General features: G+C 38.8%; 1 protein-coding gene and 2 pseudogenes across 1 annotated transcript; all 3 read left to right on the forward strand.

Moving 5' to 3' along the window:
- The first annotated feature begins 2,112 nt into the window (after nt 1-2,112).
- gabrg1 (gamma-aminobutyric acid type A receptor subunit gamma1) lies at nt 2,113-117,319 on the forward strand. The gene is made up of 9 exons (XM_088910195.1): nt 2,113-2,210; nt 47,081-47,241; nt 47,580-47,647; nt 48,295-48,515; nt 62,594-62,676; nt 63,130-63,267; nt 108,003-108,155; nt 108,472-108,671; nt 117,044-117,319. The coding sequence occupies exons 1-9, from the start codon at nt 2,113-2,115 to the stop codon at nt 117,317-117,319; spliced, it is 1,398 nt and encodes a 465-aa protein (XP_088766321.1).
- On the forward strand, nt 95,416-96,434 carry LOC148840760 (uncharacterized; annotated as a pseudogene).
- On the forward strand, nt 96,643-97,955 carry LOC148840761 (uncharacterized; annotated as a pseudogene).
- Nucleotides 117,320-144,179: the final 26,860 nt, after the last annotated feature.

Raw genomic sequence — 144,179 nt, forward strand, 5'->3', positions numbered from 1 at the left:
CAATGCTAGGTAAAGCTCCCTCTCTTCTCCCTACACCGGTGGTACCTTTTCTGATTTTGCCTCTAGATCATAGTCAGGAAACTCAGGGGAGCTTCTGTTGAATCACTATAAGCTCCAGGGCCAGAGCAAGCCACAACACTCTAGGGTGATACTCACTTCTTTTTAAATTTTCTGCAAATGAGTGAAAAACCCAGCAGGAAATATATATATATATAATCTATATAAATACATTTATGAAGAAGCCCTTCATCAATCCACTGGTGAAGTACAATAGAAAATTAACGGTGACAGCTCATTCACTCCCATTCACTTCTCACATGTTCAATTACTGCTCAACAAAAGAAATATGCACTAACATTGAACTTGATTTCACACAATAGTCCACTCTTTTACATAAACTGTGCAAACCCTCATCTTCAACACCAGAACACTTACTACACAGAACAAATACAGGGTAGATGCTAATTCAGACCACAGACTAACAGAGCCAAGTTCTGTATTTTCAATGAAAATTTAAACTCATTTAAGATGTCTGGCCAGCGGATCTTTGAGAATAAAATTGTAAATGTATGATTTCTAATATTCTTTAAAATTTTATACTGTAGTTGATATATTTTAACTCTGAAGTTATTAATTCATCTCCTTGTGATCCATGAGTGAATGATCAGACATTTGTATCACCACAGATCACTTCACAAATATATTATCTTTTGTTTGTTATGCATATATTGATGTTACAGTATATCAATAAATTGTATATTCAATATTTAGCATCCGTGTGTGTGTACAATATTATCTGTACAGAACACATTTGGTATGCCTGAGGTATATATTCATGTCAAGAGGCTATCTTCAGTCTTAGTGGTGTGGAGTGTTGTGTGGGTGACTGGACTGGTGCAACATTGGCCTTAATCATGTGTTCGGTGTACAGGACAATTGTACAGCAAATAATAACCCAAACACAAAAAGAGGAAAATCACAATACTCCCACGGTCTGGCATGTCTGGACTTGAAAGTACTGTAGTTCGGTCTGTATGAGATATTCTGCAATTCAATCTCTGCAAACGTCTCAGATAACCCACTTCCACAGAACCTTAAACAGAACCTTACAATGTTCTCATAATCTAAAATAACAGAGAAATTAATGGACTAACATATTTATTTCAGTATTATAGGTTGTTGATTTAAAAGAATAGAATAATAAAAATGAAAAAAAAAAGAACATCTTCTTTTATGGTTAACAATAGTATGATATTCTACATACTGGCATGTACCTCTACTGTATATACAACAAACAGTAGATGCCTTTATATTGGATGTGGAGAGGATACTGCTGCGGTGAACTGCAAACAGCCTGTTATAGACTGTAATGCAAATTGACCGAATCACCATGACAACATCTCAACGCACGTATTTGCATAATGTCTTCTGTAACTCATTACTATGAGCTTTTATTATCATTCCACTGTCTTACATTTTCCCCGCGGAAGAAAATAATGCAGAAGCAGATCGAGATTTACAATTGCAATAATAAAGGGAACCATATTTTTTCTCCAATAGAGGAGGTTTTTTCATATTTACATTCGTAAGGAACCCAATATGACTTTAAACGTGTGTTTTATAAAGCGTGATCTGATTAAAAATTCAAGATGTTATGTCGTTTAAATAAATATTGTAAAATAACCATGGTGTTCCAATTGCTATCGAATATAATTTAATTCTGTATTTTGGTCATTGAGACAGAGGCGAAATGCCAAGTAATTCAGTTGCACCTGAAACATGAAATTCAGCTGCGGCTGCGGAATATTGCCACGAGAACCTATGGCACAGCATTGTCCTGATCTTTACCTGCTGAAGCAGCTCAAACAGATGCTGCAAGCTGCCTCTTCTGAAGTGGTAAAGGAAATTTTGACACTCGTCTCACCTTATTGGAGCATAATACTATAATAATAATTCATGCAATAATCTAATAAACTGATTGGTTGATTGAGCCATCAATCTAAGCATCTGTCCGGACCTTTCCTGCTCCCAGCAGAATTGCACTGTAACAGTTGACGAAGTGGATAAAGGGATATATAAATATATATATTTTAGTTTAAAAATAAACTTAAAATGAGATTTTGGAGATTCGGCCTGGAAACCGCACCTTGGTTGCTTCGCCATAGAAGGAAAGTGCCTGTCCTTTGGCTATTAGCTTGGCTTGGAGTCTGGTAAGTTTGCTTAGAAAAAAAAGACAAACGGGATGGGTTTCGACTCTGCGCTGTACGTGGTGTTGGATATGTTCGCTGTGTCACTGAGGTTGAGAATAGTTGAGTTTTAATATATAAAGTAAATGTCAAGTACTCGATCCTTAAAGCAGATTGCAGATAACCTAAACGGTGTGTAGATAGAAGCTGTTTTATTATGATTAACACTGTCAACAATGACATGCATTTTTTATTAAAATAAATAATATTACATTTACAGTTCCAAAACATTTCTCAATCCGTTTGATTTAATAACGCAATACACTAGCTGTCTATTTACAGTCCAATTTCAGGCAGTTGGACAATGTGAACGGGATTATAACATTGATTTTTAAAATGGTTACTTTCACTGCCGGAACTGAAGCCCAGTAGCAGTGGGTCAGTTTAATTTTATTTTACTTATATACTTAAAATACTGCCGGGAAAAAAACTGTTTCAAATAAATGATTATCTTTCAATCTAAATAAAACATTATAAATCGTGCACTCGAGTAGAATTCCGTTTTATATTTTATAATGTATTTAGTTTAATCAATTTTATGTAATACGAGTTTGTGTTTTTTGCTTGTTCCCTCAAAAGATCATAGATAATTTAAAAGATAAAACATGGATAGACATGGATAAAAAAATAACGTGACATTGCTGCTAAAAATGGACGAATGCAGAATACTTCAAGCATCTTAACATGCCTTGCGGTAAATTGAGTCATTCTGGGTAGTTTCTTTGGAAATGCGGCAAAAGGGCTCTTCGTTTGAATCCGTCTCCTTGGTAACGACGTGCTAAAAAAGAATGGGAAAGACGGAGATAATGAAAAATAGTAATTATAGATAAACTGTTAAATAATTTAATGAAAAGTATTGTGCTTTTCCTTTCCTCTGGTTTGTGTATAGACAGGACATTTACATTTTTAATATGTAAGGTTACATGATTTAAACTTATTAACAACTATGCAGTTTCCGAAATTACTATAATTCAGGCCGCCATGGAAACAAGTCAGAACAGACAATATACACTGATACATTGGTATACTTCAAACGAGAAAGTTTACAGTTTGGATGCAGTATTAAACCATGAACACCGCAATAATACAATATAATACCTTACAACAATATATAGAGTGTCTTGCAGAATTATTAACTTCCTTCAGATGTCTTCTTATGTCCCATTTTGCTGAATTACAAATGATTTATACACATTCTTTAGAGTGAATGTATTTATTCAAACTGTAAATACTGAAACTATATTTTATGTTATATGTGTGAAAAAGTTTGCATGTCAGCAAAAGATACAAAGATAAATAAAATACTGGAATAATTTGATTACATAGGTATTCACCTCCTGTGTTAATACTTACAACTCTTTTCATAGGTTTTGCTACACTGAGATGGTGCACTTTTTGCAAAAGCTCTGTCAGGATGTTTGATAATAACTAGTAGATGTTTCATAGACAGTTTTCAATTCTTGATAGAGATTTTTTTTTCAGATTCAAATCAAGACATGAATCTGGCTACTCAAGGGTATTTACTTTCTTCTTGTTATCCCAATCCAGTGTAGCTTTGGGGGTCATTGCCCTACTGAAAGATGAGGTTTTGACCTAGTTTTTAGTCTTTAGTGATTTAACAGGTTTTCCAAATGGAACCAAACTCAACAAGCTTTCCAGTCCCTGCTGAGTAGAAGTATCTCCATAACTTATTGCTACCAACAGTAGGGATGGTGTTGTCTGAGTGATGCACTATGGTGGGTGGTGTAATAATGTAATGCTTTACATTATGCTAAAGAACAAAACAAAAATCAATTTGGTCTTGTCTGACCACAAAAGCATTTGCCTTATGTTTGCAGTATCACTTAAATGTTTTACTGCCAACTCCATTCAGGGTTTGAAATGGGGTTTTCACTCTGCTGTACAGGCTAACTTTGTGGAGTGACAAATCTTGTTGACTTATACACACACTCTCAAACCTTAGCCATTGAACTATGTAGTTCTTTCAAAGGCATTATATTTGAATCTTGAATCAGTTTTCTCCTTGCTCAGCTGCTTGGTTTGGAGGAGGTGCTTCCCACTTCTTAATGCTGAACTGAAAATCAAAAAGATTTTAAGTTTTTTTAATGATCTTGATCTGTGTCTTTATACAACTTTATCCTTGAGCTGTTTTAAAACCTTCTTGGTCTCTATGATTGAATCTTTCCTTGAAGGACCTTAGTCAACCAGTTCTGTGATTTATATAAAAACATGTTTTTAAAGCCAATGGATTGAATACTTATACAGTTATGACTTTCCATTTTTTCATATTATCTATTTATTTCTGTTTCTGCTTAGATAATGTAGATAATGTATATAACATTGATTGTTACTTCATAGTGTCATGACAAACAACAAAATGGGAATATTGTGCAAGGGTCTAAATAAATTTGCAAGGTCTAAATAAATTTAAAAGACAATCTATGCATCAGTAAAATTGAAAAGAAATTGAGCACTAGAGAGGGCTGAACATGTTTTTGAGGCACTGTATGTACACTCTGTATTATGAGAAACCTATATAAACATTAGAGACATCCAAGCAAGAAATAAAAATTTGACTGTGGTTCATTTTTAAACTTCTAGTTTACTTTTAAAGGCAATATAAAATTGTATATGTTTACTGTTATTTTTCATCATTTATTCCTGTGATTTTTTTTTGCCTTTTTAAAAAGAGTGTAAATCTTTGAAAACCAGTGAATGGTACGAGACATGCGAGCAATGTTAAATTAAGTGACAGACCTGTTACGTTGCCCTGTGAGCTTGAAACAGGGCAGAGATCAATAGAATTACTTTTACTGCATGGATATAGATAAAAAGATCGTGCGTCCGTAACTACAGTTCAGAAGGAAAAAAATTGTAATGTGTATTACAAATATATAATATTTTGCATGATGGCATACTGAACAGGGGCAGTATGGTGGTGTGGCATTTAGCACTAATGCATCATAGGTCTTTGTTTTGGTTTTAATTTACAACTGTGGCACCTTCTTTGTAGTTTTGTATACTCTGTGTTTGCACAGGTTCTGGGTTCTCTGGTTTCCTTCCCCCTTTTAAATACATACAGTAGCTAAGTTAATTGCTGTCTCTAAATTGTCCATTCATGCTTAGAGGTGGATGTATTCCATCCGGGGTGTATACTGCTCTGCACTCTGTGTTTCTGGGATTAATTCCTGATTGCCATGACCCTTACCTGGAATTGGCCGCTTTCTGTTAAGGGATAGTTGAAGCCTTAACCACAATTAAATGATACAGGACTGTGGTTACTGTGCAAACAAGCTTGTGAAATGGAAAGAACACCTTATATAACAGGGAAAACAGACTGTTTAATAATCTAAGACTGCTTCTTAACCAGCATGCAGCTCACTGCTGATATCAGTTTCACAAATCTTCCCATTTCAAAGGAAACAGCCATTAGTTCTTGTTGAGAAGCTGAGATGATGGGGAATGTTCCATCTCAAAATCTTTCTTCTGAGAAAATATTGTTAATTATTTGTATATTGTCATTTAAATTAGACTTAATACATACTTACCATTTCCAGGTAGAATAACATAATTGCCTAATTATGAACTAAACATTGCAGCTTCTGTCAGAGTCAAAATACAAACAGCCATCTGTTTACCTGCCTCTCACAGAATCCATCACAACTCTCTTTTCTTATAATAGCCAAGCAATGAACAGAACATAGAGATAAAACTGCAATTAAAATTTAAAATAACATAGCCCTAATAATAAAAAAAATATTGGAAACTTACAATCACAGCATCACAAATCAGAAGAGTGTGTGTGGCCCATCTAACTATATTTTTGGTAACAGCTAGTTCTGAATAAAATGCTCCTTGATAGCAACCAGTCTGTTAGCCTTAATAAAGTGGCATGGCAAGTTTAATGAAAAGTCATTTTTTTATATTGTCATAATGCCTTTAAGGATTTTGAAGACTTAAATCAACTCCCCACATCTGTTTAGGTTTTTAGCCTGTCAGTTTCAGTAGCCTTTAAACCCAAGAGTCTGTTTGCTCGTTTCTGGGCTACCAGAACAGCAATATAGTTTTTGTAACACGGTCATCACAATTATACACAATATACTAAATGATGTCTTACATGTGCAAAATTATCTTAACATCCCTAGATTTATTTATGATTTTAACTATATGCTTTCACATTTTGCTTATCATTTTATTGCTTCTCTGTATTTTCCAGTAGATGAAAATGATGTATCAACAAAAACACCAACAAATCTTTTTTCCATAAGTTTTTTTCAAGGTCATTGTTTATCATTTCACAAAAACAGTTTCATTTTGATTCCAAAAGTAAAATTCTACAATTATCTATCCACATTCCAGGTATTTGCCTAGTCCTAAATTCAATTTAAATAATTTTTCAATATCATTAAACAGTTTGCTAATCCCCCAATTTTGGTTTGCAGAAACAACTGAAGGAGCCAACACTGAAGTTTACCGCATACAGTGGGTGGTTGTCAATTCTTAAAAAGTGCAGTGTCAGTTTTATGCAGATCACAAAGATCTGTTAGACAATTCAACTTTGTGGCCCTCTGTCACTTGATGCAAGATGTACTAGTGTACGTAGTCCTTCTCTCAAAGCATTTTCGAAGGGAATACAGACTTCTCCACAGTCCAGCCTATGGTTCAGTATACTAAAGAGGCACTGAGAGAGGTACAGATGCAGCCATTCAAAGTGCGCGGCACAGACACATACTGGAGGTAATTGGCTACGGCCTCGCGCATCGTGACGTGCGTTGACGCAAAATACCGCGGTATGTGATTGGTCGGTCGTAGAAAGATTTAAATGTCTTTACTGTGCCCGTTTTAGTATTGAATATTTATATGGAATTTTACCACTGAAGGGAAATCTTAGTAGCTGAGCATAAAAAGAATAGGAGCATACTGTAACGCGTGTGAAGGCCATAAACAATATTAATTTTGGAACATAAACATACAGTATATGGCTGGTCTCGGTACTTTAAAGAAAATATACACACCAGTATTCCATTTCTCCCTAAACATTTTAAGCATCGAAGTCTTTAACTAACGTGATACTGGAGTCAACAAGCATACTTTTAGAATTTGATTAAAAGGGAATATAATATGGAATCGCGCATCTAAAGAAATAAATAACGATATAATTATATTCATGTACCGCAACACAAGAATTGTACACGCTGTTCGATGCCTGTTGATAATGTTTTGTAGGGCTTTTTCAACAATCCTCATGTGACCTCGCCGGTGGCGCTGTGGGTTAGGTTCCTGACTCCCACGTCACACGCTGGGTGTTCGAATCCCGCTGGAGCCATGACTTTTTTTTTAACAAACATTTCTTTGAAAAAATAAAACGTTTCCCTGGCTCAGAGATTAAATAAAACTTCACTCGCACCAAACAAATTTATATTTCTAAATATCACAACATGATCAAATTTAAGTCATTTTAATAACAATGAATAGTCACCTATGCGTTACAATATAAACATTTATATTGATTTAAATCGCGTTTTGATTTAAATCGCAAACGCGTGTTTAAATATATGTGTTTTTTGATTCACAATCAGACAAATGCAACATAAATTGATATCTTTGTCTTCTAAGTATCTTAATAAACTTTCAGCATAGCTTTCTCCCCGTTTAGATTTATTTTTCTTTGGATCTTGGGATCAAACGTGGAAAACTTAGATTGTAATCGTTTTTATTTTTTAAATACATTTTATAAAAGTGTAATCTATACTAAAAAGCTGTACACCACCTGCTATAAAGATACATATTGTAATACTTTCGGGTTCGGATAGGACGGACACAAGAACTCAGACTTCAGAACTCAGAACTCAGACTTGCGGAGTTAAAGCAAGTTAAAGTTAAAGCACCTTGAATTGAATTGAATTGAGAGAGAGAGTACAGCCAGGACAGACAGGCAAATAACATACACTCCACAGACATTCACAACAGCGACATATCATAAAACGTTTGCACACATTGTTAAATTATTACTTGTTTTTCAGGAAGTTAAAAAAACACTTGAATTACTTATCCAGTCTCTCGAAATAAAATTATTTTTCAAGCAATGCAACTAACGTCGGGCAAGGTGTTTTTTTTAATCCAACATTGACAGCCACATCTTAAATCTTGTCAGTCAGCTCTTTTTTCTCTATTTGAATTGTGGTGATTCAAACAACTTGGGATAACAAACGATATTAGTTTTGGAACATAAACATACAGCATGTAAACTGTATATGGCTGGTCTCGGTACTTTAAAGAAAAAATACACACCAGTATTCCATTTCTCCCTAAACATTTTAAGCATCGCAGTCTTTAACTAACGTGAAATAACATGTTGTAACGCAACGGGGGCTCAGGCGGGCGCCCTTGCCGCATCAGGTCGGCCCCACACCGTCCGGGGCTCGATCCCGGGACTTCCGCGTCTCTCTGCAGCGACCCAGCCCCGTGAGCTAAAGAGAGATCCCTCTACAGCCCAGTAGCTGTAGTCCTGCTATCACAGGGAAGGGCGGTGACGTCACCTGCTCTGGTACGCCGGCTCTTACACAGTACCTGTCGGCCGTAAGCGTTACAATGTGTATAAAAAGTGGTAGTTTTAAGCTTTTCTGGAAATACGCTCGATACCGGAGTCAACAAGCATACTTTTAGAATTTTATTAATAGGGAATATAATGTGGAATCGCGTATCTAAAAAAATTAATAATGATATAATTTGGTTTCTGTCAAAGCGCAATGAAACCTATAACTTGATTCTTATGGTTGCCCGGTCCCGCCAGGGATTAAAAAATAACATGGAATCGCGTATCTAAAGAAATAACAGTATACAGTAACTATGTTCATGCACAAACAGTAGCATGATACATTATTAATTTGGGGGTCTCCTCTTGCCAGAAAGCGCTAAATTGCATTTTGAGTGCGGTTTTTGACTTTTTTTAAATTACAACCCATACATAAGCTGATACTGTTTAGACTTTTAATTATTTTATACTGTATTACAGCAGCACAATGTGCTTTTTCACGAAACCTAGAGTAACGAAATGTCTTGCGTTGTACAGCTTTTCAGCTAAATATATTCCCTTCCCCCTTCAGAAAGACAGACTTATTAGTCGCTATTCACTGCGACTCCAATTTCAGGCGTAAGTGATAGATCACAGTTTAGCCGATCTTGTTACAGCAAGTTACAGTTTACTCTTATTAACCATATTAATTTTAAGTGCTTAATGGCATTTTTTGACCACGCACGAATATTCTTATGTCCATATCTTCGCAAGGGAATCAGTGCGAATTGTAATACTAATTAAATGACCGCGGGCACTTTCCACCCCCTCTGACAGCAGGAACATAACCCATTCTCAGCTCAGCAGCTCATTACAATATAGGGTGTTCGAATCTTTTGCTGCCTTTTGCTGCCTCACAAAGCTTTAGAGAACTTAACATTTCTATTTTCAACAAATTGTAAATACGACGTTTACATTGGCATTACTAATTTTTCACTTGAGTGTATGAAGGATTGTCAGCTGTCACTGAGAGCAGTTAATTAAATGTATTTTTTGATTCACAATCAGACAAATGCAACATAAATTGTTATCTTTGTCTTCTAAGTATATTAATAAACTTTCAGCATAGCTTTCTCCCCGTTTAGATTTCTTTTTCTTGGGATTTTGGGATCAAACGTGGAAAGATTAGATTAGTAATCGTTTTTATTTTTTAAATACATTTTAGAAAAGTGTAATCTATACTAAAAAGCTGTATTTATTTAATACCACTCGATACTCATATTAATGGAGTTTAGTTGATACTGTTTAAACTTTTAATTATTTTAAATTGTATTACAGCATTGTACACATGCTTAAAAGAGGAGAAAACGCAAGCCTTCTTCAGGTGTGAGGGTCTTCTGCTCAGAATGAAACACTAAAATGTAATGTAGGCTCTGAATGGGTTCAATTATGATTTGGGCTTGATTAAGGTCTCTGCCTTTCATCCAAAATCCTGCTTGAATCCTTCTAAACTAAAAATTAGACACGAGAAGGGGCTCTGGTGAAATTTCTCTTTTTTTAATTTCTCTTTTTTTCTTGGAAAAATATCTTACCCGCTGTAATCCGGGAACAGAAGGATTAAAAGAAGCCAGACAGGCAGGGGGAAGAGTGAGTTCTAAATAAAGAGGTATCCAGGTAACAGTGAAGGTAACAGCCGCAGACGTGGCCTACTTAGCCTGCCAGGGTTACCCTACTCTCCCGGAGTAGGCCCATCAGGAGATAGCGCTCCAGGCGTTCCTCTGGGCCCTGGCGCCGACTGAGGTGCAGTGCCACGTGATGCTGGCCGCGCCGGTCCTCTTGGAGCAGGCCCTGGCTTTGGCTGAGCAGGCTGATGCCGTGTTCGAGGAGACCGGTGGGCACCAACGGAGGGGCGCACGGGGAATCAGATGGGGAGGAGGAGACGCCCAGCGCGGCGATGCTGGGGGAGCGACGACGGCTGGTCATCTGCCACCTCTGTGGGGAGAGGGGACACATCACACGGGAGTACCGGGCGCTGGAGCCCCGGGGACTCCGGAGGCCGTCGGGAAACGGGAGTGGGGTGGCCTAAAGAGGGGAAGGCCGCTCTTGAGCGACTCTACCCCCACTCCGGAAAGCCAGAAGGAGCGCTTCACCCCACCTGCTGCCGTGGGAAGGGTTGGCCACAGCCGGGGGTTATTTCTTCCCTGCCTCATCGAGGGCAGACCCTGCCAGGCCCTCGTCGACGCTGGTTCGACCACCACCCTGCTGCGGCCTGGTATCCTGCCGGGCACCAAGGCAGACGGACCCCCAGGGCGCTCACCGTGCACTTTGGGGCTGCGAGGGTGAAACACCCCTTCTACAGTACCTTGCCCCAGTCCGTGAGGACTGTATCCTGGGGTTGGACTGGTTGCAGCAGGTGGGTGGTTGCCTTGACTTGGGCCGGCGAGAGTTGGTGGGGCAGGGGGAACGAATCAGTTTCGCTGTGGGCGGGGCGGGAGGTGTCCGGGGTGTGTGGGATGACCGGAGCGGGAAGCGGAGGTGGCAGCGGCGTGCGTCGCCTGGGCCTGCCGGAGCCCCAGGTGTCGGGGCGAGCATGCCTGAGCTGACTCCCAGTACGGTGAGATAAGCTTGCCCCTACCCGGTCTGTAAGGCACTCTGTGCACTGTGGGAGGCCTTGGAGGTGAGGGACGGGGTGCTGCGCCGGGGGTGGCAGGTGCCCTCCAGCGGCGAGGTCACTGCTTGGCAGCCTCCGGCTGGCCGTGCACCGCTTGGAGAACTGCCCCACAGAGCGACCGCAACACCACAAACTGCCACCTGACCTCGCCGCTGGAGGGTACCCGCCACCCCCGGCCCAGCACCCCGTCCCTCACGCCCAAGTCAAGGCAACCACCCACCTGCTGCAACCAGTCCAATCCCAGAATAAAGTCCACACGGACTGGGGCAAGGTGGAAGGGGTGTTTCACCCTCGCAGCCCCAAAGTGCACGGTAAGCGCCCTGGGGGTCCGGCTGCCTCGGTGCCCGGCAGGACACCAGGCCGCAGCAGAGTGATGGTCGAGCCAGTGTTGACGAGGGCCTGGCAGGGTCTGCCCTCGGTGAGGCAGGGAAGGAATAAGCCAACTCTTCCCACAGCAGGCAGGGTGAAGCGCTCCTTGCTTAGAATAGCAATATTATGGACAATCAATTGACAATAAATATAGAAAAGCACATATTAAATTTGGGAAATTTGGTTTCAAAAGTCCTCATATCAACGATGCCTATACTGTGTTCCTCTACAGTATGCTAATTTATTGTAGTGCATTCACCCCCCTCTTAGGCTGCACAAACGATCTTTTAGATTTTTATAGAGAAATAGAGGCTGTACAGTATGTGTTACAATATAAACATTTACTGTCAACCTTTAAATCAACAATTGATTTAAAGACGATCTGTCAAAGCGCAATGAAACCTATTACTCGATTCTTATGGACTCCCGGTCCCGCCAGGGATTAAAAAATAACATGGAATCGCGTATCTAAAGAAATAACAGTATACAGTAACTATGTTCATGCACAAACAATAGCATGTTACATTATTAATTTGGGGGTCTCCTCTTGCCAGAAAGCGCTAAATTGCATTTTGAGTGCGGTTTTGGACTTTTTTTTAAAATTACAACTCATAAATAAGCTGATGCTGTTTAGACTTTTTTTAAATCTATTACAGCAGCAAAATGTGCTTTTTCACGAAACCTCCTAGAGTAACGAAATGTCTTGCGTTGTACAGCTTTTCAGCTAAATACTGTATATTTATCGCTTTCGCCTGACATAAGAGGTGCCCGATAAAAACCGGTTGAACAGCTCTGTTGGAAGTTTCGTGAAAAAGGAGGTTTCGTGAAAAAGCTACAGGAGTGCCAATCGTAATCATTTTTATTTTTAATCATTCAATGCAGATGGCTGGTGGCATGTTCCATAAGAGTACGGTAATTAAAAACCATTAATACTTTAGTTGGAGTTTAAATAAAGTTGATGTTTTATCTAGGGGCTGCTCGCTCACCTGCGTCTGAAGAGCGGCTTCTAAACTGTGAAAACATGTGTCTGTCTTTCCGTAGGGGTAAGGGAATCTGATCAGCAAGGCCCTTTGGCTACAAAAGTAAAAAGAAGGTGCTCGCTCTCTCTCTCTTTTGATTATTACATACAATAATCAAAAATGACACAATAAACATAATAACCATAATAACGACCAACCAACAAAAACAACCATATAAACATAATACCAACCAAAAACATAGATAACAACCACAATATAAAATCAAATATATCAAACCATTAAAGCAAAACCGTCCTCCGATTATCAACAAATCTCAATATCTTGTACGAATTATTCGTAATACAAACCAAAAATAGCCCGCAAACTCTCTCAAATTCCTTCAATTATCATAATCCCACCCCTTATGCAAAACCAAACCCTCCTCCCATCCCAGTTTATCCTCTTTATCATAAACAAAATCCACCTCAATTTTCAACATAAAGCATTACACAAAATCAATACCTCAACATTCTATACTCAACAACGATAATCCACAAACAGCCAGAACATGTAACTCCACATTCCCAAATAGACCTCATTTCCATAGCCCCGCCCCTTATGCAAAACCAACATCCCTCCCCTGTTCTCTCTCTCCGCTGACGTTTGTAATCGTTTTTATTTTTAAATAAATATTAGCAAAGTCATGTATTTTAAAAATCTTAAGATTTCTATATTTATGTCTTTATTTAGTGGTTTCATTAGTGACAAAGGCTAAACTTTCTTGGAAAAATGTCTTTTATGTAAACCATGTTTGCTATTAATTCATTTAGGGCTAGAATATGTTCATTGTCTTCCAATGAAAGAAGGGTTCCTTTCGCCGTAGTCGGGTTGACATTAGAAGCTTGCCACGCCCGGACTGTTATACCAACGCATTAGCATGTTAAAGCGATTTCATTGAGGAGCCTAGCTTTCTTAACTAGTAAGTACTGTACTTACTGGGTGGTTTTGGAGGGGGGGGAGGTGTCTTTCGCTGGAAATTTGCCCCCTTCTACTTTGAAAATACCTGTGAAACCGGTTTAATTCGTCACAGCCAGCACTCCCGCAGAGAGGGAGGTTGTACTTGCAGTGCATCGGTATAGATTGGAAAGCCAGAGCCGACCGCTACGCCGCCCACGTGTTATGCTCTTCGTTAATGTCTAAGCCGGAACACATCATTATATCTCATTTTGTATTTCTTTAAAAAAAAAAATCGTTTGCCCAGCCTAACAGTATTGTTGTTATTGTTTTTATCCTGTAAAGCGCTTTGAGGAGCCACCTTTAAAGGCGCCATATACAATAAAGTTCATTATTATTACTATTGTTAATTTGCTGGACAGAGAGGTGAACATTATTACACAGAAGACAAAGATAGCGATTTACGTTGCATTGTGCATTGTGCTGCTGTAATACAGTTTTAAATAATTAAAAGTCTAAACAGTATCAGCTTCAGTATAAGTATCAGTAAAGGCGATTTAAATGCGATTTAAATCAATATAAATGTTTATATTGTAATGCATAGGTGACTATTCATTGTTATTAAAATGACTTAAATTCGATCATGTTGTGATATTTAGAAATATACATTTGTTTGGTGCGAGTGAAGTTTTATTTAATCTCTGAGCCAGGGAAACATTTTATTTTTTCAAAGAAATGTTTGTTAAAAAAAAAAGTCATGGCTCCAGTGGGATTCAAACACCCAGCATGTGACGTGCGAGTCAGGAACCTAACCCACAGCGCCAACGGCGAGGTCACATGAGGACTGTTGAAAAAGCCCTACAAAACATTATCAACAGACATCGTACAGCGTGTACAATTCTTGTGTTGCGGTACATGAATATAATTATCGCTCTTGTGAAAAGAGCCGAAACATTGTGTTTTATCACTTTCTATTTCAGCTAAATGAGGGGAATTAAATCAGTCAGAATCTTGGAGTGCCAATTGTAAAAATAACCCTTCTTCCTTCATTTGTTGAACTTAAGAATTTTGCGAAGAAAGTTTGTAATGTAGGGTGCTCTGAACAAGTTCAACTTTGCTGCAGATCAAATAAATGTATTTCCAACAAACTATACTACAGTGGCAGTACAGTAGAAGTTTGAAATTATTCGTTGTTATTAATAAATCACTTTGCTTCAAACGTGATATTTACAAATATAAAAAAGTCAATATAGTGCCCATAATATTTGTTATTTTAGTTTTTCAAAGAAATGTTTATTTGTAAAATACTACTGTATTTAACAATACAGTACAGTATATTAATATAATTATATCATTATCAATTTCTTTAGATACGCGATTCCATATTATATTCCCTTTTAATCAAATTCTAAAAGTATGCTTGTTGACTCCGGTATCACATTAGTTTAAGACTTCGATGCTTAAAATGTTTAGGGAGAAATGGAATACTGGTGTGTATGTTTTCTTTAAAGTACCGAGACCATATACTGTATGTTTATGTTCCAAAATTAATATCGTTTATGGCCTTCACATGCGTTACAGTATGCTCCTATTCTTTTTATGCTCAGCTACTAAGATTTCCCTTCAGTGGTAAAATTCCATATAAATATTCAATACTTATATGCGCACAGTAAAGACATTAAATATACATATACATACTGTATACAGTACAGTTTGCATACAGTAATATGTTTATGTTCCTCAATTAAAATCTTTTATGAGCATGTGAAAGGCATGGTGAATCGGAGATTCTCAAAAATTACTGTACTTTGCATGATTGGAAACAAATGTGGTGTTACTTTTACAAAGACGGTCAATGAAAAAAAAGAATGTGGACCAGGGCAATACTTTGAGTTTACAGCTTGTCCAAGGTCATTCATTATTAATACTATTAGTAATATCTTCGTTAAAGACTTTGATGGTGACAGCTCAAACATGAGAGGTTGAGCTTTATTAGCTCCACCTTGCGGAAATTCGGATACTATTATTTTACTTGCGGTACTATAGGAGAATTTACAGTAACTCGCGGTAGACTGCGTAAAGCGTACTGCAAAAATAATGCGGTATCGCCCGCTAGTTTTGAATGGCTGCATCTGTATTAGTCCATTCTGGTCCTTCAGAGCAAGACATTTTCAGCTCCCTTGTAGGTGACAACTTTAAAGAAGACATACTGTTTGATTGTCATACACAAAAGCCTGCCTTTGACAACATGAAAAACAGATACAGATTCAGCCATTCGAAATGCACAGTACAACTTCATACCGCACGAAATTACCAACAGTTTGGCTGGCCAAAATGACCGACAGGGGCACTCATGGTGCATTGGTTGTTAGTAAAACTATTTAACCATTTAATCTCTTTACTGTGCATGATTTAATCTGCTTAGTATTGAATATTTATATGGAATTTTACAACTAAAGGGAAATTTTATTAGCTGAGAATAAAAAGAAGGGGAGCATAAAGCATCTGAAGGTCATAAACAATATTATTTTAGGAACATAAACATGTTATATAAACTGTAAATAGCTGGTATTGGTAGTTTAAATCAAAAATACACACCAGTATTCCACTTTATTCCTAAAAATTTTAAGCATCAAAGTCTTTCATTTAGTTACATACTTTGGTTATTTTGGAAAAGTTCTTACGTGCTCGTTCTGACTATATTAAGTTTATATAAAAGTTATAATGTTTTAACCATTTCTGTGAATACTTACACTCGTTATCACAGTAAAAACAGGGCTTTGAAACAACAGCGGAAGAAACTGGAAAAGGAAGCCCAAAGACTATCAAAAAAGGAACAGGAAATTGCCATTAAGCTTTCATAACATTCTTTTATTTGTTAAAAAAAACAACTTATAGAGACAGCTGGATTCGAACCCCCGACCTCCAACACGCAAGGCACACGCCTCACCCATTACACAACACACGTAATCCCGTGGGAATGAGTTAAACTTTTTAAAGAAAGTGTACTACTGTGATAATGTGAGCTACAGTATATGAATATAATTATATCGTTATTAATTTCTTTTCCTAAATACGCGATTCCATATTATATTCTGTATTAATCAAATTCTAAAAGTATGCTTTTGTTTATTCTGATAGTGAGCATATGCACAGAAAAGGATAAAATATCACTTTTCTCATAAAGTATATAAACAATATGGGCAGAAGGAGTACGTAAAAATGTTTCCAAAATAATAATTAAATTCTGAAAAGTATGAGTTTCTTTTACTGTGATAACGAGCGCAAGTATTCCTGGAAAATGGTAATCACTTAACTTTGAGTGTTTTGTGATATTTAGAAAGACCAACAAATTCAATATAGTGTTGATAATAATTATTGTCAGTAATAATATCAGTAGCAGTTTGAAATTATTAGTTGTTATTAATAAATGACTTAGCTTCGAACATGTTTTGATATTTAGAAATATAAAAAATGTCAATATATTGCCAATAATATGTGCTATTTTAGATTTCAAAGAAATGTTTATTTGTTAAAAGAAAACTTGTGGCGACAGCAGGATTCAAACCTAAACCTAAGCAATTACACCAACGTTCCACTTAATAACTTAAGCTGTAGCTGAAAAGGGCAGGTAAAAGTTTCCAAGTAATCGCTGCTGAATGAGTTAAATTGATGCAGATGATTATAAAGAAAGTGTACTACTGTGATAATTTGAGCTATATGAATATAATTATATTGTTATTCTTTAGATACATGATTCCATATTGTATTCCTTATTAATCAAATTCTAAAAACCATGTGTTTTTTTACTGTGACAACGAGCGCAAATATTCATAGAAAAGGTTAAAACATTATAACTTTTTACAAAGTATATAAACTTAATATAGTCAGAAGGAACACATAAAAAACTTTTCCAAAATAACCACAGTAATTAACCGAAAGACTGATGCTTAAAATGTTTAGGAAGAATTTGGAATACTACAGTATGTTTATGTTCCTAAATTAATATCGTTTATGACCTTTATTTAATATCGTTTATGAGGTTTATGGATTTGAACACCCAACCTCAGGGTTAGAAGTCAGTCGTTTAAGCCCTCACGCCACTGATGCAGTCATGTAACCACCACTGAAACAGCCATACACATACCAATAGAAAGTCTTACACTACTCTTTGTGCTACAGTACATGAATATAATTATATCATTATTAATTTCTTTAGATACGCGATTCCATATTATATTTCCTATTAATCAAATTCTAAAAGTATGCTTTTGTTTACTTTGTTATATAACTAACATATTCGCAGAAAAGTTTTCACAAAGTATATAAATGTACAGTAATATGGTCAGAAGGAGCACGTAAAAACATTTCTGAAATAACCACATGTAAGACTTTGATGCTTAAAATATTTAGGGAGAAATGGAATACTGGTGTGTATTTTTTCATCCTAATACAGTACAGCTTACATACAGTGATATGTTTATGTTCCTAAATTAATATATTTTATGAGCATGTGAAAGGCATACTTTGTATGATAGAAAACGAACGCGTGATCGGATCAACGAAATGCTGTGGTGTTACTTTTTGTTAATTAAAAAATAAAGTATTTTCGTTTACAAAGACAGTTACAAAGAATGTGGACCAGGGTAATACTTTGAGCTTACAGCTTGTCCAAGGTCATTCATTATTAATACTATTAGTAATATCTTCGGTGAAGACTTTGATGCATAAAATATTTCTGCATTATTAAAATATTTATGATAAAGGTGGTAGGTTGTGTACTTTTGTCCAACTGAGCAATCTTGCTTTCATAAAATATACCAACTTTTTAGTGTATAATGATTAACATGCTGTAATACACAGTTTAAATTTAAAAGTCTAAAGAGTATACAACTTAAATTCTTAATTGAATAAAGTTTGTCCCTCAGCAGTGATCCGGATTCGAATCAGGTGTTTTCAAATGCTGTACAGGAGAGGTTAAGCTTTATTACATAGCTAATAACAGAGCCGCTTGTAAGAGCAAGGTGACTTTCTGCTCAATTAAATAAAGCTACAGTACAGACAGATTTTAAATTCGTCAAGCAATATTAGCTGTTTGTCAAAATCTTCTACTTTGCAAGCAGTACATGACTTCTCAAAATGTACCCTTTGTCTCTCATGCAAACTCAACAAAGGTTTATTTTTTATAATTTGGAAATTTGAATGGTATGCCCCAGGGACTCATTATGGTATTGCAGTGAATGCAATTCGCACAAGAAAATCAAAATATTGCCCTCCCTCAGCCGTGTATTGCCGCCCGCTGCTAAGTTTGCTGTATATCATCCTTTGTTTCTTTCAAATCTATCACTACATTTCCTGCTTGCAAAACCTACCACTGTGACATTGTGCATACCATACCATCATCAGACCAAGGTTTGCAAAATGTACATATCCAGGTATCTGAAAACAAAGCCAGGTATCTGAAAGAAAGGCTTCACATATCAAAGCAAGGTTGTTGGTAGGTCAAACGGCATATCTAGTGTGTAAAACCCTTGGTTACAGCATAATGAGTATGGTTGCACAAAAGCTATTGACTTGTGAAGAGCACCCCCCTATCCCCATGTACTACCTGTCTAACGGTGCCGTATTAAAAAAAAATTGAAAAGGTTTCACAACCCAAAGCAAGGCTTGGAAAGATCAGAGGACCTGCCTAGTTTGTAAAACTCTTAGTTGCAGCATTGTGGGTGTTTAGGTTTAAATGCTATTGGCTTGTGAACAGCATCTTACTGTCCCAGTGCGTGGTGCCACATTAAATAAAACCACGAGAAAAAGATTCTGACTGAACGCAAAGCTGTGTCAGTCTTCTGTGTAAAAAATAGCTTCGAACATCATGGGTGCTGTTTTTAAGACACTGTTGAGTAAAGAATAGGAATTTTCCTGCTGTCAGCAGTATTATGTATATAGTTGACCCTTACCTGAATGAAAACAGGACATAAAGAAGGGGTTTCAGAAATCAAACAAAGCTTTATTCCCGTGCTTACAGTCTGCGTAATTGGAGACTGTGGTGCTCTGCTTCCTATGGTCAAATACGGGTTTTTGGCATGAAACTCTATTGAGCAGTATTTCTCGCGTTGTGAACGTATGTATACAGCGGTCCCCCAGTGTTACAGATGGTGCGTAATTGCACATCAATCAAAACCCTGAGTGTCAGAAAAAACTTATTACCTCACTGATATGTTTATGTAGAGGTTGTGAAAATTTTCACAAGTCGTGGTCTTTAAAATGCATTTGGTTTGAAGGCTTTCTGTGTTTCCCTTGCAAAGATATGGACATAAGAATATTTATCTGTGGTAAAAAATGGCGTAAAAACAACAAACTAAAGGCTGTGAGAACATTCACATTGTACTTTAAAAATAAAGCAAGTGTTCTCGTAACTCTAAGAGGTCTCGTGCAAACGCTACATGCATGCCAAAATTGTTTTCAAACTTCAAGCTAACTTTACCGCGGTTGAAAACCGAAGAAAAAAATGACTGAAAAAGTTACAAGAAGCTTGAAATTATTATTATTAAATCAATATTGTTAATAATGACCAGACACATTATTATTGTTTCAGTGGTATTTTTAATACAGCTTTGTTATTCTCGATTCTAATTACAATATATGATTTTATTTTAAGGCTTGAGGTGTCTGTTAAATTGCCCCACTAAATAAAGTGTTTTGAATTAAACCAGTTGAACACCTGTTAAACATACTGTAGTTTTTGTTAACACAACACGACTTTGTCTGTCAGTGAAAAAAATGACTGCGGGCACTTTTCCTTCCCCCCTTATATTCTCATGTACTAATCTTCCAATGACAGACAGTCCCCCTTCCCCCCACGGACAGACTGACAAAGCACTTGAGAAATGTTAACTATCCAGCCACAAATGAATAAAAATAAACTTTTCTTTCTCCTAATGGTAACTGTAACAAATTGTCATGTTTCACACCCTTGCGAACATTGACGAACATGATGTTCTCATCCAATCAAAGATTTGATGTTTTTTTTTTATTTTGAAACCGTGATCTTGACATGCAGGTGTGAACTAGAGTTAACAGCTTAAGATTTAAAAGGTTATTGTAATTTCAGATTGTGGGAGCCGGCTTGCCGGCTGGACAGCATGGTGACGTCACTGCCATTCCCTGTGAAAAGCATATATAGCGCTTTTCGGGACACTCCACTCAAAGCACTTTACAGTTAATGGGGACTCCCCTCCACCACTGTTCAACATCCACCTGGATGATGCGAAGGCAACTATAGTGTGCCAGAATGCTCACCACACATCAGCTATTAGTAGGGAGGAGAACAGCGTAATGAAGCCAATTCATAGATGGGGATTATAAGGAGGCCATGATTGGCAAGAGCCAATGGGAAATTTGGCCAGGACGCTGGGGTTACACCCCAACTCTTTTCGAGAAACGCCCTGGGATTTTTAATGACCACAGAGAGTCAGGACCTCGGCTTTACATCTCATCCGAAGGACGGCACCTGTTTACAGTATAGTGTCCCCGTCTCTATACTGGGGTATTATACAGCGCCCCCTTCTGGCCCCACTAACACCTCTTCCAGCAGCAGAACAGTAGCAGTTTGAAATTATTCTTTGTTGTTAATAAATCACTTAGCTTCGAACATGTTGTGATATTTAGAAATATTTAGAAATATAAAAAATGTCATTATAGTGTTCATAATATTTGCTATTTTAGTTTTTCAAAGAATTTTTTGTTAAAATAAAACTCATGGCACCAGCTGAGTTTTAACCCCCGACATCCATGCAACGCACATGCCTAACCTATTACACCACAAACTTAATCATGGGGGAATGAGTTAAACTGATGCAGACATTTCCAAAGAAAGTGTACTACTGTGATAATTTGAGCTACAGTATTTGAATATAATTATATCATCATTAATGTCTTTAGATACGTGATTCCATATTACATTCCGTATTAATCAAATTCTAAAAAGTATGTGGTTTTTTACTGCGATAACAAGCGTTAAGTATTCACAGAAATGGTTCAAACGTGGTTAAAAATTATAACTTTTTACGAAGTATATGAACTTAATATAGTCAGAAGGAGCACGTAAAAACGTTTCCAGAATAACCACAGTATGTAATTGAATGAAAGACTTTGACGCTTAAAATATTTAGGAAAAAAGTGGAATACTGGTGTGTATTTTTTATTTAAATTACCAATACCAGCCATATACAGTTTACATAATATGTTTACAGTATGTTCCTAAATTAATATCTTTATGAGCAATCTCTGGGAAACCATTATAGTCATGTTGAATCAGATTCTCTAAACTTACTTTGTATGATTGGAAACTAATACCTGATCGGATCAACGAAATGCTGTGGTGTTACTTTTTGTCAATGAAAGATAAATAACATATTTTCGTGTCACAACAGTTAAACTGATGTAGACGGTAACAAAGAAAGTGGACCACAGTAATACTTTGAGCTTACAGCCTGTCCAAGGTCATTCATTATTAAAACTATAAGTAATATGTTCCGTAAAGACTGATGCATAAAATATTTCTGCATAATTAAAATATTTATGATGAAGGTGGAAGGTTGTGTACTGCTGTCCAACTGAGCAATCTTGCTTTTATAAAATATACTGAGTTTTTAATGTTTAATGATTAACATGCTGTAATACACAGTTTACAATTATTAAAATTCTAAAGAGTATTCAACTTAAATTCTTAATTGGAAAACGTTAAGCTTTATTAGCTCCACCTGGCAGTTTTACAAGGTCTTACAAGGTGCTTCCTGATACTATTATCATACTCTAATTTGCGGTATAATGCGGTATGATGCTCTATGCCTACCGCGTTTTATCGCAGCGTACTTTGCTCATTTTGAATGGCTAGATCTGTATGTGGTTGCTTGATGAGGAAGAGATAGAAACTATAATCCTTCTCCTAAGTTATGTTCTTGTTCCTTCAATGGAGAGGAGGCTGGCAATAAAAGACAGATTGACAACAAGATAGGACAGTATTTACAATGAACGTTTGAAGTTCATGTGTTGTATTAATTATTTCTATACACTCAATTCATTCATCTACTATTATTCCCCCCAAGATGCTGAAATTCTCCCATAAGCTTCTTGTAAAGGGGGGATTTCCCCTCATTTCAAAACTGAATTTCAAGCCCTGAAAGTGCATATCCAGCTGACATTGCAGAATGTTTATCTTGACTCCGTGGTCCTTAATCATTAGTGCTTCTGTGCTGACCATCCTTGATTAGTGCTGATGGATGGTAACCATACTCTGCTATGCAGGCTATGATCTCTGCTGCAAAACTGTTCCAGCTTATCATCCATCTCCTTTGATTGACTTCTAAGCGAGTATTTGCTCTCAGCTCAATTGGTCAACAGTTGGCTGATCTGCATCTCAGACTCTTTTCCATTAGGTGATGTTTTTTTGCACTCCTGACATAGGGTTTCCGGCTCATCTTGAAGACTGTACCTGAATCTTTGACACTTCTTCACCTCTTTCCTAACCTTTATTATCTCTCTCTTTTTAAAATATTTGTATTATTTTTATATATAATTAAAAAAATCCCTAAATGAAAACACAGCAGCAGCCACTCCTAAAAAGAAAGAAAGAACACTTGATCAAAAAGCCTGCAACAAACACAACAGTGATACTTATAGAAAACATATAAATACTAAAATAATAATTTAATGATTTCTTTAAATCCATTTAATAAAGAATCATGTAACAATGGGGGACTTTTCATAGCTGAAAATAAAAAAGTTTCTTAACGTCTTGAACTATATTAATTTATACATAAAAATTTAATTTATTTATATAGCTGGTAGTAAATAAAAAACAAGATAACTAACAGTATTCCCCTTTCTTCATAAACATTTTCTGCATCAATTACCTTAAGTTGGTCACTTGCTGTGGTTATTTTGGGAAAGATGTGTAGTGCTTGTTTTAACAACAATTATAGTTGTGCTTATAAAATACTGATTGATTTTTAATATGCTGTTTTTAAGTATGGTTTTTCAGTAACTATGTGCAAGTTTTAGTTCAGAGTTTTAGTTATTTCTAAACACTTCAAAATAAAACTGACTTTTGGTCCATTTGGATTAACTTCTTCTTCAAGCAACTATAACATTATTAAATTACTTGTTGTGTGTTTATTGCTATATTATATAGTACACAATGCTTCTTTGCAGTGTAATGAGAAATGTAACACTTGTAGTTTTTAATTAGCTCTTTCAACCAAAGTGATGCTTTGGTCTCAGCGTAAAGTTCTTGCCTGCCATGGCAGTGACCTGGGTTCAGTTCCTGAAAAATGGGCAAGTTGTGCTTTTTACAGAATTGCCCTTTGACGATAATAAAGACTCTTTCTCCAATAATGCGATACAATACATAATATGAATACTATATTGGCATTAACTTTTTTATATATCACAGAATTATTATATTAAATTTAAATAAATATTTAAAATAAAAATAACAATAATATGAATGAGCCTGCGTATTGTAGAACAAAGTGACACCCTAAGGGAAGCTTAGTCAGTCAGATGTATTCAAACAAGCTTTTTTTATTTTTGTATTGTGAACACAGTGTGATCTTTTCAGGTCTCTTTCTTGCTCTCTATTCAGTTAAATTCAACAAGCTTTAATGGCTGTGTGATAGATGAATTGCAGTGTTGTTAAAGCACAAGATGGTTTTAGTATTGAAGAGTCTTTATTATCCCAAAGGGACAGGAAGGTGAGAAGATGCTGTATTTATTATGCAGTGTAGTATTCATATTATTTATTATATTTTTATTATAAACATCACACTCCCTTATTTAATTAAATTGTTTTATTGTTTTACAATCTGACAATTTGAAACAGAACAAATAATCTTTGGAAGAACACAAAAAAGTATGTTAATAAAATTATTACAAATCTGTTTGGTCTTCCACAAAGACTTGTTGATTGCCGTGATGAGATCTTGTTTTCTACTCAGCTTTGCCATCTTAAACTATAGTCTTTGAGGTGCCAAACCATCTATACTGAACTGAAATTGAGGGATTCTGCTGGTGTTTTCACTGAGTTTATTCCCTCTGCTTTAAACCTAAACATTGCTGCTGTTTTTTGGATCACTTTCCTGAATAAAAAAGGGTCCTAGATCCAAAATGCTCACTGATGACTATGACTTCTCAAAGACTTCATGATCCATAATTTCTTTGAAAATAAAAAGTGGCCCTGGGCCACTGTGATGTTTGGGCTTTGGTTTGTTGACATATCTATCCTTTTTATGAAACAACATGGCTGCAAACTGTTCCAAAGCCACTGCTATTTCATTTGTAAAAAGCATGTTATTGAATGCCCTCCCCCTCTTCCAACCATTTACAGTAAGTGCTTGCTGGAACCCTTATCATGGGGCATGTGTTTGTTTTTTATATCTCTCTCCAAGACTTCTGCACACTTTTCTTATCAATGTTGGACTCATTCACACCAAGGTCAGCCCACAGTCATCTTTGGACCTGAGAAGCTGGTCCAAAAGAGAATCTTTCCTCTGTGAGTTTGTCAATAGCTGGCACAGCAGGACTTAAGAAAAAGAAAGATTTACAGTTCATTTATTATAAAAATAATTTGTGTAGTTGTGTTCTCATGTGAAAAAATATTTTAAATTATGTTATTTACCTATGCAACTTCCATAGATTTGATTCTCTTTGCATCCTCTCTTTATAATGCCTTCTCACTGTGCTTTCAGAAACAAAGATGTCCACGGAATCCAAATGCTCTACAATGTCTCTTGTTGACTTCCTGTTTGCTTTCATCTTCTATTAAAGGCTATTAAATATATAAATCTTCTAATAGGCTATCAAAAGGTTGATCAATCAACAGTCTTGGCCGCCTATCTGTGGCCTAGTTTGGAAGTAGCATGAAGCTGGCAACAGAAACTGGCTTTTATTTTTTTATTATTACCTCTATTGAAATACTTAAACATTCTACAGCTGCTTTAAGTATCTGGATTATTATTCTTTGGATATATTAAAAATGTGCTGCATGACACAGGGTGGAGGAAAATCCTCATTTAACTGCGAGGAAACCTGGAGTCCACAGCTGGCAGCTACCAACTCCTCCACATTAAACAAATATACACAAATATGTACCTTCTACAATAAATCTACATATATGCAAATTCCTTAGAGAGTTGAAGATTTTTCAGCTAAGACAATTTTCATTAAATGTATTTTGACTAAATTAAAGACCTGACATACAGGAGGTTATCATCAGTCATTCCATTTTTGATTATTACTGTTGTTTGTACCTGCTTTCCTAATTCCCTTGTCTTTTTAGAGATTGGCTAAATATACTTACACAAAACAACATTGCTCAAATTAGCCAGCTACTTTTGTCCAATAGAAATAACTCAGGTCCACAGCTGTAGAGTGTAATCATCTAATCTGTGATCTTCTATTGTTTAAATGCTTAGTTTAAAATAGCACTTGATTAGGTGGCCTGTTTGACTCTGAGTACCTTTGATTTTAGTTCTACTTTATATAGGTTCTTGAGTTCTGTTTTTATGTTCACATGGATATTGTCATTGATACTCTGCAAGCAATGAACTGTCAAATTAAAAAAAAAGACACAGTTGTGACCATTTACTGTTCTTAAGTGCAAAGTATGCCTGTATTAGCCACCTAAACAAGAACCACAAAACACTAGAATTGTTGCACCACATGAGAATGTTTCCTTTAACATTCTAATCACATATTTATGATTGTGCGCTGCCAGGACCTGTCAATTATGATCCCATATGTGTGATCTTATGTGTCAAAGGGTTAATTCATATTTTAAATATCAAATATGAATAGGAGATTGGGGGTTTTAATTTGCTGTAACAATCAGAAATTGTAACAGTAAATCTTGACAGTACATGACGACTTTTAGGAACCAATCAACCATAATAATTTACGTTCTCGCACGGACTCTAAATATACAATATGCAGTTTATTGATATACTGTAACCAAAACATGCATAACCAAAACAAACACAATAGAATATATGATTAAAAGATGATGCTATGCATCAACTATAATGTGTTGCAGTATAGCTCATACTGTAGGTTCATGCTTTTACTATTCTAAACTAAATATTAAAATGTCTTTGCAATAACAGTTCTTGAAAATGATGTGATTAATGAAGTTATACTTAACAAACCATTGGCCAAATGTCCTTGATTAGTTTAAACTTTACGGTGGCTGGGTACTACTTTACTACTTTACTTTACAGCTGGCTGGGTCTCCGTAGCAGCTTCTTGGTACAGGGAGGGTCCGGGTGCAGAGGAGAGAGAGAAAGAGATTTTGTCTTGCTTTGCTTAGCAGCTTGCGTTGGCCTCAGGCAGCTCTGCCAAAGCAATGTTTTTGCTGACTTTGGGTTTGCATGATGACAGAAAAAAAGTCCAACTGTCTAATTTCATTGATCAGCAGAAAATAACAGCAAGTTCACAAGATTTCTTCCCTTTCTTAGCCTGGTGTATTGGATAAATGTTTAAGCCCTTATTTGGACTGCTTTCAATCACGTAGTTGTAAAAGTCAGTTTGCAAGTTTAGATGGAGAGATTAAGAAAGCCAGTGATTAACTGGTGAGAAAGAACTAGGTTCTGGTTTTTATGAGGCGACATCACAAGTTGGTGATTAGCTGAGATACAGTAACTTTTGGTTCTGATATCCACCCAACAGATCCCCAATAAGTGGATCTTCTTTTGGACGAAGGATAGTGACCTTTGACCTGTGGTTTTGGGAAGAAACCAGCCTGGAATCTCAATGGAGCCCTTCTGTCCTACAGTATACAGTGGTGTGAAAAAGTGTTTGCCCCCTTCCTGATTTCTTATTTTTTTGCATGTTTGTCACAATGAAATGTTTCAGATCATCAAACAAATTGAAATATTAGACAAAGATAACACAAGTAAACACAAAATGCAGTTTTTAAATGAAGGTTTTTATTATTAAGGGGAAAAAAAATCCAAACCTACATGGCCCTGTGTGAAAAAGTGATTGCCCCCTAAACCTGGGCCACCCTAAGCAGCAACAACTGCAATCAAGCGTTTGCGATAACTGGCAATGAGTCTTTTAGAGCGCTGTGGCGGAATTATGACCCACTCATCTTTGCAGAATTGTTGTAATTCAGCCACATTGGAGGGTTTTCGAGCCTTAACCGCTTTTTTAAGGTCATGCCACAACATCTCAATTGGATTCAGGTCAGCACTTTGACTAGGCCACTCCAAAGTCTTCATTTTGTTTTTCTTAAGCCATTCAGAGGTGGACTTGCTGGTGTGTTTTGGTCCTGCTGCAGAACCCAAGTGCGCTTCAGCTTGAGGTCACGAACAGATGGCCGGACATTCTCCTTCAGGAGTTTTTGGTAGAAAGCAGAATTCATGGTTCCATTTACCACAGCAAGTCTTCCAGGTCCTGAAGCAGCAAAACAGCCCCAGACCATCACACTACCACCACCATATTTTACTGTTGGTATGATGTTCCTTTTCTGAAATGCTGTGTTACTTTTATGCCAGATGTAATGGGACACACACCTTCCAAAAAGTTCAACTTTTGTCTCGTCAGTCCACAGAGTATTTTCCCAAAAGTCTTGGGGATCATCAAGATGTTTTCTGGCAAAACGGAGACGAGCCTTTATGTTCTTTTTGCTCAGCAGTGGTTTTCGTCTTGGAACTCTGCCATGCAGGCCATTTTTGCCCAGTCTCTTTCTTATGGTGGAGTCATGAACACTGACCTTAACTGAGGCAAGTGAAGCCTGCAGTTCTTTGGATGTTGTTGTGGGGTTTTTTGTGACCTCTTGGATGAGTCGTCGCTGCGCTCTTGGGGTAATTTTGGTCGGCCGGCCACTCCTGGGAAGGTTCATCACTGTTCCATGTTTTCGCCATTTGTGGATAATGGCTCTCACTGTGGTTCGCTGGAGTCCCAAAGCTTTAGAAATGGCTTTATAACCTTTTCCAGACTGATAAATCTCAATTACTCTGTTTCTCATTTGTTCCTGAATTTCTTTGGATCGCAGCATGATGTCTAGCTTTTGAGGATCTTTTGGTCTACTTCACTTTGTCAGGCAGGTCCTATTTAAGTGATTTCTTGATTGAGAACAGGTGTGGCTGTAATCAGGCCTGGGTGTGGCTAGAGAAATTGAACTCAGCTTTCCAAAGATGTGATAACCACAGTTGATTTATGTTTTAACAGGGGGGGGAATCACTTTTTCACACAGGGCCATGTAGGTTTGGATTTTTTTTTTCCCTTAATAATAAAAACCTTCATTTAAAAACTGCATTTTGTGTTTACTTGTGTTATCTTTGTCTAATATTTCAATTTGTTTGATGATCTGAAACATTTCAGTGTGACAAACATGCAAAAAAATAAAATCAGGAACGGGGCAAACACTTTTTCACACCACTGTACATCATTAATTATACAGCATCGATACAACTTTATGTTGTCTCTTCTCAGGGGGGCCTCTTTAGACACATTCTTCTGGATTTAGAGAGAGGCACCAGCTGCTTTGTCAAAGCACATAAAGATTATTAGAAATCTTCAACAACACTTAATTCTAGGTGAAATAATAGGCCTTGTTGTTTAAATAATGAAATGAAATATACAGTACATTTCAATTTAACTCTCATTCCTTACAAAATGTTATATTTACACAAATATTAGTTTGATTGGCTGAGCTACTTTCCAACACCCAGCCAATTGCTGTCTAAGATGAACATGAATAACAGTTTGCTATAAATAATATTTATTATTAATAAAGGGTTTTTCTTTAATCAAAGACTGAATCCAGTATTCTTACAAGATTCATAATTACAACCTACAGTATTGTGAATTCTGCTTTTTACTGTATATGGTCTTATGCAGGAATGTTGCTTAAATATGGTACCTGAGAACAGTAATTTAATGTGCCACAGTAACTGTAATGCAGTTAAGTAAAACTCTGACAGAGCCGCTTGTGAGAGCAAGGTGACTTTCTGCTCAATTACATGAGAGCTACAGTACAGTTGGATAGATTTTAAGTTCTTTAAGCAACACCATCCGTTTGTCAAATTCACCTGCTTTGCACAGTACACAGTACACAACTTGCCCCAGGGACTTAATAATAGTATAATCAAAACAATCCCCCCCTAAACATGTGAATCCCTTGAAGTCAGATCCACAGATATACTGAAACAGAAGCATACACGGCAATGAATACTGTGTATACTGTGTAAATATACTGTATATACAGTATGATACTGTATGGTTTCAAAGCCACTATAGTACAGTATGTGTGAAGTATTTTTCTTAATCCAAATTTAAAGTTAAATTTCTTGTTGCTGAAATTTCTATTAAGACAAAATATAGATGTTCTTAATGCAAATGTAAACCTGAAAGAGGCACACTGCATTTGCAACAAGCTATAATAATTTCATAACATCTTGCTATGTAAAAATTTATAGCCAAAAGGATAGCTCTAAAGGTTACATTTCAAGCTGAAAAGACAAGACTCAACGTTTTTTCTCTGTAACTCTTCAGATTACAGTTTGTCCATGGTCATTCATTATTAATTTTATTAATAATGTATTCCATATTGCATTTAAATTGGAACGTTTTTACAAATATAAAAAGAGGTGGTACACAACATGTCTCCTGTATAGCTCTTCAGAATAATTCCCACAAGGCCACACAACATTGTCACAACATACAGATGCACCCATTCAAAATGCGCGGTACAAACCCGTACCGCACGCAGCTACCCACAAGCCACTGTATTGTACCACAGTACGTGATTGGCTGGCCAAAATGACCGACAGGGGTACTCGTGGTGCATTGGTCATTAGTGAAAAGATGTAATCATTTAATCTCTTTACTGTGCATGTTTTAATCCGCTTAGTATTGAATATTTATGTGGAATTTTACAACTACAGGGAAATTTTAGTAGCTGAGCATAAAAAGAAGAGGAGCATAACGCATCTGATGATCATAAACTATATTAATTTAGGAACATAAACATATTATGTAAAATGTATATGGCTGGTATTGGTAGTTTAAAGAAAAAATACACACCAGTATTCCAGTTTCTTCCTAAACATTTTAAGCATCAAAGTCTTACATGTGGTTATTTCAGAAACATTTTTACGTGTTCCTTCTGATCCTTTTTAAGTTTATACTGTATACTTTGTGAAAGGTCATAATGTTTAAACCATTTCTGCGAATACGCTTGTTATCAGAGTAAACAAAAGCATAATTTTAGAATTTGATTAATAGGGAATATACTGTAATGTGGAGTCGCGTATCTAAAGAAATGAATAACCATATAATTATATTCATGTACTGATATACACACTCACACCGGAGCCAATTTCGCCAGAAACAACCTCCCAGTAAGTCCTTGGACTGTGCAGTACTGTACAGTACAATATATGGTTTAAAGATTTAAAGTTAAAGTTAATTTGTTGGCTGATTACTGGCTGCTGAAATTTGGATTAAGGCAAAATATTGATTTTCTCAATTCAGATGTAAACCTGAAAGAGGCACACCGCATTCACAAAACTTATGTGAACTATTTTTATATATTCGGCTATGGAAGAAACAAACCAAAAGTAGTACTCTGATCGGCTTTGAACCTCCTGGGTGCAGCGCATTACATTACAGTCCATTGCCCATTCCCACTATAAGGACAATAAAGTTTTTTTTTATAATTGAATGTGATATTTTAACTGCTTAGTTACACGATTCCATATTAATATTACTTTCAAGTGGTATTAAATCAGTACAATTTTTTTTTACAATAACAGCAAGTGGTGTTCTTACTACGTATTCTTAGAAAAGGATAAAACATTATAACTATGCAGTTCAGTATAAAAACTTTATAATGTTAGAACAAGCACATTAGAACTATTACCCACTGTAAGTCACCAAGTTAAAGACTTTGGTGCATAAAGTATTTGTTTTAGAAGTTGGAATACTGTTGTGTACTTTTTTTATGTTTAGCTACCACTGCTATCTACTGTGTGTAGATTAGGTATGTATTACATTATACTACTTTTTTTTATTTTCAGCTACCAAAATTTACCTTTAAACTTTCTCTATGTGGATGTAAACCTGAAAGAGGCACATCACATTCACAAGCTACAGTATAATAATAAACTCTTTTTATATATCCAACTGAGCAATCTTGCTTTATAAAATATACCTATTTTTTAATTAGTTAAATATTTAACATGCTGTAATGGTTTAAAATTAATAAATGTCTAAACAGTATACAACTTAAATTCTATATCTGGAAAAAGATTGTCCCTCTGCTTTGACCAGGATTTGAAAGCAGGCGTTTTCTGGCGACAGCCCAAATGCTCCACACACGATGTTAAACTTTCACTGCTTCACCTGGTGGTTTTACAAAACAGTGCAACTCCACAACTGAGTATTTTAAAAAAGCTGCGGTCTCCCACAGAACATGAACTGAAAAGTACCCCTCGCTCATTCTGAATGACTGGATCTGTAAAAATCCACCAATCCATCTGTTTTTTAACTGTTTTATCCAGGACAGGTAGGGCTAAGACCTACAATATTATGTTAAATGTTTTACGTTTTTGAGAGACTTCAGATCTTTGACTGATGAGTAAAAAATTTAACAATGCATGCTGTGGTGAAAAAAGCTATTGAGCACAGAACATCTTTCCTTCTGTCAAACTAATTCCATATATAGTTTTTTTCTTATCTGAGTAAAACCAGAAAATACAGAAAGACATTCTCAAGTTTAAGGAGAGATTTACCTAATGAGTTTGTGTTATTCTGCTTTATATGGTCAGCTTTATGCTTAATGTGGTAGCATACATACAAATAGTAATTCTCGCATTATGAATTCGCTTACACCTAGGATCTGCTTTATTCAAAATAAAGTTTCTAAAAATGGAACCAGGTACAAGATGTTGTTTATATAAATGGTGTGAGTCTTTAAAATGCCTTTGGTTTGAAGGTTCTGTGTTATTTGTTTGCAAAATTATTGAGATCTGAAGCATCTCAAAAATAGGCGTTTTATTAAGAAAGTGAGGTTGTGAAAAAAGTGACAAATGACCATGAAATAAACACAAGCTGTTTGAAATTGTTATTATTAATAAATTAATATTGTTAATAATGATAATATATGTACATTTAACATTGGACACATTTTAATATATACTGTATATAAAAATAATAAAATGTCAATATAATGTACATGGTATTTACTATTTTATTGTTTGTTAAAAGAAAAACTTGTGCCCCGACAAAGAATCAAACACCGACTTCCGAGTTGATAGATATGCACCAAATCCACTGTAGCAAAGTGCTGCTCAGAAATGGACAGGTCAGTATATTTCCAAAGTAACCATGAGTGAATAAGTGAAAGAAATTAATGCAGATGTTTAAGAAAGTGGATTATGATAGTAATATGAGCTATACAAATATATTATATTTAGATCCCTAAATTAATCTTATTAATTTCTTTAGTTAGACAATTCCAAGCAATTGTCTCAAGTAACATCTAATGCACCACAAGTGCCACCTATCAATCATCTTTGGCTGGTGAATTACATATCGCTGCACACAGCATGACTTTTACCATATTTAGAAGAAATACCGTGTGTTCTGAGTGGCTACATCTGTAAGAAACAGTGCATATCGTATGAGAATATACACAGACAATAGAGACTATAGCAGATTCAACTGCCATCCTAACTACAGCTGGCCTGCTACACACAAGGAACACTATTGAACACACCTCCCACTGCACTTCCTACCCAGCGGCGCATGGGAATGTGCAGCTTCTACACCTGACGCTAATCAGCGCTGGGATTTAAGATCCCCACGCGCTCGCAGACGGCATTCACAGTAGAACCGAATGTGTTCCCCTCACCGGCGACACAAACTAATTTCTCAGATTAGAGAAAGATTTCTCTCCTGTACCAGAGAACCAATACCTCTGCAGACGACTACACACCAGCACACTGCACGGAAGACAACACGTGCTCTGCCGGTGCTCAGGTAGCCTTCTAACTCTACCGAAACTATCACACTTGGCGCCCAACGTGGGGCTGCCTGCTTTTGTAGTCGTCATGGCTGATCACCTGACCCTGATGGAAGAGGCACTCCGAGCCCTCACTGCTTCTGTAACGGTACAGCGGGAAACCAACGAGTTACAGCGACAAGCCCAGGGCACCCTCCAGACTCAGATCTCCACCATCCAGGAGTCAGCTTCTGCTCAGACCAGATATTTACAGGATCAAGTAACTGCTTTACAGGATCTGTGCCGACAGATGAGAGAGAGAATTCAGATTTCACCGACCTCAGCCACACCCGCATCACCGGCACTGGCTCAGGTCCAGCCCAGTCATGTCCTGCAGAAGATGATGCTTGAAGACGATGTGGAGGCTTACTTGAGAGCCTTCGAGCAGACTGCGGAGCGCCTGCAATGGGACCGCAACCTATGGGCCAGCATCGTGGCTCCCCTTCTTTGTGGCGAGGCCCAGAAGGTATATTACAATCTGGACAGCGCGTCTGCCTCGGACTATACTGACTATATGGGTCTCCGCCTGCTCTCAGATGTACGACTTGATATATCTGGCCAAAAAATGGCTCGAGCCAGACACCCTGTCTCTGGGTCAAATAGTCGAGCGGGTTGTCCTAGACGTGTACCTGCAGCAGTTGCCTCCCGAGTTGCGACGTTCAGTGGCCCAGCATGACCCACAGACAGTGGATGATTTCATGGCCACCCTGGAGAAACATCTGGCCGCAGCCGACCTTGCAGGGCGGGATGAGGACACTACCAGCGTAGGTACACAGCAGGAGGGGAAGACATCAGAAACCTACTGGGGGGTCCGCCCCAAATTCAAGGTGCACTCAACCCCCGTGGACTGGGCCACCAGGAACCTCGCAGGGGTGATCTCGCTGTACCCGATGTGCCACAGAGGTTCATGAGTCCAATCAGTGTCTTGCTGAAGATACAAAAATGGACTTCAACATCATCCACTCCTCCCGTAACTGGAATAAGGGGACGGTGCATACGAATCCTCCGGTAGAACCCATCCTATTAAATGGACAGCCCCTCCTAGCCCTTGTCGATTCCCGGAGCACTCTCTGTTTGGTCACCCCTGATGTAGTCCAACCACACCAGGTCGAAAAACATCATGAGATCTCTGTCGGCTGCATTCATGGGGAGCAACGAGAACACCTGGTAGCCCGTCTATGGCTTCATTTTAGAGGGTGCACAGTAGTGGTCACAGCTGCCGTGGTACAGGGGCTGCCACACCCCCTGATTCTCGGAAGGAATTTTCCTCTGTTCAGTGAGCTGTACTCTGGAAACAGCTCTAAATCGAACTGCGACTTGGCAAAGAAACCGAAACCCCAACAAAACTCCAAGCCAGAGGTAGACATTTGTACCCTGGGGAAGTGCAAAAGGAAAGGGGGCATTACCCAAATTAATACTAATGCATCTGCCTCGCTGTCTTCGCCCCCCAGATCTAAGCAAGCCGGGCCATCTACGGACCCCCTTGACAACTGGGAGATGGGCATCCTCACTGCAGACTTCACCCAAGACCAAGCGGAGGACCCTACCCTGGCCCATGCCCGAGCCCATGCGATTGAATGGAAAGGATAACCGTTTGAGGCTCGTCAGGGACGCTCGAATTCTTTTATTATAAAAAATGACCTGATATACCAATGTAATGGTCCCAATCAGGAGCATCTTCTGGTTCCTTCGAAAAACCGCCGGTTTGTCTTCCACCTGGCGCACATACATCTGGAGCACACCTGGGAGTAGACAAAACCCGGGAGCGAGTCCTGAAAAGGTTCTTCTGGCCAGGAGTATATGCTGACATCAGGTGCTTTTGTACATCTTGCCCTGACTGTCAGCCAACCGCCCCGAAACCGCAGTTCCGAGCACCATTACAGCTCCTGCCTGTCATTGACGAGCCCTTCGTTTGCATCACCATGGATATAGTAGGTCCCCTTCCTAAATCAGCCTGGGGACACGAATATATCCTCGTGATTGTGGATTACACTTCGAGGTATCCGGAAGCAATACCTCTACATAGGGCTATCAGCACCAGCATCGCTAACTTCAGTACAGCATCCACAAACAGATGGGCTGGTGGAGAGATTTAATTTACAGAGAGAGAGAGAAAGAGAGATTTATCACACTATGACATTAAAATACAAATCAAAAAGATAATGGCAATGATATAAAATAATATCTGGAATGTTTTGTTGAAGTCCGCTCCCCTCAACTGTTTGGGAGACAGATGCTGTAGGTACAGATCTGGCCATTCAAAATGCTCGGAGTACACTGTGTTAAAATGCGGTAGGCGTGGCGCATCATACTGCATTATACTGCATGCGAGTTGTATACTTTTTAGACTTTTAATAATTTTAAACTGTGTATTACAGCATGTTCATCATTAAACATTAAAAAGTCGGTATATTTTATAAAAGCAAGACTGCTCAGTTGGACAAAAGTACACAACCTTCCACCTTCATCATAAATATTTTAATTATGCAGAAATATTTAATGCATTGAAGATATTACTGATAATATTAATAATAAATGACCTTGGACAGGCTGTAAGCTCAAAGTATTACCATGGTCCACTTTCTTTTTAACCGTCTGCATCAGTTTAATTGTTGTGACACGAAAATACTTTCTCCTTTCATTGACAAAAAGTAACACCACAGCATTTAGTTGATCCAATCATGTATTCGTTTCCAATCATACAAAGTAAGTTTTGAGAATCTCTGATTCACCATGCCTATAATGGTGTCCCAGAGATTGCTCATAAACGATATTAATATAGGAACATAAACATATTATGTAAACTGTATATGGCTGGTATTGGTAGTTTAAATAAAAAATACACACCAGTATTCTACTTTCTTCCTAAACATTTTAAGCATCAAAGTCTTTCATTCAGTTACATACTGTGGTTATTTTAGAAACGTTTTTACATGCTCCTTCTGACTATATTAAGTTTGTATACTTCATAAAAAGTTATAATGTTTAAACCTTTTTTGCAAATATTTACGCTTATCGCAGTAAAAAATGCATACTTCTTAGAATTTGATTAATAGGGAATATAATATGGAGTGCACTTTCTTTGGAAATGTCTGCATCAGTTTAACTCATTCCCACGTGATTACGTTTGTGGCGTAATGGGTTAGGCGTGTGCCTTGCATGCTGTCAGTTTATATTATATAATATTATAATATCATGGACATATTATGATATTTTTTATATTTCTAAATATCACAACATGTTCGGAGCTAAATGATTTATTAATAACAATGAATAATTTCAAACTGCTACTGTACTGCCACTACAGTATAGCTTATGGAAAATACATTTGTCCAGAACGTCCCCTTGCTCTTACAAGCGGCTCTGTTAAGCAGAGTAAACACACCACACCCTTTGAATGAGTTTTAATCAACTTTGTCTGTCAGTGAAAAAATTACTCTTTTCCTTCCCCCCTGGTGCGAGGTGACAATGGAGAAAACTGTTTTTTTATTTTACTAGGAGTGTGAACATTGAGTGAGCACTGGGGAGTTCAGTGAGACTAATACAGTGAGATTACTGAAGTGGATAGTTTTAGTAAATATGTTGACAAATATCTGAATTTCTGCAAGATAAAATTGTATCTAGCTGTGAATCAGCTACGAGACCTTGTCCCCGTGAAATTGTGGAAAAGAGGTTTAGTGGGCAGCATTACTCACAGTGTAGTTACCAGAGAGTGTTTTTAATACACTGTACAATATAACAGTATGAAGCAAGTATGTTTTTTTATTGTTTGTATCCGCTATTCTTGCAAGTACATTTTGTATTCAGTTTGCTTCCGTGTTTTAGCTGGTGGGCAAACGTTCAATGTGAAAATTCTTCCACAAGGAGTGTACCTTTAAAGCAGAAAAGACCGCACCAAACTTTTTCGGCTCTGTATGTTGCTCAAGCCATTTCTCTTTGATACTTTCTTTAGTCACAGAGGTGGAAAAACACCTCCCCTGTTCCCCTTCCCTCTTAATGCCTCACCTGTTCCCATTTTTAACCAGTGTCCGAATCACAGCGAGTGAGAGAGATTAGGGAGAGACATATGTAGACATGGGTAAATAGTGTAGATCAAGAAATTCTGCTAATGAAAAACACAAATGTGATCCAATGCCCAAGAGGTTCTCAACTTTATTAATCTGAATCTGTGCAAGTTAAATAAGAGGAGTCAGGAATTAAATGTAAAGTTCATATTATGCACAATCTAAAATAATTTTAAAACAGTTGATAAAAAAATTGCATATTGAGAATTATGAAACAGAATAAAAAAATGTGGTATTATCAATCAATCAAGGTGTATTTATCAATGCACGAACAGTACAGCATACAGCTGTTGTCAGCAATGAAATGCGTTGTCCGCAAGCTCGTTTAGAGGGATAGAAGAGTAGAAGGACAGGAATTTATAGGGATTTTGTTAACGAAAAAAAAATGGATACAATAAATTACAAAATTGCAATTTACAATACAATTTACAGATTGTGCGAAAGTAACAGTAGGATAGGAGGTATTTAGCACTCTTCGTATGTGTCCTGAGAGTGCAAGTGACAGGAGGGTGCCGGTGCCAGTTCAAGGAGGTAATTGCAGGCATCTGCTGTAGTTGGCTGTTTAGCAGTCTTACTGCCTGGTTGAAGAAGCTGTTACGAAACCTATTGGTCTTGGACTGTATACTTCGGTATCGTTTTCCGGATGGTAGTAGAGAGAGCAAGTTGTGGTTAGGGTGACTGGGGTCCCTCAGGATAGACCTGGCCTTCTTGAGACATCTAACAGAGAAGATATCCTCGATGTTCGGTAGCACGCAGGCGGCAATGTTTTTTGCTAGTTTCACCACCCTCTGGAGTACCTTTCGCTCTCGGGCGGAACAGTTACCATACCAGGAAGTGATGCAGCCGGTTAGGATGCTTTCATTGGTGCACCTGTGAAAAATTGTTAGGATGTTTGATGGCATGCCGAACTTCTTTAATCTGCAGAGAAAGCATAGGCGCTGCCCTGCTGTCTTGGCTACGAGGTTGGTGTGGTGGGTCCAGGTTAGATCGTCTATGATGTTGACACCTAGGAATTTGAAACTGTTGACTCTGCACTGCGGACCCGCTGAGTCAGCTTGTACTTCGCCATTTACCCACGGTTTTTGATTTGGGTATGTGCAAACAGTAATCGTGGGGACAACATCTTCTATGCATTTGCCAAGTTGCATAGTCCGCGTACAGATTAAGCTTCTCAAAAAATCCACTGGTCAGTGGTGGCAAAGCAGTGACTTAGAATAGAGTCCGATTCCTCTGACCAGCACTGGGTGGTCCTTGTCGCAGGCTTCTCCTGCTTGAGTTTCTGCCTATAGGCAGTAGATAGAAGGATAGAGGTGTGATCAGATTTGTTAAGTGGAGGTTTGGGGAGGGCTTTGTGGCCATCCCGGAAGGGAGTGTAAACATTTTCCAACGTGTTTGTTCCGCATGTCAGGCAATTTATATTCTGATATAGGTTTGCCACAATTTTCTTCAGGTTCGTGCCATTGAAGTCCCCCACTGTGATGAATGTGCCCTCAGGATATGAGTTTTTGTGTCTGCTAAGGTGTTCGTGTAGTTCGGCGGAATATACACCACTGTGAGGACCACCAATGCAAATTCCCTCTGTAAATAGAACGGGCGACATTTTATCGTCAGATGTTCAAGGTATGGAGAGCATGATGATGAAATACTCTCCACAGCTATACACCAGGAGTTATTAACCATGATGCACACCCCTCCGCCCCTGATCTTCCCTGAGTCCATTGTCCTGTTCTAACGGTGGACAGAAAAACCTCTCGGGAGGATAGCGGTGTCCGGAATAGATACAGATGCAGCCATTCAAAACGCATGGGGTATGCCACGGTACAACGCGGTGGGCGTGTCGCATCAAAATGTGGTATGACGCGGTGTAACGCGTCATTTGACGTCAACCTGGAAATTACCATATGTGAAGCCAGTAAAGCTTAACCTCTCATGTACAGCATTTGAGCTTTTAAATTTAAACTGTGTATTACAGCATGTTAATCATCAGTCATTAAAAAGTTGGTATATTTTATGAAAGCAAGATTGCTCAGTTGGGCAAAAGTACACAACCTACCTTTATCATAAATATTTTAATTATGTAGAAATATTTTATGCATCAAAGCCTTTACCAAAGATATTACAATAGTATTAATAATGAATGACCTTGGACAAGCTGTAAACTCAAAGTATTACGCTGGTCCACATTCTTTGTAACCGTCATTTTAAACTAAAATACTTTATTTTTTCATTGACAAAAAGTAACACCACAGCATTTCGTTGATCTAACTAACGAGGACAGGACATTAGTTAGCCAATATGATAAAGGAATAAATGACTTTTTTTGTTTATTTCTTTAGCACATTTATTTGAAAATTTCCATCGATTGTACAAGCACTTGGAAAATGTCTAATCCCTAGTTCGTCAGACATTTTCTTTGACTATAACAGACATACTGTAAAAACTCCCTTGATTTTAACAGAGCGTTTCATAATTTCTAACAACGAAAATGATTTAAACTGCGACACTTATCATTCAACCAGAGCTCAAAATATCACAAGGATCCTCAAGAGCACAACAAAGACAACAGAAAAAGATATGTGTATCAGATACAAGAGAATCCAAGCTTTTTTATCAACGCATTGTTATCTACGCTAAGAAGTAGTCTTTAAAATTTATCACACAGTAAAAAGTCAAATTTATACCAGAGATTATGGCACCCCTTCAGAAGGGTGTCAGCCAGTCAGATTCCAGGACCGGAATTATCCGTTTTATAATCGAGAATATAATATGTAATCACGCATTTAAAGAAATTAATAATGATATTAATTTAAGGATCTAAATATCTAAATCTATGTATCTATATAGCTGGTAGTATAACTTTATTTCACTTTCTTTGTAAACACGTTTTGTTAACACCCAAATCGCAGGTGGATTCTGTTTTTGTTATAGTCTGTAGCTCAAATCCTGCTTAACTAAAAATTAGACACAAGAAGAGTATTATTGGACACTGTTGTGAGGCTCTGGCAGAATTTCTCTGTAACCTGAAGAGTTATAGAGGAGACATGTTGTGTATCGCTTCTTTTTACACTTGTAAAAAAAAAACATTCCAATGTTAATGCGACACGGAAGATAATGTGGTGTATTGGTCGTTAGTGAAAAGATTTAATCATTTAATCTCTTTACTGTGCACATTTTAATCTGCTTAGTATTGAATATTTATATGGATTTTACCACTAAAGGGAAATTTTAGTAGCTAAGCATAAAAGGCAGAGGAGCATAACGAAGGTTATAAAGGTCATAATATTATAATATTAATTTAGGAACATAAACATATTATGTAAACTTTGTGTTGCTGGTATTGGTATTTTAAAGAAAAAATACACACCAATATTCCAATCTTCCCTAAACATTTTAAGCATCAAAGTCTTACATGTGGTTATTTTGAAACGTTTTTACGTTTCTTCTGACCATATGACTCTATGTGTGTTGCTGTTTCAGTATGTGTCACATGACTTACCTTGGTGGTGTGACGGCTTAAGCGACTGATTTACAGTATAAGCTTGAGGTCGGGTGTTCAAATCCAGCAATCGCCATGAGTTTTCTTTTAACAAAGACACTTCTTTGAAAAACTAAAATAGCAAATATTATGGACACTACAGTATATTGACATTTTTTATATTTCAAAATAACACATGTTCGTACAGTACACTGCAGTACCGTAGGTTGAACTGTAGGGCGCAAATCCACCTGAGCCCAAAAGCCCAACATTAATGTGCATTCGCCTGGCGCTGCGCAGTTTTCATCACTTTCTGCGGGAGTGCTGGCTGTGACTAATTAACTGGTTTCACAGGTATTCCACAGGTATTTTCCAGCGAAAGACACCTCCCCCCTCCAAAACCCCTTTTTTACTTACAGTAGTACTTAAGTACAGTACAGTAAGTAAGTACAGTAGTACTTCTCGCGTTAAAAAAGTTAGGTGTTAGCATAAACTATTAGTAATCAATAATATTAATTTAGCACTGTAATAAATTGTGCTAATAATAAATTATATTCTACTCTGAGAATGTAGGGGGGAGGAAAAATGCCCGTGGTCTTTTCACTGATAAACTTGTGTCAAGCTGTCAACAAAACATTCAATTGAGTGTCCATAATATTGCTATTTTGCTATTGCTAATTGCTATTTCTACTACTGTATCTGAGTCTCTGTATCTACATTGTTTGTTAACAAACCGGTTTCGCAGGTATTTTCAACCCCCAGCCACTGTTGTTTCATCAGTTGTTATCCTGTAAAACGCTTTGAGAACCCACCTTTAAAGTTTATTATTATAATTAATATTGATAATATTCTTCCTCCTAGAACTTGTAAATTGTTGTTGTTATTGTTGTTGTTATCCTGTAAAGCGCTTTGAGAAGCTCTATTCTATTCTGCCCTCCAGCGGTGAGGTCACTGCTTGGCAGCCTCCGGCTGGCCGTGCACTGCTTGGAGAATTGCCCCGCCGAGCGACCGCGACACCTGACCTCACCGCTGGAGGGCACCTGCCACCCCTGGCACAGCACCCCGTCCCTCACCTCCGAGGCCTCCCACAGTGTGCAGAGTGCCTTCATGGACTTAGGATGAGGGGCGAGCTTATCTCACCGTTGCGCTTGGCCCCTGCATTCCCCCCAGCGGCCGCCCCGTCAACCGCCCAGCCGGGCATCCCGGGAGTCACCTCTGGCACACTTGCCCTGACACCCGCGGCTCCGACAGGCCCCGGCGATGCCTGCCGCTGCCGCCTCCGCTTCCCGCTCCGGTCAGCCCGTGCGCCCCGGACACCTCCCGCCCCGCCCGCCGCGAGACTGATTCGTTCCCCCTGCCACACCAACTCTCACCGGCCCAAGTCAAGGCAACCACCCACCTGCTGCAACCGGTCCAACCACAGGATACAGTCCTCGCAGAGTGGGGCGAGGTAGAAGGGGTGTTTCACCCTCGCAGCCCCAAACTGCACGGTGAGCGCCCGCTTGCGAGGACCTCTGCGTACTGCCCCGTCACCATCCTCAGGTGCAGGCTGGTGGTTTCCCATCCTGGGGGTCTGGCAGGACACCAGGCCGCAGCAGGGTGATGGTCGAACCAGTGTCAACGAGGGCCTGGCAGGGTCTGCCCTCGATGAAGCAGGGAAGAAATAAGCCCCGGCTGTGGCCAACCCTTCCCACGGCAGCAGACGGGGTGAAGCGCTCCTTCTGGCTTTCCGAAGTGGGGGTAGCGTCGCTCAAGGGCGGCCTTCCCCCCTTTAGGCCACCCTGCTCCCATTTCCTGACGGCCTCCGGAGTCCCCGGGGCTCCAGCGCCCAGCACTCCCGGCTGATGTGCCCCCTCTCCCAACAGCGGTGGCAGATGACCCGCCATCGTCGCTCCCCCGGTTCGCCGCGCTGGCCGTCTCCTCCTCCCCATCTGATTCCCCATGGACCGGCGTGGCCAGCATCACGTGGCGCTGCAGCTTAGTCGGCGCCAGGGCCTGGAGGAACGCCTGGAGCGCTATCTGGCGGGCTAAGTAGGCCACGACTGCGGCGACCGGACCCAGTGGCTCTCCTGCTAGGCGGCGGCGTTGCGCCAACCTTGCCTGCAGCAGTCCCAGCACCTCCCCTCTCCCGCCGAAACGCCTCCGGAGGGCCGACGCCAATGCCGCGTAGTTGTACCGCTGGTCCCTGGGTAAATCCAGCAGTGCTTGGTAGGTCTTCCCCTCCAGGACCGCGGCGAGGTGGCCCACCATCTCCACCTGAGACCAGACGTTTGCCCAGGCCACCATCTGGAACTGGGCCTCAAACATTTGCCGTGGGACCTCCTCATTATAACGGCTCGGCTTCACCGGTGCAGGCTGGTGCAGGCGTGGCGGGCTGGACCCTGCTGGTCTGGTGTCTCCTTCCCGCCACACGGCCTGAGGTGACCCATAAAAGGGTCCCCCCTTCCACTGAGTAGGTCGCCGTTGGGTAGCCCTGATAAGGGCTGTGGCCACTGGCGGTGCTGAGGGGTCATCCAGGCCCCTGGCGACTGCTGCTCGCCCCCAAAAGGCGCTTTAGGGGGTCACTCGGCTGCTGGGGGAACCGGTGCTTCTCTGAGTCCGACATCATCGGCCATTCAGTGTCCATCCTCCCTCTCTGACACCAATGTAATGAATTTGGGTTCGTTGAGGACGAACACAGAGACTCAAACTTGTGGAGTTAAAAACTGCGCTTCATTTCTTCTTCGTCACCACCCGCCAGCAGCACTCCCGCACCCAGACGAGAAAGAGACACAAGAAAAGCCCGCCAAGAGAGCGGGCCCGAAAGAGAGAGAGAGAAACACCAAGGGGTGCGGAACCAGGGAACTATTTACGTGGAAAATGGGCGATCTCCCCAGACTGTACGCCCGTTTCACTGTTACCTGGATACCTCTTGTCCTCTTGGGGGAAATATCCTCTAGGGGGATATTCTAACAACAAGTGATTATAAGACGATCTGTGCAATGAAATACAATATGCTGGACAGTATGCTTCTCAAAGCGCTTTACAGGATAACAACTGATGAAACAGTGGCCGGGGGTTGAAAATACCTGTGAATCCGGTTTGTTTACAAACAGTGTAGACACAGAGACTCAGATAGTAGCAATAGCAATTAGCAATAGCAAAATAGCAATATTATGGACACTCAATTGACTTTTTAAAAAGAAAAAAACTTTTTTCTGACAGCTGGTTTTTGTTGACAGGTGGTACAGCACCCCACCGCGCCCGTGCACCAGCATTATATTTTCATGTACGGGTAGAATGTGTTCATTTTGTTCCAATGAGAGACGGGTTCCTTTCGCCGAAGTCGGGAGATATTTGAAGCTTGCCACACCGGACTGTTACACCAACGCATTAGCAAGTTAAAGCAATTCCATTGAGGAGCCGGGCACGATAATTGTTTCGTTCCTTGATTTTCTGATCTGCAAGGCCATTTGGCTGCAGCGAATGTGAATTCTGTCTGGCATTGTCAGATTGTGAAAAAATAGAAGTATTTTAATCAAGATGGGGGTAAGGGAGTCTTCTTTATGACACTCTCCCTTATAAAATTAAAGTGAAACAAAACAAAAACTAAAAATAAGATACAATCTACAGACATTCACAACATAGACATATCTTAAAACATTTACATATATTGTTAAATTATTACTTTAAATATATACATTAAGTTACTGAAACAGCCAGTTAATAAAATTGTTGCAGTTTTGTTTTTGTTTGGAGGTCTGTCAAAGTGCAATGAAATACAATATTGTTGTTATTGTTGTTTTTATCCTGTAAAGCACTTTGAGAATTTACCTTTAAAGGCGCTATATAAGATAAAGCTTATTATTATTACTATTATTAATTTGCTGGAGAGGTGAACATTATTATGCAGAAGACAAAGATAACGATTTATGTTGCATTGTCAGCTTGTGAATCAATAAAGACATTTAATTAAGCACGGGTTTGCGATTTAAATGGAAATGGGGGTGACTTCTTGCTTCCTGTTAAAAGCAAGGAAGTTTTTATGTCTGTTATAGTAAAAGAAAATGCCTGACGAACTAGGGATTGGACAGTTTCCAAGTGCTTGTACAATCGATGGAAATTTTCAAATAAATGTGCTAAAGAAATAAACAAAAAAAGTCATTTATTTCTTTATCATATTGGCTAGCTAATGTCCCCTCTTTGCTAGTTACTTGTGGCTGTGTTTCTGCATTGCGTAGCAACGAGGGACTATATTCTCAGGCGGAGGAACGAAAACAGCTTAATTTTCGTGTTAAATAATTTTTTTTAAATTAAAATTCATTCTATCCAGCAATCGCATATTTGGGGACCGTTTCATAAAACTTTGATGCTTAAAATGTTTAGGGAGAAATGGAATACTGGTGTGTATTTTTTCTTTAAACTACCAAGACCAGCCATATACAGTACAGTTTACATATAGTAATATGTTTATGTTCCTAAATTAATATCGTTTATGACCTTCAGATGCGTTATGCTCCTCTTCTTTTTATGCTCAGCTACTAAAATTTCCCTTTAGTTGTAAAATTCCATATAAATATTCAATACTAAGTGGATTAAAACGTGCACAGTAAAGACATTAAATGATTAAATCTTTCCACGACCGACCAATGCACCACGAGTGCCCCTGTCGGTCATTTTGGCCTGCCAATCATGTACCGCGGTATGACGCGTTATGACACACTATGACGTAGGGAAATGCCTGCGGTACGTGTTTGTACCGCGAACTTTGAATGGCTGCATTTGTAAGTCAAGCCAGGTTTTGATACAAGCTAGCACATTGCAGTTTATAATGTCCCTTTAGAAAGCAAGCCTATCTCTCAGCTCGATGGGTAATCCATAATTATTTTTGGTGCAAGCCTGATCATGTGCAGGTGCAATACTAATCATTATTCCACTTATGGAGTAAAAGTATTTAATGACTAAAGCTATGTGGAAAGATTTCTGTTTCAAATAATAAGACATTTTGGAAACAGTTATTTTATTTGATGATTTGCTGTCTCTTTGATATCCTTTCAGATGAGCTTCATGTTTCACGATAAACTCATCATTCATCTTCACATGGTAGTGTGCAAAATATATTGAAAAGATGTTTCGGTTATCAGTTAATATTTTATTTGGCTTATCTTGAAAATTCAGTAAGATGTTTGATAAATTTTCAATCTTTAATTAAATTGGTAGAGAGACTTAAATCACAACAACAAAAAAAGCCAGAGTAATATATATATATATTATGTTTGTAGTAAAACCTTAGGCAGAATATTTCTCAGATTATTGGAAGGACTTTTCATTGGAACAGGTAAAGGTTTATTCCATGCTGAAAGGAAAAGAAAAGAGAGACAAACTTTTGGTTGTGGTGCCTTCTTTAGGTGTGAAGTACTACTTTTCATTGTCATTTGTTCCTTTGGTTGGTAAGATTATATACAGGAAGTGGCCAATTTGAGTTAAACATATGTACATTTTTTTGTCATAAAACTCAAAATTTCTTAATATTGGGCTTAACCTGTGAAAACTTTATTTCAGGTCCTCAGTAGCTAATGAATTAAAGATTAAATTAAATTGAAGATTAAAGAAACTACATAATGGTTTATACAATACATTATTAAGTAATGCAAATTGTACAAATACTGGGCTAAGTCAGTGGCATGGTGGAAATTTACTACCAAAATCTTAACAATTAAGAAAAATGTTTGCAAATTAGAGAGTCAATGTTTTTCACAAAATAAATCTTTTTTTTAATATCTGAAGTGCTGCATTTGGACCAAACAAAATGGAGGAAGAAGATTATGAAGATGTACCTATAAATAAGACATGGGTTTTATCACCAAAGGTCTACGAAAGTGATGTCACCTTGATCCTGAATAAGTTGCTACAGGGATATGACAACAAACTCAGACCAGATATTGGAGGCAAGTCTATTTATCTACATGTATAGTGTTTTGAGATGTCAACTGCAGTACACATAGACAGTAAAACATAAGAAAGTTTATGTTTTTTTTTTCTCCAGTCTTTGACAAGAGCATTTTTTTGTAAATATAGTCTTTTTGATAGGAGAGAACATGAATCAAATAATCATATGAATGAAAAATTATATGTGTACAATGTGCTATTTAATTTCTAGATTATTTTTATCATTAGAGATTACATTTTTGTTATTTTAAATAACTTTTCCCTATTTACAGTTGGGGAAAGTAGTATTAAAATACCTTGTCAAAACTATTCTTAGCAAACTGGAAATATTTTACAGTGAGGCCAACAGTAATTGAGACTGCCGTATATGTAAACAGCATTGGACCAGTAGACCCCATCAATATGGTAAGTGCATTTTAATTGTCTTTTGTTAATGTCAGTAACGAGATTGTGGTAAGTAGTAGTTCATTGTTTAAGCATCTTTGAAGAAGATGCTGTGAAAATTGTGAAAATAGGTGCACAGGTGATCAGGCTGTCTTTGTGATTATGCGTTCGTTGTAACGGGCGTTGACAGGACAATGGAAGAGTGGCCAGTTACCATGGTAATATTAGCGCGTCACTCTGAGCTGAAGCAGACATAATAGATTAAGCAAAAAAAAAGGAATAGTCTTTGACTGTTAACATCTTTTATAATGTGTAGCATCTGCTGCATGGAACTTGATGTGCAGGACCTGTGCAGGATTGTGAGTATAGACAGACAAGTAGTAAAATTAGACTAAGCCATCAAGATATTAGATGTTCTTGTATTTCATATATAGGTTAACATTTATATTATAGTTTTACTACTTGAAAGGATTGCAGTTACTAAACCTCTTGCTGATTTCAGAAAAGCAGGTTTTTATTATAATAATAAATGTACCTCTTGGTCACAACTGATTATTTTACACGTCTAGAATATGTACAGTACAAACCTTGTTTTGAAAAGTAAACTGTGATGCAAAAACACAGGTTTTTCTTCAAAAGGTAATGTACATGTTCTGATCTTATTTTAGGAGTATACCATTGATATATTCTTTGCTCAGACCTGGTATGATAGCAGACTGAAGTTCAATAGCTCTATGAAGCTACTCATGCTTAATAGCAATATGGTGGGCAAGATCTGGATTCCAGACACCTTTTTCAGAAACTCAAGGAAATCTGATGCCCATTGGATCACAACACCAAACCGCCTTCTGAGGCTGTGGAATAATGGAAGGGTCATGTATACATTAAGGTAGGTTTATCTTGTGTTTTGGTGTTGGTGTTAATTTGCCTTTCATCATTAATGTGTACATTTGTGTTCTGGCTGTTGTGATCCCTTTTACAAAAAGTCCACTGTAATGTACACAACTATATATGTAAACTAATTATTTTTGTACATTTGTAACTTTAAACACTGTCCTTTATTTGTATGTTTAACATAACTTTGCAATTCACTTAAGTTTCTATGCATATTGTTTAATTTATAAATTAAAAAATGTATAATGTTAACATCTGTGATTTTATAGATGTTTTTAGCCTATAAGAAAAAAAGTGATGGTGTCACAGAATTTGTGGAACAAGCTTCATATTCATCATGAATATAGGCAATGATGTCTGTAAGAAAATATTTGCTTTTTTCAATAGTGTAAAAATGTTTGTATTTATAAAAAGTGTATGAAGCATATAAAACATGCTACAGAATATAATGTTTACCTTTCTCCTCTTGCTAATTTACCTAAATAATTTTTGCAGGAACATCCAGCAGAAGTGTTGCCTTATATTTTCTTTAACATGATTGTTGATGGTTGTTTCTATATACTGTATATGTCCTATAACACAATAATCAAACCTGCAAATTTGTAAGTATAGGTTTTTCGATACAATATTGTGTAAGGATTCTGCACATTGTGAATATTTAATGAGAAACACAAAAACTATGCTATGTTACCTACTTGCATTGGCACTACTTCTTGTTGAAATGCATACTTGACTATAGTGTATCAATGCTGACCATTTTACTGATATCATGTGTGTCATCATGATAAGGTGTGATGGAACATATAATTTTGCTTAGAGCATTTAATGTTTGATACTTTGTTTAACTGATGGCGTTGACTGCTCATTTTACAAATAGTAAGCAAAGTTCTTAGAAAAAAAGGAATGCAGAGATCTTTAAACTCTAGTCATCTCAAGGTAGATAAGAACTGAACTTCTATTTTTGATTCCAAAGTTGTAATTTTTAATCTGTATTTATAAGCTGATTTTTGAATATCTGTTCTGTAAAATCTCCTTAAGGAAACAGGGAATGCTCTCTGCAAACAGTAGGAAGAAGGGTTTGATCACAGAAAATGATAAGTAGCACTGTCCAGGAGATCTGTCTTTTCCTATTTACTGAAGTTTAAGATGAAGACCATGAATTTTAATTGTTTAGCCAGTTGAGGATCCTTGAACTTTTTGCTTTCCTCCAGCATGTGAGCCAGCCAGTACTTCTGATGGAGACAAAAGTGACAACACTTTTATTGAGATCAGCCCTTTTCATGAAGTTCAATCTTAATCTTATGGTATTACTGAATTCTTTATATTAAGATGGTTTCTACATGTTATCACAGATAATTTAATTGTATTTTTTTAAAAACATTTTATTCATTCTGGTTGTTTTAACTACTAAAGCCTACATGTATTTTTGTCTGTTTCTTACATTTATAGCTGAATATACAACATAAAAATCACTTTTTTACTATATTTGAATTTGATAAAATTATTTCACAATTTGCATGTATAACATGTATGCATACAGATGCAGCCATTCAAAATGCACAGTACAAACCCCTACCGCACGCAACTACCCACAAGCCACCGCAGTGCACCGCGGTAAGTGATTGGCTGGCCAAAATCACCGACAGGGGCACTCATGGTGCATTGGTCGGTAGTGAAAAGATTTAATCATTTAATCACTTTACTGTGCAAATTTTAATCCGCTTAGTATTGAATATTTATATGAAATTTTACTACTAAAGGGAAATTTTAGTAGCTGAGCATAAAAAGAAGAGGAGCATAACAGATCTGAAGGTCATAAACAATATTAATTTAGGAACATAAACATATTACTGTATGTTAACTGTACTGTGTATGGCTGGTCTTGGTAGTTTAAAGAAAAAATACACACCAGTCTTCCATTTCTCCCTAAACATTTTAAGCATGAAAGTTTTATGAAACGGTACCTAAATATGCGATTGCTGTATAGAATAAATTTTAATTTTAAAAAAATTATTTAACACGAAAATTAAGCTGTTTACATCTTCCGCCTGAGAATATAGTCACTTGTTGCTACCCAACGCAGAAATACAGCCACTAACTAGCAAAGAGAGGACATTAGCTAGCCAATATGATAAAGAAATAAATTATTTTTTTATTTCTTTTGCACATTTATTTGAACATTTCCATCGATTGTACAAGCACTTGAAACTGTCCAATCCCTAGTTCATCAGGCATTTTCTTTTACGCTGCGCGCATGCTCCCAGTCTGGCACCGGTGTGTGTCTTCTAGGATATAATGCCAGCGATTTTTTGTTAAATTTGGGTTTCCAATAACGCCGCAGCAAACTCTTGTTTTTATGTCCACTATTACAGACAATCTCCCTTGCTTTTAACCGAGCGTTTCATAATTTCCTAAAATGAAAATGATTTAATTTATTTCCCTCATGGGATCAATAAATTATCTATCATCTATCTATCTAAACTATGGGACAGAATTCTGGGGTCTCCCTATACCAGAGATTACGGTAGGGCTTCAGAATGGTGATTGGCTGACACCATCTGACACCCCTCTGATTGGGGAAAAAAGACGTGCTGATCTGCTCTACACACCAGGAAGACAACAACATATGTTGTTTCTATTCGAAACGCGTATTTTAAAAGTTTAATTAAGAAGTAAAAACCTTAAAGCGTACACAGATTTCTAAGCTGAATAGGAGGAAGAAAAATCACCCATGTTTCACACATAAAAAGTGGTTATTAACTATCGAAACCTGTTTTATTTATTTTATTTTTATTTAGATTAAGAGTTCCCGTCACCCCCATTTCCATTTAAATCACAAACCCGTGTCTAATTAAATGTCTTTTAACGTAAATCGTTATCTTTGTCTTCTGCATAATAATGTTCACCACTCTGTCCAGCAAATTCATAATAAACTTTATTTTATATAGCGTTTTAAACGAATAAGTAGATTGCTCATAAATCTTATCACTTATTCAACATAAACACAGCGTAATTGCTCTCCGAAAATGCTCTTTTTCTTGTTCGTTTTGGAGACCTTGATTGAAACTGATTTGAGATATCAGAACGGATTTATTTTCTGTATATTATTGTGTGTGCATTTCCTACATTGCTTTGTCTGTCGAGATTTTAACTTTATATTTAGGCTCAGATTTCAACTATAGATCGTACACTAATTACTAGCAGTAAATACTGATGTTTTGCTCCCTCTTACCACAAAAATATTTAAAATAATGTATTATAGCTGGGATGAACTTGTTTTTCTCTCTACCTACTGCGACTCGGAGACGGAATGGTTAAAGATGGCGACAACTCAGGCACCCAGAGATGGGGGGGGCATCTTTCCGCCAAATAGGAGTAGTTTTTAATTCAGTTTGAATTATAACTGTACGTACTGTCTTCGTATTTGGCCAGGGCTTTAAAGAGAGGGCGCGCCAAAATTTTTCGGTGCCGTCGTCTGCGCTTTAAAGGTACCCCTGTCGCAGAAGAATTTGACTTTGGAACGTTTACCCAGCATAATTATTGTATTTTATTGCACTTTGACAGATTGTCTTTAAATCAATTGTTGTCAGAATATCCCCACCTCCAAACAAGAACAACATTTCAACAATTTTATTAACTGGCTGTTTCAGTAACTTAAAGTATATATTTAAAGTAATGATTTAACAATATATGTAAATGTTTTAAGATATGTTTATTTTGTGAATGTCTGTAGATTGTATCTTATTTTTAGTTTTTGTTTTGTTTCACATTAATTTTATTAGGGAGAGTATCATAGAGATGACTCCCTTACCCCCCATCTTGATTAAAATACTTTTATTTTTTCACAATCTGGCAATGCCAGACAGAATTCACATTCGCTGCAGCCAAATGGCCTTGCAGATCAGAAAATCAAGGAACGAAACAATTATCGTGCCCGGCTCCTCAATGGAATTGCTTTAACTTGCTAATGCGTTGGTGTAACAGTCCGGGTGTGGCAAGCTTCTAATGTCTCCCAACTGCGGCGAAAGGAACCCGTCTTTCATTGGAAGACAATGAACATATTCTACCTGTACGTGAGAATATAATGCTGGCGTGCTGGCACAGTGGGGTGCTGCACCAGCTGTCAAAAAAAAGTTTTTTTTAAATAAAAGTCAATTGAGTGTTCATAATATTTATATTTTGCTACTGTATTGCTAATTGCTATTGCTACTGAGTCTCTGTGTCTACAGTACATTGTTTGTAAACAAACCGGTTTCACAGATTTTTTCAACCCCCAGCCACTGTTGTTTCATCAGTTGTTATCATGTAAAGTCCTTTGAGAAGCCATCTTTAAAGGCTCATATAAAATAAAGTTTATTATTATTATTAATATTGATGATATTCTTCCTCCCAGGACTTGTAAAATTGTTGTTGTTATTATTGTTATCCTGTAAAGCATTTTGAGAAGCATACTGTCCAGCATATTGTATTTCATTGCACTTTGACAGATCGTCTTATAATCACTTATTGTTAGAATATCCCACAAGACGATATTCCCCCAAGAGGATATACAGGATATCCCCCAAGAGGTATCCAGGTAACAGTGAAACGGGCATACAGATGCAGCCATTCAAAATGCGCGGGCGATACCGCATTATTTTCCGGTACGCTGTACGCAGTCTACCGCAAGCTACCGGTAAATACCGCGAGTTACCGGTAAATACCGCTAGCAAAATAATAGTATCCGGAATTTCCGCAAGGTGGAGCTAATAAAGCTCAACCTCTCATGTTTGAGCTGTAGCCATCAAAGTCTTTAACGAAGATATTAATAATAGTATTAATAATAAATGACCTTGGACAAGCTGTAAACTCAAAGTATTGCCCTGGTCCACATTCTTTTTTTCATTGACCGTCTTTGTAAAAGTAACGCCACAGCATTTCGCAATCACGCATTTTTTTCCAATCATGCAAAGTACAGTGATTCACCATGCCTTTCACATGCTCATAAAAGAGATTGATTTAGGGACATAAACATATTACCGTATGCAAACTGTACTGTATACAGTATGTATATGTATATTTAATGTCTTAACTGTGCCCGTTTAAGTATTGAATATTCATATCTAATTTTACCACTGAAGGGAAATCTTAGTAGCTGAGCATAAAAACAATAGGAGCATACTGCAACGCGTGTGAAGGCCATAAACGATATTAATTTTGGAACATAAACATACAGTATATGGCTGGTCTCGGTACTTTAAAGAAAACATACACGAAACATGGTTTCATTATGACCAGAATCTTGAGATATTTTTAACTTGATTTACAGTATTTGAGAGGTATGTCTTAACACCGATACTACAGTGCTTAAGTACTACTCACGTATATGTTTCTAGGTTTATATTATGCATTTCATAAGGTCAAATTACTTTTGAGCAACTAATAAGAAGCGCGAAACGGTATGCGTTTTACTTTCGTTTCGTGCTGGGACCCGTGGATTGATTAGAGATATCAAGTACATACAAGTCATTTTTTAAATGTTGTAGTTCGTCTTGAAAAAATGTTACGAGTACATCATCTATCAACAATTACACAGGTTCTGTTTCCATATTGCGGATTTTGGTTACGTAATATTATTTTCTAGATTTCACGTTGTGAATATATGATTTGGGCAAACAGAGCCGCAAAGAAGTACATTATGGGTTGTTGTTTTTTTTTGCAGTTTTATCTAGAACAAGCGATGCTTAAACCTTTGTCTGATTCTTGTGAAACTATCCACACGACAGTTACAGTACCTAGGAGTTGACTTCAGTGATGTCACTGATGGGATGTTTCTAAAAATCCATCCTCTGTAAAACGTCTTCTCTAGTTGTCCTGCATATGTATTCGCTAATGAAGCTGTGTGTTCTGAGCCTGGATCTCTACATTTCTGTATGAACCACCTTAGAGGGCTAAAGACAGCTTGTGTTTAAATTGAGTGTAAGGCAATTTATGCTTCTAAAGTCATGGTCAGCATTTTTGTACTGTGCTGTAAACTTGTTCTGTGCCTAGTCACATTATTTTATAGCGTTTTCATAGCGTTATCAAATCTGGTGGCGCTGTGTTAGTTTCCTGACTCCCATGTCACATGGTCTGTGATTGTAACCTGTAATACCGGTTTAATTCGTCACAGCCAGCACTCCGGTTGTAAAGTAGAAGCAGGCGAGATTTCCAGCGAAAAACACCTCCCCCTTCTTCAGGTGTGAGGGTCTTCTGCTCAGAATGAAACGCTAAAATGTAATGTAGGCTCTGAATGGGTTCTGACTTGCTTTAACAAAATATGTTTACAAATCCTTTCACCTGGCATTTTCGTAGTTAGAAATTATGGAACGCTCTGTTAAAAGCAAGGGAGTTTTTATGTCCGTTGCAGTTCTTTTGCAACATGAATATAATTATATCGTTATTAATTTCTTGAGATACGCGATTCCATATTATATTCCCTTTTAATCAAATTCTAAAAGTATGCTTGTTGACTCCGGTATCGCGTTAGTTAAAGACTTCGATGCTTAAAATGTTTAGGAGAAATGGAATACTGGTGTGTATGTTTTCTTTAAAGTACCGAGACCAGCCATATACTGTATGTTTAAGTTCCAAAATTAATATCGTTTATGGACTTCACACGCGTTGCAGTATGCTCCTATTCTTTTTATGCTCAGGCACTAAGTAAAAGGAGATGCTTCATATTGCTTGACTAATTTTAAAAACTAAGTTAGAAATGCAGACGCTCCCTCGGTGCGCTGCTCTGGTGCGCCGGCTCTTACACAGTGCCTGTCTGCCGTAAGCGTTACAATATACATACCCAACACTGCTTGTACCCATCTGTCATGCAAATAAAACACCTTGAATTGAATTGAATTGAGGGGAGAGGGGGGAATACTAAAGCCAATACTGGCTCAATACCCTCGATGGGCTTTGACGTGCTAATGCGTTGGTTTAACAGTCCGGGTGTGGCAGGCTTCCAATGTCAACTCGACTCGATTGGAAGACAATGAACGTATTTTGTGATATTTAGAAATATAAATTTGTTTGGTGCGAGTGAGGTTTTATTTAATCTCTGACCAAGGGAAACGTTTCATTTTTTCAAAGAAATGTTTGTTAAAAAATAAAGTCATAGTTCTATGGGATTCAATCACAGACCATGTGACATGGGAGTCAGGAAACTACTGTAACACACAGCGCCACCGGATTTAATAACGCAATAAAAACGCTATAAAATAATGTGACTAGGCACAGAAAAAGTTTACAGCACAGTACAATAATAAATGCTGACCATGACTTTAGAAGCATAAATTACCTTACACTCAATTTAAACACAAGCTGTCTTTCTGTATGAACCTCTAAGCTGGTTCATACAGAAAATGTAGAAATGCATTAGCCTGATTATGATTAAAAAACACATAATTAAACACGCGTTTGCGATTTAAATCAGAACACGATTTAAATCAATATAAATGTTTATATTGTAACGCATACTGTCCAGCCTCCATTTCTCTATAAAAATTTACTCTGTTGCACACACACACACAATAGAAGGAGGAACCGCTGTCAGAAGGGAAGATATGTTCAAAATATCGCAAATATCGTTCATGTTGCGATATTTTGAAATATAAAAGTCAATTTATTGTCCATAATATCGCTATTCTATTTTTTCGAAGAAATGTTTGTTAAAAGAAAAGTCCGGCACCAGCTGGATTCGATCACACAACCTCCCAGTTGCTAGTCACGCACCTAGACCAGTCGGCTAGAAGACAGCTCGCATGAACAGGCAGGCGAAAAAGCCCTACACAGCCCTGTCGCAGCACACGAATACCGTTATTAAATTCTTTAGATACGCGATTCCATATTATATTCCCTTTTAATCAAATTCTAAAAGTATGCTTGTTGACTCCGGTATCATGTTAGTTAAACACTTCAAAGCTTAAAATGTTTAGGGAGAAATGGAATACTGGTGTGTATTTTTTTCTTTAAAGTACCAAGACCAGCTACAGTATATACTGTATGTTTATGTTCCAAAATTAATATCGTTTATGGCCTTCACACGCGTTACAGTATGCTCCTATTCTTTTTATGCTCAGCTACTAAGATTTCCCTTCAGTGGTAAAATTCAATATCTACAACGGGCACAGCAAAGACGTTTTTACTGTAAGTCTTTCTACGACAGACCAACGGACCACGAGTGCCCCTGTCGGTCAACCAATCACGTACTGCGGTGCCACGCGTCATCTTGCGTCATACTGAGCGACGTCACCTGCGGTACGTGTCTGTGACGCGCACTTTGAATGGCTGCATCTGTACAGTCTGGGGAGATCGCCCATTTTCCAAGTAAATAGATCCCTGGTTCCGCACCCCTTGGTGTTTCTCTCTCTCTCTCTCTCTCTCTCGGGCCCGCGCTCTTGCCGGGCTTGTCTTGTGTCTCTCTCTCATCTGGGCATGGGAGTGCTGCTGGCGGGTGGTGACGTAGAAGAAATAAAGCACAGTTTTTAACTCCACAAGCCTGAGTCTCTGTGTTCATCCTCAACGAACCCGAATTCATTACATTGGTGTCAGAAGCGGGAGGATGGACAGTGAACGGCCGATGATGTCGGACTCTGAGAAGCGCCGGTTCCCCCAGCAGCCGAGCGACCTCCCTAAACCGCCAGGGGCCGGGACAACCCCTCAGCACCGCCAGTGCTGGAGCAGCACCCCTGCTCCAGCCTGCGCCGGTAAGACCAAGCCATTATAATGGGGAGATCTCATGGCAAATGTTTGAGGCCCAGTTCCAGATGGCGGCCTGGGCAAATGCCTGGTCTCACGTGGAGATGGCGGGCAACCTAGGGGATGGCGGGTCCTGGAAGGAAAGGCCTGCCAGGCGTTTGCTGGATGTACCCGGGGACCAGCGGTACAACTACGCGGCGTTGGCGTCGGCCCTCTGGAGGCGTTTTGGCAGGAGAGGGGAGGCGCCGGGACTGCTGCGGGCAAGGTTGCCCCAACGTTGCTGCCTAGCGGGAGAGCCACTGGGTCCGGTCACGCAGACGTGGCCTATTTAGCCCGCCAGGGTTACCCTACTCTCCCGGAGGAGGCCCGCCGGGAGATAGCGCTCCAGGCGTTCCTCTGGGCCCTGGCGCAGACTGAGGTGCGGCGCCACATGATGCTGGCCGCGCCGGTCCCCTTGGAGCAGGCCCTGGCTCTGGCTGAGCAGGCTGATGCCGTATTCGAGGAGACTGGTGGGCACCAACGGAGGGGGACACGGGGAATCAGATGTGGAGGAGGAGACGGCCAGCGCGGCGATGCCGGGGGAGCGACGACGGCTGGTCATCTGCCACCGCTGTGGGGAGAGGGGGCACATCGCCCGGGAGTGCCAGGCGCGCTAGAGCCCCAAGGACTCCGGAGGCCGTCGGGAAACGGGAGCAGGGCGGCCTAAAGGGGGGAAGGCCGCCCTTGAGCGACGCTACCCCCACTCCAGAAAGCCAGAAGGAGCGCTTCACCCCACCTGCTGTGGGAAGGGTTGGCCACAGCCGGGGCTTATTTCTTCCCTGCCTCATTGAGGACAGACCCTGCCAGGCCCTCGTCGACACCGGTTTAACCATCACCCTGCTGCAGCCTGGTGTCCCGCCGGGCACCGAGGCAGCCAGACCCCCAGGGCGCTCATCGTGCAGTTTGGGGCTGCAAGGGTGAAACACCCCTTCTACCTTACCCCAGTCCGCGAAGCCCGGCTGTAACCAACCTTTCCCACAGCAGGCAGGGTGAAGCGCTCCTTCTGGCTTTCTGGAGCGGGGGTAGCGTCGCTCAAGGGCGGCCTTCCCCCCTTTAGGCCGCCCCGCTCCTGTTGCCCGATGGCCTCCGGAGTCTTTTGGGCTCCAGAGCCTGGCACTCCCGGGCGATGTGCCCCCTCTCCCCACAGCGGTGGCAGATGACCAGCCTTCGTCGCTCCCCCGGCATCGCCGCGCTGGCCATCTCCTCCTCCCCATCTGATTCCCCGTGCGCCCCTCCGTTGGTGCCCACCAGTCTCCTCGAATACAGCCTTCTCAGCCAGAGCCAGGGCCTGCTCCAAGGGGACCGACGCGGCCAGCATCAAGTGGCGCTGCACCTCAGTCTGCGCCAGGGCCCAGAGGAACGCCTGGAGCGCTATCTCCCGGCGGGCCTCCTCCGGGAGAGTAGGGTAATGCTGGCGGGCTAAATAGGCCACGTCTGCGTGACCGGACCCAGTGGCTCTCCCGCTAGGCAGCAGCTTTGGGGCAACCTTGCCCGCAGCAGTCCCGGCGCCTCCCCTCTCCTGCCAAAACGCCTCCAGAGGGCCGACGCCAACGCCGCGTAGTTGTACCGCTGGTCCCCGGGTACATCCAGCAACGCCTGGCAGGCCTTCCCCTCTAGGATGGCGGCGAGGTGGCCCGCCATCTCCACCTGAGACCAGATGTTTGCCCAGGCTGCCATCTGGATATGGGTCTCAAACACTTGCCATGGAACCTCCCCATTATAACGGCTCGGTCTCACCTGCGCAGGCTGGAGCAGGGGTGGCGGGCTGGACCACGCTGCTCTGGCGTCTCCTTCCTGCCACACGGCCTGAGGCGACCCAGGAAAGGGCCCCCCTTCCGCCGAGTAGTTCACCGTTGGGTAGCCCTGATAAGGGCTGTGGCCACTGGAGGTGCTGAGGGGTCGTCCCGGCCCCTGGCGGCTGCTGCTCGCCCCCAAAAGGCCCTTTAAGGGGCCACTTGGCTGCTGGGGGAACCGGCGCTTCTCTGAGTCCGACGTCATCGGCCATTCACTGTCCATCCTCCCGCTTCTGACACCAATGTAATGAATTTGGGTTCGTTGAGGACGAACACAGAGACTCAAACTCGTGAAGTTAAAAACTGCCCTTTATTTCTTCTCCGTCACCACCCGCCAGCAGCACTCCCACGCCCAGACGAGAGAGAGAGACACAAGACAAGCCCGCCACTAGCGCGGGCCCGAGAAAGAGAGAGAAACACCAAGGGGTTGCGGAACCAGGGAACTATTTACATGGAAAACGGGCGATCTCCCCAGACTGTACGCCCGTTTCACTGTTACCTGGATACCTCTTGGGGGATATCCTGTATATCCTCTTGGGGGAATATCCTCTTGTGGGATATTCTAACAACAAGTGATTATAAGACGATCTGTCAAAGTGCAATGAAATACAATATGCTGGACAGTATGCTTCTCAAAGTGCTTTACAGGATAACAACAATAACAACAACAATTTTACAAGTCCTGGGAGAAAGAATATCATCAATATTAATAATAATAATAAACTTTATTTTATATAGAGCGTTTAAAGATGGCTTCTCAAAGCACTTTACAGGATAACAACTGATGAAACAACAGTGGCCGGGGGTTGAAAATACCTGTGAAACCGGTTTGTTCACAAACAATGTACTGTAGACACAGAGACTCAGTAGCAATAGCAATTAGCAATGTCAAAATAGCAATATTATGGACACACAATTGCCTTTTTTTAAAAAACTTTTTTTGACAGCTGGTTTTTGTTCACAGCTTGACACAAATTTATCAGTGAAAAGACTATGGGCATTCTTCCTCCCCCCTACACTCTCAGAGTAGAATAGAATTTATTATTAGCACAATTTATTACAGTGCTAAATTTAATGTTATTGATTACTAATAGTTTATACTAACACCTAGCTTTCTTAACGCGAGAAGTACTACCGTAAGTAAGTACTGTAAGTTCTTACTGTACTGTACTTAAGTACTACTGATGTCAGCAAGTTAAGGAGTAAGGGGTTTTGGAGGGGGGGGAGGTGTCTTTCGCTGGAAGACTTGCCCCCTTTTACTTTGAAAATACCTGTGAAACCGGTTTAATTCGTCACAGCCAGCACTCCCACAGAGAGTGATGAAAACCGCGCTGCGCCAGGCGAATGCACATTAATATGTTGGGCTTTCGGGCTCAGGTGGATTTGCGCCCTACAGTTCAACCTGCGGTGCCGCTGTGTACTGTACATACAGTACGAACATGTGTTATTTTGAAATATAACAAATGTCAATATACTGTAGTGTCCATAATATTTGCTATTTTAGTTTTTCAAAGAAGTGTTTCTGTTAAAAGAAAACTCATAGCGATTGCTGGATTTGAGCACCCGACCTCACGTTTATACAGTACTCTAAATCGGTCACTTAAGCCGTGGCGCCACCGAGGCAAGTCATGTGACATGTACTGAAACAGCAATATAGATATTACAGTAATATGGTCGGAAGGTCAACCACATGTAAGACTTTGGTGCTTAAAATGTTTAGGGAGAAATTGAGTATTTGTGTGTATTTTTCTTTAAAATACCAATAACAGCAACATACAGTTTACATAATATGTTTATGTTCCTAAATTAATATCGTTTATGACCTTTATGACCTTCGTTATGCTCCTCTGCGTTTTATGCTTAGCTACTAAAATTTCCCGTTAGTGGTAAAATTCCATATAAATATTCAATACTAAGCGGATTAAAATGTGCACAGTAAAGAGATTAAATGATTAAATCTTTTCACTAACGACCAATACACCACATTATCTTCCGTGTCGCATTAACAATGGAATGTTTTTTTTACAAGTGTCAAAAGAAGCGATACACAACCTGTCTCCTCCATAACTCTTCAGTTTACAGAGAAATTCCACCAGAGCCTCACAACATTGTCCAATAATACTCTTCTTGTTTTGAGCTAGATTTGAGCTACAGACCATAACAGACCAAAAAAACAGAATCCACCTGCGATTCGGGTGTTAACAAAACGTGTTTACAAAGAAAGTGAAATACAGTAATACTACCAGCTATATAGATACATAGATTTAGATATTTAGATCCTTAAATTAATATCATTATTAATTTATTTATATACTGTACGTGATTACATATTCTCACTACTTCTTAGCGTAGATAAGAAAGCGTAGATAAAAAGCTTGGATTCTCATGGATCTGATACAAGTATCTTTTAATACAGTCTTTGTTTTGCTCTTGAGGATCCTAGTGATATTTTGAGCTCTGGTTGATTGATAAGTGTTGCAATTTAAATAATTTCCGTTGTCAGAAATTTTGAAACGCTCTGTTAAAAGCAGGGGAGTTTTTATGCCTGTTATAGTAAAAGAAAATGCCTGACAAAGTAGGGCTTGGACAGTTTCCAAGTGCTTGTACAAATGTGCTAAAGAAATGAACAAAAAAAAGTCATATTGTTATCATATTGGCTAGCTAATGTCCTGTCCTCGTTAGATCAACGAATTCCTGTGGTGTTTGTCAAAGAAAAAAAAGTATTTTCGTTTAAAATGACGGTTAGAAAGAATGTGGACCAGCGTAATACTTTGAGTTTACAGCTTGTCCAAAGTCATTCATTATTAATACTATTAGTAATATCTTCGGTAAAGGTTTTGATGCATAAAATATTTCTGCATAATTAAAATATTTATGATAAAGGTAGGTTGTGTACTTCTGCCCAACTGAGCAATCTTGCTTTCATAAAATATACCATCTTTTTAATGACTGATGATTAACATGCTGTAATACACAGTTTAAATTTAAAAGCTCAAATGCTGTACATGAGAGGTTAAGCTTTATTGGCTCCTCCTGGCGGTTTTACAAGGTGATTCCGGATTTTTCCGGTATGACGTCAAATTACGCGTTACACCGTGTGATACTGCGTTTGGATGCGACACACCCACCGCAGTGCAGCGCGAAATACCCCACGTGTTTTGAATGGCTGCATCTGTATCTACTTACAATTATGACTTACAATGTTTTGAAACTTATACTTTATAATCTAATCCTTAGATTTATCATTTACACCTTGATTACCTGCTAGGTATGTGCAATCTTTAACTTCCTGGGTAGGTACCTCTTCTAAAATAAAAGATATACAGGTATGTTATTAACAGCTTAACCTTGTATTCATTAGTCTCATAATGCAGTTGTTCTGCACCAGAAACAGGCAATGGCCAATAAAGGCCAGTTTCAGAGCTCTGATCAAATCAGCATGAAGTCACTCTGATATTTTAATCTATTGATTAATAGATATACTATTACATGTTTAAGACTAAACTTTTAACATTTCTGTTTTTATTAGGTTGACAATTAATGCGGAATGCTACCTTAAACTACATAACTTTCCAATGGATGAGCATTCCTGTCCACTGGAGTTTTCAAGCTGTAGGTGCTAATTCTTATGTAATCCATTGACACACTATTACTCTTGTTCAGTAAAATCAAAATGATTTTCAAGCACAAAACGTATACATACAGTTCTGAAATCCAGTCTCAATTTGAAATGCCTATCTTAAATAGTTGTTTATTTAAGCTTGAAAACTGTATCTAGAAATCTAGAAAATTAAAAATAATGAAGTATGTATTTTAATAGTTAATGCTCTGTTTGTTCCACATTTGAATAATGTGCATATTTTTTATATTTGTGGTATTTTTCTAAGTGTTAAGAGAAAGATGCCTGGGGAATGTCATTGTTAAACTACTTATTTTAGTGTAATATCATCTTTCTTTTTTTTCTTTTGTGTGTAAGTGACTCAAAGTCATACATTCTTGTGTAGAAATTTGGATAAATTGCACTTAGTATAATACTGCAAATTTGAGAATTTTTTTTTCTCATAGATGGCTATCCTAAAAATGAAATACTATACAGATGGCAAAGAAGGTCTGTGGAAGTTGCAGATCAAAGATATTGGAGATTATATCAGTTTGCATTCATTGGGCTGCGGAATACATCTGATGTGGCTCACACTCAATCAGGTAAGACAATTAAAACATTAATGCAACATTTTGCTGCTTTTTTGGATTTCAGGACAAATACAGTTTAATTTGAGATGTGTTGGGTGTTCTGGATACATTGACATACTGTTAAGTTCACAGAATGAGGTAGGGATTGGAATGGCAGGACATTTATGTGTGTGTATTGTTCATGGTTTTGTTTTGTTTTAAGACCCAGTATAGTGGTTTTTCTTTCATTATATATAACATTTTCTGGTAACCTTGGAATACATCAGGAGGTTGTTATGCCCAAATGAGCCAGAGCTTGTAGCCCTTGGTCTCCACAGAAAATGGCCACAGTTGCATGAGGAATCAAACACCTTCTGTCATAGCAGACTTACCTTGATATTTGGCCGAATATGTGGCTATGTCACTAGTAGAGTGCACTACCAACCACTGTGGGGTGTAACAACACACATAAGCAGTGGAAAACCTCAACAATCCAGTGGGAAAAGTCCTGTTTTGACAGATTCTGTTCCAGTTCCATAGCGACAAAAAGCTGGTCAGTATGATATTGCCCGTATGAAACTCATATAGGGAATAGCATCTTCTGGCACCAGTCCATTTCTGAGACGAAGGAACAACATAAACTCAAAATCACTGTTTAACATGAAATTATAATTAGTATAAGAACATAAAAATGGTTACGAATGAGAGGAGTCTATTTGGGCTATCTAGCTAGTTTGGTAGTTGATGTTTCAGCTGTTTCTTCAAAGAAGCTAGAAGAAGGGTATCAGCTTCAACAACATGGTTGCATAGCTTGTTCCATACTCCCACAACCCTTTGGTTATATAAATGAGTGCTGTTTCCAACAGGGTTTTTACTTGTACCCTCTGGTTCTTGGTTCACCATTTAATCTGAAGAGATCTGCTGGGCTAACCTCCTGTAATAGTCTCTTTTAGCTCAGTGTTTCATATTTTGCATTTAAAATTGGTTTTCACTATCTACATGCAAAACCCTGTAACTGTTTCCATTTCATATCATGGTCCGGGTGTTTTAACAGTCTTGAATTTGATCTTTTTGAATATCATTTGCTGCTTCATGAGTGTTAGCTAATTCTACTAATTTGGTATGATTTGCAATCTTGAAAGATCTTGCCATTTTAACCAATATACGAATTATACCTGAATCTAGATCACTGATGTAAATTATGAACAGTGGAGCTAGTAAAGGGATGGCATTGTGGCACAGCAGTTAGCATTTCTGCCTCGCAGTGCTGGGGCCCTGGGTCCAATTCCAGACCTGCGGCACTATCTGGGTGTACTTTGTATGTTTTCCTGTGTTTGTGTGGGTTTCCTGTATGTGCTGTTTTCTCCCACAGTCCAAAAACATACTTGTAGGTTAATTGGCTTATGGAAAAATTGGCCGTGGTGTGAGTGTGCGTGTGTTTCTACCAGTATGTGCCCTGTGGTGAACTGGTGTCCCATCCATGGTGTGTCCAGCTTAGCGCCTGTTCCTAGCTGGAATAGGCTCCAGCTCCCCCAAGACCCTACACTGGATAAAAGAGGTTAGAAATGGATGGTTAGGCACTAGTAAAGATCCCTTTGGAATTCCTCTGATTACAATATATCGCCCTAGTTTGAGTATTCACCCCTTACTGTACACTCTGTTATATTTAATAACCAGTTCTCAATCCAAATAGTTGGAAGGGTCATGTGTACATTAAGGTACTGCTTGCAATTTGAGAATTGATCATTTATGAAGAACTTTATCAAAAGTCTTTCGAAAATCCATATACTTTATATTACATGCCAAGTGTGTATCCATTACTTTTTCTGCTTGTTTAAAAAACCCTGACGTGTTGATAAGGTAAGACCATCTTTTACAGGTGGATTCTGAATACATCTTTTGGTTCCTATAGTACAATTCATAAGGTACCATCAGCCCTTGGGGATTTATTATTCTTGAGTGTGTCGAGTACCCAAAACACTTTTGCCTATTCCATGCTTCTCCCTTTCATTGTCTAAATGTTTCCCATTTTTGTCCTTTGTATATTTTACCTCATGCTTGACAGACATTTTACTGTTGTACTAAGGGAAGAGCTTTTCATTATTTGTTTTAGCCTCCATTACAATTTCCCTTTCAGTTTCTCTCTGGACTATTTATTTTGATCTGTTATTGTAAATTACAGTATTATGCTATTTGTCTTAAGCATTTAAGTCAAAATGTGTTTTTATGTCCACTTTGGTCCTCCCTTAGTCTTATCCACTACCTTTTGAATTTTTATGCCCCCTTCCCCACCATCTTTCATTCTAGTTTAATATGTTTCTGTGTTTCCTTTGTGGATTCTTGTTCCAAGGCAACAGGTTCCCTTCTCATTTAGATAGTACTAGATGTAATCTGTAGCATCTGTTCAGATGCCCTGTGCCATGGAAAGGTATCCATAGCCCAGAAAGCTGGAGCCTTTTTCTGTACATTATGTACTCATCCATGTATTATTTTAAATGATTTACATTTGTGATTTTTAATGGTTGCCCGATTCTTGGAGGATTCCTGAGACCACTGATTTGGCCCTGTTCTTCAGTTTCTTTCCAAGTTGTTTAAGTTTGTTTCCTTCTGGAAAGTGGGATGATTGTAATAGAATGGCATTATTAACATTGAAATAACCTTAGAAAGGAATACCAGATTTTGGAATAACAATACTCAAAATCTCTCACCAGTCAGATATAGTCATTCTAAAAGGACAAGGAAGACAACAACAAATTTAATGGAGTCAACAGTTGATCAACTCCCAATTTAGATGTGAGCTTTTCCATCAGTGACCAGATATCTTTGGGTTGTAAGTGTTCCATCAACCATTTATGGGCAGAATATATCATAGATTAAACTGAGTTGTCAAGTGCTGCAGATGTTTATCCCACATAAAAAAAATCACTTCAAAAACATCCAAAGAGAGGGCATTTCCACCAATGTAAGTGGCAAATACACCTCTAGTACAGTTCATATAATGGGGGAACACGTGTCAGCGCCCCAAGAACAGCTGGATATGGCCTAGTACTCCCTCACAAAATTAAACCAAGTCATGTTGAATGTTAACTTACTTTCCAGATTGGCAATTTGCTTTGCAGGCAGATAAAAGATGCTCTATATGCACCTTGGCAGATATGCAAGATGCATGAGTCCATTATAAAAATAAAATGTACATGCATGATATTTAAAAAAAATCAGAAGCTTTAAACAATAGACCACAATTAATAAATAAAACTGTGTTGTTAGTGAGTTAAATAGATGCCTAAGATACCTGATGAAAATAAAATATAACAATACATTTTTGTGCAAACTGAGCAGGTTAATAGTGGTGGGAATAAAACATAATATCTAAATTATTGCCCTGGTGGATTGAGCTCAAAAAGATGTCTGCCAGCTGTAGCTGTGTAGCAATATGAACATGGATACCATGCCCGTGAGTTGGGCTAAACACTTTCCACTGTGCTTTGCATAGCAAATTAGTTAGCAGCAACAGGAGCATTATTTTTAGGAAAGGATGGCGTTGTAATGGTGGTGTTGACCCCTCAACCCAATGACATGGCTTGACATAAGTATTTGGCCTAGTACTCCCTGAGAGTCTAGTGTTGCATAAGCGGGCCACAGAGCCTAACCTTCAGGAACTAACTTACCAGTTGCATGTGAATTCAGTGCTGGATGGTGACACAGATGCCACAAGTAGTGTTGTTTTCCTGTTCAGAAGTATCATGGTTAGGATCAAGGCATACAGTGCAAGAGTTATGGTCATCTTCTAGGGCAACATCTTGTCATAAATTCCTCTGTGATAGTTAGGCATGATGAACTCCAGTCCTGTGAGAGGAATTGAGTTTTGTCCTCTAGTCCTAGGTCTTTATAGACCCTGAAGCAATCCTAAATCATTCTTGGTTAAGCAGCCTTCTCTCATACCGCACCTCTTCCCAAGATAGACACTCTCTTCCAGCTCAGTAGTCAATTAATGTAAGAAATCACTGGTTGATGCTATTTTGCTTGCTGGCATACGCTCGTGGCCATATTAGTATGGACAAATCAGTGAGTAAACTGGTTGATGCTTCAAGGAAAGAAATGTTTTCCAAAGTTTACGCCTCTTACAACATTACATTCTCCTTCCCTCTGATGAAACCTATCAGTCAAAGCAACATCAGCAAGTAGGAAGAACATTTGAGACAAACCATTGGCATTACCCTTGTGTTTTCTTGTGTGATTGGCCACTGTGAACTTATAGGGCTGCTGACTTAGGTTTCTATGTTATGACTGTGTAACGTCTGTCTTTATTCTTCTTCATGCACATCAGGGGAGCATGGTCTGTCAATAGACTGAATTGCCTCCCCAAAAAATAACACTTAACACACTATAGTGCCTACTTGATTGCCAGAGATTCCTTTTCAAAATTGGGGTAACCTTGTCTTTGCAGCTTTGATCTTACAGCTAATGTACAGAACGGGATGCTCCTCTTCATCTGCTTCCTAAGATAGGATGGCCCCGAATTCAGTTACTTTAGCATCCGTCTGTGTAATCACGGACTTTGGAGTTCAGAGATTTTTAACAATGGTTTTGAGCATAGGGTGTCTTTGAAATTCAAAAAAACCTCTTCTGCTTCCAGTATCCACTTGATGCAATCAAGGAGAGAAACCCTAGTCAGGTCATGTAGTGGCACTGCAGTCAAGGGATATTTTGGAATGGATCATTATAATAACCTGCAAGACCTGGAAAAACTCTCAATGTGTTTCTTATTAACTGGCCTTTAAAAAGTTAACTTTTTATGGTTGATCAGTCCCCTTCCAACAATATAATCCAAGTCATTAGCTTCACTTAGACATTTTTTTTAATTCACCATAAGACCAGCTTCTCTTAGACTTTTTGTAATTGTTTTAAGATCCTGAAGATGTTCTTGCCAGGAATGCCTTTGAATAACCACATTGTCCAAATAGGCAGCCACCAAATTTTGATGAGATCTACTGTAAGTACCCTCTCCATGTGGTCTAAATGGTAAAATACAATATTGATACAGCCTGTCAGGTGCAGTGAAAGCAGTCTTCTCTTAATAGTTGGTGGCCAATGGTACTTGCCAGTATCCCTTCATCAAATCAATTTTGCTAATGAACTGATCTGTGCGATCAGTTTGTCTGCCTGTGTTGGGGCCTGTGTCAGGGGGTAAGCATCAAAATCCGAGATCTTGTTGTTGATCCATTGGGCTTGGGCACTAATATCATGGAACTGGACCATTGGAGAATCTTCTATAATGCCCATTTTCAACATAGCCCGGATTTCCTCTCAGATGGCCTCTTGACGAGCTTTAGGCACTCGATAAGACCTAAAGCAATATTTTTTTGGGATCTCTGACAGTGTTGTGGTGTATAAGGTAGGTTCTTTGCCCTTACTGTGGAGAACACATTTTCTTTTAAATTATTTTATAACCAAGAGGGACTTAATTCTCCTAAGTGTACTTTTTTGCTAATATCTTCCACAATGTGATCCTGAGTAAGATGGGCCATCAGCACTTTGTGCCATTTCTTTACTAAATTTACATGGTATATTTGTTCCGGATTGCGCCTGCCCCACTGCCTCATTCTAGAATTTACTGGGCTTGTTACGCTACTTTATTCAACTCTTTCCACATGGTTCTGTCTTTGCACTTGTGGTAAGAACTAAAACCAAGACCATCTCACCTGGCTGAAGATTCTGTAAAACAGCTTGTCGATATATAACTTATTTTGTTGTTCGTTTGCCTTTTCCTTATATTCTCTCACAGTGGGGTTTACATCTTCCATTCACTCACTCTCCTGTTCCGTGTGTTCAGTCACCATTCAATAAGGACACAATTATTCTTATGATTATTTGGTGATGTCCAGTAGGCCACAGGGTTTTCTACAGTAAAATAACTTAAATGGAAAAAAAACAGTGGAGAATTGAAGCAGCTGGTGGATAGTGGACAAAAAAACGGTCAGATTTGATCCCAATTTCTATCATCTCTTTCCATGGCTTTACAAAGCAAGCTCTCCAATATTTTGTTAAAATGATCCACTAACCCATCCGTCTGTGGATAAACGGTTGAGGTCCTAGTTTGGTGGACCCTGAATAATTTACATAACTCCCTCTTAGCCTATGATATCAACACTGTCCTTTGATTGGTGAGAATCTCTTTCAGGATGCCAGTCCTTGTAAAATGTAAGACAAACTCCCATGCAATCGCTTTAGAAATGGCACTTATTAAAGTTATAGCTTTTGGATATCAGTTAGTGTAATCCATGATCACCAGAATGTACTAATACTGATATCCCTTAGCAGAATCCACAAATCAACTCTCCTGATCCATTCTGATCCATTTAAATGGGGTACTAATTATGGGTAGTGGAACCAGACACCTACAATAATAGGGTTGAGGAGCAGTCTTCTAATGTTCTGCATACCTCATGCAGTATTCCCCAACTCTCTTAACAATTCCGAAACAATAGAACAATTTCAAAATCTTCTCATTTTGAAACCCTAAAAGAGTGAGGGCAAGATTGGGAACAGTCTCTTGATAGGGTTTGGAACTATTTAACTGTTTCATCACGTCCGATTCTATGTAACAGGCTATTTTTACTGATTACTGCAAAGTGGAGATATGAGAGATTGCTTTCAGTATCACATGATTTACCTTTGATCAACTTATAAGTGCTCCCATGCATGCTTTTGGTTAGGGTCCTCCAACTGGGCTGTTCCCTACTCCTCTCGATGTTCTTGTCTCTGCAGGTCAGGCACCTCTGGTTGGAGTACTGTCTCCTTAGCTTCATGCTCTGGAATTCTTCTTTAGGCTGCCTCAGCTTCGCCTAAACATGCTATTGTGTCTGTCTTAGACTTCACCATGTATTTCCATAGGGCTTAGAAATGTGGGCAGTCTTATGTAGGTCCCTTCTGAACCTAGGAATCCTTCTAGAATTCCTTTGGCTGGGAATTACCTATTGGGAAAATACAAACTTCCACTTTTATAGTGTTGTGCCAAACAAAGGGCATCAGCCGAGAGTTTGTGTGTTGAAAGTCATCTTTATTTCATATGCATATGGAAGTCTTGCTTTTGGACACTAGACTTAAAAGACAACACTTACAGTGCTCTATTATATAGTGAAACAAACAATACAAGATACACTCCCACATGACTTTCTGCTTGCATTGTGGCTATATATGGTCATTCTAGAAAGCTGACCAGTACATACATTTTCTTTACTGCCGGCTTGCGTGACAGGCAGCCCCTTCTGCTAAATAGACCAGGAGGGTCACTCGGTCATTTCCCTGAGAACTATGCCTGAAATGCGTAAAGACACAATGTGGCTATGTTATCTTTTGAGAGCAGACAACCAGAGACGGATTTAGTAAAATATAAGTAAAAAGATACATAGTCAACAAGATATAATACAAACTTTTAGTAAAAACTTTTAGTTAATTACCTCAGTTCCAAGAATTAAGGTAAGGTTTTGGTGTCAACTCTGTCACTGCTCCAGTGTTGTGGAATGACCTTCTTCAGAGTTTACCAGAGACAACGTCTTTAACTCCCTTCAAATCTAAACTTAAAACTGACCTTTTTACTAAGGTCTGCATCTGATAGCCTACAGCCAACCTGTAAGATCGTGTTTTTTTCTTCATTTATTTTTATAGAATTGTTTGTCTTTTTTCCTTATTCATGATCTACAGCATCCTTGGGATTGGGATTTCACTTTATAAAGAAAAGTTTTTTTTCTCACAAATAAAAATTATTAAGAAAAAATAAAGTGGATAAACAGGAAAATAAAGTATATTTTACTGACCAGTGACAGTATGGATATTAATGGATAATCCAAAAGATAGTACTTTATTTCTACAACTACAGATGAAGCAACTCAGAATGCTTGGATTTTTTTGCAGCATGCTGCAGAGAGCATGACACCTTACACTGTGTGGTAATGCCCAAAATCTTTTTATTTCTTCAAATAATCTGATGCAGTGCTGCACTACTTTGTAAAACCATGAGATGGCACAGTGAATGCTTAATGTGCCATGTGTCAAGCATACTGTAAATACTGTACGTTTATTAACCAGTTTTACTGAACTAGTCATACTGTACAGTAAAACTAACATTTTTTTACTTAAATACAGTATACATAATTATTAGTGTTTGCGTAATAATAATTAGAAAACAATTTTATTTTAGCTTTTGATTGTAAAATATACTATACATAGTGTATTATAAAACTTATTTAAACACTGAATGTAAATGTTTGTAATTTGTATACTTTATGACTGTTTTACAAAGCAAGATTACACAACCTAGATGTATAAAAAATAGTTTATTGTTGTAGATCTTTATGAATAAGATGTTTTTCAGATTTTCATATGCATAAAATCATCTATATTTGTTTTAATGCTAATTTAAGTAAAAAGTAATTAGGAATCAGATAATTTTAGATTTTGATTCTAAAAATATATACATACTGTAGTGGCTTTAAAAGCATGCAGTATCATACTGTATTTATGAGCAAATAAACACAAACAGTACAGTAAAAAAAGCGGAACAGAGCCACTGTAGTACATCTGAAAAAATGTCCGCTTTATCTCAGGATAAAGGGATGATAACAACCAAGTTCAATCAAACTGGCCTCCCCGACACCAAGCTGCCCTGATGTCACCACAAACTGTCATCTCCTAGCCCAACACCCTATTCGACCCAGGCCCACTTCACCTCTGTTGCAGCCTCCTTCTGTATATCCTGTAACTGCCTATTCTGTGTAGTCATCCTGAGATATATCTCTGGTTCCCTCTCTGGCCCCCCATATTTCATGGCTACCTGTCTAGCTGGTGCATCAGCTAACGTGTTTCTCTTAGCTATTAGGGAGTCTTCCTTGTTATGCCCCTTACATTTTACAATAGCTATTTGCTTTGGAAGAGATAAGGCCTCTAACAGTTCTGCCACCAATTCTGCATTTTTAACTGATGTCCCAACAGCCGTGAGAAAGTCTCTATTTTTCCACATCCTTCCTACACCGGCTATGTCCCTGACCTCTACAAACGATATATTGATGACTGGGTCGGTGCCGCCACATGCTCCAACGATCAGCTTGAGTTCTTCCTGCACCATTTCACCAACTTCCACCCGTCCCTCAAATATATGGTTAACATATCTTCCACTACTCTTCCGTTTCTAGACATCAACTTCTCTATCAACTACCCCCGACTGTCCACTTCAGTTTATTACAAACCCACGGATTCACACAGCTACCTCCTGTACAGCTCATTTCACCCCAACCACACTAAAAACTCTCTTCCTTTTTCACAGTTCCTTAGGTTACGACGATTATGCAACGACGACATCGACTTTGAGAACCAAGGCCTTTGAAATGTACTCATTTTTCATCAACAGAGGATACCCCAGCAGTGTGATTGACAGGGCCCTTGCCCGAGCCAAAAACACCCCCCGGACCATCAACCCGATCAGGAACTCCCACCGTAACAACCGCATTCCTTTGGTGCTTCCTTACCACCCTAACACACTTTCTATCCCCAGGACCATTAACCACAACTTTTCCATCCTACAGGATGATCCCTCCATTGGGGCCCTCTTTTCTGATCGCCCTATCATCTCATATCGCCGACCACCTAATCTGCGTAACCTCCTTGTTCACAGCTCCCTTGACCGCCCTCAACAACCATCCATACCTGGCACTTTCCCTTGCAACAGAACTCGCTGTATCACCTGCAAGTACACAGCCACCACCACACTCATTCAAGGCCCCTCAGGACAATTCCGGATCACCCAGACAGCATCTTGTACCTCCAGCAACCTTGTTTACTGTATCTCTTGCAGTAAATGCCCAGCCATCTACATTGGAGAAACAGGAAGGAGACTCGGAGACCGCTTCAGAGAACACGTCAGGGCTGTGAAGATTAAAGATCTCTCCAAACCCATTGTTTCTCATTTCACCTCTGACGGCCACGACCACTCTAATCTCTCCGTCTGTGTTCTCAAAGACGGTTTTCCGAACTCATACATCAGAAAGACCACCGAAACTAAAATTATTCTGCAGCTAGGATCACACATTCTCCCTTCCCTTAACGACAGACTACTGTTCTTTTAAATTTTCTCCATTCATTGGAAGTTTCATTTCACACCTCTTTGCACCCATTCTGACTTCACACCTCTTGATTGGCCTCTCTTTCTGTCCCCTGCTCCCGCCTCTCACTCCTCCTCCCTTCCAGCCTTTGTTCTCCCGCTACTTTACCTTTGCCTACTGCCCTGTCTCTCTCACACCTGAAGAAGGCTCCACGGCCGAAACGTTGTGTTCTCTTTCTTCTTTTTTTCAGCATGGATTAAACCTATTACTTGTTCCTAAATTACTTTTTTATTCCTTTTATTCCTTTTATTACTTTAGCACATTTATTTGAACATTTCCATCGATTGTACAAGCACTGAAAAACTGTCCAATCCCTAGTTCGTCGGGCATTTTCTTTTAGTATAACAGACATAAAAACTCCCTTGCTTTTAAAAGAGCGTTTCATAATTTCTAACAACGAAAATTATTTAAACTGCGACGCTTATCATTCAACCAGAGCTCAAAACATCACAAGGATCCTCAAGAGCACAACAAAGACTGTATTAAAAGATACTTGTATCAGATACATTAGAATCCAAGCTTTTTTATCTACGCTTTTTATCGACGCTAAGAATTAGTCTTTAAAATTTATCACACAGTAAAAAGTCACATTTCTGGGGCATCCGTATACCAGAGATGGTACCGCTTCAGAAGGGTGTCAGCTAGTCAGATTCCAGGACCGGAATTATCTGCTTTATAATCGAGAATATGTAATCACGTATCTAAAGAAACTAATAATGATATTAATTTAAGGATCTAAATATCTAAATATATGTATCTACTGTATATAGCTGGTTGTATTACTGTATTTCACTTTCTTTGTAAACACGTTTTGTTAACACCCGAATCGCAGGTGGATTCTGTTTTTTGGTCTGTTATGGTCTGTAGCTCAAAGACTGCTTAACTAAAAATTAGACACAAGAAGAGTATTATTGGACAATGTTGTGATGCTCTGGCGGAATTTCTCTGTAAACTGAAGAGTTATAGAGGAGACAGGTTGTGTATCACTTCTTTTGATACTTGTAAAAAAACATTCCAATGTTAATGCGACACGGAAGATAATGTGGTGTATTGGTCGTTAGTGAAAAGATTTAATCATTTAATCTCTTTACTGTGCACATTTTAATCCGCTTAGTATTGAATATTTATATGGAATTTTACCACTAACAGGAAATTTAAGTAACTAAGCATAAAACGCAGAGGAGCATAACGAAGGTCATAAAGGTCATAAACAATATTAATTTAGAAACATAAACATATTATGTAAACTGTATGTTGCTGTTATTGGTATTTTAAAGAAAAAATACACACCAATACTCAATTTCTCCTACAGTATATTGACATTTTTTATATTACAAAATAACACGTTCGTACTGTACTGTATGTACAGTACACAGCGGTACCGCAGGTTGAACTGTAGGGCGCAAATCCACCCGAACCCAAAAGCCCAACATATTAATGTGCATTCACCTGGTGCTGCGCGGTTTTCATCACTCTCTGCAGGAGTGCTGGCTGTGACGAATTAAACCGGTTTCACAGGTATTTTCAAAGTAGAAGGCGGCGAGTCTTCCAGCGAAAGACACCTCCCCCCCCTCCAAAACCCCTTTTTTTTGCTTACACTAGTAGTTCTTAAGTACAGTAAGTACAGTAAGTACTTACTGTACAGTACTTACGGTAGTAATTCTCGCATTAAGAAAGCTAGGTGTTAGCATAAACTATTAGTAATCAATAATATTAAATTTAGCACTGTAATAAATCGTGCGAATAATAAATTCTATTCTACTCTAAGAATGTAGGGGGGAGGAAGAATGCCTGTGGTCTTTTCACTGATAAACTTGTGTCTAGCTGTCAACAAAAACCAGCTGTCAAAAAAAAGTTGTTTTTTTTAAAAAGTCAATTGTGTGTCCATAATATTGCTATTTTGATCTTGCTAATTGCTATTGCTACTGAGTCTCTTTGTAATGTAAATACATTTTGTCTCCAAATCCACCACCACTTGTATGAATCATAGCCCTGCCAAACGATGCAAATTCCACTGCAATGGTTGTTATTCAGTATGGCATCTCCATGTTCAAGTAAACACTGCTCTCCATCTTCAAGTAAACACTGCTCTGTGTGCAAATGCAAATGTATTTAAAAAAAAGTTTTTTTTTAAAAAAGCCACCTTTAAAGGCGATATTTAAATTAAAGTTTATTATTATTATTAATATTGATGATGTTCTTCCTCCCAGGACTTGTAAAATTGTTGTTGTTATTGTTGTTATCCCGTAAAGCACTTTGAGAAGCATGCTGTCCAACATATTGTATTTCATTGCACTTTGACATGTCGTCTTATAATCACTTGTTGTTAGAATATCCCCCAAGAGGATATTCCCCCCAAGACGATATAGAGGATATCCCACAAGAGGTATCCAGGTAACAGTGAAACGGGCGTACAGTCTGGGGAGATCGCCCATTTTCCATGTAAATAGTTCCGCACCTCTTGGTGTCTCTCTCTCTCTCTGTCTCTCTCTCTCTGTCTCTGTCTGTCTCTCGGGCCCGCACTCTTGGCGGCCTTGTCTTGTGTCTCTCTCTCGTCTGGGTGCGGGACTGCTGCTGGCGGGTGGTGACGGAGAAGAAATAAAGCGCAGTTTTTAACTCCACAAGTTTGAGTCTCTGTGTTTGTCCTCAACGAACTCAAACTCATTACATTGGTGTCAGAAGCGGGAGGATGGACAGTGAACGGCCGATGATGTCTGACTCAGAGAACAGTTGGTTCCCCCAGCCCTGGGGACTCCGGAGGCCGTCGGGAAACGGGAGCGGGGTGGCCTAAACGGGGGAAGGCCGCCCTTGAACGACGCTACCCCAGCTCCGGAAAGCCAGAAAGAGTGCTTCACCCCGCCTGCTGTGGAAAGGGTTGGCCAAAGCCGGGGCTTATTTCTTCCCTGCCTCACCGAAGACAGACCCTGCCAGGCCCTCGTCGACACCGGTTCGACCATCACCCTGCTGCGGCTTGGTGTCCTGCCGGGCACCAAGTCAGCCAGACCCCCAGGGCGCTCACCGTGCACTTTGGTTCTGCGAGGGTGAAACACCCCTTCTACCTTGCCCCAGTCCGTGAGGACTGTATCCTGGGGTTGGACTGGTTGCAGCAAGTGGGTGCAAACGGCTTCCGTTTCCCGACGGCCTCCAGAGTCCCCAGGGCTCCGGCGCCTGGCACTCCCCACAGATGACCTGCCGTCGTTGCTCCCCCAGTGTCGCCGCGCTGGCCGTCTCCTCCTCCCCATCTGATTCCCCATGCACCCCTCCGTTGGTGCCAACCAGTCTCCTTGAATACAGCATCAACCTGCTCAGCCAGAACCAGGGCCTGCTCCAAGAGGACCGGCGCGGCCAGCATCATGTGGCGCTGCACCTCAGTCGGCCCCAGGGCCCAGAGGAACGCCTGGAGCGCTATCTCCCGGTGGGCCTCCTCCGGGAGAGTAGGGTAACCCTGGCGGGCTAAGTAGGCCATTTCTGCGGCGAATGGACCCAGCGGCTCTCCCGCTAGGCAGCAGCGTTGGGCCAACCTTGCCCACAGCAGTCCCAGCGCCTCCCCTCTCCTGCCAAAACGCCTCCGCATGGCCGACGCCAACACCGCATAGTTGTACCGCTGGTCCCCGGGTACATCCAGCAACACCTGACAGGCCTTCCCCTGCAGGACGGCGGCGAGGTGGCCCACCATCTCCACCTGAGACCAGCCATTTGCCTAGTCCACCATCTGGAACTGGACCTCAAACATCTGCCATGGGATTTTCCCATTATAACGGCTCGGTCTCACCGGCGCAGGCTGGAGCAGGGGTGGCGGGCTGGACCCCGCTGGTCTGGCGTCTCCTTCTTGCCACACGGCCTGAGGCGACCCGGGAAAGGGCACCCCTTCCGCTGAGTAGGTCACCGTGGGGTAGCCCTGATAAGGGCTGTGGCCACTGGTGGTGCTGAGGGGTCGTCCCGGCCCCTGGCGGCTGCTGCTCGCCCCCAAAGGCGCTCTGGGGGGTCACTCGGCTCCTGGGGGAACCTGTGCTTCTCTAAATCCGACATCATTCTGACACCAATGTAATGAATCTGAGTTCGTTGAGGACGAACACAGAGACTCAAACTTGTGGAGTTAAAAACTGCGCTTTATTTCTTCTCCGTCACCACCCGCCAGCAGCACTCCCGCGCCCAGACGAGAGAGAGACACAAGACAAGCCCGCCGAGAGAGAGAGAGAGAGAGAGAGAGAGAGACAGAGACAGAGAGACCAAGGGGTGCAGAACCAGGGAACTATTTACATGGAAAACGGGCGATCTCCCCAGACTGTACGCCTGTTTCACTGTTACCTGGATACCTCTTGGGGGGTATCCCCTAATGTTAAGACGATTATAACTAATATAACTAATAACTAATATAACTTTATACTAAGTATTACTAATGTTAAGACGATCCTCTTTATCGTCTTGGGGGGAATATCCTCTTGGGGGATATTCTAACAACAAGTGATTATAAGACGACCTGTCAAAGTGCAATGAAATACAATATGCTGGACAGCATGCTTCTCAAAGTGCTTTATGGGATAACAACAATAACAACAACACTTTTACAAGTCCTGGGATGAAGAATATCATCAATATTAATAATAATAATAAACTTTATTTTATATAGCGCCTTTAAAGGTGGCTTTTTTAAAAAAAAACTTTTTTTAAATGCATTTGCATTTGCACACAGAGCAGTGTTTACTTGAACACGGAGATGCCATACTGAATAATTCCTGCACACAACCATTGCAGCGGAATTTGCATCAATTGGCAGGGCTATGATTCATACAAGTGGTGGTGGATTTGGAGACAAAATGTATTTACATTGGGTTGCTGTAAGTGGAGCACTAATAAGCCCAAAGCTCTACTTATTATTTTACAAGAGAATGCACCTGACAAGCTGGACAGTATGCTTCTCAAAGCGCTTTACAGGATAACAACAACAATAACAATAACAATTTACAAGTTCTGGGAGGAAAAATATGATCAATATTAACAATAATAATAAACTTTATTTTATATAGCGCCTTTAAAGGTGGCTCCTCAAAGCGCTTTACAGGATAACAACCGATGAAACAACAGTGGCTGAGGGTTGAAAATACCTGTGAAACTGGTTTGTTTACAGTGTACTGTAGACACAGAGTGTTACACCAACGCATTAGCATGTTAAAGCGATTCCATTGATGAGCCAGGCGTGATAATTGTTTTGTTCCTTGATATCTGATCTGCAAGGCCATTTGGCTGCAGCGAATGTGAATTCTGTCTGAAAAAATAAAAGTATTTTAATCAAGATTCCCTTATAAAATTAACGTGAATCAAAACAAAAACTAAAAATAAGATACAATCTACAGACATTCACAACATAAATATATCTTAAAACATTTACATATATTGTTAAATTATTACTTTAAATATATACTTTAAGTTACTGAAACAGCCAGTTAATAAAATCGTTGCAATTTTGTTCTTGTTTGGAGGTGGGGATATTCTGACAACAACTGATTTAAAGACAATCTGTCAAATTGCAATGAAATACAATATTACGGGGGTACCTTTAAAGTGGATATGACGAAAATAAAGTTTATTATTAATTTGCTGGACAGAGAGGTGAACATTATTATGCAGAAGACAAAGATAACGATTAACGTTGCACTGCCAGATTGTGAATCAATAAAAATATTTAATTAAACACAGGTTTGCGATTTAAATGGAAATGGGGTTGATGGGAACTCTTAATCTAAATAAAAATAAAATAAAACAGATTTCGATAGTTTATAACCACTTTTTATGCACGAAACATTTTTCTTCCTCCTGATCATCTTAGAAATCTGTGTACGCTGTAAGGTTTTTACTTCCTAATTAAACTTTTAAAATACGCGTTTCGAATAGAAGCAGCATATGCTGTTTTCTTCCTCCTATGTAGAACAGATCAGCAAGTTTTTTTTTCCCCAGTCAGAGGGGTGTCAGATGGTGTCAGCCAATCACCATTCTGAAGCCTACCGTAATCTCTGGTATAGGGACACCCCAGAATTCTGTCGCATTTTCATTTTAGGAAATTATGAAATGCTCGGTTAAAAGCAAGGGAGATTGTCCGTTATAGTGGACATAAAAACAAAAGTTTGCTGCGGCGTTATTGGAAACCCAATTTTAACACAAATCGCCGGCATTATATCCTAGAAGACACAGACCGGCGCCAGACCCGGAGAATGCCCGGAGCATTAAAGGGATTGGACAGTTTCCAAGTGCTTGTACAATCGATGGAAATGTTCAAATAAATGTGCAAAAGAAATAAAAAAAATAATTTATTCCTTTATCATATTGGCTAGCTAATGTCCTCTCTTTGCTAGTTACCTGTGGCTGTGTTTCTGCATTGCGTAGCAACGAGTGACTGTATTCTCAGGCGGAGGAACGTAAACAGCTTAATTTTCGTGTTAAATATTTTTTTTTTAATTAAAATTCATTCTATACAGCAATCGCATATTTGGGGACTGTTTAATAAAACTTTGATGCTTAAAATATTTAGGGAGAAATGGAAGACTGGTGTGTATTGTTTATTTAAACTACCAAGACCAGCCATATACAGTACAGTTTACATACAGTAATATGTTTATGTTCCTAAATTAATATTGTTTATGACCTTCAGATGCGTTATGCTCCTCTTCTTTTTATGCTCAGCTACTAAAATTTCCCTTTAGTGGTAAAATTCCATATAAATATTCAATACTAAGCGGATTAAAACGTGCACAGTAAAGAGATTAAATGATTAAATCTTTTCACTACCGACCAATGCACCACGAGTGCCCCTGTCGGTCATTTTGGCCAGCCAATCACTTACTGCGGTAGACTGCGGTGGCTTGTGGGTAGTTGCCCGCGGTACGGGTTTGTACCGCAAACTTTGAAAGGCTGCATCTGTACCTCCTCAGCAACTCGTCAACCCATCCCTGTTGTATTAAGCAACTAATTAAGCAACTTGACTAGTTCATCAGAAGCTTACCTCCCTTACATACAGTAAACCTATACAGATTACCTTAAACAAGCACTCCCTCAGCTTCTATCCAACTGCTGCAATGACCACCAGTACAAGCCATGCATCGAATAACACTTTTCTCACCTTCTCCCTGCTTTCCATAAATCTGCCTTAGTGGTTTGGGGCCCCGCTTGGTTCTTTTGGGGGTCCTGGGCTCCTCATCCTATGGCCAGGAGGTCAGTCCTCAGCCAAGTGGGTCAAGACAAATTTTAAAATGAAAGCCATAATCCTTTCATAACGCTTTATTTTTGTGTATTGTTATTCCTAGTGAAATGGAGTTTGTAACGAAAGTCTGTGAGGAATTACAACATCAAGTTCAGTCAGACTCATTTGTTAGTAATTAGCAATCACTCGCAATGTCATTTTCTCTCCTAAAACACTATAAATACCTGATCCCCTTCTGTCCCTAATGTGTATGTCTTTTGCATCCCACCTCCACCTCATCTCCACCCCTGCAGCTACCCCTTGGTCACTTTGCATGGGTGTTAGCAGAATACAAAAGGTATATATTCAATCACAAAAAGTTACAAATACCAAGAGATACATACATTCAGTATACCATTCATTTATACTGTTTCGTTAATGAGCTTTTTGATTACAACTTCTACAGTAGATACTCAAAAGCAAGTACATCACTCATATGAATTAAATTGACATCAACTGGGATTGAGGTAACGATTGAATTCTGGAGCTGCAATATAGAATGTTGAATACTCAACCAATTTATGTGGATTCAGATCTCCCGCAGACACAAAGGACCAGTGACAGGCATCCTCTGGCTCAGTGCCAGTCAGTCCTGGTACGGCTGGAAGTGGGAGAAGGAGGGAGAGATTCCTGCTGCAGCGCACTGGCAGTGCCTCTCTGAGGACCTGGCTAGTTAGTCCAGGCTGAACTAGCAGAATTTGTGCACATCAAAAGTGACTGCGAGTTACACTTTTTAGACAGGAAGAAGACCGGTTCGTTCCCAATGTAGTGCTAGTCCTGAATACTAAGATTCAGCTGTCGACAGTTCTGATCATAGTTCACTTGTTGATCAGGCGAGCACTCACGGTGTGTTACCTTCGGTTCACAAGGCTTGCTGATGGGCTAACCTTGGGCGGATACTTTGATTATGCACAGGCGACCTCCAGTCTTGACTCTTAGAACTCTTAGAAGGTAAAGTCTTGTCACTCAGACACACTGGCCGTCAGGTGATTGTCCGAGATGAGTCTGAGAATGTCCTGGAGGGGCATCTTCTGGGCCCTGTGCTGCCTCTTTTATCTGGAAGAACTATGGTCATTCATTGGTTGAAAGTTTCGCTGGCATTCGAGACCCACGTGGGGTTACCCCACTCTACCAGTTCCTGATTGGCTGATCAAGGTGGAGGATGAGTAACAATGCTCTCTGACCTTAGGGTTGTAAACAACTTGGGATGAGACTATCCCTGGGAATCTCCCAGACAGAAAGGTGCCAGAGATGACCATTCATTAAGGTGGCTGGAGAATCTCAGCCCTGGGAGCTGTTCCTTATCAGAAAACTCTATCAGACAGAAAAATACCTTAAATCTGAACCACATGGAATGGCCTCTCTGTGTCCAGCACCACAGAGATCAGGGAGAGAGAGACTGGCGAAGGGGACAGCAAACTTAATTCCTGTATTATTAATAAGCATTGCCGCTATACTCTAGTGCATTGGTCAACAAAAAAATAGTATTTAAAGAGGAGTGGGACAATGGTGGTTTATTTTGCACTCAAAAAGCATGTAAGCTTTCAGGTTAATTTCTTTTCAGAGTGTAAGAAATGTGTGAAAAATGCCACAGGTGAATTAAAGAAAACTAGTTATACTGGTTATACTGACCACCAGAGAGTAAGCCAGCAGCTATAATACTCTTTCTTTTTTCAGAATTAAATAAAGACTATTCATTTTCTTTGTTTTAATTGTTTTAATTTGAAGCAGAAAAAATGCAGTGCAGGGTAAAAGCCAACAAAAAATTCATTAAGGGAGCAGCCAAAAAATGATTTGCGTGGTGATACAGAAAACGGATAACTCAATAACTTTACTCAATTTGAAATTACTTTGCTTGAGTAATAATTAATTTACCAACAGACCTCACTGTTTTTCCTGTTTTAATTTGTTAAATAAATTTGTTAAATAAACTGTGTACATTTGCAAATGTATACTCATGCTTAAGAATATGATTATCAGGAAAAATCTGTCGCAACTCTTGCAGGTTAAAATGTGCTATTTTCAAAGACTACATACTAAAAATATAATTGTCAAAGCAAAACCTTGATAATATGTTTCTGAAACATATGTCAGATCAGAGGTATGCCAAAGAAAGTCATTTTGACAATGCATTTTTATTTCATTTGGTTATGAGACTGCCAGATTCATGTAACCAGCTAATTATAGACTATCCACATTTTCAAGCCAGACACGTGACTGCTTGAGGTGTTTTACTAAGATTCACGTTTCCCGCAATTGTGCACATGCCATGTGGGTTGCCTAGCTAACAATATTTAGCAACAATAGCTAAAAATCAGCACTGCCCAGCCAAATAGAAGCATGAAAGTGAATGTACAGTACAAAGGAGTGTTCAGGGATTGGTTTCCTTCTAGTTTCTCCTATATTTGGTTAAATGTGGGTTTTGTAAACTCAACCTATGGCTCTTAGCATTGCTGTCACTCTTCCAGTTACAGCAGCAGGAGCTTAGAGGAATTTATTAAAACATATTTGAGGTCAACGATGGCACAAGAGCATTGGTGACCTTTCCATCATGAGCATTAGTCATGCAGTAAGTCCACTACTATCATATGAAGATGTAACTGATGATCCTGCCCTCCGAACATCTAGGTGAATTTTTTAATAGAACTGTTTTATAAAAATTTCCCATCTGCTCAGCTTTACTGATCATCCCTTGTTATTGCGTGCACTAATTTCTTACTTACATAATTCTTTCTATGTTCCCTTTCTACAAAGGTTTCAATGCAGTAATTTGTAAGCTATGATTTGCTATATGTCACGCCCTCCACATCTAGAGGACGGTCCAGCTCTGTCCTGTTCCTAGTTTCCCTGTGCTTTACTTTGTTCTTCCGGTGTGTCTTGTTGTCTGGGGCTTTATATTTCTGGGTCTCCCTTTCCTCCTCGCTCAGCAATGGGATCGGTTGTCAAGAGGCTTGCCTCACCAGGTCGCCCCACGTCTGCTACCTGAGGGCTTATGTCTTGCTCTGGCTCCACCCGATACCTTGAACCCAGACCGAACCCTCGTGTTTGCTCTGTTCCTGCTGCTTCCCGTCTCACTGGTCTCTCTCCACAGCAAGCCTCCAGCTTCCGTGACACTAAAATTTTGAAGTAACAGAGATTTTGTTATGAATGATCCTATTTGTTATTTATAGACACTGCCTACGTCCGGCTTTCAATCCAAATTGAACAGCTGGGAAAGGGAGAAATAGGTTAGGGATGCCACAGTGAAGCTAACAGGAATTTTGAAATACTTACAGTACTTAGCAGCAGATATGGGAGAAAATTTCCACGCATCAGCAATGTGCTACATACAACACAATGGGGGTGTATAGAATTGAAATAAAGCATTTCAACTCCAAATAAGCTAAGTGATACCGAAAACATGTGTCAAATGTTTTTGTGGCTAGCCAAGACAAAATTGGAATTCTTTGGTCTTAAACCATTACATCTGACAAAAATCCAACACTGTGTGTCACTCAGACAACTGCATTCCTACCGTCACATATGGTGGAAGCATTACATTATACAGATGCAGCCATTCAAAATGGGTGGGGTATTTCGCGGTACACCCCGGTGGGTATGTCGCATCAAAACGCAGTATCACGCAGTATCACGCGGTGTATCGCGTCATTTGACGTCATACCGGAAATTATCCAGAATCACCTTGTAAAACCGCCAGGAGGAGCCAATAAAGCTTAACCTCTCATGTACAGCATTTGAGCTTTTAAATTTAAACTGTGTATTACAGCATGGTAATCATCAGTCATTAAAAAGTTGGCATATTTTATGAAAGCAAGATTGCTCAGTTGGGCAAAAGTAAACAACATACCTTTATCATAAATATTTTAATAATGCAGAAATATTTTATGCATCAAAGCCTTTACCGAAGATATTACTCATATTATTAATAATGAATGACCTTGGACAAGCTGTAAACTCAAAGTATTACGCTGGTCCACATTATTTGTAACCGTCATTTTAAATGAAAAGACTTTCTTTTTTCATCGACAAAAACTAACAACACAGCATTTCGTTGATCTAACTAACAAGGATGGGACATTAGTTAGCCAATATGATAAAGGAATAACTTACTTTTTTTTGTTTATTTCTTTAGCACATTTATTTGAACATTTCCATCGATTGTACAAGCACTGAAAAACTGTCCAATCCCTAGTTCGTTGGGCATTTTCTTTTAGTATAACAGACATAAAAAGCTCAAAATATCACAAGGATCCTCAAGAGCACAACAAAGACTGTTTTAAAAGATACTTGTACCAGATACATGAGAATACAAACTTTTTTATCTACGTCTTTAAAATTTATCACACAGTAACAAGTCAAATTTCAGGGGCGTCCGTATACCAGAGATTATGTTACCGCTTCAGAAGGGTGTCAGCCAGTCAGATTCCAGGACCTGAATTATCTGTTTTATAATCGAGAATATGTAAGCACGTATCTAAATAAATTAATCATGATATTAATTTAAGGATCTTAATTTCCAAATCTGTGTATCTATATATATATAGATGGTAGTATTACTGTATTTCACTTTCTTTGTAAACACGTTTTGTTAACACCCAAATCGCAGGTGGATTCTGTTTTTTGGTCTGTTATGGTCTGTAGCTCAAATCCTGCATAACTAAAAATTAGACGCGAGAAGAGTATTATTGGACAATGTTGTGAGGCTCTGGCGGAATTTCTCTGTAAACTGAAGAGTTATAGAGGAGAGGTTGTGAATCGCTTCTTTTGACACTTGTAAAAAAAACATTCCAATGTTAATGCGACACGGAAGATAATGTGGTGTATTGGTCGTTAGTGAAAAGATTAAATCATTTAATCTCTTTACTGTGCACATTTTAATCCGCTTAGTATTGAATATTTATATGGAATTTTACCACTAAAGGGAAATTTTAGTAGCTAAGCATAAAACGCAGAGGAGCATAACGAAGGTCATAAAGGTCATAAACGATATTAATTTAGGAACATAAACATATTATGTAAACTGTATGTTGCTGTTATTGGTATTTTAAAGAAAAAATAACACATGTTCGTACTGTATGTACAGTACACAGCGGTACCACAGGTTGAACTGTAGGGCGCAAATCCACCCAAACCCAAAAGCCCAACATATTAATGTGCATTCACCTGACACTGCACGGTTTTCATCACTCTCTGCGGGAGTAGTTTTTAATTCAGTTTGAATTATAACTGTACGTACTGTCTTCGTATTTGGCCAGGGCTTTAAAGAGAGGGCGCGCCAAAATTTTTCGGTGCCGTCGTCTGCGCTTTAAAGGTACCCCTGTCGCAGAAGAATTTGACTTCGGAACGTTTACCCAGCATAATTATTGTATTTTATTGCACTTTGACAGATTGTCTTTAAATCAATTGTTGTCAGAATATCCCCACCTCCAAACAAGAACAAAATTGCAACGATTTTATTAACTGGCTGTTTCAGTAACCAAAAGTATATATCTAAAGTAATAATTTAACAATATTTGTAAATGTTTTAAGATATGTTTATGTTGTGAATGTCTGTAGATTGTATCTTATTTTTTGTTTTTGTTTTGTTTCAAATGGCCTTGCAGATCAGATACTGTATCAAGGAACAAAACAATAATCGCGCCCGGCTCCTCAATGGAATCGCTTTAACATGCTAATGCGTTGGTGTAACACTCTGTGTCTACAGTACATTGTGAACAAACCGGTTTCACAGGTATTTTCAACCCCCAACCAATGTTGTTTCATCGGTTGTTATCCTGTAAAGCGCTTTGAGGAGCCACCTTTAAAGGCGCTATATAAAATAAAGTTTATTATTATTATTATTATTAATATTGATATCATATTTTTCCTCCCAGAACTTGTAAATTGTTGTTGTTATTCTTGTTGTTATCCTGTAAAGCGCTTTGTGAAGCATACTGTCCAGCTTGTCAGGTGCATTCTTTTGTAAAATAATAAGTAGAGCTTTGGGCTTATTAGTGCTCCACTTACAGCAACCCAATGTAGATACATTTTGTCTCCAAATCCACCACCACTTGTATGAATCATAGCCCTGCCAAATGATGCAAATTCTGCTGCAATGGTTGTGTGCAGGAATTTTTCAGTATGGCATCTCCATGTTCAAGTAAACACTGCTCTGTGTGCAAATGCATTTAAAAAAGTTTTTTTTAAAAAAGCCACCTTTAAAGGTGCTATATAAAATAAAGTTCATTATTATTATTAATATTGATGATATTCTTCCTCCCAGGACTTGTAAAATTGTTGTTGTTATTGTTGTTATCCTGTAAAGCGCCTTGAGAAGCACACTGTCCAGCATATTGTATTTCATTGCACTTTGACAGATCGTCTTATAATCACTTGTTGTTAGAATATCCCCCAAGAGGATATTCCCCCCAAGAGGATATAGAGGATATCCCCCAAGAGGTATCCAGGTAACAGTGAAACGGGCGTACAGTCTGGGGAGATCGCCCGTTTTCCATGTAAATAGTTCCCTGGTTCTGCACCCCTTGGTGTCTCTCTCTGTCTCTCTTTCTGTCTCTCTCTTTGTCTCTCTCTCTGTCTCTCTCTCTCTGTCTCTCGGGCCCGCGCTCTTGGCGGGCTTGTCTTGTGTTTCTCTCTCGTCTGGGTGCGGGAGTGCTGCTGGCGGGTGGTGACGTAGAAGAAATAAAGCGCAGTTTTTAACTCCACAGGTTTGAGTCTTTGTGTTCGTCCTCAACGAACCCAAATTCATTACGTTGGTGTTAGAAGCGGAGGATGGACAGTGACCGGCCGATGATGTCGAACTCAGAGAAGCGCTGGTTCCCCCAGCAGCCGAGTGACCCCCTAAAGTGCCTTTTGGGGGCGAGCGGCAGCCGCCAGGGGCCGGGACGACCCCTCAGCACCGCCAGTTGCCACAGCACTTATCAGGGCTACCCCACAGTGACCTACTCAGCGGAAGGGTGGCCCTTTCCCGGGTCGCCTCAGGCCATGTGGCAGGAAGGAGACGCCAGACCAGCGGGGTCCAGCCCGCCACCCCTGCTCCAGCCTGCGCTGGTGAGACTGAGCCGTTATAATGGGAAGATCCCATGGCAGATGTTTGAGGCCCAGTTCCAGATGGCGGCCTGGGCAAACGGCTGGTCTCAGGTGGAGATGATGGGCCACCTCTCCGCCGTCCTGGAGGGGAAGGCCTGCTAGGCGTTGCTGGGGACCAGCGGTACAACTATGCGGAGTTGGCGTCGGCCCTCCGGAGGCTTTTTGGCAGGAGAGGGGAGGCACAGGAACTGCTGCGGGCCAGGTTGGCCCAACGCTGCTGCCTAGCGGGAGAGCCACTGGGTTCAGTCGCCGCAGACGTGGCGGATGCCCACCGGGAGATAGCGCTCCAGGCGTTTCTCTGGGCCCTGGTACCGACTGAGGTGCAGCGCCACGTGATGCTGGCCGCACCGGTCCTCTTGGACCAGGCCCTGGCTCTGGATGAGCAGGCTGATGCTGTATTCGAGGAGACCAGTGGGCACCAACGGAGGGGAGCACGGGGAATCAGATGGGGAGAGGGGGCACATCGCCCGGGAGTGCCAGGCTCTGGATCCCCGGGGACTCCGGACGCCATTGGGAAATGGGAGCGGGGCGGCCTAAAGGGGGGAAGGCTGCCCTTGAGCGACGCTACCCTCGCTCCGGAAAGCCAGAAAGAGTGCTTCACCCCGCCTGCTGTGGAAAGGGTTAGCCACAGCCGGGGCTTATTTCTTCCCTGCCTCATCGAGGGCAGACCCTGCCAGGCCCTCGTCGACTCCAGTTTGACCATCACCCTGCTGCAGCCTGGTGTCCTGCCGGGCACCGAGGCAGCCAGACCCCCAGGGCGCTCACCGTGCACTTTGGGGCTGCAAGGGTGAAACAACCCTTCTACCTTGCCCCAGTCCGCGAAGACTGTATCCTGGGGTTAGATCGGTTGCAGCAAGTGGGTGGTTGCCTTGACCTGGGTGTGAGGGACAGGGTGCTGCGCCGGGGGTGGCGGGTGCCCTCCAGCTGCGAGGTCACTTGCTGCAACCAGTCCAACCCCAGAATACATTCAGGTGGCCCACCATCTCCACCTGAGACCTGCTGTTTGCCTAGGCCGCCATCTGGAACTGGGCCTCAAACATTTGCCATGGGATCTCCCCATTATAATGGCTCGGTCTCACTGGCGCAGGCTGGAGCAGGGGTGGCGGGCTGAACCCCGCTGGTCTGGCGTCTCTTTCCTGCAACATGGCCTGAGGCGACCCGGGAAAGGGCCCCCCTTCCGCTGAGTAGGTCACTGTGGGGTAGCCCTGATAAGTGCTGTGGCCACTGGCGGTGCTGAGGGGTCACCTGGCCCCTGGAGGCTGCTGCTCGCCCCCAAAAGGCGCTTTAGGGGGCCACTCGGCTACTGGGGAACCGGCGCTTCTTTGAGTCCGACATCATCGGCCGTTCACTGTCCATCCTCCCGCTTCTAACACCAATGTAATGAATTTGGGTTCGTTGAGGACGAACACAGAGACTAAAACCTGTGGAGTTAAAAACTGCGCTTTATTTCCTCTACGGCACCACCCGCCAGCAGCACTCCCGCGCCCAGACGAGAGAGAAACACAAGACAAGCCTGCCAAGAACGCGGGCCCGAGAGAGACAGAGAGAGACAGAGAGAGAGAGAGAGACACCAAGGGGTGCGGAACCAGGGAACTATTTACATGGAAAACGGGCGATCTCCCCAGACTGTACGCCCCTTTTCACTGTTACCTGGATACCTCTTGGGGGATATCCTCTATATCCTCTTGGGGGATATTCTAACAACAAGTGATTATAAGACGATCTGTCAAAGTGCAATGAAATACAATATGCTGGACAGTATGCTTCTCAAAGTGCTTTACAGGATAACAACAATAACAACAAGTCCTGGGAGGAAGAATATCATCAATATTAATAATAATAAACTTTATTTTATATAGCGCCTTTAAAGGTGGACTTTTTTTAAATGCATTTGCATTTGCACACAGAGCAGTGTTTACTTGAACATGATACCATACTGAATAATTCCTGCACACAACCATTGCAGCGGAATTTGCATCATTTGGCAGGGCTATGATTCATACAAGTGGTGGTGGATTTGGAGACAAAATGTATTTACATTGGGTTGCTGTAAGTGGAGCACTAATAAGACCAAAGCTCTACTTATTATTTTACAAGAGAATGCACCTGACAAGCTGGACAGTATGCTTCTCAAAGCGCTTTACAGGATAACAACAAGAATAACAACAACAATTTACAAGTTCTGGGAGGAAAAATATGATCAATATTAATAATAATAATAATAAACTTTATTTTATATAGCGCCTTTAAAGGTGGCTCCTCAAAGGGCCGGATAACAACCGATGAAACAACACTGGTTGGGGGTTGAAAATACCTGTGAAACCGGTTTGTTCACAATGTACTGTAGACACAGAGTGTTACCAGACACCAACGCATTAGCATGTTAAAGCGATTCCATTGAGGAGCCGGGCGCGATAATTGTTTTGTTCCTTGATACATTATCTGATCTGCAAGGCCATTTGAAACAAAACAAAAACTAAAAATAAGATACAATCTACAGACATTCACAACATAAACATATCTTAAAATATTTACATATATTGTTAAATTATTACTTTAGATATATACTTTTGGTTACTGAAACAGCCAGTTAATAAAATCGTTGCAATTTTGTTCTTGTTTGGAGGTGGGGATATTCTGACAACAATTGATTTAAAGACAATCTGTCAAAGTGCAATGAAACAATAATTACGCTGGGTGAACGTTCCGAGGTCAAATTCTTCTGCGACAGGGGTACCTTTAAAGCACAGACGATTGCACCGAAAAATTTTGGCGCGCCCTCTCTTTAAAGCCCTGGCCAAATACGAAGACAGTACGTACAGTTATAATTCAAACTGAGTTAAAAACTACTCCTATTTGGCATTTTAGTTATGGAGGCGGAAAGACGACCCCAATCTCTGGGTGCCTGAGTTGTCGCCATCTTTAACCATTCCGTGTCCGAGTCGCAGCAGGTAGAGACACGTTCGAAAAAAGTTAATCCCAGCTACAATACATTATTTTTAATATTTTTGTGGTAAGAGGGAGCAAAACATCAGTATTTACTGCTAGTAATTAGTGTACGATCTATAGTTGAAATCTGAGCCTAAATAAAAAGAAAAAGCATTTTCAGAGAGCAATTACGCTGTGTTTATGTAGAATAAGTGATTAGGTTTATGAGCAATCTAATTACTTATTCGTTTAAAATGCTATATAAAATAAAGTTTATTATTAATTTGCTGGACAGAGTGGTGAACATTATTCTGCAGTAGACAAAGATAACGATTTACGTTAAAAGACATTTAATTAAACACAGGTTTGTGGTTTAAATGGGAATGGGGGTGATGGGAACTCTTAACCTAAATAAAAATAAAATAAATAAAACAGGTTTCGATAGTTAATAACCACTTTTTATGCACGAAACACGGGTGATTTTTCTTCCTCCTGATCAGTTTAGAAATCTGTGTACGCTGTAAGGTTTTTACTTCTTAATTAAACTTTTAAAATACATGTTTCGAATAGAAAGAAATCCTCTTCCTGGTACAGTATGTATAGCAGATCAACACGTCTTTTTTCCCCAATCAGAGGGGTGTCAGATGGTGTCAGCCAATCACCATTCTGAAGCCCTACCGTAATCTCTGGTATAGTAAGACCCCAGAATTCTGTCCCATAGTTTAGATAGATGATAGATACTTTTTTTGATCCCGTGAGGGAAATAAAGTAAATCATTTTCATTTTAGGAAATTATTAAACGCTCGGTTAAAAGCAAAGGAGATTGTCTGTTATAGTGGACATAAAAACAAGAGTTTGCTGTGGCGTTATTGGAAACCCAAATTTAACAAAAAATCGCTGGCATTATATCCTAGAAGACACAGACCGGCGCCAGACCGGGAGAATGCCCGCAACGTAAAAGAAAATGCCTGATGAACTAGGGATTGGACAGTTTCCAAGTGCTTGTACAATCGATGGAAATGTTCAAATACATGTGCAAAAGAAATAAACAAAATAATCATTTATTTCTCTATCATATTGGCTAGCTAATGTCCTCTCTTTGCTAGTTAGTGGCTGTGTTTCTGAGTTGGGTAGCAACGGGTGACTATGTTCTCAGGGGGAAGATGTAAATAGCTTAATTTTCGTGTTAAATAATTTTTTTAAAATTAAAATTCATTCTATACAGCAATCGCATATTTGGGTACCGTTTCATAAAACTTTCATGCTTAAAATGTTTAGGGAGAAATGGAAGACTGGTGTGTATTTTTTCTTTAAACTACCAAGACCAGCCATACACAATACAGTTTACATACAGTAATGTTTATGTTCCTAAATTAATATCGTTTATGACCTTCAGATGTGTTATGCTCCTCTTCTTTTTATGCTCAGCTACCAAAATGTCCCTTTAGTGGTAAAATTTCATATAAATATTCAATACTTAGCGGATTAAAATGTGCACAGTAAAGAGATTAAATGATTAAATCTTTTCACTACCGACCAATGCACCACGAGTGCCTCTGTCGGTCATTTTGGCCAGCCAATCACTTACCGCGGTGCCCTGCGGTGGCTTGTGGGTAGTTTCCCGTACCGCGGGTTTGTACCGTGCATTTTGAATGGCATTCAAAATGCACGGTACAAACCTGTACCACACGCAACTACGCGTGAGCCACCGCACCGTACCGCGGTATGTGATTGGCTGGCCAAAATGACTGACAGGGGCACTCGTGGTGCATTGGTCAGTAATGAAAAGATTTAATCATTTTATCTCTTTACTGTGCACGTTTTAATCTGCTTATTATTGAATATTATATGGAATTACACTGGAATTTAGTAGTTGTGCATAAAAAGAAGAGGAACATAATGCATCTTAAGGTCACAAACGATATTAATTTAGGATCATAAACATATTTTGTAAACTGTATATTGCTGATATTGGTATTTTAAAGACAAAAAACACACCAGTATTCCATTTCTCCCTAAACATTTTAAGCATCAAAGTCTTACATGTGGTTATTTCGGAAACGTTTTTACGTCCTCCTTCTGACCATGTTACTGTACGTTTATATACAGTACTTTGTGAGAAAAGTGATAGTATTAAGCTTTTCTGCAAATACGCTCGATACCGGAGTAAACAAAAGCATACTTTTAGAATTTGATTAATAGGGAATATAATATGGAATCGCGTATCTAAAGAAATTAATAATAATTAATAACAATGTTCCTGCTGTCAGCAGTATTGTGTATACAGTTTTATGTACAGGCTGCTAAAACTTTCACAAGTAGAGGTCTTTAAAATTAGGTTGGACAAACGATTTTTTTTAATTCTTAAAAAATAAATCAAAAGGATATATAAATATATAAAGATATATAAAGATATAATGATGTGTTCCTGCTTAGACATTGCACAACTTTAAAAGTTATAAAAACAGGTTTCGATAGTTAATAACCACTTTTAATGCGCGGAACACGGGTGATTTTTCTTCCTCCTGATCATCTTAGAATCTGTGTACGCTGTAAGGTTTTTACTTCTCAAACGTTTAAATTACACGAATTTCATAAAAACAACACACGTTTCGAATAGAAAAAATCATATTCTGTTGTCTTCCTGATATTTAGAAAAGATCAGCAGGTCTTTTTTCCCCAATCAGAAGCTCTGAAAATAGCGTTCTGCCTACTGCGATGTGTCAGAGGGGGAGGTAGCACCGGGAAGGAGGAAGCGCAGAGCTCAGTATTGCACAATGGCTTTAAAGCACCAATTGCGTCTGCGTTCATAACTTAGTGTTTAAAATTAAACAACGTAAATCATTTTCTTTGACTTCTAAGTCCCTTAATTATCATTAAGCACAGGTTTGTTTTTTGATACCATCGTTAGACAAAGCAGGAAGTTATTGTACTTTGTAATGACATGACACGTGGAAAGATGACAGATTACAGATTTTAATCGTCTTTAATTTTGTTATACATTTTAGAAAAGTTTCATCTATGCATACACCACAAAACTATTCTCGATTGTATTTCTGAATGCTATGTATAAAAAAAGCTTGCAGCTTACTCAACGATTCTAAGATGATCAAGAGGAAGTGTATTGCATGTCTAATGGTCTAACCCCATTTTCCCCATTTTGATTAAAATCGCAAACGCGTGTTTAATTAAATGCCATTATTGATTCACAATCTGACAACGCAATGTAAATCATTATCTTTGTATTCTAAGTCCCTTAATTCACTTTAAGCATAGCTTTCTCACTATTTAGATTTATTTTTCATACCATTGTTAAACAAAGCAGGAGCGTATACTACTTTCTCATGGGATCAAACGTGGAATGATTGGAGTAATCGTTTTTATTTTTTAAATAAATTTTAGAAAAGTGTCATTTATACAAAAAAGTTGCATTTAATAACACTCAATAGTTATATTAATAGAGATAAGCTCTCTATTAAAGCTCAGATTAAACATCAAACAGCAATATCTCACATACTGGGACTGATCTGTGATCTGTGATGTGGTTGAGTGTGAATTGTGTTTACAAACAATGTAGACACAGACTCAGACAGTGGAGTGAAATTCGGCACAGCCAGCACACCGGTGTGTGTGGAGGGGATTGGTTAGGGAGAGAGAGAGATGCGAAAAACGCGCAGCGCCAGGCGAATACACAATATTAATGTAGGGCTTTCGGGCGCACGTGAATTTGCGCCCTACACCCTGTGGTACCGCTGTGTACATACAGTACGAACATGTTGTGATATTTAGAAATATAAAAAATGTCAATATATTCCCAATAATATTTGCTATTTTAGTTTTTCAAAGAAATGTTTATTTCTTAAAAGAAAACTCATGGCAATAGCTTATAAGTCGGGCACTTAAACCATCACGCCACTGATACGGTCACATGACAAGCAGTGAAACAGCCATACACATATCAATAGATATGTGTATATACTACTGTTTGTGCTACAGTACATGAATATAATTATATCGTTATTAATTTCTTTAGATACGCGATTCCATATTATATTCCCTATTAATCAAATTAATCCCTATTAATCAAATTCTAAAAGTATGCTTCTGTTTACTCCAGTATCGAGCATATTCGCAGAAAAGCTTAAAACTATCACTATCACAAAACTTCTCACAAAGTACTGTATACTGTATAAACGTACAGTAGTATGGTTAGAAGTAGCAAGGAGCACGTAAAAACATTTCCGAAATAACCACATGTAAGACTTTGAGGCTTAAAATGTTTAGGGAGAAATGAAATACTGGTGTGTATTTTTTCTTTAAAATACCAAGACCAGCCATATACAGTACAGTTTACATACAGTAATATGTTTATGTTCCTAAATTAATATCTTTTATGAGCATGTGAAAGGCATGGTGAATCGGAGATTCTCAAGAATTAGTTTGTATGATTGGAAACAAATGCGTGATTGGATCAACGAAATGCTGTGGTGTTACCTTTTGTCAATGAAAAAATAAAGTATTTTCATTTACAAAGATGGTTACAAAGAATGTGGACCAGGGTAATACTTTGAATTTACAGCTTGTCCAAGGTCATTCATTATTAATACTATTAGTAATATCTTCGGTAAAGACTTTGATGCATAAAATATTTCTGCATAATTAAAATATTTATGATAAAGGTGGTAGGTTGTGTACTTTTGTCCAACTGAGCAATCTTGCTTTCATAAAATATACCAATTTTAATGTATAATGATTAACGTGCTGTAAGGATTTTGCCTGAAATTTAATACCTTTTCTTTTGACTCTGATACCACCCAGAGTAACACTTAGAGACTTCTAAAACAATTTTCTAGGAAACTAATGCTCTCTACCATTTTCTCCCTCAAAAAACAGATTATCCTTTCCGACAACAACATCAAAGAGGCTAAGGAATTTCTATGGCTGACAGCTCCACATCATCTTCCCTTTATAACTAACCTCATTAGATCTCTCAACTCTAAACTCTACCAGTTTCTCACTACAAAGAAGGACAAAAAACTCAGTCATCTTCTACAGAAGAAAACCATCAACACCCCAAACACCTTCACCAGTCCTAACCTTGTTGTCACTATACCTTCTGACCTTTCCCTTTCACAGGATGAGCGACCCCTCCTCAGCAAAGACCTCAGTTTTGTACCAGTTCCCAGGAAGCTGGACATTCCCCAGACCAATGTCGACCTTAACCGCTTTTACCGCAGGATCCGTCTCAGAGCACATTTTGCTGACGATTCCTCTTCACAGGCAGCTGATAACAACCTGGTTATTGATGTCATTAACAACATTAATCCCAAACAGAGCTGTTGGACTCCCCCCTCTGGCCATTTTCCACCAGTCGATTATTTCATTAACCAATGTAACAATCAAGCTCCCAAGGCACTCTCTATACCCAATAAGCACAGGTCCAATCTCACCCAAGGAGAAATTCAGGTGCTCCAGTCTCTCCGCAACAGAGATGATATCGTCATCTAACCAGCGGACAAAGGAGGCACTGTTGTGGTGTGGCGTAAGGATCTATACATCTCTGAAGCTTCTAGACAACTAACTGACACTTCTGCCTACCTCCCTCTCCAACAGGACCCTACCACTGACTACCAAAAGGAAGTGGTATCCACCATTTCCCTTCTTATCAGCAGTAAGGAGCTCCCCCAGGAGGCAAACCGGATCATCATTGAACATCCGCAGATATCTCAATTTTACCTCCTCCCCAAAATCCACAAACCGGACACCCCTGGACACCCCATTGTATCAGCATGTAACTGTCGCACTACTTACATCTCAGCCTTGCTCTACAGCCTCATGAGACCGCTGGTTGAAGGTCTTCCGTCATACATCAAAGACACCAACCACGTGCTCCAACTTTTTAATGATTTCCAATTTCAGGACACCAAATGCTACATTTTTACCATGGACATCACATCTCTTTACACCATCATTCCCCATAATGACAGCCTTACAGCCCTCAAGCACATGCTGGACAAACGCACAGTGCTTGATCCACCCACCCACACCCTGGTACGCCTTGCAGAATTGGTTCTCACACTGAATGCATTCTCCTTCAATAATCTTTTTTACCAACAGGTGAGTGGAGTTGCCATGGGCACCAGAATGGGACCCAGCTATGCCAATATCTTTGTTGGCTGGGTAGAAGAATGCTTCTTCGCTTCCTACACTGGCTATGTCCCTGACCTCTATAAGCGATACACTGATGACTGCGTCAGTGCCACCACATGCTCTAACGACCAGCTTGAGCACTTTCTGCATCATTTCACCAACTTCCACCCATCCCTCAAATATACAGTTAACATATCTTCAGCTACTCTTCTGTTTCTAGACATCAACTTCTCCATTAACTACGCTCGACTCTCTACTTCGGTCTATTACAAACCCACAGATTCACATGACTATCTCCTGTATAGCTCATTTCACCCCAAACACACTAAAAACTCTCTCCCTTTTTCACAGTTCCTTTGGCTACGATGATTATGCAGCAAAAACATCGCTTACCAGAACCAAGCCCTCAAAATGTACTCATTTTTCATCAACAGAGGATACCCTAGCAGCGTTAAAAACAACCCTCGGACCATCAACTCAATCAGGAACTCACGCCGTAACAACCACATTCCTTTGGTGCTTCCCTAACACCCCAATACATTTCCTATCCCCAGGACAATTAACGACAACTTTCCCATCCTACAGGATGATCCCTCCATTGGGGCCCTCTTTTTTAACCGCCCCACCATCTCATATCTCCGACCACCTAATCTGCATAACCTTCTTGTTCACAGCTCCCTTGACCTCCCTCAGCAACCATCCACACCAGGCACTTTCCCTTGCAACAGAGCTTGCTGTATCACCTGCAAGTACACATCCAACACCACACTCATTCAAGGCTCCTCAGGACAATTCCGGATCACCCAGATGGCATCTTGTACCTCCAGCAACCTTATTTACTGTATCTCTTGCAGTAAATGCCCAGTTTCTCTCTACATTGGAGAAACAGGAAGCAGACTTGGAGACCGCTTCAGCGAACACGTCAGGGCTGTGAAGATTAAAGATCTCTCCGACCCCATTGTTTCTCATTTCACCTCTGACGGCCACGTCTAATCTCTCTAATCTCTAATCTCTCCGTCTGTGTTCTCAAAGATGGTTTTCCAAACTCATACATCAGAAAGACTACCGAAACCAAACTTATCCTGCAGCTAGGATCACACCTTCCCCCTTCTCTTAACGACAGACTACTATTCTACTGTAACACATCAATTTCCCTACGGGATTAATAAAGTAATATCTATCTATCCTACTAAATTTTCTCCATTCATTGGACGTTTCATTTCACACCTCTCGACACCTATTCTGACTTCACACCTCTTGATTGGCCTCTCTTTCTGTCCCCTGCTCCCGCCTCTCACCCCTCCTCCCTCCCAGCCTTTGTTCTCCCACTACATTACCTTTGCCTACTGCCTTGTCTCTCTCACACCTGAAGAAGGCTCCACGGCCAAAATGTTGTGTTTTCTCTCTTCTTTTTTTCAGCATGGAATAAACCTATTACTTGTTCCTTTGCAGCCTACGCATGCTGACGCAGCTACCCACCTGAACTACTGCATGCTGTAATACAGTTTAAATTTAAAAGTTTAAAGAGTATACAACTTAAATTCTTAATTGAATAAAGATTGTCCCTCAGCAGTGATCGGGAGTCGAAACCGGGTGTTTTCTAGCGAAAGCTCAAACGCTTTACATGAGAGGTTGAGCTTTATTAGCTCCACCTGGTGGTAATTCCGGATACTATTATCTTGTGGTATTATACGGTATGACAAGTTATGAATTGTTATACCGCAACATGCCCACCGCGTTTTACCGTGGCATACCCCGCTTGTTTTGAATGGCTGCATCTGTAACTGAGATTATTTAGTGTATATTTGTATTTAAATAATACATTTTAAAGCCACTATGTAATACATTTATTGTAATTATAATCTAAAATATTTTAATACATACTTGATCATTTTTTAACTTTTTATTCTTAGAAATTGTTTGTGGTACATCGCATATGTGTTTTGGTAGCAGCTAGTGACAGCTGTGTGAAGTCATAGGGGTCCTCCTTAACACAGCATAAACAATGAAACCCACTGCATTTGTTAGTGCTCCATTTGTGCTGGATTTTGCCATTGAATGTAGCATTTGTACTGCGTTCGTTCCTAAGAATACCGTGCCTTATTTTTCAGGTTATCACATTACTGTCGAAAAGAAACTTTACCTTTAGCAAAAAACTCTGGATAATTAATCTATCTGGATGTGAGAATAACAAGTACTGCAATTTGGCTTTTCAGTCTACCTGGGAGAGTGGGGGTAGGGTGGTTGTGTTGCATTAGAATAATAGTATTTTCTATGTGTTAGTGTGAATAGTAAAATTAAATTGGATTCACCTGCATTTTCTATAAAAAGATGTAACTAGCATGTCATAATATTTCTTTGCTGTGTTTTTTTATTCATTCTATCTAATTCTATCATTTTGCATGTTTAAATTAGGTGGGGACACACTTAGTTTTTCTTTGAAAACTAAAAAAATAGGTGCCCAGCATTATCTCTGACAAGGGATTTTGCACCCTAAATTTTAAAATTTGCATTTACTTGCAAATTCACTCATCTCTGTGCCAGTGCCTGGAAAATGTTTGAATGTGAATGTCCCATTCAAAGAATAAACCACTCTTCAAATATTTGGGAAAAATGGGAAGATTGGGGATAGGGGAACACAGTCCCCCTAAAGTCCCCTAATTGTGTACTTAGCGCTACAAAACCTGAACAGAGATGTGAGAAAAATGCTGGATCTTGAGTGTGGTCAGGCAGCACAAGTGCAGAGTTAACAATCTTGGTTAAAAATTGTTTAAGTTAAAGCATGTGTATGTTGATAGGGTGAAAAGCTGGCTCACAAACTGTTTGCTAGCATGAACCTTGGTAGTTTGCATTAACATGTAAGGAAACAAAAACCCTTCCTGCATCCCATTTACAGATCCAGCCCTTCAAAATGTGCGAAGTATGCTACGTCAAAACGCAGTAGACATGGCACATCAAAACGCATCATACCGCATGTTATGAAAATAGTATCTGGACACACCTTCTGAAACTGCCAGGTGGAGCTAATAAAGCTTAACCTCTCATGAATAGCATTTGAGCTGTCACCAGAAAGCGCATGGTTTCAAATCCCGGTCACTGCTGAAGGGCAATCAAGTTGTATACTCTTTAGACTTTTAATAATTTAAAACTGTGTATTACAGCAATTTAAATCATTGAACATTAAAAAGTCGGTATATTTTATCAAAGCAGGATGGCTCAGTTGGACCTTGGACAGGCTGTAAGCTCAAAGTGTTACTGTAGTCCACTTTCTTTGTAACCGTCTGCATCAGTTTAACTGTTGCAACACAAAAATACTTTATTTTTTAATTGACAAAAAGTAACACCACACTCTTTTGTTTAAACGGATTGTTTTGTTGCTGCACAGGCTGTTAAACCATTGGAAAAGAGTGCCTCTTTCTTATAAGCATTTCATTGATCCGATCACGTATCCGTTTCCAATCATACAAAATAAGTTTTGAGAATCACAGATTCACCATGCCTATAATGGTGTCCCAGAGATTGCTCATTAATTATAATAATGTAGGAACATAAACATATTATGTAAACCGTATATGGCTGGTATTGGTAGTTTAAATAAAAAATGGTGTGAGAAAGATGGCAGAAAGCAAAGGTAATGTAGCAGGAGAACAAAAGCTGGGAGAGAGGAGCGAGGGGCAGGAGCAGGGGACAGAAAGAGAGACCAATCAGGAGAACTGAAGTCAGGATAGGTGAAAAGAGGTGTGAAATGAAACCTACAATGAATAGAGAGAATTTAGAAGAAAAGTAGTCTGTAGTTAAGAGAAGGGGGAAGGTTTGATCCTAGCTGCAGGATAATTTTGGTTTCTGTATTCTTTCTGATGGTTGAGTTCGGAAAACCGTCTTTGAGGACACAGACGGAGAGATTAGAGCGGTCATGGCCATCAGAGGTGAAATGAGAAACAATGGGCTTGGAGAGATCTTTAATCTTCACAGCCCTGACGTGTTCTCTGAAGCGGTCTCCGAGTCTCCTTTCTGTTTCTCCAATGTAGATGGCTGGGCATTTACTGCAAGAGATACAGTAAATAAGATTGCTGGAGGTACGAGATGCCATCTGGGTGATCCAGAATTGTCCTGAGAGGCTTTGAATGAGTGTGATGTTAGGTGTGTACTTGCAGGTGATACAGCAAGCTCTGTTGCAAGGGAAAGTGCCTGGTGTGGATGGTTGCTGAGGGAGGTCAAGGGAGCTGTGAACAAGAAGGTTATGCAGATTAGGTGGTCGGAGATATGAGATGGTGGGGCGGTTAAAAAAGAGGGCCCCAATGGAGGGATCATCCTGTAGGATGGGAAAGTTGTCGTTAATAGTCCTGGGGATAGGAAATGTATTGGGGTGTTAGGGAAGCACCAGAGGAATGTGGTTGTTACGGCGTTCCTGATTGAGTTGATGGTCCGAGGGTTGTTTTTAACGCTGCTAGGGTATCCTCTGTTGATGAAAAATGAGTACATTTTGAGGGCTTGGTTCTGGAAAGCGATGTTTTTGCTGCATAATCATCGTAGCCAAAGGAACTGTGAAAAAGGGAGAGAGTTTTTAGTGTGTTTGGGGTGAAATGAGCTATACAGGAGATAGCCATGTGAATCTGTGGGTTTGTAATAGACCGAAGTAGAGAGTCGAGCGTAGTTAATGGAGAAGTTGATGTCTAGAAACAGAAGAGTAGCTGAAGATATGTTAACTGTATATTTGAGGGATGGGTGGAAGTTGGTGAAATGATGCAGAAAGTGCTCAAGCTGGTCGTTAGAGCATGTGGTGGCACTGACGCAGTCATCAGTGTATTGCTTATAGAGGTCAGGGTCCGGTTTGTGGATTTTGGGGAAGAGGTAAAATTGAGATACCTGCAGATGTTCAGTGATGAGCCGGTTCGCCTCCTGGGGGAGCTCCTTACTGCTGATAAGAAGGGAGATAGTGGATACCACTTCCTTTTGGTAGTCAGTGTTCAGGTCCTGTTGGAGAGGGAGGTCAGCAGAAGTGTCAGTTAGTTGTCTAGAGGCTTCAAAGATATATAGGTCCTTACGCCACACCACAACAGCGCCTCCTTTGTCCGCTGGTTAGATGACGATATCATCTCTGTTGCGGAGAGACTGGAGCACCTGAATTTCTCCTTGGGTGAGGTTGGACCTGTGTTTACTGGGTATAGAGAGTGTCTTGGGAACTTGATTGTTACATTGGTTAATGAAATAATCGACTGGTGGAAAACGGCCTAACCCTCTGGCATCTCTGACACCTGCCTTCTAGGGCAGTTAGGGTGAGAGTGCCAGTAGCAAACAAACCTACCAAAAATAGCAAACGCACAACAGTGGCATCAGCAATCATTCCCCCCAAAAGTCTTTTAGGGTGGCTGATCCCAGTCATCTCCTCCTGAGTGACTTTTACCTTTCTAAGCTGGCGAAGCATGTACATGGTTTCTTTCTCAGTATGCCATGTGGCATCCTGTGCAATAATGTCCTGGAAATCTGGGGAGATCTGACACAGCTGCTGATGCTGCTGCTCCATTTTCAGGGCATCTGCTTTTCTGATCTGTTCATGCCTGTGCTCTAGGAAACCCACTGGCGGTGGTGTGGCAGTGGAGCCTTCCTGACCTTCGGCTGAGTGGTCATCTGGAGCACCTGAGAGAACTGCGATTGTTACCCCATTCTCACTGTTCAGGTCCACCCTGCACACCTCCTGATTGAGGAATCCCTCTATCCACATGTTTACAATAGTTTTCTGGGGGTGGGGGGAGCTGCCCCAGCACTGGGATAGCTAGTTCACAGTCTTTGAACTCGCTATCACTCACCAGGCCAATGTCAGTGCGGGCGGGGATTCTGACAGCCCCCTTTGCCATGTTCTGCACTAACAGGCGGGTGGCTTGACCATCCAGCTCCAGTCTGGGTGAACCACTGTTGGTCAGACTGAGACTGACAAACTGAGCTGGTGGCTGGAAGAAAACCTGCTCAGCTTTCATTCTCTGTCCCTTCCTGGGGACCGGGTGTGTTGGAAACCCTGCCATCGAGGCAGGAACATTCAGGTCAGTCTCACTCACTACCTGGCAGGTCTGAAAAATAATGTTACCTAACTGCACGTTCCCTGGGTCACAGCAGAGGGGATTGGCATCTGTGATCAGGTGTGTTCAGTGTCAGTGTCACGCCTTCTCTGCTTGAGATTGTTTACTCCCCGCAGTGCAGCGGCTAGTTCACGCTCAAGCAGTCTTTTTCACCATTCAAGCGACACAAATCTTTGCGTATTTTCTGGCTACACTCGTGTAAACTCTCAAGTTCATTTTCCTTTTCATGCAGGCTAGCCTCTAGTTTTCTGTTAGTTTCCTCAGCAGCAGTTTCTTTTGCAGACAGGTCCTCCAATTTCACTAAAACCTCTTTGAGTCGGTCTTCACTTTTTTCATTTTCCGCTTTCTTGTCCTTGATTATCTCTAATATATCAACTCGCTCGGTTTTATACTTCTCTAACTTGCCTTGAAGCTTTTGCAACTTTGTCAACTTGGACAAACACAATTCCAGTTGTCTAGAGAGGTTTAAGGCTAAACTAGATAGGACCTGAACTGCATTCACAGAAACTCCTGTATTAAGCTGGTTCGCTACCTTAGCTACCAGGTCCATCTGGAGCTTTTCAACTTCATCAAAGTTCAATTTCTCAATACCGTCTCGTTAGCCAGGATTGTGGTCGCTAGAGAGAATACTTATAAGCAACTCCATTGTTATTACTAAGGAAAAACTTTGAGTATTACGTTTAACCACAAAACAGTTCTATCACCACAAAATACCACAGATGGATCACAAATCAGCACAATCTGCACTCTACATTAAAGAGGGGGGGGATTTTTTTCCAGCACACTATTCTTGTGTACAGAAATCGGGTGCGAGCCACACGATTTCACTGAAATCACAATTATTGTACTCGATTGATTCTCATTTCAATCTGTACCATCCTCACACGGGGCACCAATAGATGTAGGGGTTTTGCGAATTTACTGTGACAATTTATTAATTGTAGTAGCAATTACTAGGTGGTTCGTTATGGGTTTTAGAAAATCAATCGATCAGTAAGGGTTATCAAATTGCAAGGTATATAATCACAAAGAGATGCAAAACACAAAGAGATACAAAGAATACGCTTCAGTATACCGTTCGGCTATACTATCGTTAATCAGTCTACATTAGCTACTCAATAGCAAATACATTTCTCATATGAATTGAATTGATATCAACTTGTGTTGGGGTAACAATTGAATTCTCAGGATGCAATGTAGAACATTGGATTTACTTTTCCAGATATGGATTCGTATTTCCTGGCATGGGCACCAAAAGACCAGCTAGCGGCTGTGTCCAATCGCTGCGGGGTTCGATAGGCATCATCCCGGTGTCCTCTGGCTCCTTGCCAACCAGTCAAGGTCCAGCTCGGAGTTGGACAAATTAGGTGGAGAGATTTCTTCTGTGGCGACGCGCCGACAGAGTCTCTCTCAGGAACCTAGTAGTAGTCCGGCTGACTAGTAGAAAGTCTCTATGCACAGAGGGTGACCGCGGGTCTGAGCAAGTCACTCTTTAGGGAGAAGAAACTTGGTATAGCGCTGTTGGTAAATAAAAACTTATTCAGGTTGTCAACAAGAGTCCAAACTTATACTCTGGTGATCAAGCGAAGCGTCCACGTTGGCGTTGGCTAGCAATTTATGTGCGGGCATTCCCCGGGCCGACACTTTGCTGAAACAAGGTTCCAGTCCCTATACAGACAACACCAGCCGTCACGTGATTGTCTCTGAGGGTGTGAAAAGTGGCCAGAGAAGCAAAGTTTCTGAGCTGTGCAGTGTCTTTTAAACCAGGACCAAGACAGGTGGTGACTGATCGAAAGTTTAGCGGGCATTTCAGACCCACGTGGGGTTACCACGCCCTACAGGTTCCTGATTGGTTGGTCAAGGTGAGAGATGAGTCACAATAACCTCTGACATCTAGGACCAAAATCCAGATGTTCTCAAGAATGTCACAGACAGATAGGCGCCAGGAATGACCATCGATCATGAAAGCCAAGCATGGCTGAGCACATCCCCACTTGGGATCTGCTCCTTATCTGAGAGAAAACACTCTAAATCAGAACTGTATGAATAGCTTCTCTGTGGCTGCACCACAGAGATGAGAAAGAGAGATGGGGCCTCATTTAGGAAAGCACAGCAACACTTAATTCTGTCTTATTAATAAGCGTTGCTGCTACAATGCTTACATAGCTCCCTACGTGAATTCTCGTTCTTGACTGTGAAAGCTATAGAGAACTTTACAACTGTTTTTATTTTCAACAAATTGTAAATATGACGTTTGCATTGGCATTTTTATTATTTTTTCACTTAAGCGTATGGAGGCTGTCATCTGTCAGAGGGTTCAACTGCAGCAGCCACAAATTAAAAAATCAACTTTTTTCTCCTGATGGTAACTGTAACAAATTGTTACATTTCAAATCCTTGCGAAACAATCATGACCTCATCCAATCAAAGGTTTGATGTTTTTTTTTTTTGAAAACATTATCTTGACATGCAGGTGTGAAGTAGAGTTAACAGCTTCAGATTTAAAAGGTTATTAATAATATTTTCCATGTCACATTAACATTGGAATGTTCTTACAAGTGTAAAAAGAGGCAAAACACAACGTGTCTACTCTATAACTCTTCAGTTTACAGAGAAATTTCGCCAGAGCCACACAACATTGTCTAATAATACTCTTCTTGTATCTAATTTCCAGGGAGTAACCCTGTTACAAAAGGGAACAGTGCATCAGTCCTTGATACGGTCAAACAGTACATACAATGTCTTGTGGAGTTTCAGCGTTCACTTTTCTGTAATCTTTACAGAACAGTGATTTCTCATCAATGTTTGTAACCAATAAACAGGAGGCCTTCACAGACTTCCTACTTTGAACTCAACTGCGCTCAAGTAAATAATGTACAGTTTATCACCTTCTAAAATGCTTCTAATTTAGCAGGATATGCACGATAAGCACATTGTTTAATGGGGATGACATTACCCACGTCTATAGCACTGTACAACACAGCTTTGAGTCAGAGTGTTTGTTAATAAAACATATAAACACTTCCAATACATATAACAACTGCATGATTTTTTTATCCATTTCAGCTAAATGAAGGGAATTGAATAACTCAGAATCTCAGACTGCCAATTGTAAAAATAACCCTTCTTCCCTCCTTTGTTTACCTTAAAGAATTTTGCGAAGAAATCCTTAATCCAAAAACCATCACTTAATTTATCTAGATAAATTCAGGCCAGAGCCAACAACAAGCTGTAATATAGGACTATTTTTTATCTATTCACTATATAAGAAACAAACTGAAAATAATATTCGGATTGTGCTTTGAAGCATTGGGTGCAGTTCTTTGTCCATTACCACTACATGGACAATAAAAGTTTTTTTAAAAAGAAATGGATGTCAAAATGTTAACGAAATGTCCACCTGTGATATTTTAGCTGCTTAGTTACACGATTCCATATTCATATAACTATCAAGTGATGTTAAATCTCTACAACATTTATCTTTTTACAATAACAGCAAGTGGTATTATTACTACGTATTCTTAGAAAAGGATAAAACATTATAACTTTTTATGAAGTACAGAATATAAGCTTAGATAATAATGTTAGAACAAGCACATTAAAACCAGAACTCACTGTAAGTTACCAAGTTAAAGATTTTGATGCATGAAATATTTATGAATAATTATTTTTTTATAATGAAGGTGGAAGGTTGTGTACTTTTGTCCACTGTCTGACTGGTGCAGCTTGAATAGTAGAGGATCTGCCCTGTGTCCTCCGATGGCAGATTGTGAAAAAGCCTCCATTTCCTGCTGTCCTGGTCAGGTTACTGAGAGCTACAGTCCATTCCCCCAGAGGTTTCTGGGTAATGTGGTCCTGACAGGGCTGCTCTCTCACAAGATATATTCAAAAGTGTAAAATTCAAATCAAGGTACAGTATGTCATGCTATACTAAGGTACAGTATGTCATTGTATAATCCATCAGTATGGCCACATTACAATTTCTGCTCCATATTTAATTCAGTGAAGAGACACCATTTGTATTCTGGGATTCAATAAATACTTCATTGACAAGCTGAAAGAAGTGAACGTTTTAAGTGAGCAGAGAAGACAGATGCAAGTATTCAGTATTCTCAAAGAATACTGAATACTGTTAACAGAAGTAAATTCAGTGGAACATTTCAAAATGAACAGTGGAACAAGAAGTGGAAACTACATGAAAGTGCATTTAAAAATCCAATTGGGGCCTCTTCTTTACTCAAGGTTTTCTTGCAGTATGGAACTTTGTCTTTATTCAGGAAATGGCTGAATGATAATGTGGATTAATTAAGTGTTAACAGCCAAACAGGTTAGATGGGAAAAAATGGTTTCTTCTCATTTATAACCAGTTTTTATTTTGTAATGATTTCTATTTTAAATATGATGTTGAGGTTTTCTTTTCATATAGATGTATAAGAAGCCTTTAAAAAATGCTATGCTTATGTTTTACTGTTTCAGTTTGAGGATTGTGGAAATAAGTATGCAGTCTGTTCCAGCCATTTCACTCTTTGAATTAAACACTTATTTAAAAAGAGCTAAAGCAGCCTAAGGGATTGGCCAGAGGCATAAATGACAAAGGATATTTGTCATAACATTTCATTTAAACTAGTAGCCTCCAAACAGTGTACATTTGTCGAGAAAGTTCATTTTTCTGAAATACTTTCTTTAACCATTAAAATCTTCTTGAAATTACTTTAGACAAGGTTTATTACAAGAATACTAGTCATATATATATATAACATCATAATTGTTTTTTTTACATACATGTATTTTCTGATTATCTAAATAAACTTATTTGTAATTCCCAACTGTTGTTTTTTTTTCCTTTTCAGGAAGATAGAGCTTTACCATTATTGGAGGTATCATGGCTAATTTATAAATATAAATTGAAGATTTGTTAAGACAATGTGATTTTTAGAAAAATCTGGTCAAAAGTATGGTTCTGAAAATGCAAAAATATAAAGGTCATTCAGAAAATTGAATGTTTACGATTTTGATGCAATGTTGAACAATTTAGGGAGCCATCTTGTTAGGGGATTTATCACATATCTCTATGTAAACAAATTACAGAAGATGTTGCTATTTATACTGATTCAAAACTATGTTTATTTTGTTTTTCAGGAGAATATGTGATCATGACAATATTTTTTGATCTGAGTCGTCGGATGGGCTACTTTACTATTCAGACATACATTCCTTGCATACTGATTGTTGTGCTTTCATGGGTGTCATTCTGGATTAATAAAGATGCAGTGCCAGCCAGGACATCATTAGGTATGGTCTATTTTTAGATACATATTTGCTGTGAAGTAGGAGTAATAAATTAAAATACTTTGAAATAAACTTAAACCATACTCATAATGTCACTACTGCGCTGCTTTATCAGTGATATTGTTGCATTGATAAATTATACTTTAAGGTTTCAGACTTTGTATTTAATTGTGGTATTTAATAGGTTTATGGAAGGGGCATTATTTTAGTAATGCTGACTTTTTTTCACTAAATTTAATTAATACTCCAAGCCTGATTTTCTATTACCAGATAACACTGAAAATACAGTAACTCCCTCATCCTCATTCCTCATTTACAGGTATTACTACAGTGTTGACCATGACTACTCTTAGCACAATTTCCAGGAAGTCTTTGCCAAAGGTATCATATGTGACAGCCATGGATCTCTTTGTATCTGTGTGCTTCATCTTTACCTTTGCTGCACTGATGGAGTATGGAACCTTGCATTATTTCACTAGCAACAGGAAAGCAAAGAAAACAAAAGCAAATAATGCATCAGTAAGTTTTTTTACTTAATTTATTCTAATAATTAGTAATTATAAAATGGTTACAAGTTAAGGTGAACAAAAGGCCATTCAGACACCATTGCAAATAGTGTATTGCCTAAATTGTATTATGTAAGCCTGCAGCTTATTACAATTATTTATGTTTGTAATTTAAAGCTGTCTTGAAAATGATAAGGTGGACAAACTCATTTTTAAATGTAGAAAATCATATGCATTGAAGAGAAAATCATTTAAGAAAGAAAGAATCAGTATAAACTGTTGAAAAATGAAAACATTTTTTCTCAAAAGAAATACAACAGTAAAATATACATTACATATCATGTCAAAATGCAGATGACACAGACAGATGTCAAAAAAGATGGAATTTCATTTAAATAAGGCTCCTACTTTTCATAATGTACAGAGAGCTGATACTGTAGGTTCACAGGCGGAGCTTCCCGAAGAAGAAAATTCTCTTTTGACTGGAGAAATGGTTGTTATAGGTGGTTAACCAATTAAGCAATATAGATGTATCAGGTCATAACTAAATGTACACTTTAGATATCTATGCAGTGACTTGCAAAAGTACTCAGACCCTACCTATAGTCTCCCATTTTGTGAAATTACAAAATGATGTAAGGTATACACAAGTTTTAAACTTAATAGTTTATTCAAAACCTGAATCTGATATTGCGAACACATGAACCACAGATCACAACTTAACAGCATGTCAACATGTCACCCTAAAAAGTTTCATGATTTACAGATGCAGCCATTCAAAATGCACGGGCGATACCGCATTATTTTCCGGTACGCTGTATGCAGTCTACCGCGAGTTACCAGTAAATACCGCAAGTTACCGGTAAATACCGCTAGCAAAATAATAGTATCCGGAATTTCCGCAAGGTGGAGCTAATAAAGCTCAACCTCTCATGTTTGAGCTGTAGCCATCAAAGTCTTTAACGAAGATATTACTAATAGTATTAATAATAAATGACCTTGGACAAGCTGTAAACTCAAAGTATTGCCCTGGTCCACATTACTTTTTTCATTGACCGTCTTTGTAAAAGTAACACCACAGCATTTCGCAATCATGCATTTTTTTCCAATCATGCAAAGTACAGTAATTTTTGAGAATCGATTCACCATGCCTTTCACATGCTCATAAAAGAGATTGATTTAGGAACATAAACATATTACCGTATGCAAACTGTACTGTATATTTAATGTCTTAACCGTGCCCATTTAAGTATTGAATATTTATATGGAATTTTACCACTGAAGGGAAATCTTAGTGCCTGAGCATAAAAAGAATAGGAGCATACTGCAACGCGTGTGAAGGCCATAAACGATATTAATTTTGGAACATAAACATACAGTATATGGCTGGTCTCGGTACTTTAAAGAAAACATACACGAAACATGGTTTCATTATGACCAGAATCGGTCTTGAGATATTTTTAACTTGATTTACAGTATTTGAGAGGTATGTCTTGACACCGATACTACGTAAATACTGCTCACGTACTGTATATGTTTCTAGGTTTATATTATGCATTTCATACGGTCAAATTACTTTTGAGCAACTGATAAGAAGCGCGAAACGGTATGCCCAGGGCGTTTTAGTTTCGTTTTGTGTGGGGACTGCTTTAACTATATCGCCGTGGATTGATTAGAGATATCAAGTACATACTGTACAAGTCATTTTTTAAATGTTGTAGTTCGTCTTGTAAAAATGTTACGAGAACATCATCTGTCAACAATTACACAGGTTCTGTTTCCATATTGCGGATTTTGGTTACGTAATATTATTTTCTAATTTCACGTTGTGAATATATGATTTGGGCAAACAGAGCCGCAAAGAAGTACATTATGGGTTGTTGTTTTTTTTTGCAGTTTTATCTAGAACAAGCGATGCTTAAACCTTTGTCTGATTCTTGTGAAACTATCCACACGACAGTTACCTACAGTAGGAGTTGACTTCAGTGATGTCACTGATGGGATGTTTCTAAAAATCCATCCTCTGTAAAACGTCTTCTCTAGTTGTCCTGCATATGTATTCGCTAATGAAGCTGTGTGTTCTGAGCCTGGTTCTCTACATTTCTGTATGAACCAGCTTAGAGGGCTAAAGACAGCTAAATGACTTTATTTTTTAACAAACATTTCTTTGAAAAAATGAAACGTTTCCCTTGGTCAGAGATTAAATTAAACCTCACTCGCACGAAACAAATCTATATTTCTAAATATCACAACATGATCGAATTTAAGTCTTTTTAATAACAATGAATAGTCACCTATGCGTTACAAAATAAACATTTATATTGATTTGAATCGCGTTTTGATTTAAATCGTAAACGCGTGTTTAAATATATGTGTTTAAAGGCGATATACTGTATAAAAGCGCTGATTCTTATGGAATGTGTTCCGCCGGGGATTCCAAAAATTTATTTTTTTTAATCGCGTATCTAAGGAAAATTGCAGTATAACTTTGTTCATGCACAAACAGTGGCATGTTACATTATAATTTGGGTGTCTCCTCTTGCCAGAAAGCTCTAAATTGCATTTTGAGTGCGGTTTTTGACTTTTTCTAAATTGCAACCCATAAATAAAGCTGATACAGTTTAGACTTACTGTATTCTAAACTGTATTACAACAGCACATTGGACAATGCAACGTAAATTGCAAAAATGCACTTGGAATCTGTCCAAGTCCTACTACGAAAATTATTTAAACTGCGACACTGATCATTCATCTTTAAATAAACTTTATTTTATATAGCGTTTTAAGCGAATAGGTAATTAGATTGCTCATAAACCTAATCGCTTTTTCTACATAAACACAGCGTGATTGCTCTCTGAAAATGCTTTTCCTTTATATTTAGGCTCAGATTTCAACTATAGTATTATTATAAACTTTCTTGGAAAAATGTCTTTTATGTAAACCATGTTTGCTATTAATTCATTTAGGGCTAAAATACGTTCATTGTCTTCCAATCGAGTCGAGTTGACATTGGAAGCTTGCCACGCCCGGACTGTTACACCAACGCATTAGCATGTTAAAGAGATTTCATTGAAGAGCCTAGCTACTAGTTAACACTGTACTTCCTACTTTGAAAATACCTGTGAAACCGGTTTAATTCATCACAGCCAGCACTCCGGCAGAGAGGGGGTTGTACTCGTTAATGTCCGATGACATACAAGTGGAAAGATTACAGATTTTAATCGTCTTTTTTCTGAACCAGGGAAAATCTTATCATGTTTCTCTATAACAATAATAAAAAACTTTATTTTACATATCACCTTTAAAAGTGGCATCTCAAAACAATACAGTAGATGTAAACTACAGATTACAAGGTAAATACCCAGACAAACGCAAACGCGTTTTTAATAAAATGCTTTCATTCATTCAACAGAGAGAGAGCGTAAAACCTGGGTGTAACAGCTGTTCCTTTTTCTGATCACTCGCTCTCTGAGATACATGGGAATCCAGGCTTTTTTTATCAACGCTTTCTTTTCCCTATACCAGATCTTATGGAACCACTTCAGAAGGGTGTCAGCCAGTCAGATTCCAGGAATCGGTACTTTAAAGAAAAAATACACACCGGTATTCCATTTCTCCCTAAACATTTTAAGCATCGAAGTATTTAACTAACATGTGAAATAGCGTGTGAAAAAGTGGTAGTTTTAAGCTTTTCTGCTAATATAATATGGAATCGCGTATCTAAAGAATTTAATAACGATATGATTATATTCGTGTACTGCGACAGGGCTGTGTAGGGCTGTTTCACCTCTTTCTTCATGCGACTGTACCAGGAAGAGGATTTCTTTCTATTCGAAACGTGCATTTTAAAAGTTTAAGAAGTAAAAGCCTTACAGCGTACACAGATTTCTAAACTGATCAGGATCGTTATCTTTGTCTTATGCATAATAATGTTCACCGCTCTGTCCAGCAAATTAATAATAAACTTTATTTTATATAGCGTTTTAAACGAATAAGTAATTAGATTGCTCATAAACTTGCTTTTTGCTAAAAAAAAACTTTGCTATCACTTGCTTTTTCTTTTTATTTAGGCTCAGATTTCAACTATAGATCGTATTATTAATAACCATAATAACAACCAACCAACAAAAACAACCATATAAACATAATACCAGCCAAAAACATAAATAACAACCACAATACAAAATCAAATATATCAAACCATTATACTCTGGCAAATTCCTCTAATTATCATAATCCCGCCCCTTATGCAAAACCAAACCCTCCTCCCATCCCAGTTTATCCTCTTTATCATAAACAAAATCCACCTCATATTTTCAACATAAAGCATTACACAAAATCAATACCTCAACACTCCATACTCAACAACGATAATTCACAAACAGCCAGAACATGTAACTCCACATTCCCAAACAGACCTCATTTCCATAGCCCCGCCCCTTATGCAAAACCAACATCCCTCCCCTGTTCTCTCTCTCCCCTGGCGTTTGTAATCGTTTTTATTTTCAAATAAATTTTAGCAAAGTCATGTATTTTAAAAATCTTAAGATTTTTATATTTATGTCTTTATTTAGTAGTTTCATCAGTGACAAAGGCTAAACTTTCTTGGAAAAATGTCTTTTATGTAAACCATGTTTGCTATTAATTCATTCAGGGCTAAAATATGTTCATTGTCTTCAAATGAAAGAAGGGTTCCTTTCGCCATGGTCGGGTTGAAATTAGAAGCTTGCCACTCCCGGACTGTTACACCAACGTATTAGCATGTTAAAGCGATTTCATTGAGGAGCCTAGCCTTTCTTAACTAGCACTGTACTTACTGGGTTTTTGAGGGGGGGGAGGTGTCTTTCGCTGTGAAACCAGTTCAGAAAAAAGACGATTAAATTTAATAAACGATTAAGGGTATTTACCTTGTAATCTGTGGTTTACATCTACTGTATTGTTTTGAGATGCCACTTTTAAAGGTGATATGTAAAATAAAGTTTTTTATTATTGTTATAGAGAAACATGATCAGATTTTCCCTGGTTCAGAAAAAAGACGATTAAAATCTGTAATCTTTGCACTTGTACAGTATGTCATCGGAAAATACAATCAGTTTCTGCTTTGTGTAAGGATGGTTTCAAAAAGTAATCTAAGTGGTGAGAAAGCTGTGCTCCTCAAAGCGCTTTACAGGATAAAAACAATAACAACAATAGTGGCTGGGCAAACGATTTTTTTTATAGAAATATAAAATGATGTGCATGAACAAAGTTATACTGCTATTTTCCTTAGATACGCGATTAAAAAAAATAATTTTTTTGAATCCCCAGCGGAACACATTCCATAAGAATCAGCGCTTTTATATATCGCCTTTAAACACATATATTTAAACACGCGTTTACGATTTAAATCAAAACGCGATTCAAAACAATATAAATGTTTATTTTGTAACGCATAGGTGACTATTCATTGTTATTAAAAAGACTTAAATCCGATCATGTTGTGATATTTAGAAATATAAATTTGTTTGGTGCGAGTGAGGTTTTATTTAATCTCTGACCAAGGGAAACGTTTCATTTTTTCAAAGAAATGTTTGTTAAAAAATAAAGTCATAGTTCCATGGGATTCGATCACAGACCATGTGACATGGGAGTCAGGAACCTAACCCAGTCACATGCAGAGTGCTGAAAAAGCACTACAGAAACATTATCAACAGACAATGTACAGCGTGTACTATTCTTGTGTTGCGGTACATGAATATAATTATATCGTTATTAATTTCGTTAGATACGCGATTCCATATTATATTCCCTTTTAATCAAATTCTAAAAGTATGCTTGTTGACTCCGGTATCTCTTTAGTTAAAGACTTCGATGCTTAAAATGTTTAGGGAGAAATGGAATACTGGTGTGTATTTTTTCTTTAAAGTACCAAGACCAGCCATATACTGTATGTTTATGTTCCAAAATTAATATCGTTTATGGCCTTCACACGCGTTACAGTATGCTCCTATTCTTTTTATGCTCAGCTACTAAGATTTCCCTTCAATGGTAAAATTCAATATCTACAACGGGCACAGCAAAGGCGTTTACTGTAAGTCTTTCTACGACAGACCAACGGACCACGAGTGCCCCTGTCGGTCAACCAATCACGTACCGCGGTACCGAGCGTCATCTTGCGTCACAATGCGCGACGCCACCTGCGGTACGTGTCTGTAACGCGCACTTTGAATGGCTGCATCTGTATTGGCCTGTTACTGAGTCTTATGGACAGATCCCCTCTGGGCTCCTAGATGTTCCAGTGGTCCCCTTTCAGATAAGCCTGCACTGTCCACTGTTCAGTTGTTCTTCTCATAGAGATTTTCAGTAGTAAAGTCACTATAATTTTTCTCCCACTCTTCAGATTAACTTTTTCTTCATCAGTCAATCTTAGACCAGAATGGGAACATGTTTTCTCAGTTACAAAAAGTACTAACTTATCACTGTTATACAAAGAAACCTGGGCTACACCCAGTTTTCCACCTTTCATTTAATCAGTACTTATCATTTTCCATAATTAGACACTGGAAATTTCTAAACAAATACTGGAATATTTTACCCAAATAACTCAGAGCAGCAAAATTATGAATCTTTCACAAATCTAATTTTGCTCATCATAATCGTTCTACAAAGGAGATCATACATGTAATAACCAAATAATCCATCCATTTTGTCTAGACTCTAACTCATGCATTTTTTTTGCTTTACAAATTCTAACAAACATCATAAACAGTTATAAATTATAAAATATTTCTTAAATACCATAACAATTAATACAATTAAAAGTTTTAAACATCAGTTTTAAAACAGTTTAAATCGGTAATTAAAAAAATAAAACTTATATAGACCATCCACCTCCTTTAAAAAAAAAACCCATCATGAACCTTACAGGCAACAGGTGTCCTACTTACTGGCCAGCAATCCAGCGTCCATCTTCTTCAGATTGAAGACCAACCTATTCTTCTATATACAGAAACAGAACAAAACTAAATACAAAATTAAAAAAAATAGATTCTCACTATAACAGACCACTTCTTTTATCCTACCAACCAACTCAAATAAATTATTATTCAAGATATTACAACTCTCTATAAAGGGTGTAGGCAAAACACAGACTGCACGTTTCCCTATGGCTTCTTATATACACCAGCTCGCTAATCCAGTGAGACAATTGCACACAGAACCTGTCCAAATGTAGTCAAATCTTATATGGATACAACTAAATTATTCACTTGCATGAAAAATTGTTTACATTCACAAAATAAAGTCATTACAGACAATATGTTTAATTGTCATTTTGCTGCAGACATTTTAACAGAAAAATACATAACTGTCAGCAAACACTACTACACAAAAGTATTGAGCCTTATATGTTTTGTTAAACATATATATAGGAAAACAGAAATATAATATAAGTTTATTCCATGCTGAAAAGAGAAAAAGAAATCACAACAAATAAACCTATTACTTGTTCCTTTGCAGCTTACGGATGCTGAAGCAGCTACCCACCTAAGATACTGTATATAATATGACTGGTTTATTCCATGCAGAAAAGAGAAGAAAAGAAACAATTTTTCAGTTGTTTCTTTTCTTCTCTTTTCAGCATGCAATAAACCTTTACTTGTTCCTTTGAAACCTATGCATGCTGATACGGCTACCCACTTGAACATTGTTATATGTCTGTTGCCCAATACCTACCTGTAAGTTTCCATATCAGTTCAATTAAAGAGGGCATTGAATGGCATTACAAATCTATAAACTGAGTACAAAACATAATTCAAAGTTCTTGACCTGTGTGTGTTAATCAGTGATCACAGCTGTATTATGAAGTAAGTGCACCTGTTATTGTCTGAATTATGAGTGCATCTGAAGTCAGATATAGATAGAAATCTGAAGTTATAACTCAAGAAAACAAGCTACTAGAAAATCTTCGTAAGGTAGGAATTAAGTGGGCATGTAAAAGCAAAGTAAATGAAACACAGCTTAATGAACATTATTGTTTAAAGAACATATTTCATTTTGAAGGTGTAAGTTATAAATGAAGTTTATTTGGGGATGAGAAATCACCACATAGAAAATGGTGAGCAGAAAGTTTCAGAATAATCATGTAGAAACATACATTTTTATCAAAATGTAGTTCTAAGACTCAATCATATCACTACAAAATTGCTTTAACTAGGAATATAAAAAATAATCATGTCATTAATGTAAATGTGGCTTATTTGAAGGCAGATTTGTGTAATGTTCAATCACAATTGTGCAAAAACTAATTAAAGATCAATAAAAGCTTTCATTTGTACTACTAGCAATCCAATAGCATGTTTTAAGGACTTTTATGAAGAAATTTAAAAAAAAATCTTTTTCCAATAGAAATCTACTGTAGTAAACATTCGACCAGGAACTTCCCTAATTCAAATGAACAACATTGCCTCCTACCAAGAAGAGGATGATTATGCATATGAGTGTCTCGATGGGAAAGACTGTGCAAGTTTCTTCTGTTGTTTTGAAGACTGTCGTACAGGAGCTTGGAGAGAGGGACGAATGCATGTTCGGGTTTCAAAAATTGACTCCTATTCCCGAATATTCTTTCCTACAGCATTTGGTTTGTTTAATCTTGTTTATTGGATTGGGTATTTGTACTTATAAATTTAGGAGGTATGATGCAAAAGATTACAATTTCATTAGAAAATCAAAACCATAAAGATACACCTTCACATCTTCGTAAAATTGTAGGCATTTTATCTAGCATATCACACAGATTATTATTATATCTAGTATTACAGAGAAGAAAAACTACAATTCATTCATTTGTAAAACCATTTCTTCCCATATTAATTATTCAATCTGTTTTTTTTTTACATTTCCTAAAATAAATATGGCCACCCAAAATTAAGTATGGAGATTCACCCAAATCTCTGGAATTTGTTTGGAATTTGTCTCTGGAGTTTTTTAACTGTACTAAAGTACTCCTCATATTCCCATTAAATGCAGCTTAGGCAACATTGCTGCCAAAGCAACATTTTTACTACAGAAACTTTGGAAAAGAGCAAAGGTCCGCTGTGCAATTCTAAAGCAAGAATGCACAAAGCCATTTCAATAGATATTGATGTGCTTTGCTAGTAATGCAAAAATAGATCAGTAACCTGCTGACATATATAGAACTTTAAGCTGTAAATGTGAAAAGATTTTGCCTTAAATGAAGCTACATGGTGAATGAAGCTAATTCACAGTGAGCCTAGTTACAACCCTAAGCATATCTATAGTCTGAGTTATTTAATATTATATGATTTTGACTTCTTGGCACCTTTCATATAATAATAAGAATAATGCAATGTATAGTGAGAAACATGCAAGATCAGTACTAGGAATATTATGAAGGCAAGATCATTTTACAGTGTAATAAAAATAACTCATTCAATTTTCTAACAGCATTGTGCTTCTCTGTGTATCTGGTTGATCAGCTCTTAGTACAATTAAAATATATCATTAGGCATTATAGAATCTATTCTAAATTTTCATTTTATACATATCTCGATTGACATAATATGTTATGATAAAGAAGAGTACAAGAGCTACCTATTACTTAGTATTACTTATGTGTTATTTGCATGACAACCATAAGCTCTGCTATGTATTTTGATTATATGTTTAAAACTGGAGCAATATAAAGTATGGATCTCTAGGCACTGCGTTCACATTGAACAGAAAGAAAGTTAATTTGATACTTTGTAAGTATGAAACAAATAATCCAAATCCTTTTGTAAGCAAGATATAGATAGTAAAATACTATATACATAAAGTAAACAAATAAAGAATTACAAGCAAAAGATGTATATTAAACTGCATATATCAAAACCCAGGCAGCTGATTGAGGCATATTGTAAAAATAACGGAAAAGCAGCTATGCATGTGACGATGCATGTCATTCACTTATGAGATAGGAGGAGGGATTTTATTGTCATGAATTCACTGATATGTTCTAAGAGTCTAATTAAATTGTCAGCTGGTTCATTAAAAAGCTATTAAGATACATATGGTTAGTAATGTTGAAACTAGAATGATTCCTGCCTTTTGTTTAGAGAGAGAAAAATATGTTAGGGAACTTTTGACAAGGACAGTACTTATGCTTTTATGCATAATCCATTAAGAGACATTGGGAATAAACATATTAGGTATAAAGGAAGGCAAAGGCTTTGAAAATAAGTCTTTATATCTCCCAGTTTACCTTAAGGTCAAGACCTGATGATTTAGCACAAATTAAATTTTAAGGTGTTTAAATCACATAGAAGCTCATATTTACTGTTATGAAATCTTTGTTCAGTCTCTGCAAGGTATGTGTTATAGTAGCCGGTTCTGACTCCCATGAAATGCATAGTTAAAGACCTTATGCGAGATGGTATAATCCGGAATTGACTGGAGTTGGACATCAGGAAGACTCAGCAGGATCAGGTCAGGTAGAAACACAGGGGGCGGTGACGGCAGTGATCTGGTGCATGGGGGGAGCTTGGTGAACGAGTCCAAAAGGAAGTCCAATAGGGGAAATCAGGGCGCAGTCCAAGGTCAAGGTGCCGGGAGATCCATCCAAGACAAACACAGGGAACAGGGAACTAGGAATACAGATAGTTAAAACCTTGACGGGACAAGGTGCTCCGAGCCCCAGACTCAGTAGGTCTCCGTGATGAAGCCTATGCCCTCGGGCCACTCCTGTGTAATTTGTTAGAAGTTCAGGAAGGGATGGGAGAAGCACATTCTAGAGGATTATAAATATTCTTACATTTTTAGAATATAATTATTTATCTTAAATTGTTTTATTCATTTAAAACATACAGTGGTTTGAAAAAGTGTTTGCCCCCTTCCTGATTTCTTATTTTTTTGCATGTTTGTCACACTGAAATGTTTCAGATCATCAAACAAATTGAAATATTAGACAAAGATAACACAAGTAAACACAAAAATGCAGTTTTTAAATGAAGGTTTTTATTATTAAGGGAAAAAAAAATCCAAACCTACATGGCCCTGTGTGAAAAAGTGATTACCCCCAAAACCTAATAACTGGTTGGGCCACCCTTAGCAGCAACAACTGCAATCAAGCGTTTGCGATAACTGGCAATGAGTCTTTTAGAGCGCTGTGGAGGAATTATGACCCACTCATCTTTGCAGAATTGTTGTAATTCAGCCACATTGGAGGGTTTTCGAGCCTTAACCGCTTTTTTAAGGTCATGCCACAATATCTCAATCGGATTCAGGTCAGGACTTTGACTAGGCCACTCCAAAGTCTTCATTTTGTTTTTCTTAAGCCATTCAGAGGTGGACTTGCTGGTGTGTTTTGGATCATTGTCCTGCTGCAGAACCCAAGTGCGCTTCAGCTTGACGTCACGAACAGATGGCCGGACATTCTCCTTCAGGATTTTTTGGTAGACAGCAGAATTCATGGTTCCATTTACCACAGCAAGTCTTCCAGGTCCTGAAGCAGCAAAACAGCCCCAGACCATCACACTACCACCACCATATTTTACTGTTGGTATGATGTTCCTTTTCTGAAATGCTGTGTTACTTTTACGCCAGATGTAATGGGACACACACCTTCCAAAAAGTTCAACTTTTGTCTCGTCAGTCCACAGAGTATTTTCCCAAAAGTCTTGGGGATCATCAAGATGTTTTCTGGCAAAACTGAGATGAGCCTTTATTTTCTTTTTGCTCAGCAGTGGTTTTCGTCTTGGAACTCTGCCATGCAGGCCATTTTTGCCCAGTCTCTTTCTTATGGTGGAGTCATGAACACTGACCTTAACTGAGGCAAGTGAAGCCTGCAGTTCTTTGGATGTTGTTGTGGGGTTTTTTGTGACCTCTTGGATGAGTCGTCGCTGCACTCTTGGGGTAATTTTGGTCGGCCGGCCACTCCTGGGAAGGTTCACCACTGTTCCGTGTTTTCGCCATTTGTGGATAATGGCTCTCACTGTGGTTCGCTGGAGTCCCAAAGCTTAAGAAATGGCTTTATAACCTTTTCCAGACTGATAAATCTCAATTACTCTGTTTCTTATTTGTTCCTGAATTTCTTTGGATCGCAGCATGATGTCTAGCTTTTGAGGATCTTTTGGTCTACTTCACTTTGTCAGGCAGGTCCTATTTAAGTGATTTCTTTATTGAGAACAGGTGTGGCAGTAATCAGGCCTGGGTGTGGCTAGAGAAATTGAACTCAGCTTTCCAAAGATGTGATAAACCACAGTTGATTTATGTTTTAACAGGGGGGGGAATCACTTTTTCACACAGGGCCATGTAGGTTTGGATTTTTTTTCCCTTAATAATAAAAACCTTCATTTAAAAACTGCATTTTGTGTTTACTTGTGTTATCTTTGTCTAATATTTCAATTTGTTTGATGATCTGAAACATTTCAGTGTGACAAACATGCAAAAAAATAAGAAATCAGGAAGGGGGCAAACACTTTTTCACACCACTGTATTTAAATCATTTAGAGAATGAGTAAAAATTAAAACATTTAGGAAAGTGGAAAATCAATGTGCAATGGTTAGTGCACAAAAATCCGATAAATATATATGCCTAATAAAAAAGTTAGAATCTGTTAAAATAGAAATCTATTGTTTTCTGATGACCTATACAGCTACAGTAATAACACAGTGGGTCTTATCATCAGTTGTAGACTACGGTTGATGTCTACAACATTATTAGGTGAATATTACATATTAGGTGAATGACATTACTTGCAGGACATTTGAAGTTTCACATTGATACCAGGGTTAACATAATTAAAAGAACAATAACAGTAAAGCTATCATTAAAATGAGGTAATTCAGATTGTATGAATTTATATAACTAAAACTGGTCTGGTTCTGGAGAGTTGAAGTCGTACAGTTTTTTTTATGTACCTTTACAAAGTGGTACTTTAACAGTTAAGTCATTATGATCCTAAAGGAATGATATGGTGTGAACTTGTCATTCATTTATTATACAATCTCATGAATTTATTTATCATGTATTTTAACACTTTCATCATGTTTTTACCTTTTCTAATAGTAATAGTACTAGTTGTAGTAATGTATTCTGCTGTACTAAAAAGCAGAAAACATGTTTCTTAAGAGAATGCATCTAAACTAATCAATGGTTTATTCTTGGCCTTGTTATAGTAAAGTACAGGGCATGTTAAAACCATAATAAAACATATGTACAGTACATGATTTCAACACCTTCAATACTTGACAGTGTAGAATTCTCCCACAACTCAGTCTTTTTGCATAGCAGATATTGCCATTGTCTAGGGAGTGGTACTGTGTGTGCACGTCACGTTAATTTATTTAATAATATCTAATTAATCATTATATATTATATGATGCCTTAATAATTATTATTTACTAGTTTTATGATTGGTTGATGTGTTATACCCCTCCCCTACATAGAAGACTCTAAAACTCTAAAAATTATTCAGTACATTTGTAGATATTAAAGTTAAAACAAAATACAATTTAGTTTTTCTTCAATATTTGTTTCACATCTTAACTATAATTTTAAAAAGTCATATAATTAAAATCACATCTTAATTATATGTAGTGAATACACACAATGTTTTTACTCACTCTGCTTTTCACTTTCCAAGCACAAGTGTTTATTTTATGAACAAAAATGTTTACCTACTCTGATTGCAACTAACCAACTAAAGAAAGTCTGGCATTCTGATAGATATTACAATATTTGGGTAATGGTTTGGGGGTGTACTTGAAAAAAATGTTTATATTTTGCATGCCACCACATATTGGCAATCAACTGATGTCCCTTTGGACTTTTTTTTTTAATGTGTCTCTTTTTGATTTCAGAAGTAGTCTCAGTCTTTTGTTATTGACAGTTACGGTAATCCATAACCAAACAAGAGGACTGTTTTTAAATACTGTTACATCACATTTTTCATCAAGTTAAGATACTGTTAATCACCTTAAACCAAAGAGAAGGTATACAACTCTGAAAAATATCATACCATTATCTGGCATTTGCATAAACACAAGGTTTATTTGAGAAATGTAATACATTTACTGCCTTAAACAACTGTACCACTCTTTCATTCAATTTTGCTGTATCACTCTTTTCGTATACTGTTATTGATTTGAAATATTTATGTGGTTCTTTATTCTTGAATCAGTATAAGAAAATGTGCCAAAAAGCCAAAATATGTTTTCATTATCAATGGAATATTAAAACGCTTGTCCATATTTTAGATCAGATTAAATTATTAAGCATATTTAAAGTAATTGGTTTTACTTGGAAACCTCAGGCTTTGATTATTCTATTGAATCTCTGATAGGAAGTCCAGACTTTGTTAAAAGTGTAAGAAGTTAATTTATATTTCTATTTATAGGTATTTATACACAGTATATAGGGGAGGACTGACTTCTTCAATCATTTACGTACAAAAAACTTTACAAAAAACAGTACAACAATTAAAATGTTTAATTAAAGAATTTAATTTATTTTAGAATTACTCCTAATTAGGAGTAGCCTAATTAGAATGTTTGTAAATTAATCTCAATTCATTTGTTTGAAATTCCAACATATTTAATTTTTTCCCCCTCAAAACATAATTCTACCTATTTTTATCTTTTATGTAAAAACCTAACTTGCCATACAGCCATATAAATCTCTGTTTTAAATACATTGTATTACTGCTGCTAAAAAGGATTGAGAGAAGGGAGTGTTTGATCAAAGTTCGATGCACCTTCTTCCATTATATTGGCCATGGCTGTGCAATAGATAACATCTGATTAAATACAGTTTTGCAACTGTGGTCATCAATGTAGCCATACCAGCTGCCTTTTATGCCTTTTATCCAAAGTAATGTGAACATAAAACCTTTGATTGCCTTGAAATGTACCATTTATAAGACTAGCCGAAGGCTGCTTCAGTATCTGCAGTTTGAAATTATGTACCACTAAATTAAAAAAAAAACACTTCATTAGTGGTTTCAGAGAATCTGCTATGGAATATTTTAAATGCTTTGATGTAAATACAATTTTAGGTGTACATTTATGCATAAAGCCAGTTTCAGACAGAGCTATGATTAAGTTATATAAATGTATTAATTCTGTATCCACATTCACTTTTAATAAATTCTTACTAAAGCATACTGTGAATTTTAAAATTACAATTAAACTCAATCCACAGGCTTTGATGATTTATTTAATTCTATTTTCACATATTTAGCAAACCTGTCAGAATGTGAAATTTGGCAAACAGAAGAGTTGCTTATTTTATCATGTCTAAACACCAAATACTAAAGAAATCTTTAATTCCTGTATGTACCAGCTGTGTTTTTTTGTGGGTAAACTATACCAGCTTAGTTAAATTTAGAATAAAATACCAGTATTTCACATTTTCTGTGCGATTTACAAACATTTTGAATACTAATGTTTATGAGAAATAGTATGTAAAGTCTGAATTGTGTGCATTCATTTGATTCATTTGTAAATGAATGTAAATGACCATTTGTGCTGGAAACCATGCTTTTAGGTGATTTGTTGTTTGACACAATGATGTCTATTACCTGAATAATTAAAAAAAACCATCTGTTCTAATGCATGTCTTTTAATGTAAATTACAGTATATTACATGAAAACGATTTACTTTTTAAACTGAATTTGCAATAACTGATATTCAATGAATATATAATCTTTGACCTGAAAGGAAGGACTTTGAAGATTGACATACTGTAGTTACCTTTATATTAAGAAGGTAACATATTTTTCAGTCCTGAATATTCATGTCATAATACTGTCTGTGAAGATTTCTGTGTTTAACTGTCTTTCTCCTCAAAAATGTTTATATCTGTGTGGTTTTGTGCTATGTAACTGAATACACTGTGAACAAATAAAACAGTGCCTGCAAAGTGAATGAACAGATTATTTTGTCAAGTCTTAAAATAAAAAGCTCCTATTCTTTAGCAATTTACTGTTTCTAAAAGAAGAGATTACATTGCGGAGTGACAATGTTGTTGAGAATATTGTTCTAAAACAAAATTTTAAAGCATAAATATAGTTAAAATATTAACATATTTTCATTATTTGTATTTTTTCATAATAGGTTTCATTTTAATAGTGTAGGCAAATGAGAGCATTTAGGGATAATTTACTATCACCATATCCGCCTGTGCATAACTAACCAGCCTCTACATACAGTAGCCTACCAACTTGCTCTCAAACTCAAGCCGGTAACAGTCTCAGGAACACCTAGTTATTTTTCTTTTAAAGTTGTCTCTTAGACAGGTGATTGATTAATATTGTGATTAATAATGATTAATAATTAAAACAGCATAGTACCATATTTACCACTGCTGCTTCTTGCTTCTTGATGCCTGGTTGATATTAGTTTGGACCATTGCAGTGAAATCTGGAACAAGTCACTGATCTTATTCTGAGTATTGATTTTTTAAAACTCTTTATGTAGCGATGAAAATATTTACAAACAGAACACGTCCAAAACAGCAATATGAACGTTTGCCTTCATCTTTTATTTTTGTTACATTATGTTCATACATACTTATAAAATAAACTATTTACATTACGCCAGCAGATATGTAGGGGGGGGGGTTTATACAAGAAAATGCAATTGTTTAATAAGAAACACAACAAACAACAAAATAGTCCACACAGAAATATTACTGTATATTCTCTCATAAACTGAAATCAGGTCTCAGTGGGGAGATAAAATGAATCCATATTTCCCAGTATTTCTTAAACCTCTCTGCCTGTCACCTGAGAGAAAAGGTTATTTTTTTCCATTATAAAGATTTCAGTCACAATATTAACCCATTGTTCATGTGTTGGGGATTCTTTTATAAGCCATTTTCTTGTGATTGCTTTTTTACTAGCTGCTAGAAGAATCCCCAATATGTATCTACCCTTTACTTCAATATTATCAAAATTACCCAAATACATAACAGAAAATTCAAATGGTATGTTCACATTTACTATATTGTTAAGGGTTGTATGTATAGATTTCCAGTATTGTTGTATTTTTGGGCATGAGCAGAATATGTGTGTGAGAGCCACAACTTGCTCTCCACATAACCTCCAACACTGTGAACTGCTGCCTTTTTGTTTGGCTTGAATTTTGGGGCCGATAAAAAAAACAGGTCAGATTTTTCCAACAGAAGTCTCTCCAAGTCTGTGAACTTGTAGAGCCTTGTTGAAATCTACATATGTAATTCCACTGATCTACAGAAATGTATTTTATTTATTTTTTTATTTTAATATATTCTGTTGAGTCTTTTTTCATATATTCGATACTATTGTACAGCTTTGATATTATTTTTCTGAAGTTACCCTGCTGATAAGCAACTATAAAATTATCAAGCAGTTTATTGCCTTCCTTTATATATAGTTGCTTTCTCCAGATGTTTATATACTGTCTAATTTGAAGATATCTGTAAAAATCATTTTTTCCAGATTGTATTGTTGTGATAGATCTTCAAAGTTTTTCAAATGATTCTGTTTCATCATAGTACACATTGCTGTAATCCTGTTCGTAGCCCAAATCCTAAATTATGTGTCAGACTTCCCAGAAGGGAAATCTGAATTAAAAACTATCCACCTTAATATTTCAACCTCTCTCTCTCTACGTCATAGGCTTTTATTATCTTAAACCAATTTTAATTGGTAAAATTATCCAGGGTATAGCTTTTTTATATATAGTTTCTGCCAATGATCTATCTCCCATCTGTATAAGAAATTCACCTATAATCAAAGACTCCGTCTCCTTCCATTTTGCAGTATAATATCTATCACACCAGCAAATTAGTGTCCTAAGCTGAGCTGCTTGGTAGTATGACTTTAAGCAAGGCAGGGCTAAACCACCTTTCTCTTGGTCAGTTGTAGCATTTTTAATTTAATTCTTGGCTTCCTTCCATTCCAATGAATCTTGAAATCATTTTATACCATTCATTAAATTGTTCTGATGAGATTTCCACTGAAAGACAGTGAAAAAGATATAGTTATTGCGGTAGAATATTCATTTTAATAATTTCCACTCTAGATCCCAATGAAAGTGGCAGTAAACTCCTGCCAGCCAGGTCATCTTTTATTTTACATATTAAAGGCCTGAAATTCAAATAAATAATTTTGATAAATCTTTTGCTAAACATACTCCCAAATATGTAATAGATGATGATAGCCAATTTAACATAAATTTTTCTTTTACTTCATTTGTGGAACTATAATTATAGCATAAAACATCTGTTTTTTCTAAATAGAATTTGTACTCTGATACCTGACCAAATTGTTCCAAAAGATCGATTACTCTGATAAACGATTCATTGGGGTCATCCAAATATAGCAGGACATCATCTGCATACAATGCGATCTTATGTTCTTGTCCTTTAATTTCTATTCCTTTAATTTTTAGTCTCGTCTAATCCATTCTGCTAACGGTTCTATATACAGAGAAAACAGAAGAGGTGACGAGACACCCCTGTCTTGTACCTATTTTCAAATAAAATCTATTAGAGAGATGTCAATTGATCTTAATTCGTCCTGTAGGATTAGGTAAATTGTTTTTATGATATTGATAAGTTCATCAGCAAATCCAAATCTCTCTAATGTTCGTTATAAAAATTCCCTTTTGACCTGGTCAAAGGCTTTTTCTGCATCTAGACTGACTAAAATCGCCTCCTTCCTTTGATCATCAGTATGCTTCATAATATGAAGGGTGCATCTAATATTGTCTTGTGTTTGTCTGTTCTGAATTAAACCGGTTTTATCTAAACTTATTATCTGACGTAATATTTTCTTTAATCTTTTGGCCATTATTGAAGCATAAATCTTGTTATCTACATTAAGTACGGTGATTGGGCGAAAAGACCCACATTTAGTTTGATCTTTTCCTTCTTTTGGGATAACAGAAATGATAGCTTCATTCCAAGAGGGTGGTAAATCTCCTCCACCTCTTATCCAGTTGCAAGTGGACAGGAGCAGGGTAGCCAACTGTTTTTTGAATGTCATATAAAATTCACTTGGAACCCATCTTTCCCTGGTGCTTTATTAGATTTAAGATCTGAAATAATATTATTCATTTTGTGGGTATGCAGCTAAAGTGTCACTGTTTAAACGAATAAGAAATTCGATTGCTCATAAATCAAATTACTTATTCTACATAAACACAATGTAAATGCTCTTTTTCCTGTTTGTTTAAAGTTATACTGGGCAGTGGTGGACAGTGTGCTATTTAGTCAGCAACCTGCTAATCTGCTTAACACCTGTAGAAAACATGATTTTATTTCTGTACGGAATGTGTGTTGCATTTATAAAATGTAAGTGTTTCAAATGTTTAATTAAGAAGTAAAAAGAACTTACAGCTTACACAAAGACTCAAACTTCAGCATGTAAAAACGATTGTTAAAAAAAAAACCAGGACATTTGATTGGTGGTTACCTTATATTTATTTTAAAAAATGCTTTTATTTATTTACAATCTGACAATGCAAGACAGAACAAAAGCACCTGTGAAATCACATTCCCGAATGTCACCCATTTCGCTCAACAATCTTAGGAAGAACATGGAACAGCCTGTTAACAGCCTGTTTTTGCCTAATCTGTCTGGTGCTAAAAATACACGCCCGACAAAGTGAAGGCTGTGAAAACATTTGTCAGTCTGTCCGTGGGAGGAAGGGGGACTGTCTTTCATTGGAAGGTTTGCCTATTCTACTCTGATAATTTAGGGGGGGAGAAAAAGTGCCCACGGTCATTTTTTTCACTGACAAAGTTGTGTTGTGTTCACAAAAACTGCAGCATGCTTAACAGCTGTTCAACAGCTGTTTAATTCAAAACACTTTATTCAGTGGGGCAATTTAACAGATGCCTCAAGCCTTAAAAATAAATGTTATATTGTAATTAGACTCAGGAATAACAAATCGGTATTAAAAATACCACTGAAACAATAATAATGTGTCTAGTCATTATAAACAATAATAATTTAATAATAATAATTTCAAGCTTCTTGTAACTTTTTCAGTCATTTTTTTTCTTTTTCGACCGCGGTAAAGTTAGTTTGAAGTTCGAAAACGATTTTGGCACGCCTGTAGTGTTTTCACGAGACTTTCTAGAGTTAGGAGACGACTTGCTTTATGTTCATATAGATTGCCAGGTGACATGATTTGTGCTCTCTTTCTTGCTCTCTCTGGCACTCACTCATTCTCTCTCTCTCAATTCACTTCAATTCAAGGTGCTTTATTAGCATGACCGATGGATACAATTAGTGTTGCCAAAGCAAATAAAAATAATAAAATTAACATGACACAAAACAAAAAATAAAATAAAATCTACAGACATATTACAGACTTTTACAACAAAGACATATCATAAAATATGTACATATACTGTAAACTTATTGAGCATTATTGGGAGACAGATTCACTGGGGGAATGGGGGACAATGGGGGACATTCGGGAATGTGATTTCATAGATGCTTTTGTTCTGTCTTGCATTGACAGATTGTGAATAAATAAATGCATTTAATTAAACACGCATTTGGATTTTAATCAAAATGGGAGTAATGAGGACTCTCTATTATATTATAAATCCCCAAAAATAAATTCACAGTAATAAATAACATGTTCTACATTGACCTTTTTATTAAGTGATAGACAAAAAGCAGGGCAATGACTTTCTCTGCAAGCTAGTCGAAGAAGTAAGTAGGCGACTCAAAGCGACTAAAGTTGCCCAGCGGTAACAATAATTTAAACAGTGTGTATTCCCGTCATGGTATAAAATTAAACAAGTATGTACTGTACAGTACATAACGTGGTTATGTATCGGGAATGTTTACAAATGTTACGATAATTGTGCAGTACATGCTTTTGAGAACACATTTGTTTTCGAGCAGGTAATTACTCACTTCTGCTGCTGTAGAGTGTTTTGGAATCTGGTGGTGACGTCACTGCCTTTCATATGTAGTTGTAATTGTACTCACTGTAGCTCGAGTGGCTGCTTCCCTGTTGAGTGATGCCGGAGGCCCGGCTTCCATTCCCCAGCTGGTAGGGCGCATACCCACGTGAGCCCGAAAGTGCTACATTATTAATAATATCTTCTGTGTCTCATTAACATTGGAATTTTCTTTTTTACAAGTGTAAAAAGAGGCGATACACAATGCGTCTCATTTGAGCTACAGCATATGAATATAATTATATCGTTATTAAATTCTTAATATACTCGATTTCATATTATATTCTGTATTAATCAAATTAAAAAAATGTCAATATATGTCCATAATATTTGCTACTTAGGTTTTCAAATAATTTTTTATATGTTAAAAGAAAACACATGGTGAAAGCTGGGCTTGAACATCCATCTTATAGCTAGGAAAGCACACACCTAACCCATTACGCCACAGACATAAGCATGTGGGAAGGAGTGAAACTGAAGCAGACATTTCCAAAGAAAGTGTACTACTGTGATAATTTGAGCTACAGTACATGAATATAATTATATCGTTATTAATTTCTTTAGATACGTGATACCATATTATATTCTCTTAATCAAATTCTAAAAGTATGCTTTGTTTAGGAAGAAAGTGGAATACTGGTGTTTATTTTTTATTTAAACTACCAATACCAACCATATACAGTTTAAATGATATGTTTACAGTATGTTCCTAAATTAATATTTTTTATGACCTTCAAACGCATTATGCTCCTCTTCTTTTTATGCTCAGCTACTAAAATTTCACTTTAGTTGTAAAATTCCATATAAATATTCAATATTAAGCAGATTAAAACATGCACAGTAAAGAGATTAAATGATTCAATTGTTTCACTAACAACCAATGCACCAGGAGTGCCACTGTCGTTCATTTGGGCCAGCCAATCATGTACTGCGGTACAATGCGGTGAACTGTAGATAATTTCACGCTGTATTGAGTTGTACCGTGCATTTTGAATGGCTGCATCTGTAAATTAAATACAAAAAACCTGTTGATAAATCTGTGCAATTATCTATCCATCTAGTAACAACAACTAACCCAATCCACATGTGGATTTATGACAGATTACTGGAAAAAGGTCGAGATCACCTTTCAGTTATTCCATTGCTTTCTGTATTGGCTTGGTCAAAGCTTGTGTACTTTAGCAATGGTAATTAAGGGGCAGGACCCTAGATGGGTCAATTACAATTTTCTCATTGTTGTGGCTTACAGCAGATTGTGCTCAAAACAGAGAGAGTGAAATCTATCGGGTTCAATAGGGGATTTAAAGAAAACTAGTTGCAATAGTCATTTGACCACTAGGGATTAAGCCAGCTACTGTATTACCCTTTTGACTCCCCACTGGCAGCCCGCTGAAGCTAAGTATAAGCCTGTCCAGTAGCTGGGTGGGGGATCACTGCTCTCACTGAATATTGCACTGCAGGAAAGAACTCAGAGAAGGTGTATCATGTGATCCATTTTCTAATTGTTTATTCAATACAGAATCACAGTAGCATTGTGATCCACACACCCACATGCTCATAACAACTTACTATGTACAGGAGCCAGCAGTAAAGGGGTTGACATGCTGTTCCCACATTCTAAAAAATTGATCAAAGCATTTTAAGGTTACTGTACATGAAGTTTATTTTGTAAAAAAAAAGCAAAAAACTAAACTAGAAACTATAGATTGTTTAAGTCATGGATTTGTGAAATGCACTCAGTAACATATATCAGTCAAAGAGAAAACACCTCACTAATCTAAAATAAGATGCTGCATTGAGATTTGAAACTTCAGCCTATTTGTTCCAACGTTGGGTGTTAAGTGTCATAAAATCTGTATGAATAGAAAATGAGTTGTTTACAGTAAGTCTTGTTAATTCATTTTGGTAAAAAATGACATCTCAGTCTCCAAAGTCACATGGAGTATGAAATTTGATACTTTTTTTAAAGTCAATAATGTATGGAAAGTTACAGGACTAATTCTACTTCTGAAGTAGCATTGTCAGGTTTGGCAATATTTTCACTTTGATTAAGGAACTTGAAAACAAAACCACTTTTATTGACACTTTATCCTTTACCTGATCATGTTTAAAATGTTTCCTTAATGTTGGTGGTTGCTGTACTTAAAGCTGTGGATGCACATTTGTAAAACTTTCCCATTCAACATGGGAGACATTCTCTTCAAATGTTGTTTAATTAAGAGTGTAGGTTACACCAGGTTTCCCTCCCCCCACTGCAAGGACATACCTGTAGGTGCTAAGTAAGAAAACTTACTGTACAGTATGTGAAGCCAAGTGATTAGAAGTTGATTATAAATTATATTAAATGATTATATTGTTTGAAGAATTTAAAAACAGTCTGCTTGACTGTTTTGTAACTTATTAACTTATTAACTGTTTTGTAACTTATTAACTTAGGACTGCTAGACACCCGAAAAGAGGAGGGGTGGAACTCAACTCTTTAGTTATGAGAGATGCAAACACATTTTTATTTTGGTTTCATAATACCACTAATCTTAAGTGTTTGTTGTTTGTGTTTTTAATGTTGTTTGTGCTGAAACGTCATGGCATTAATGATTATATAAAGTATAGTGATATAAATATAATAAATATATCCAAATACTATATACATATTATTTGATTTAAATATTAATTTCTTAAAAGTAGAACTAGCACATTGGTCAGGAAGCAAACGCAAGACTTTCTAGCTCATAGGCAATAATGCTACCACTGAACCAAACTGTCACTCAGGCTGAATGATATTTTTGAGCAAGCTTTTCTTTTTCCATTGCAACAATCATGACAGGAAATGTAGTTAAAATAAGCACATCAAATATTTCCGAAATAACCACAGGTGACCAAGTTAGTTAGATTAGCAGTTTTTTATGAAGAAAATGGAATACTCTCACAACCAGCTAAATAAATACATTTATTTAACATTCAACATTCAGAAACTTATTTAATTGAGTTTTCATCTTTTTTCAAAACTTCCTTTTAGTTACATGGTTCCATATTAATATCAATGTAAGAAATTTTGGTAGCTGAAAATAAAATAGTTTCTGAATATTATTAACATTATTAACAATGTTAATTTATCTACCACTTACATTCTCTCCCTTTTTACTTCTTCCAGGCTTCAGTCCTTGATTTTGTTTCCTATGTATTGTAACGCAACGGGGGCTCAGGCGGGCGCCCTTGCCGCATCAGGTCGGCCCCACACCGTCCGGGGCTCGAACCCGGGACTTCCGTGTCTCTCTGCAGCGACCCAGCCCCGTGAGCTAAAGAGAGATCTCTTCACAGCCCAGTAGCTGTAGTCCTGCTATCACAGGGAAGGGCGGTGACGTCACCTGCTCTGGTACGCCGGCTCTTACACAGTACCTGTCGGCCATAAGCGTTACACTCTCCCCCGCTTAAATCGCCGTCCCCGGCGAAGGGCTATCCCACCCCGCTTCTGACACCAATGTAACGCAACGGGGGCTCCGGCGGGCGCCCTTGCCGCATCTGGTTGGCCCCATCCCGACTGAGGCTCGAACCCGGGACTTCCGCGTCTCTCTGCAGCGACCTAGCCCCGTGAGCTAAAGAGAGATCTCTCTACAGCCCAGTAGCTGTAGTCCTGCTATCACAGGGAAGGGCGGTGACGTCACCTGCTCTGGTACGCCGGCTCTTACACAGTACCTGTCGGCCATAAGCGTTACAGTATAATGTCTCTGTGAAGGAGTGAGAGGTGGCACATCAGGGAAGGGGCAAAATGAATATGCTTTGAGTGGAACTGGTCACTCCCCTGGACTAATGGGAAGGTGTATACTGTATGAACAGCCAGTAGAAATTCTGTGTCTAGACACCAGTCTGGGTGGAAACTTGTAATGATTTGGAACAATAATTTGTTTGAGCTCATACTTTAGGACTGTAGGAGAAAAGAAACAGTGTGGCATAGGGTGTTTTAAAGAGGAAAGATTTTTGTTCTGTTTCTTGAGTTGGGTATATAGAAATAGAGTGAAAGGAAGGGGTGTTTTTTTTTCTTAGTAGTGCCCTGTGGGGTAGTGGTTTCTTTTTCATTGTGAATTAAGGTTGTTTAAAATTCAGCAATTCATCCATAGTGGGAGTTATAAGGCACAACTGAGTACACTCCACAATAAAGGGTAATGAAGCCCAGGAGGTGAGATTGCGTAGATTGGATATTTTCAAAGAAAATATTGCAAAAGGAATTGGAATTAAAGTAGCAAATGTAAGTGGTTTAATTGTGCTATTTCCTAATGGGAAAGAGTAAAATGTAAAATTCAGATTGGAATACCTGACAGAGTATAGTTTGAAAAATTTCCAGGAATAAACGCAAAATTAGATTTTAATTACATTTGCTGGATCTTTGCTGGATTAATGCTGGATTATACAATTAGAAAAGTTGTAGTTTTCTGTCCTTTTGTACCACTGTTTCATTAGACATTATTGTTTGGTTAAGGGGATATTGTGCTATATAAATGGTTCCAGTTAAAATAATGGATGATGAAAGAGATATGGACCCTGGCGAGTTCTGGTTAAATTAAATAGAGATCTTGAGATATAGAGAACATCTTCCTTCACAAATTGCATTAGGAGGTAGTAAAGGACTCATTATGTAGCCAAAGGTGTGTAGAAAATGTGGAGAACTAGGGCATCTTATAGTTTCATTTACACAACAGAGTTTTAGAAAATGTATGGAAGTTGAGCAAGAATTTGAAAACTGCACAAATAAAAAATTATAACCTTTGTGGAGAGGATTTGCATTTACTGTATAAAGAAATTCCCCCCAATCCTTTGCTAATTGGCTAAAATAATGTGAAAAAGAAGAAGAGTCTAATAGTCTAAAAAAAGATAGAAAAAGAAATTCATAGACAAACAAGTAATGGTAAATTTAAGTGATGTATCAGTGATGTATCTACTTTCCCCTGTAGATGGTGTTAGTCATCCTATTAGATGTTAGGGTATGTTTCTACTGAGGTATGCTGACAAATAAGTCAGCATGCCTGCATCTTTGAATAATGGAAGGTTTGTTATTCCTTGTGGCTCCATCAAGGCTACAAGAACTGTGAACCACTCTCTCAAGGAGAGATACTGTCATGCCCTCTGCAGCCAGAGGGTGCTCCTACTCTGTCCTTTCTTTAGTTTCCCGTGCTTTGCTGTCCTTCCGGTGTCTCTCTGTCTAGGGCTATATATTTCCGGGTCACTCATTCCTCTTCACTCAGCATCGACATTCAGATGTCCTGAGACCCGCCAAGTTCCAGGTCGCCCAACGTCCTCTGCCTGAGGGCATAGGTTTCTATATGACTCCTGAACTGCTGAACCCGGGCTAACCCCCATCCTGCCGCTATGCATAGGGTCTTTTTCCACTCTCTTGCCATTCCACTGTTCGTCCCTTCCAACATCCATAACAGAATGCTGAGCCACCTACTGACCCCGAGAGCGGCGCAATTTTGTCTTCCTGCTTTTTTCTTTCTCTGGGCTTTTCTTTTTCAGTTCTCCAATTCTAATCGCAGGATGCTTCTCCCGACACCCATGCCTGTGAGTGGGTCTAGTGCCTGGCTTTCCTCGGGTTGTCATTCCGGCATTTGTGACTGAATGTTGAGGTGGCTCTCCTATCATCATTGCTGGATATCACTCCGGTTATCCGTGCCTGTGAGCGGGCTTTGTGCCTGGCTTTCCTGGGGTTGTCCAATCCGATATCACGATAGGGTGTTGAGCTTTTTTGCTCTCCCATTCTCATTGCTGGATATCTCTTCCTGACACCTGTGCCTGTGAGCGGGTTTAGTGCCTGGCTTTCCTCGGGTTGTCTTCTGCCGATATCAGCGATAGATTGGTGAGCCTTTTTGCTGTTCATCTATTCTTATTGCTGGATATCACTCTGAACATCCGTGCCTGTGAGCGGGTCTAGTGCCTGGCTTTCCTTGGGTTGTCCACTCCGATATCAGTGATGGGTTTCTGTGTTTTTTTTTTGCTTAGTGTGTTGGTTTTTTCACTTCCTGGTTTCCACTTCTCTCTGGTCCGCCTTACCCCTGTGGAATTCTTGTTTCCTATCTGTTTTGTGTGGTTTGTTGCCCTGGTCCCCCAGGTTTATTTTTGATGTTTGTGCTTGTGTACGAGTGTTTTTTGTTTTAAGTCTCTGGAGCTCTACCCCGCCCCCCCCCCCCCCCTCCTCTACCCAATAAAGGTTTCTATCCTGGAAGAGGGGGCAGCTCTAAGCTGTGGACTCCTGGAGGTTTCCTTTCAGTTAAGTGCTGTGCAGCTCATTTATTTGATAGGCGTCAGGAGACCCTGGCAGACAAGAGATTGGAACGCCTTTGTCTGAGGATAATTAATAGGGCAAGCCAAGAACCACACCTTGGAAGTTAAGCCCATGAGGAGACCAGAAGATAAGCCCATGAGGTCCGAAGTTAGTTAGGTGAGGACTGGTCGTCAAGACCCAAGAAAGTCAGCACACGAAGAAAAAGTAGCAAAGTGCTCAAAGGGACCAGGGAAGCAAAGTCTGATATGTTGTTCCATCCTCTCCAGCCAGCAGCCCATCTACTTGCACTCCACATCAACGATGAATTGGCTCCTGAGCTCGGTCACAGTAGTCCTTGCCTACCAAATCTCCCTGGATCAGGTGATGCCTACTTCCTTGCTATTCAGAATTTAAGCAATAGGAACATACCAAGCTCTCTCATTCGTAAACCTCTTAAAGGAATAGATGGCATTCACCTTGTGCTTGGATTCAGTGCTTGATAGTGTAAAACAGTTATCTTAATGAGAACTTAATGTACCTTCATGCCTTTTACCTTGAATAGAATTTGTTCATTAACACTCTTTTATATCTTAGCAACTTTTTCTTTTTCTAACTTTTCTATTTATTTTAATCTCTTTCCATAAGCCTTTGCTTGTATTAATGTCAATTTCTCATAAACTAATCTAATTTAATAAACCAAAGCAGTCCTGATTTGAATTCACCCAGATCAATCTCACCTCTATCTTGAATTTGGGTTGTTAAGCATTGTGTTATAATGTGTTAATCATAGTATCACCGTTTTTTCAGAGGATATGGTCATGTAAGTGTTGGTGTGGTGATTATCACTAGATCATGAGGCCTGTTTTATACCTGCTCTTGTTCTCCCCCCACCACATGGGTCTCACCGCCAGTCATGGGAGACTTGAAGGTGGCCCAAACCTGAGATACAGATATCCGGGGTACAAGGTTGTTCCTAGCAACCTAAGGCTGTCTGGGTTCATAGGAGATACAGAGGAGGTCTGGTATACAGTGAAGGCAAGTGCTTATCTGCAGTTCACTCCTCCAAGGAATAATAGAAGGAGGACATATCAGGGCCCACACCATCGCACTTGGACAGACATTGGGTAGGAGAGACCTTCTCTGGATCACAGGGCACCTTCTGTCTTTGAGAATCCTGTAGTCCTTTATTGGATTAAAATTGCAATAAGAACAAGGTGCCTTAATTTCCCATCTTTGTCCTCCTAGGACAAATGATGGGAATGGTGACATATCCCACCTTTACAGTGTAGCGCTTCATCACTAGCCAAAAGTAAGAAGGAGTATGGACAATAATCAGAGTATTCAGCTGCCTATCTTCTTCCTTCGCATAGGCACTGGACTAGACACTTTCATCTACTGAATGTTGACTTTCAGTGGATCCCTGAAGTTGGTCTCCTCCAGACTGCTAGCAGGGAGCGTCACAGTAATGCACACATCACTTCAAGAGATTGACAGGTGCTGGAGGGCCTCATGGTCAGGGAGTATTACTGCCACTGCTTCTGGTTGCAGCCCCGAGTAGGAAGCTACCATGGTCAGCCAAGTCTTTTCCCGTAACTGCTCGGGAGGTTAGTGAACGAGGAGAGGCCTCATTGTCCCTCTCAGCAGATGGCTCTGAACCTTCTCACATGCAACTGAATCATCAGATTCTTCTTGCCACAGGTGACCAGGAAGTGGATGCTGGACCTCTGCTTCTGTGATTCTCTACCTGCTTACTGGTCCCCATGAAACCTCACTTGAGACCATTCTGAGCATCATTGTTCTGGATCCCAAAGCCATTCAGTAGGGCATTTCCAGCATTCTGTGGATTAACTGCATCCATTTTTCTCCCTTCATTCTTGTGGCCAGTCACAGAAGGAAAAAATAATAATTGGGCAGACATCTTCTTCAAGTCCAGTCCAGCACTAACATCATACCTCCCCTCTGATTCAGATATTTATATGCCCTAGACAGACTCTCCAGTCAGGTTCCTTTTCTCCTCCTCATATCCACCCTCAATGTCCTCACCCATGAACTGGTTTATATAGAATTCTATAGATGGGGATATTACCAGATAAGATTCAAACTCATCAGCAAAGTTTCTTTTTTTTAAAAAAAATAGCTTTGCTATCCCATCTGTGGGCAGTCATTGACCCAATGGTGAAGTGGTTAAGAAATCTTAGTATAACAATTTAGATTATGCAAATTCAACAAGAAACAATACTTGACAGACAAATAGGATAAAACACATTCATTTTATTATTATATGCACAATGCGAACATGACATGTTCATGTAGTTTACAAATTACATTATATATTTTTTTCTTTTTTCAATTGCATATACTATAGTGAGTGTTATTTACCATAATATTCTGGCTTTTGTTACTGTCATAGGCCTACTTTATTCATTTTTAATGATGTTAACTGTGACATTTAGATTGTGTGCTGTCATGGTATTCACAATAACACGATTAACACAGTCATTTACTTCATTTTGACATTTATTACTCTGGTACAAACAATTTTAAAATCAATTTTCAAACAATGCAGGGGACCCAGAAAGGTTGTCTTTCCTGGGACCTATGCTGACTCTCAGCACCCCTGGGGATAGTATGGGATGATAGGTATGATAATAGCCACTTAAGAAAAAAAGAAGAAAATGTGGCATATGATGGTGACACACGTTGCATACTTTGACAGTCTACATGCATTGTTTGTGTATATGTCACTTCATTTGTATACAGTACAGATGCAGCCATTCAAAGTGAGCGGCACAGACACATACCGCGGGTAATTGGCTACGTCATCGCGGGTCATACCGCGGTACGTGATTGGTTGACCAACAGGGGCACTCGTGGTGCGTTGGTTGGTCGTAGAAAGATTTTAATGTCTTTACTGTACCCATTTTAGTATTGAATATTTATATGGAATTTTACCACTGAAGGGAAATCTTAGTAGCTGAGCATAAAAAGAATAGGAGCATAACACGTGAAGGCCATAAACGATATTGATTTTGTTACATAAACATACAGTATTACAGTAACTAACGTGAAATAACGTGTATAAAAAGTGGTAGTTTTAAGCTTTTCTGCAAATACACTCGAGTCAACAAGCATACTTTTAGAATTTGATTAATAGGGAATATAATACGGAATTGCATATCTAAAGAAATTAATAAAGATATAATTATATTCATGTACTGCAACACAAGAATAGTACACGCTGTACAATGTCTGTTGTTACTGTTTGTGTAGGGCTGTTTCACCACTCTTCATGTGGTACTGTGGTCTAGGTGCCCGACTTGTAAACCAGAGGTTGTATGTTCAAATCCAGCTGCTGCCGTGACTTTTCTTTTAACAAACATTTCTTTGAAAAAATAGAATAGCAATATTATATATTATATATTATTATATAAATAAAGAAAAGCACATATTAAATTTGGGAATAACTTGATTCTTATGGACGCCCGGTCCCGCCAGGGATTAAAAAAAAGCATGCAATCGCGTAGCTAAAGAAATAACAGTATAACTATGTTCATGCACAAACAGTAGCATGTTACATTATTAGTTTGGGTGTCTCCTCTTGCCAGAAAGCTCTAAATTGCATTTTTTTAGTGCGGTTTTTGACTTTTTTTAAATTACAACCCATAAATAAAGCTGATACTGTTTAGACTTTTAATTATTTTAAACTGTATTACAGCAGCACAATGCACAATGCAACATAAATCGCTACCTTTGTCTTCTGCATAATAATGTTCAGAAATAAGAAATTAGATTGCTCATAAATCTAATCACTTATTCTACATAAACACAGCGTAATTGATCTCTGAAAATGCTCTTTTTCTTGTTTGTTTTGGAGACCTTGATCGAAACTGATTTGAGATGTCAGAACGGATTTATTTTCTGTGTATTTCTGTGTGCGCATTTCCTACATTGCTTCGTTTGTCGAGATTTTAACTTTATATTTAGGCTCAGAATTTCAACTATAAACTGTACACTAATTACAAGCAGTAAATACTGATGTTTTGCTCCCTTTTACCACAAAAATATAAATGTATTGTAGCTGGAATGAACTTTTTTTCATACGTGTCTCTATCTACTGCGACTCGAACAGGCACCCAGAGGTGAGGGGTGTGTCTTTCCGCCTCCATAACTAAAATGCCAAATAGGAAGGAGTGGTGCAGCGCGGTATTCATCACTCTCTGCGGGAGTGCTGGCTGTGACGAATTAAACCGGTTTCACAGGTATTTTCAAAGTAGAAGGGTCTAGCAAAGTCATGTACCATAAAAGTATGGTAGTTAAAAACCATTAATACTTTCGCTTGGGTTTAAATAAAGTCGGTTTCTCTTTTGGGTAGACTTGACTATTTAGCCATGAGATATACAATAGATTGTCATTAAACAACCTTATGTTTATTAATCTTCCTTGTTATGCACAGTGGGAATGGTAATGTAATGGGAATTAATTTAATCACAGAGATCTCCCTGGTCGGGGTACGGGAGAGCCGGCTGGCAGGTGGTGACAGAGCAGAAAATAAAGACAGCTTTTAACTCAACAGGTCTGAGTTTTTGTGTCCGTTATCGTTACACTATCATTCTGTCAATCGAAAACCTGTTTATATCTGACCTTTCAGAACACCTATCTGTTTTCTTCCTAGCACAATTTATGAGCACTCTGTGATTAAATTAATTCCCATTACATTACCATTAGCAAGTTTAAAAAAAATTGCGTCGAAAAGCCGGGCATAACAATTGTTTCCTTTTTCTGATCACTCACTGTCTGGATACTCGTCTCACCTGCCCTGTTCTTTGTTTTCTTGTTATTTGCTGTGTATGCCTGCTGCGATCCACTCCTGCCCTCACACCTAAAGAAGACTATTTTACATTTCTTTGTGCGGTCCATAGTGCAATTAACCCTTGCAAATACATTTGTGGCCTTTTCAAAGTCTGTGCTGTCCTTTGAAAGCAAGATGATCTCTTGTTCTTTGACAAAACAAGGCTCGCCAGATAATGTGAAAAAGACACAAATCGAAACCTGTTTTTATAGCTTTTAAAGTCGTGCAATGTGTAAGCAGAAACACATCATTATATCTTATATATGAAAAATACATAATATAGCTCCCAAACAAACGCAAACGTGTTTTTAATAAAATGTTTTTATTCATTCATAATCTAACTTGCATAACTCACATTCCCGAGTGCCCCCCACCCCGTCTAACAATTTCAGGAAGACTAAGGAAGGACCAAGGAAGTTGTCATCTGTTGTTGAAGCTCTGTGAGCTTGGTGACTTTGAGACCATTTGTTATCCCAAGTTATTTGAATCACCACAATTCAAATAGAGAAAAAAGAGCTGACTGACAAGATTTAAGATGTGGCTGTCAATGTTAGATTAAAAAAAAACACATTGCCCGATGTTAGTTACATTGCTTGAAAGATAATTGTATTTTGAGAGACTGGATAAGTAATTCAAGTGTTTTTTTACCTTCCTGAAAAACAAGTAATAATTTAACAATATGTGTAAATGTTTTATGATATGTCACTGTTGTGAATGTCTGTGGAGTGTATCTTATTTGCCTGTCCTGACTGGTGGAGTTCATCCAGCTGTGTCTGGATATCTTGGTCAAATATGCGGCTAGTGCGTATTGTCTGTTTAGGGTTCTGTAGCATTCCACACGTCTGGGCAGCTTGTTCCCCTCTCCCGCCCCTCTCTGTGTACAGTAGAGCCTCCTGTCCTGGCTGGTAGAGCTCATACAGCTGTGTCTGGACAGAATCCAGGGTATCAGCTTCAACCACATGGCTGAGCAGCTTGTTCCCCCCTCCCGCCCCTCTCTGTGTACCGTAGAGCCTCCTGTCCTGGCTGGTGGAGCTCATCCAGCTCCACCATCCAGGACAGGAGGCTCTACTGTACACAGAGAGGGGCAGGAGGGGGGGACAAGCCGATACATACTCTTGATTTGATTAATAGGGAATATAAAAATATAGTACTAAAAATAAGATACACTCTACAGACATTCACAACAGCGACTGTCAGAAGATAGGACACAGCGACTCTGACACCCGTTGAATGGAAAGGGGCACTTTAATGTTCTGTACAGCTAATATTAAAGCTAATACTTTAATATTCTTTTCTATATGTTTATCAATAGTGGGTACTGGCCTAATTCGGCCCTGCACCCATTGTTAGGTGTTTTTCTCTGCACACGGAGGACGTTTCTACAGATCTCCATGTGCAGAGTTTCTGTGGGGTGTTTGTCCCATTGAGTGTGCTCCCGGTCTTTGAGGGGACCCCACACTTCACTGCCGTATAGGGCAATGGGTTGGACTACACTTTCAAATATTTGGAGCCAGATTCTTGTTGGTGGATTGATGTTGAAGAGCCTCCTTCTTATTGCGTAGAAAGCCCTGAGTGCCTTCTCCCTCAGTGCCTTCACTGCCAGGTCAAAACTTCCAGATGAGCTGATGGTACAGTATATGTGATACAGTATGTGATATGCCGAGATATGTGTAGCTGGATGAGTGCTCCAATGTGTTGTTGTTAAGTGTGAATTTGTACCTGTTTCCCTGAGGTCTGGCTTTTTTCTGGAAAACCATAACTCTGGTCTTGTCCAGATTGACTGTCAGCGCCCAGGTCTGACAGTGCTGCTCCAGCAGTGCCAGGTTCTGCTGCAGCCCCTGTTCTGTGGGCGACAGCAGGACCAGGTCATCTGCATAAAACAGGAACTTGATTTCTGTGTCATGTAGTGTGAGACCAGGAGTCACAGACTGTTCCAACATTCCTGCTAATTCGTTGATATAGATATTAAACTGTGTTGGGCTCAGGCTGCAGCCCTGTCTCACCCCATGGCCCCACGGCCAGTGGTGGTGATGTAATTAATAAATCTTTAATAACCAGCGAAATCCAGGAAACACTCAATGTCCTCTTTGAACTTTGGAACGTCTCGGTCTCACCGGCGCAGGCTGGAGCAGGGGTGGCAGGCTGGACCCCGCTGCTCTGGCGTCTCCTTCCTGCCACACGGCCTGAGGCGACCCAGGAAAGGGCCCCCCTTCCGCTGAGTAGGTCACCGTTGGGTAGCCCTGATAAGGGCTGCTTGCCCCCAAAAGGCGCTTTAGGGGGTCACTCGGCTGCTGGAGGAACCGGCGCTTCTCTGAGTCAGACATCATCGGCCGTTCACTGTCCATCCTCCACCAATGTAATGAATTTGGGTTTGTTGAGGACGAACGCAGAGACTCAAACTTGTGGAGTTAAAAACTGCGCTTTATTTCTTCTCCGTCACCACCTGCCAGCAGCACTACCACGCCCAGACGAGAGAGAGAGACACAAGATAAGCCCGCCAAGAGCGCGGGCCAGAGAGAGAGAGAGAAACACCAAGGGGTGCGGAACCAGGGAACTATTTACATGGAAAACGGGTGATCTCCCCAGACTGTATGCCCGTTTCACTGTTACCTGGATACCTCTTGGGGGATATCCTCTATATCCTCTTTGGGGATATTCTAACAACAAGTGATTATAAGACGATCTGTCAAAGTGCAATGAAATACAATATGCTGGACAGTATGCTTCTCAAAGTGCTTTACGGGATAACAACAATAACAACAACAATTTTACAAGTCCTGGGAGGAAGAATATAATCAATATTAATAATAATAATAATAAACTTTATTTTATATAGCACCTTTAAAGGTGACTTTTTTAAAAACAAAACTTTTTTTAAATGCATTTGCATTTGCATACAGAGCAGTGTTTACTTGAACATGGAGATGCCATACTGAATAATTACTACACACAACCATTGCAGCGGAATTTGCATCATTTAGCGGGGCTATGATTCATACAAGTGGTGGTGGCTTTGGAGACAAAATGTATTTACATTGGGTTGCTGTAAGTGGAGCACTAATAAGCCCAAAGCCCTACTTATTATTTTACAAGAGAATGCACATGACAAGCTGGACAGTATGCTTCTCAAAGTGCTTTACAGGATAACAATAACAATAACAATTAACAAGTTCAGGGAGGAAAAATTTGATCAATATAATAATAATAATATTAATAATAAACTTTATTTTATATAGCGCCTTAACAGGTGGCTCCTTTACAGGATAACAACCGATGAAACAACAGTGGCTGGGGGTTGAAAATACCTGTGAAACTCTAGACTGTACTGTAGACACAGAGACTCAGTAGCAATAGCAATTAGCAATATCAAAATAGCAATATTATGGACACACAATTGACTTTTAAAAAAAAAAACTTTTTTTTTGACAGCTGTTTTTTGTTGACAGCTTGACACAAGTTTATCAGTGAAAAGAC

Source organism: Atractosteus spatula, chromosome 1, assembly GCF_055471065.1.
Source record: "Atractosteus spatula isolate fAtrSpa1 chromosome 1, fAtrSpa1.hap1, whole genome shotgun sequence".
NCBI classification, from domain to species: Eukaryota; Metazoa; Chordata; class Actinopteri; order Semionotiformes; family Lepisosteidae; genus Atractosteus; species Atractosteus spatula.

Bases quoted from the DNA above. Each gene is read 5' to 3' on its own strand.
- gabrg1 (XM_088910195.1), top strand. From the start codon at position 2,113: ATGAGATTTTGGAGATTCGGCCTGGAAACCGCACCTTGGTTGCTTCGC. The intron at 47,242-47,579 runs GCAAGTCTATTT...AATATTTTACAG, and splicing joins ACTCAGACCAGATATTGGAG to TGAGGCCAACAGTAATTGAG. The intron at 108,672-117,043 runs GTAAGTTTTTTT...TTTTTCCAATAG, and splicing joins CAAAAGCAAATAATGCATCA to AAATCTACTGTAGTAAACAT.